Genomic DNA, 144,179 nt, shown 5'->3' with positions numbered 1-144,179 from the left:
GCAAGCAGGGCTGAGAGATGGAGAGAAACAGACATCCTCCTGATGACATCATCTGAACCCCTGGACCCAGCCTTATGTAAGCTGTCTAATAACAGAGGACAATAAATTATCTTTTTGGCCTAAGCCAGCTGAAGTTTGGTTTTTGTCGCTTGCAACTGAAAGAGTTCTGACCAATGGACTCTTCCAATTCACAAACCTGCTTCCCATTTCCAGGTTATGGAAAGAACACTTCAAGTGCAATGATGTGGGACCCCTGATTCGATTTCTTAGCCACTTTTGGGAAGATGTTGCCTAACAATGACCTTACAGAAGTGAGCAGGTTGAATGAGTTCCCATTCAGGCTCTCTGAGAGGCATCTCACTTACACATCAGAAGTGAGTTCCTGAGAAAATTTCTTGCTACACGAATACATGCTGGGTCCTTCAAGAGTGATTGCTTTGGTCTGTTAGGGTTTCCATTAAGGGCTGTCACTGCCTATGGATTCTGCCCAAATGGGCACTTCTTCTAACACAGAGAGAGTATATTCTAACTGGCAATCTCCGTACTTTTCAAACTATAATAAAGGTGCCTGGTATAAAAGGTTTGACGTTAATGAGATTCCTCTTAGTTTGCATTTTTTTTTCTGTAACGTAAAAAACAAACAAAACCCCAAGCCTTAATAATTTAAAATGACCATTGACCAGTCCTACCAGTATAGCCCTCACATTTTCAATTTTCCTGTAATAGATCATGTCTCCATTGAAGTGGACTATTATAGCTGCCTGAAAAAGTATTGTTTGATGTCTGTAAGCACAGTCAGCAATCAATAATTTGAAATTTGTACCATTTGTACCTTTGTATCCTGGCACATCATTTTTTATTTCATTCAATCTGCTTACGGTTGAAGAAAAGGGATTTTTGAACCACTGCCACAGAGCACATTTATGTGTGAAACGGGGTTCATTTACATGGGGGGAAGTATATCATTTTGACGTTTATTTGCAATATTAATTGTATCCATTGATTCCAGTTTTTCAGAAATTGTAAGTTTATTATAAATATCGCCTGCCACGGATGACCTTATTTTGGTGAAAATATTCCTCTGAAGAAGTTGAAAACATTTAGGAGTCAAGTCGTGGAGTTTAAAATTCAGAAAGACATCATATGCTGTAATATTAAATTAAAATTCTATAATCAGATGTTAGCTCAAGAACAAACTTGAGCAGGAAATGCATATTTTAAAAAAAAAAAATGTCTCTTAGCTGTTAGAGTAAGGATGAATGACCTTTGGTGATGAGCTTTTCTTGACTCATCGTTGTAACTCATTGCTTGGGCTTGAGCTTCACCCAAATATAAATGCAGTGTGGAAAGTTATCTTTAGCCATTCCCAAGTGTCATCACTGTTGTCAGTTAGGAATCCTAAGAGCAGCCTGTCTCAAAGCCATTCTCTGCACTCCCTGAAGAGACCACCCCACGCACATCACACGGGGATAGGCACGGGGTTTGAAAGAGCTGAGGAAGGACCCTTACAAGGAGCACCAGAGTTCAGCACGGCTGGGAAGAAGTCAAAGGGCTGCCACCCAGGGATGAGATGCTCTCAAGCTGTTGAAAGGGATTCAGAGTTTAGGCTGGGCAGGCAGGCTTGTCCCTGAGGGGTTGTTGCCAGAAAGAGAGGAACACTCTTCAGAGAGGATAATTATCTCCTGGGAGAGACAGGGAGACTGGGCTGTGTCCTTTCACTCGCTCAAAATTTAGGTCAGTTACTGAATCTTGCAGACATGATAATTTAAAAAATTCCATCGAGCGGTTTAGCTTGCATTTTGACCAAGCACTTTTGGTGGGATGATGGGGTGATAGGCACTGTGGAGGGGGTGGGGGAGCTGAAAGACATGACCCTTGCAGCTAAGAGGCCTCTAGTTTGGTGGAATGAAAAAGTAAATATATGGACCTATAAGACAATGTCGGCAGAGATAAGTGCTGGCAAGAGATGTATAGATAAAGTGCTATAAATATTTACAAGAGGGAAAGACTATCTCTGCCCGGGGAATTTGAGAAGACTTTATAAAGGAGGGGCATCTTAGTTGAATCTTGAAAGATGGGTAGAGAGGGATGGCGAGAAGAACATAAAGCAAAGGGAATCACACACACAAAGGGCAGGAAAATACATCACGTAGTCAGGAAACATTGTCCATAGATTGCATAGCAGATACATAGAGTAGAGAAGTGGGAGAGAAGACTGGAAAAGCAGATCGGAGCCCAGCTCTGGCAGGGCAGGTCTTAAATGACAAAAAACTGAATATGGATTTTCCTCTCCAGGCACCAGGAGGCCACGAAATGCTCGGGGAAGGAGAGCCAGGCTCCTGGTTAGAGTCTAGGAAGTCATCCCAGCACCATTCCTCTTGCACATGAGGGCCGTGCAGACCGGGGATAGCCGTCTGGGAGGAAGGTGGTGAGGGGCTCGCTGGGGTGAGGGCAGTTGGAATGGAAAGAAGAGGAGGAAGAAAGGAGAGATGACAGAGACAAGGCTGTCAGGTCTCAGCAACTGGCTGAGTCAGGGTGCAAGAGCAGGGGAGGGGTTGAGTCTGGGGAAGGGGAGGATGGTGGGAGGTGCTGACGTCCATTCGGGACACACTGACTTCCCGTTTCCGGTGAGACTTTGAAGAACCCAGCAGACAGCTGCAAATGTGGCGGGAGAGAGGCTAGATAAAGATTTGGGAGTCAGCCACAGAGAGGTGAGAGTGGAAGCCCACGGATGAGATCACCCAGGGAAAACCATATGGAGGGAGGGCTGGATGAGCACAGAGAGAACCGTGGAAGACTGGTGAGAGCCAGAGAAATGCTCTGTGGTGAGCAGGATCCATAGACTTGGAGGCTATTATTTTGAACTGAAAGACCTTGGAGATCAGTCGGTCTCATCTTTTCACTGAGCAGGAAGCAGAGGCTCAAGAAGGTTAAACTACAGCCGACTAACAGCTGTGGTCTGGGCTGCACTGAGTCCACACTAAGAAGCAGGTAAAGCTTGATTCCCTATCCTCCTGCCTCCCTCTCTCAGATGGTCCCCTTTTTCTTTATTGTTTACTAGAGGCCCAGTGCACAAATTTGTGCACAGGTGGGGTCCCTTGGCCTATGTCGGAGGTGGGGGGGGCAGGGCACCGGCCGGGGGTCAGGGGCCGTGGGAGGTTGGCTGTGGGAGTGCACTGACCACCAGGGGGCAGCTCCTGTGTTGAGCGTCTGCCCCCTGGTGGTCAGTGCACCTCATAGCGACTGGCCAACTGGTCATTCTGGTTGTGGGGTCCTAATGGTCGCTTAGGCTTTTATATAGAAACTAGATGCCCAGTGCACAGATTTGTGCACTGATGGGGTCCCTTGGCCTGGCCTGTGCCCTCTCACAATCCGGGACCCCTCAGGGGATGTCAGAGAGCCAGTTTCAGACTGATTCCCACAGGCAAGGCTGAGGGACCCCACCAGTGCGCGAATCTGTGCACTGGGCCTCTAGTAGGCATATAAGATCTTTAGTTAATCTCTTCCCCTCCTCCTCCTTCCCCCCTTCCCTCTGAGATTCATCAGTCTGTTCCATGTTTCCATGCTTATGGTTTCCACTCCTGTGGTGAGCGTCTGCCCCCTGGTGGTCAGTGCATGTCATAGCTACCAGCCAGTTGGCTGGTTGGCTGGTTGGCCATTTGCTTAGGCTTTTATATATATAGATAACAACATGCGTAGTAGCGATGTTTGTCTTGGAGATGTGGGACCTATGGTGTCATGGTTAGGGACTTTGCAGCCAGACTGTCTAGAAGTCAAACTTGGCCTCTCCACCTCCTAGTTGTGTGACTTTAAACCAACGACTACAGCTTTCCAAGCCTCAGTGTCCTCAATGTTAAATGGGGTGATGACAATATTTATCTCATAGTTAATGTCTGTAGAACACTTACGATAGGACTGGGCATCCAGGAATCGCTAACGAAGCATGAGCCATCGTTTCATGGAGAACCCCGAATTAGGGCCACCAGACAATTTATTGTTCAAACTGAGACGCACTAGAATCATGCCACACACTGCCTGAGGCAAAATGAAAAACTGCTAATACTGATGCATCTTTTATTTAAAATGTGGGTATTTCTGTATTAATTTAGATTTTTTAAAATATTGCCCTGAAATATGATTTATCTCAGTAATTGAGTTTTTCAGCGCCCTTTCAATTTTGCACTCAGCTATTGAGGGTGATATGGAGGACTTTTAATATTTATGCTGGGACAGCAGGCATCAGTCAGTACTGTCCTGGGCCCAGTGGGATATAGGGTCCGCCTCTCAGTGCCCCATGTGTGTGTGTCTTGTCTCCCACCAAATTACACACTACCTTTCCCGTAGTTTGTGACCTCAGGACCAATTGGAAACGAGGTAGGAAATTCAGGTGTATTCCACCAAAGGTCACCTGGAATTGGCTCCTTGAAGTTGTTGCTCTGTAAGGTTGTGGCCTCAACCTTAGTCCTTTCGTCTCAGAAAACATGCCTCTAGGCCCAATGATTAAACTGATCCCATGAGGCAAAAGTGACTAACAGCTTCACGACTTAGTATTTCCTGGAGTATTTGCACAATTTGAGGGATAATGTTAGATCATCTCTACCTCATAAGATTAAATGAGCCCTAACTGTTTGGCTCAATGGATAGAGCATCGGCCTAAGGACTGAAGGGTCCCAGGTTCGATTCCAGTCAAGGGTATGTACCTTGGTTGCGGGCACATCCCCAGTAGGGGGTGTGCAGGAGGCAGCTGATCGATGTTTCTCGCTCATCGATGTTTCTAACTCTCTATCCCTCTCCCTTCCTCTCTGTAAAAAAATCAATAATATATATATATATTTTTTTAAAAAAAGATTAAATGAAATAATGTATATAAACTACTTAGCAGTGTGTGGACACGGTAGATATTCAAGAGGTGGTAGTAGCTGTTACTGCTATTTAATGACAAATCTATATATATAAAAGCCCAGCAACCGAAAGGTGGAACAACCAGAACATCCGGTTGAGCAGTTGCTATGATGCGCACTGACCACCAGGAGACAGATGATCAATACAGTAGCTGCCCCCTGGTGGTCAGTGTGCTCCCACAGCGGTAGCACCACTTGGCTGACCAGGATGAGCGGCTTCCACAGCAGGAGCAGCCTCTCAGAGGGCAGGCCCACAGCCACTCAGCTGACTGGGATGAGCGGCACTCCCACAGCCGACTGATCCCCGCAGGCCACGCCCCCCACCAGTGCACAGATCCATGTACCAGGCCTCTAGCCATTACATAATACCTATTATTACTACGGTTACACTATGAAATTGTTGGCAGTCCACAGGGTTGGACCTACAAAAAGAGCACTCTCATATGGATCAACCTACTACTACTATTAGGATGGTGATTAGACTATCAGATTGAACCACTTTAATCGACCACTCCAGAGATCAACAATGGTCAAGTATTTACAACTCCATACCATTCAAACTCAGAAAAGCAGTAGATGGCTGGTAACGCTGACTTCATCCAAAGGGCTGGTAACGAACAATGGTTATACCGGGTGATCACTTCACTGGACAACTGCTTGCTTTCTGAGTGAGAAAGCTCTTCCAAATTACATGCTTCACAAGTGTCTGGCCAGCATCACTGCGATCATTCCATGCGCTCCGCAAACATGCCGGCCCTTCGTCAGCACGCCAGGTATTGGGGGACGACTAAAAGGACCAGATGTCTGCCAGGCTGTAGGTTTCCTCCAGATTGTGTCCTGTTAGAAGCTAGAAATTACTGTAATTGTTGCACATGGTCATTTTCCCATGCTGTTAATTAAAAAAAAAACACCACATTATTTTTTTTCTTAGAGCCAGGGAAGTTATCAGGAATGATAGATGAGATGGGGGTAAAGGAAGTTGCTGCGTTTCCGGCTTTATTCCCAGTTCCGTAAGATACAGCCCAGAACAAGCTGGGAGGAGGCTTGCACACTTGATTTTGACTTGCTGACAGACACTGTGAACCCCTTCTGCTCAGACTCCCTAAGTCATCCCCAGGAGGAGACGGGATTTAAACATGTATCAGCGTCATACTCTCCGGGAACAATGTGGTTTAAGTTACAGCTCGTCAGCCAGCATGACCTCTTCCTTTGTGCATCTGGAAAGAGCCGGAGGAATCTGCAAACTCTTCCCTGTGTCTTTTCAAATCCTCTCTTAGCCCCCAGTCCCGACTTCTTCGATATTTCCCCCGTTTTGCTAATTCAGCCTCCCCTCATTTATAAAAAAATAAAAAAATTTGGCCTCAACTAAAGTTTACTTAAAAAGTAAGTGTTCTGGTTAAATGTGGGCCAAAACTCTCATCCTCGGGAAGTAGAGTGAAATGCCAAGGAAACCAGTTAGCGAGAATCTGTAAAATAAACAGATTCAAGATTTTTCTTGAACTCCCATTAAAACCAGCGAGGCAGTAACTGGTCCTGATTAACTCTTAGAAATAGCAGATGGGAGATAAGCAGGTAGCTGTGAGCTGCAACATAATAAACAACTCTGATGGCAAGAAATGCTCCCCTGAAAATGGCCAGATGTGAGAATATTTTTTAGAAAAGGTTATTTCAAAAGATGTTTTGATGTCACTTAAAAGAATATTTTGAGGCTCAGTCTGTGTTTTACTGACTGCTTTACTGATTAGCTATAATTTGCCCTCTTTTTCTATGGGGAGAACATTTAAGATCTATTCTCTTAGCAAATTTCAAGAATACAATACAGTATTTTTAAAAATATATTTTTATTGATTTCAGAGAGGAAGGGAGAGGGAGAGAGAGATAGAAACATCAATGATGACAGAGAATCTTTGATTGGCTGCCTCCTGCACACCCCACACTGGGGATCGAGCCCGCAACCTGAGCATGTGCATTTGACTGGAATTGAGCCCGGGACCCTCAGTCCGCAGGCCAATGCTCTATCTACTGAGCCAAACTGGCTAGGGTTACAATACAGTATTAATAACTGTAGTCATCATGTTGTTTATTAAAATCTCCAGAACTTATTCATCTGATAACTGAAACTATGTCTTCTGATTGCCTGCGGCCCCCATGCCCCACACTGGGGATCGAGCCTGCAACCCAGACATGGGCCCTGACTGGAAATAGAACCATGACCTCCTGGTTCATATGTTGATGCTCAACCATTGAGCCACCCGGGCTGAGCAAGAAAGCACTTTTCTGAAGGATAAGCCACAAGCTTCTTGAGGCACCACTTTTTTTTTTTTTTTTTTTTAGGGAAAGCTTTTATTTGCAATATTTTGTCGCATAATTGTTTTGCTGTTTTCCTTCTCTAACACATAAATGTGTTAATTTTAAGCAAATCATAATCCAGTTATGCTTCTTTCCCAATTGCTACTCTGTGAATCATGTTCAGTTATTTGTTCACTGACTGATTTTTTTAAAAAAATCTCTATTTTATTAAGGAAGTATCCAGCATATAATATACTGTGAGTTATTCAGTGCAGTGAGTTTATTTGGTAATATAGCTGTATAGCTGAGAGCAGTTCAAAGATGTTTAAGAAATTGCCCTAACCGGTTTGGCTCAGTGGATAGAGCGTCAGCCTGCGGACTGAAGGGTCCCAGGTTCGATTCCGGTCAAGGGCATGTACCTGGGTTGCAGGCACATCCCCAGTGGGAGATGTGCGGGAGGTGGCTGATCGATGTTTCTCTCCCATTGATGTTTCTAACTCTCTATCTCTCTCCCTTCCTCTCTGTAAAAATTCAATAAAATACATTTTAAAATTTATGTCTTTGTTTTACTATGGTTGCAAATATCAAAAAATTTCTATATGTGACACTGCACCAGAGTTAAGTTAGGGTTTTTCAAAATGCTGACACACCGAGTTCAAAAGGTTCGCCATCACTGACTAGTGTAACTCCTGGCTCAGAGTGGCACTCAATGTATATTGACTGAGCTACTTTATTTGAACATGAGTCTTATATTCCTAGTTTGTAAACTTAGTGTAATAATGATCTTGAGTGGCCGACATGAAGGTTTGAGGTACACCACACATAAAGAACCTCTTACCATGTCTGATTGCATAATAAGAGTTTCATCACCAGAAGCTGCATTATTATTGTTGTTGTTGTTTTTAGTAGTAGGAGGAGAAAGATTATAGTTATTCAGGGTTTACACAAGGAGTTACAAATTCAGATGCCTAAGGGTTCTAAGCAGTAATTGCATCCAGCAGGCTGGTTTTATACTACCCAGTAGGAAGTGATGGGCACTTTGGTGAAATGAACTTGTAAATTCCAAATAAAGCAGGTTACCGCTACCTAGCTCTTGCCTGTTGGTACCACATGGGTACCCAGGCCCAGAGCTACCAGATCTTTTGATTTCCAAGAGAAGATGAACATATGGCTTTTCATCTGACATTTCCCAATTTCTAAAAGTCGCCTAGTTATTTTAAAGGTTTTTAAAGCTCCGTGAAAAGCAAACAAAACACATTTGTCCACGGGGGCTGTGTTTGTATCCCTTGATTCTTCTGAAGGCCCAGTGTATCCCAGATCCCTAGGACCGACCCTCCTTGTACTGAAAAGGGAACTGGAGCCACCCATCTTGAGCTGGTGAACTTTATTTCTGGATTTGGGAGACCATCTAGTTCAAACCAATCAAAACAATTGGGGAAAGGGTGGTGCCAGTATCCTCATAATTGACCCATTGAGAAGAGCAGGGTGTGGAGGGTCAGGACAGATGCCCATGGATGCTCACAGTGTTGGCATTACTACCGACCCAAGTGGTAAGACAATAGTGGAAGATCAAGTTTACGTTTGTATCTAATTGTTTCCCAGTAGGTTTCATGGCGAACTACTTTCTGCCTGTGCAGTTAGGTTATCAATCTCCACCTAGGAGAACAGAATTATTTCCAACAGCTAGAGGGCTCCAGCAGTCCACCTTTCAGACACAAAGAGATCTGCTAACATAGTTTGAAACTTAAAAATGGATGACTCTTCATTGTCCTCTCTACATATCAATAGAGGAATGTTATCTCAACATTATTTACTCCATATGCAAAATTACTGATATGCTTTGTCAAAAATTATTTTCTTTTTTTCACTTATTTCTTCCTTACATTAAAATATTTTTCTGTATGTCATGAAGCTGGTTGATTTTATGTTAAAAGTGCTCTTCAAATTATCTAAATTACAAAGTAAATGTCTACTGACGGGTGATTAGCTGAAATGCCTAGAAATCATCTGAAGCATTTAGGTTGTTATATTTTAACTCAATTCTTATCCAGCACATCTTAGAAAAGAGCTATATATTGATCCTGATAGGTAAGAAAAATGACTCTTCACGCCACAGAAATTATATAATTCGACCATTTTAGGACTCAAACAACTTTGCAGCTTTTAGGGGTGCTCAACAAAGGAAGATTTAAGTGGAGCTTCTGAAGTTTTTATCTGCTCATCACTCCTGCTATTTTTTTTTTATCTGACATTTCCACTATCAAGTCACTTAAATGTAATAATTTAGCCTTAATTTCCAGTTTCTCTTTCTTGTGGCCTCCATTCTGCTCTAGGACATGTTTTAAAAGCACTTAGAGGCACTTAATGGACAGATTTAGCAAAATCTCCATCCTGTTTCTACAGCTCAGTCGCATACAAAAGCCAGAATAAACTCTTTCCTCCTTCTGCCTCCATCCCCTAAAAATATTGATTGTGGTCGAGGAGGGTGGGGGAGGCAGAGGGAGATTTCTCTTGTGTGAAAGCTACACAGAAAAAAAAAAAATGTTTTTGAATTGGTTCTTTTCAGATGCTAAATGCCCACTTCCTCTTTCTTATCAGCCACTTTACTGTACTACTGGAAATCACAGTACTTAAACAAGTACCCACACATATTTTCAGTTTCCTGAATATCTCAACCATCGCTGTTCCCAAATATACTGACTTCAGAAAAGTAAAAAATGAATTTTATTCCAGACCATTCTTTCTAATTTGCAACCCAAGTGAGTTTAAGGGAAATGCAATCCACATGTTTCTGGCCATTTCTACTCAAATACATTCATCTCAAGGGTCCTCCTCCCTTTTTTTCTTTCTTTATGAAAGTGATTTGATGTCTATGAAGCTTTTAAAAATAAATCTTGGCCTCCTTCTTCTTCTTTTTTTAAAAAGAGAGGAAGTTTCTTTGGATAAGATTAAATTAATATAAATCCTTTAGGGTTTGACTTTGGCCTCATATTTAAAAGTCATTTTGGTTAGGGAAAGTTCCAAACTGATTTCTAAATGATCAAATCATCTAGTCCAGTGGTTCTCAACCTTCCTAATGCCGGGACCCTTTAATACAGTTCCTCATGTTGTGGTGACCCCCAATTTCATTGTTACAAATTGAACATAATTAAAGCATAGTGATTAATCACAAAACAATATGTAATTATATATGTGTTTTCTGATGGTCTTAGGCGACCCCTGTGAAAGGGTCGTTCGACCCCCAAAGAAGTCGAGACCCACAAGTTGAGAACCGCTGATCTAGTCCCTCATCTTTTTCTTTCTTTCTTTTTTTTTTTTATCATGCCTTTATTACATCGCTTCAGATCCTTTTTATTGTAAATCAACCATTCACCCAGCTTATATTTCAAGTGCCAGGCCCTGTGTTCCGTCCTGGGGTACAGCCAGGACACAGCAGACGTGTTCCCTGCCCTTATGGAGCTTGGAATTTGGAGGAAAGAGATGTTAAACAAAGGATTACAAAGCTGATGGGAGAAGGCCAGGGGCTAGCAGAGAAGCCTTTCCATAGTGCCCTATAAGCCAAGACCTTCAACCAGACCAAACAGGGGCTAAGTCAAAAGGCAGGTTAAGAGACCAGCAAGGGCAAAGCTCTGAGAACAGAAAGTCAATATGTCCAGAGCTTAGGAAAGTGAGGGGTAGGTGCCTAATGAGGCTGGGACAGACCCCCGGGACCCTGTTTCCTGTCTGTCCCTTAGAATTCATGACACATTCAGGGCCACTAATAGGAACAAAACAGAATTGTCCCAGCCGGACACATCTCCCAGCCCAGCCCTCTGTGAGCTTTTCACCTGAGTGGCACCAGCCAGCTAGAGCAAGACAAAGGCTCAAAGGGTGAGGGCACCTCCTCTGAAATCCATCACATAGATAGAAACAAATATATATTTATACAGGGCGCCCCAAAAATGTATACATACTTTAACAGCAGCTGATAGCTCAGTTGATGTTTCTTTCTTTTCAGAATTAACCAGTTGGAGTTAATAATGGCAGCCAAAGTATGTATACATTTTTTAGGACACCCTGTATACACATGAATACATACATGTATGAATACGTATTTATATATGAATACACATTTACATATGAATATATATTTATCTATAAATACATATTTATTTTTATTTGTGCACATATATATGAATGTGTATATGCCTTTCACATTTTATTACCTTTTGAGTGAGCCCCTCTCCCTCGCCACTGTTGCTGCCTGGAGTTTAGGCTTCTTTTTCATCACACCCTTAGACTTTGACATAATCTCTTCTTAAGTCTCCAGGCCTCCAGCCTCTCCTCTTTCCATCTCCAAACAGCTGCCAGGATTAATCCTCCCCATCCAACAGCCACCTATGGCACCAGCACTGTATCATCCAGCCACACAGCCTTTCCTCTATCACCTCTCAATCTGTGCCATGAAACACTGGGTCAATGGGATGCTGATGGGATTTAGCCGTCAGGCAGTTAAATATGTTGAAGTTCTAATCCCCAGTGCCTTAGAATACGCTTTTATTTGAAAATAGGGTCTCTATGAGGTAATCAGATTAAAATGAGATCACCAAGGTGGGCCCTAATCCAATATGATTCGTATCCTTATAGAAAGGGGAAATTTGCACACAAAGACACATACACAAGGAGAATGCCATGTGAACATGAAGGCAGGGATTTGGAGTGATGGCTCTACCAGCCAAGGAATGCCAAGGTTGGCCAGCAAACCTTTAGAAGAAAGATAGAAGCATGGAACAGATTCTTCCTCAGAGCCTCAGAAGGAAACAATCTTGCTAAAAACCCAATATTGGACTTTTAGACCCCAGAACTGTGAGACAATAAACCTCTATTGTTAAACTCGTCCAGTTTATGATACTGTGTTATGGGGACCCTAGGAAACTATTATAAAGTTAAACAGTGCAAGAATTGCAGAGTTTTTAATATGCTAATGAAGACCCTACATCTCCAAGAAAGGATGGAGTATCTCAAACATATAACAGCAAAACCACTCTTCCCCAGTGTATTCCATGGGGATCAGTATTCTGAAGAATGCATTTTGGAAAATGCTGACCTCGTACTTTGAACTTAGCTAAAGGTTAAGGCGGAGGCTGTGCGGTGAGTAAATGAGTAAATAAGTCCACACAAAGTTGTAACTGACAGCCATGTAACATTCCTGGGACATCCTCCTCCAGAAAGTGAATCTGTAATTGGTAGACTTTTAGGCCTCATGGAAAGTTGACTGGCACAGAGTAAGCCTTTGGGGTGACAAGTTGCTCCATTCTTTTGTCTCTCAGTATCACCTTGACACAGGACCAACTTTGCAATTTGCAGGGCTCAATGCAAAAATGAAAATTCGGGATCCTTTGTTCATAAACTATTTAGAATTTCAAAATAGTGACAGCGCATAAAACCAGGGCCAGGGCCCTTCTAAGCATGGGGTCCTATGTGCCTCCATGAGTCTCATGCTCATGGAGCCACTTGTGCCTTGATCGGTCCAACAGAATCCTTTACAATGCTATGCTGCTGTCTGTTCATTTCATGAATCACATTTAGAATATTTCCATGTTGGAGGTTCCCAAGACCACCCCCACATTCAACGCAGCATCTAGTGTATTCACAGCTATGATTCATTACAGTGGGAAGAGACAAAGCAAGATCAGAAAGGGAAAAGGCACGTGGTGCAAAGTCCAAAGGAAAGCAGGCGTGAGCTTCCAAGAGTCCCCTCCCTGAGGAGCCACACAGGACCTTCGTAAGTGAAATATTGTCTACTAGGGAAGCTCATTCGAGACTCAGTACCCAAGGTTTCTATTGGGGGCTGGTTACATAAGTCACCCTCTTCCCAGTGTGAAGCAAAATTCTAGACTCCCAGAAGAAAATCGAGTGTTTAACACAGATCATATTGCTTTCACAAACCGTTTAGGTACCATGAGCCATGCTTATTAGGAAATGATGGGAACCTCCTCAAATCCAAGTTCCCAGACTCCAGGCAGGGCCGATCTTGTAAGCAGACCTTTCCAAGGATAACAGTTTCAGGCCTGCTGCGTTAACTCATTTCTGCACAGTTCCAAAGGTGTGTTTCCTAAAAAGTATTAGATTTTGCTGATAAGTGTTTACACTAACAGGGAATAGTGAATTCAAGTGCAAATGAGCTTCTCTGAACACTCTCTCCAACTCATGCTGAGTGGACTCACTTGTCAAGAAATTCAGATTTTTTTCTGTCCAGAACTTGAAGAGGATTCCCCCCAGAAGCTTATGAAAGGTAGCACACAGTCTTAGCCATCTGGTGCAGAAACCTTCTATCTTTCAACTTGCTTAGGCATGAGGTGAAAGTGAGAGTTTATCAGACCTTTTTTAAAAAGTTTACGTTCAAGCATTTGAGTACTATTAGACATGGCTGAGGTCCTCCCCTTGCACACCCACCCCAAGCCTAACCAGTTTCCAGAAGTTAGACTCTTTTTAAAAAAATTATATTTTTATTTATTTCAGAGAGGAAGAGAGAGGGAGAGACAGAAATATCAGTGATGAGAGAGAATCATTGATTGGCTGCCTCCTGCACGCCCCCTTAAGGGAATCGTGCAACCTGGGTAATGTGCCCTGACTGGGAATGGAACCGTGACCTCCTGGTTCATAGGTCAATGCTCAATCACTGAGCCACATCAGCCAGGTAAGAAATTAGACTCTTTTGGGGACCTCATTGCTCATCTACTTTAGGACACCATGTCAGGGATTCAAGAAGCATGCCCCCCTTTTTTTTCCAACCAAGGAACCACAAACTTGATCATACTAAAGTGAAACTGACCAAAAACACTTCTGAGTTAACTCTCCCAAGGATGTTGATGTTTTGACAAGGGTCATTAATTATATTGAAGCTTTAAAGATGGGTCCACAGACACCCATCAGCAAGGTAGGAAATCATTTTGCTAGGACAGGGAGCTGTCCTGTAGACCCTGAATGGACATCCCACTCGCTGTGGGATTGGTAGTATTTAACAAAAGTCTCCGTTTTGTCTTTGAAAGGCTGAGTTGACTTGACATTCTTAATCACTTCTTAGTTTTCACAGTAATTAGAGACAGAATAACTCAGGTTAAGTCATCTGTCCCCTAATATTTTGGAGAGGCATGTAGGGGATGGGGTCTGGGGTGACTCTCCAAATTATCTAAATTTCTCTTTATCCAGATTGTGTTTGGTCTTAATCAATCTATATGAGGTTACTACCTTCATATTTCATAAATGGAGCAATTAGAATATTCACCAATTGTTTTAAAGGATAAATTAATATTTACAACTTGTCAAGCCCATGTGCTAGGGGATGTAGAATATAAAAATTCGGTTTTTTTGCATTTCAGAATATCATGAATCTTCAATAGACAGTGTGACATATGAGAAGGGACACTAGAGTTAGAATTGTCTCCTTGACTAGGAAGGCAGGTGACCTTGGGCAAGTCACTAGATAGCTCTGAGCCTCAGTTTCCTCAACTGCTCAACGGAGAAAATAACTTCTCTCCTTCATTACAGAGTAGGTATAAGGATCAAATTACATAATTTAATTCATATGGAAGAGGTTGAAAAGCTATACGTTGAATGAGTGTGTGTGTGTGCATGCATGCTTAAGGGAAAGTGACTGCATTTAAGAAAACCTGCACGTTTAACAAATGATGGCAGTAACCCAGCCCCATTATGGGGAGCAGTTACTGTCATTGTCTGCATCGCTGATGGCACAATTAACTTAATTAACACCTACCTCTGTGGCAGGTCTGCTGAAATAACACTTTCCCCGTTCACGTGCCCCTGCCTTGCCAGCAAGGCATCTCCAAGTCATGTGTCTTCCAAGTAAGGAGGCCAGCGTGTTAAATGGCTTTGAGTTGGTTTGCAGAAAACAGAATTCCAGAACATCCACATGGTTAGCAGCTCACACCACCTAGAGAAATATGAGAGGGCTCATCAGAACCTTGCAGAATATGGCAGGGACCAGTGCACCCTCAAGGGGAGGTATGTCTGCGTGGAATGGCTGTCAGCCCATACCTAAGAAAGCCATTCTCACCAAATCCTGAATGGCTTCCCCCAAGGAGAGCATCCCATTCAGCACAAGGTTCTAACAAAGGAGCCTTTGGTCTGTCAAGGTGATAATAAAATAAATAAGGGTTTTCCATCAATGAGAATGAGTCTGTGTCTGATAGGAGTCTGTAGATGGGGCACTTTGCCATAGCAGGACCTCTGCTGATTGCTTTGATTGGATGTTATACAGAACTGGAATGTAGAGATCTGGGAGGAAGGGACATGCCACTTCCATTTTGGGTGTCTTTAATTTCATTCCAGATCTTCAGAGTAATTGGAAATATCTTGGGAATGTTCCTGCTGCTCTATTAATTTCTCTTTTCCCTTTCTCTCAATTCCATGGACCCCTTTATTTTCTACCTGTCTCTTCTGATTCTGTAGAGTCTTATTTTTATTTCCATTTATGTTGACAATTCCTCTTACACTTCCTTACAATATTATTTGATTATATCAGATATACCACTCATCAATGAGATTATACTTTCCTTCAGAGCCAACTTTCTTCTGTATTTCTCATGGCAACCTAGCAGAGGGGCTGGTCCATGATAGAGTCTCAGTAAATTGTTGAATTGAATTTATTTTTCATTCTTCCTCTTCTTTCATTAGAAAGTGGATATCATAGTTCCACCAGATCAGCTGCATGTATTGGAGACCCAGTGTAACACTGGCTTAAATAAGACAAGTTTATTTGTCTTGCACATCATAGTATGAAGGTGGAAGGTCCAAGGTGGACAGACAGCTTTGCTCCAGGAGGTCATCTTGGGACTCAGGTCCCTCCTATCTTGTCACTCTGTCATCTCTAGTTGTTATTCTCATCTTCCTGGTCAAATGCAGCGCATAAAGCATCAGGATGGAGGACACAGGAAAAGTATAGCGTAGGGGCTCCCATCAGAGATTCTTCACATCATTTCTGTGACATCTCATTCATCAGACCCTGGCCGCATGACCACAACGGACTTCAGTGGAAGCTGCGAAGGTTAATCTTTATTCTGAGTGGCCAGATGTCTAAATAAAAATCAGAATATTTCTATCATAAAGCAGTGGCTTTTCAAAGATTTTAACCGCGATTCACAATAAGAAAGACGTTTTATATGACAATCCAATTCAGGCTCCATACGCATATAGAAATTTAAAAGATTTTTTTTTTAAAAAAACAATACTTTGTGTAATGCATTTTCACGCTTTTAGATTTTGTAAAATAAATGTTGTTTATGACTAACAAATGGAGCATGTTCTGCAGTTTGAAAGGCACTACTATGGAAGTATGAGAGAGACATGCAGGGGGCAATAGGAGTCTCCACCATTGAGAAGGAAGCTTGCAGGTCTGACCCTAGGCAAGATCTTTAACCTACATTATTTGTACTGTACATTACAGTACTAGCTACTGGGTAGGTGCGAAAGGAAATCAATCAACCAAAGCAACCTGTCCATGAATCAGTCAAGCAGTTAATGAAATCTTAGTGAAGACAGGCAAATCTCTACTGACACTTGAGACAAGATATTGAAGGCTAGAGGGACCTTTCACCAAGAGATACTCTAACAATGGGAAAAGGAGAAATCTTTTTGTCTCTTAGTATGTATCTATCACTCACACAAATATCCGTCTTATTGATCCTTCTGTATTTAAAGCTTAACAGATAATTCAGATCAAAACCAAATTGAGCTCATTTTAATTCTTTGTCGTGGCCTCAAATTTATGAACTGTGAAGGACAGCCTCACATATTCGTTACGATAGTGTATCTCCTAGGCTGTTCTAATTCACCTTTGTGCAAGCGTAATCTATAGAACAGATCTGTCATTCCGTCTACACTTCATATTCGAGGAAAACTTCATATCGCGTGATGTTTTTCCCTTGACAGTTTCAACGGACTCTTGTCAGTTTTTTGACAGGGGAAAATAAAACCAACCACTCGAAGAACATTACGCTGCATTGGCTTTCAGAGGAACAGTCTTGGATGAGATTGAAATGACTTTTAAATGATGTCACAAATAAATGCTTTCACACAGGCCCCAGAGGCTTTGTGTTACAAGCACTGTTGGCTTAATTAGTTCTGGTGGGGACATCATCATCGGCCGCAAGCTGATTGTGTTAGTGGGCTCATACCACAGCACTTCCGGAGGTTTGGGTTTGGGTGAAGAGTGCATTTGCGTGGCATTGGCTGGAAGACGCCTGGGTTAGTGGCAGGGGAAGGACACGTGGCATTACAGAGCCTTCCGTTGTTGCAGCCGGGGCCTCTGAGCTGCTCACTCCTACATGTTCGGTTGCCTTTGCTGCTTCCCTGCTGGATCGCTGATGGGAGAAGCCCCCTCCCACCCCTTCAGACCTAAAGAGCATCAGTAGAAGTCAGAAGTTTTCACTGTCTTAAAGGTGGCTAAAAGGATGCTGAAGGAATGAGTCAGTGTTTTCCAACTTGTTTTCATTCTGCGTCCCAAAGCTCATCTGGACCGGCATCTGTAATCTGTGTTTGCTGGAGAGAGAGAGAGAGAGAGAGAGAGAGAGAGAGAGAGAGAGAGAGAGGCTAATTACTGGACAAAGCTGGGGAGTAAGCTTCCCTCTTGCCCTTATGAAGAAAGAGTCCCTCTGGAACAGGGTTTAGGGCTTATTAGGAGAGTGGTGGAGAGGAAAGATGTTTCCTTAGTGTAGCCACTCTCCATCCTTTCTGGATACAGAGGACTGAAATGTACAGGGCTTTTAATCCAGCACCTTTGGCAATCACTAGGAAAGCCATGTAAGGCCCATGAAGATGGGGTATACTTTGCTATATATCTCAGCAATAAGACGTGACAGGCACTTTATTTCATCAGGGCTGCACACCTTGAATGCATTTTGTGGCATAAGGCCAACGCACAAATGACTTCAATGCTCCCGAAATGCAATAGTCTTTCACAGACGCATTAGAATCCTTTGCACGGGCTTATGGGCACCAAGAAATGAGAATTACTCGAAAACTAAGGAAGGAAGAGAGGTTTCCTAAGATAAATTCCTAGGGGTCAGGTACCTTGATAGCCAATAAGAAGCTGCCATTTTCAAATAATGTTCAAAGACACATCTTCATATAGTCATCTTGGACCAGGGCTCTGGACTCTGAGAGCAACCGGCTCTTCCTGTATCGCCAAAGGGCAAGTCCGTGTCAGCACACAGGCCCTTTCCCTAGCCTTCTGGGTTTGGATGGTTACTGTTTTCTTCAAAGATTCTCCTAAGTCCTGTGTGCTTACAAAAAAACATAATAAAAAAAAATTAACACTCTTGGGTCAAATTGGGCTTTAAAAAATTGCCTTTGAGGATGAAGTCTCCAGAATAGTTGTAACCTGGCCCTTCTCAGTCTTTTTCTCCCAGAGAGAGGCACGTTGCCGGATGATTAGAGAACCTCAGGTGGGAATGTCACTCTGCCTCTGGCTTTATGCCTTAAAACATGACCTAAGGCAAGCGATCATTTCCCAGAAATGAAATATGTCATATGCTCCTATTAAAGTGAACCAGTGAGAGAGCATTCTATTACAATAATGGGTTTTGTTTAAAAAAATGTAAATGTCAAGTCCCCAAAGGAATAATACATATTTGATAGTACTATTGGAACTGGGATACCAGTAATTGCATGAGGTACTTATATTTAGTCTTGTTCCTATAGCAGAGAGGATTGATGTAAACCTTTCAGTAGAATTATTGTGTCAGAGGAAAATGAGAAAACATCATCACTCATTACCCAGGCAATCAATATACATTTATTGGGGTGACTGTGGATCAGTCATCGGTCTAAATGCTGTGGATTCAAGAAAAAGAAAGAACATTTCCTGCCTTCAAGGAACTCACATTCTAGTTGAAGAGACAGATAGAGCAAGTAGCTGCAATGCAGTGTGACAACAGCTGTATAATGAAGATTCCAATGGGGCCTTGAGAGCCCAATGCAGAGAACTATCCTTTCTGACCGAAGGAGTCTCTCCTTTCCTTCGTGGCTCATTTGAGCTCAGCTGGATCTTCAAATAGCAGGATGAAGGGCACAGTAGGCAGATGGAACAGCATGAACAAAGAAGTAGCAGCAGGGAAGAAAACCAGCGCACTTGTAGGTAATAGTGAGCGGTTTTGTATAGCTACAGGCTTGTCAAACTGTCTAATGTCAAATACACTGATGAACTAGTTTGCGTTAGAAACTTGAGTGATTGTTGAGCAGTATAATTTTGCAAAATGAATGTATTTTACATTATAGTTATAGGGCCAAGGCAATGAAAGCAGGAGACGAAATATCGTGTGGAATAAAACTGTCATTCTCACCATGACTCATCTGTTAACTTATGGAAATACACTTACATCAAGAAGTGCAAGAAAATTGCTCACTTCACATGCTTACGGGTGGATTGAACCTAATTTGGTAGCATTAAAACCAATTTCCCACCGAGAAAACATGTCACAGAAGATGGCATGGATTTTTATAATTATTAATAGTTTTTGATATTCCAACATCACCTTTTATCCTGAGATCAATCTCATGCACCTGGGAACAGATAAGCTCCGAGGAAACAGAGATAATCTTAGCACAGTAAGTTACTCTGCGTGTCTATCTTCCATGTTCCAGTCCTCCACCTTTAGAACATAGTGGGTATAGTTGTAAAGCAGTGATTTTTTTTGTTAGCTCCTACTATAAGGATTCTTAGGGTAGAGTATGGGCCATGTTTTGTTGATTTTTTTAACATTTAAAAAAATATATATATCTTTATTGATTTCAGAGAGGGGGAGAGAGAGAAACAATGAGAGAGCCTCATTGATCAAGTGCTTCCTCTACGCCCTCTACTGGGGATGGAACCCACAAGCTGGGCATGTGCCCTGCGGGGGAATCCAACCATGAACTCCTGGTTCATAGGTCAATGCTCCACCACTGGCCGGGATGTTGTTTTTTGTGCACAGCTCTGCTCAGGGGGTAGAAATCTCCTGCGACGATGGACATGTTCTACGGACATACTGGTTGTGCTGTCCAGTATGGTGGCCACTAGATACATGTGGCTATTGAGCACCTGAAACTCAGCGAGTGCTAGTGAGAAGCTACATTGCTCTTTTCTTTATTTGAATTAATTTTATTGAAATAGCCACCTGGCTGGTGACACTGTTACAATGGCTGATGATTTATTTTTTAAAAATTGAAAAATTTTTCCAAAAAAAAAATATCTCTGTGTTCATCATCAGTAAGAATGTAATGAGGATTTAAAAAAAAGAATGTAATGAGGATTATTGTGTGTGAATGGTTCTAAAATACTTTTGAAACTATAAATATTTAAAAAAGAAGTCTCATATTTTACATTCGGAGAACTTTTATTCCACCCTCTTAAATGTTGATTTAAAAGATGCCTGTGGAATATGATGGTAACACAAAGTCACTTCTAAACAAAGAGCACAAAAGGTGTGGTTGATGTCCTTACATGAAATTTTATTCCATTAAATCAGGTGTTCATCAATGACAGACACTCATCCATCCACTGAAAACTGGGATTCCAATTCCTGATTTTCCAAAGGGAGATGTTCACCTCCACTTATAAATGGGGACTTCTCTGGTTTGTGTGTGAAAATGTGGGAACAAGCTTATTTAAGGTGAAGAAACTGGTTGCAAGATTTAATGACGTCCCCGCTCAGTCCACCCTGTAACTTAGACTGTTAGCACCGCAGGGGAAAGAGAAGTTAAGTAGCCCCTGGTCTGAACCATCTGTCCAGAAAATGTGGCATATGTCTGCTTTGTTTGCTCAAAACCAAGTGTCAACTGATACACTGAACGAAAAATCCACGTATGGTGCAACTGTGTGTGTGTGTGGGGGGGGGGCGGGGGGCGGATGCTGGATGAGGAAATCAATCTCATTCCTGCCGCAGAGGAACCCGTGCACAAGAGCATAGATAGACCCTGGGGACGCCCGGGGGTTGGGGGGCGCGCATCGAGACGCACACCCCTTCCCAACAACGCACTGCGCTGCACGCACTGGAGCCGCTGCCACAGCTGTGGGGCGCGCCTGGCTGACAAGTAGTTGAATGGAGAGCGAAGCGTCCCTCCCCTCCCCTCCTCCTCTTCTCCCCGCCCTTACACCCTGGCCTCAAACTTCAGCCAAAGCCCTTGCCCTTTTCAATTAACCCCCCTCCATCAAAATGAGCGCTTCTTTTCTCTCCTCCGCAGCCCATTGTCTGGTGTGATGGGTTTGCAGATTTGACAGCTGGGCGCTCCCAGACTTAATTCAAACTGGGTTTCCCAGAGATATGAACTTGGACATCACCAAGGATCTCCAACACTAGCCCTGAGCGTCCTGACCGCCATCCTCCACTGTAGGCTGTTCCCCAGACCCCCTGTCTAGACCTGATGTAGATTTCGGTGCCCCGGGAGCCCCTGAGCATGCGGGGAGGGGAGCAAGCGTTGGGGGGGGGGGGGGCAGCAGCTAGACAGAGAGCCAGTGGTCCCAGGGATTGGGGTGAAGGATTGGGCTGTTAAATGAATTATTTTAACATTTACTCTTGAAACAGCCAAAATGGAAGTCCGCTTATAAATTTCCCAAAGCCAGGTCCGAGGTGGTTCAAAAGGCACTGGGTTCCGCTTTGTTTCCTTGTTCAAGCTCCTGGACAGAGGGAGATCCGAGGCTGTGTGTGCCTGCGTGAGTGTGAGTGTGAGTGTGAGTGTGTGCGCGTTGGCCTGCATGAGTGGGTGGGTGCACGCGGCCATCCCGGCTCGGAGGGCCTGGGTCTGAGTGTGTCCTTAACGCGCCAAGTCTTGAGTCACAGCCGCGAGTGACGTGGGGGGAAAACTTTGTTTCGGGAAGAAAGGTCTGGTTTCATTGCAGTGGGGCGTAAGAGTCCTCGGGCACGATGCCCTTTGTGTGTGTGCGTGTGTGTGTGTGTGTGTGTGTGTGTGTGAGAGAGAGAGAGAGAGAGAGAGAGAGAGAGAGAGAGAGAGAGAGAGCGCTCGCAGCCGGCTGGCTGCATAGCGCTGTGTGCTCTGAGTGCGCGTGCTGGGTCGGTCCCCGGGTCCCACCGCAAGCGAGTGTGTCCTTCTGCGGCGTCCCTGCGGGCGAGTATCTGAGGGGGTGACGGTCGGAGGGAGCAGGAGCAGGCCGGGGGGGCCCTGGCAAAGAAATCTGGTTTCCGAAGCTGCTATCCTCCGAGCAGCTCCCAGGAACCGCTGAGATCCCTAGCCAGCATCCGAGCCCTAGGGGGCTCTGCTCGGAAACTGTTCTGGCCCCACTAGATCCTCTGAGATCCCGGAGATGACCGCATCTTTCTTCCTAACGCAGACCAGTGAGCCCGGAAAGGGGCGGAGGGGCGGGGACACCCCCTGAAATAAATAAACTGGTTCCTTGCTGCAGCTGGACACGGTCCGTTGAGTCCAGGTTGGTGGCATTTGGAGAGTTTTCTCATTCTGTCAATTTGGGGACCTATCGCTGCCCCCCCACCCCTCTCCCCTTCTGGCAGGCGTCCCTCAACTTTGGGGCGCAAGGGGCTGCACCTGCCCTGGCGCTCCGGGGCTGCGGGCGCTCCGCTCGCCCAGGCTGGTGGCACCGATTCGACCGAGTCCAGGGCGCTGGGCTGATGTGTGCGCGGCGCGGGCGCCGGGGAGGGAGCCCAGGACGTGCGCCGGGTGGGGCGCACCAGCCGGATTTCAGCTCCAGCCCGGACGTCGGTCCCCCCTCGCCCGGCTGCCTGTGAAAGAAAGCGAGCCGGGGAGGAGGGGAGACGGCGATGGGGGGCGGCGATTGGTGGCCAGGGTGGGGAGGGCTGGCGGCGGAGCCAGCGAGCTGGCGTGAGGAGGGGTGGCGAACTTCCCAGGAGAAGGGGCTCTGCGCGCCAGGGCTGGCGAGAGAGCCGCCGCCGCGGAGAGCTGCGACTCCAGGCCGGCTCCGCGCTCCGCGCTGGGAAAGTAACGTTCTTTCTTTATTGGCTTGCGTTCAGCCATAGACGTCCCCTTGGACTTTGGGAGCCGCGTCCGACCGCTCCAGCCCCTCCTCTGTGGGTGCGGGAGGCTCCCCGGAATACACGCACACGCACCCCCGTGCCCCCTCCTGGCGCCCAGACGCGGGTGGGTGGGGGCGGGGGGCTCCGCCGGGCTCCGGAAAGTCCTCCCCGGCGGGAGCGGAGGAGGGCAGCGGGGCAGGCGGAGGCTCCGGGGGGAGCTCCCGGCTCGTTTCAAAAAGCGCTCTCCCTTCCAGGTGGGGTCGGACCTGAGCCCCCGAGAGCGGAGCCGCCTCCCGCCCTCGCCAGCCGCCAGGCGCCCTCGCCGAGCTGAGTCGCCCGCGGCCGCGGCGGCAGCCGGACGGACGGGAGTGCGCTCGCGCCCTGGATGGCGCTGAACTTGGGGCGGCCAGGGCAGCGCGGCCGTCCGGGGACCGCTGGCTGCTGAGCTCCCTCGCGACACCAGCGGCGGGTCGGCATTCTTGGCGAAGGGGGACCAGCCGCGTGTCGGCACCATGTTCCTGGCGACTCTGTACTTCGTGCTGCCGCTTCTGGGTAAGTCGAGGCCGCCGCCAGCATCCCGACCCTCTCGGAGTCTCTCCCGGGAGTCCTCGCGGCGCGGGGTGCGGTGGGGGTGGCGCGCGGCGGGGGGCAAGTTCCGTTTTGGGGAAGGGGACCCCGAATCTTCAGCACCTCAGGCTGGGGAGGCGGTGTCGACGCGCACTGGCCCGCAGCTTCTCGTGCTCGGTTCTGCTTTTCGGTGGCTTTCAATGGCCTGGCCTGGGGGGACTAAAGGGGTGCCCTCCAGCCCGGTACCCGGCACCCCGTGACGGTCCCGAGGAGCGCGCAGGGGTGCGGCGGGCAGGTGGGGTGGAGGCGTGCCTTGGGCCGGGAGACAAACTTGGAAGGGAAAACTTTTCCCCGAGTAGCAAGCACCCCCGTGCTCCCCACCGGGCGGGCCGCGGACCCGGGGTGCCTGCGTGCGCCCCTCGCCCCGCCCGCCGCTCTCCTCCGCGGGCTCCAGGCGAGTGGGAGCGGGCGAGCGGCTGGAGCCCGGGCTCGGCTCCGGCAGGTCTGCCCCGGGGCTGCGGGGCCGGCTCGCGCGCTGGGCGGCCAAGGCTCTCGGGCACACCCCGAAAAGCCTGCAAAGCCTCCGGGGCTTGGGAGGGAGGGGGTGAGGGGAGACCAAGGCAACAGGAGGTCCCAGGGCGGGAAAATGGACTCCCGGGTGTAGTGGGGGGCGGGTTGGCTCCCTACGCAGGGCGCCCGGGAAGCCTCGTCCAGCAGGCGTCTTCCTGGGGGCCGCGCCCTCCCCGGGGCCGGGGCTGGGAGCTGGGTCCCTGCCTGGCCGCGCTCACGCTCCCTCCCTGCACCCCAGACGTGCTGCTGTCGGCGGAGGTGAGCGGCGGGGACCGCCTGGACTGCGTGAAAGCCAGCGACCAGTGCCTGAAGGAGCAGAGCTGCAGCACCAAGTACCGCACGCTGAGGCAGTGCGTGGCGGGCAAGGAGACCAACTTCAGCCTGACGTCCGGCCTGGAGGCCAAGGACGAGTGCCGCAGCGCCATGGAGGCCCTCAAGCAGAAGTCGCTCTACAGCTGCCGCTGCAAGCGCGGCATGAAGAAGGAGAAGAACTGCCTGCGCATCTACTGGAGCATGTACCAGAGCCTGCAGGGTACGCGCCAGCGGCCTGGCCTCCCCCCACCGCCCAGGCCCGCGGACCCCTCGCCGCTCCCGTCCTGTCCCCCCACCACCCAGGCCCGCGGGCCCCTCACCAGGTCGGGCTGACCTCATCCTCCACTCCCTTCTCCCAGCTGCAGAGTGAGGACTGTTCATTGGCCCCCAGGGACTGCAGCAGCTGGTGTTTGCTGCCTGCCCCGCTGTATTGTTGGGGCCTGGTTGTTGGAAAACCCATTATGGGTGAGGGGGACACCCCGGGACCCCGCTGACCTCTTTGAAATCTGGTCAGAGCTTTGAGTAGGAGGGACCCCATTAAAGGCCACCCAAGGGACGGCCACGTCTCTGTAAGGAGAGTTGGCTTCACAGAATAATTATTCAGACTTGCCCTGCGTCCTCCCTGGAGTTTCCCCCTTTATTCGGTCCTTCTGTCTATTCTGACGTAAGAGAAAGAATTAAGTGTTAAAGGTCCAGTAACATCATCTATTCTATCTTTACCCGCCCCCTCCCCCCTTCAAACTGATCAAAGGCTTTGATGTGGGAAAAAACATTTGTCATCTTAGATTAGCTGAGTCTTGAACCAGCTGGCGTGGTTCAAGCTCGGTTAACATGGATGTGGCTCAGAGAGGGAAAGGCCCACAGACATCCACTTTGATCGATGTGGCTGTGTTTGTAAGTCTAACGCAGACATCCAGTGCGTTCATTCTCTACCGAGACTTCACATCCGAAATTTGTAATAAACGGAATTGACCTATCAGCTACCACTTCCCTCCAGAACCTACTGATGAAAACCTGTTTCAAAGACCGACTGTTTAATAGCTAGGGTACCCGCTTTCTGACCACACGCCATGTTTCTGGAGCAAAGGAATGAATGGGGGGCCTCCTTTGAGTCACCTTCCTTCCATTGGCTCCTGGAGGCGAGCTCGCGCGTGATATCACTGGCTTCTTCCTCTCGGATTTCATTCCTTTGCAGAAGTGGGAGAGAGTTCTGGCAAAATCAGGCTGGGTTGCTCTTCAGTGTTTTCATGGCACTCTGGGGAGAGCAAGGACAACAAAGGCAGAGGGAATGAAAAAAAAACAAACAACCAGAGCCAAATAGAGGCATGTGAAGTCTTTGAAAGTTTCAGCATCTTTTTGTTACACCATCATAACATAATTAGAATTCAGATTCAGTAACAAAAACTGCCTGGTATATGTCTGTGTTCCAGATCTGAGCCCAATCTTCCTGTTGTTTTTAGGAAATGATCTGCTCGAAGATTCCCCCTATGAACCAGTCAACAGCAGATTGTCTGATATATTCCGGGTGGTCCCCTTCATACCTGGTAAGCGGATTTATACTTCTACTCTGGGGCCCTGGCCTGCGTGAAATGCATTGGCTTGCATTCTCTTTGGCTCTCAAACGGCGTATGAGGAGGTAGTTGAATGGCGCAGTGTTTCTGGGAAATTAGAAATAGGATGATGATAGTGAAGAGGCAGAATGACTAGACATGATTGTATGGCTTGAAAGTCATTCTAAATGAAGTAATGTGGTGTGGTGGTTTGGAAGAGGTTGGAGGGAGGTGACTTGGTTGAATCCCCCCCCACACCCCTGCGCACCCCCCCCCCACACACACACTAATATACAATTGGCCGACTCTTGCAAAGGGAATGCGGGTTCTGTCTGTAGGTGGCAATAGTATTCTCTTCTTTATGGTTCAGACGCAGTGCTTCCCTGAAATGGGATCTGTTTAAATGATGCCACTTACTTTATGAGATGTCTGAAGATCATCTGAGATTGTTGAAGAATTTTGGATTCATTCCTTTGTCTGCCTTTGCTTTAAAAGATTAAGCTCTGCATTTGTTAACAGTTCTTTTGTCTCTAATTGTTCCTGAGCCAGTGTGTGTGCATATGTAAGATACTGTATTACTGCCCCGGTGGCCCTTAACAGAGAAGCCTTGCTTCCCAGGGCTTGTTTTGTCTGTCCTTGCAGTTCTATGTTTGGCTTGGAAATCAACCTAGGTTTAGAATTAACTTGTTATAACATCTGCATTCAGACAACCGCATAAATAATGAGCGAGGCAGTCATCTCTCTTCATGATGCACAGACTTCTGTCTGATGTTGTCTTCATTTGTTTACAGTGAAGGCATTTTCTCAAGTATATATAGAGCCATCACAAATGACATGTTTTCGGTGGTAATGCATGGTGGTTAATATTGAATTTGATTCTATGAGATGATGGTTTGTTACTGGTGAGAGTGTTCTGGTGTTCCGTGCTTTATGTTTCCCTACAGAAAGCCATAGAACCACGGGAGTGTGTAAATATTGAGCGTGTGTGTGGGTGTACTGGAGATACATTTCCTCATTCACAAACATCCACTGAGCACCCACTATGTCCTAGCCATTGGGGTTTTGGCAGGGAGCCAGACAGATGTTGTCCCTGCCTTCATGAATCTTAGAGGCAGCCAGCAACTGATATTTATCAAGCCCCTATACTATGCCAGGCACTGTTAGAATCTTCACATCAGTAACTTATGAAATCATCATCATCAAGTGTTTCTTAGGTATTCTTGTTTCCATTTCAGAGATGCGGTGGTTGAGGCAGAATGAAGTTAGGAAACTCAGTCCAAGAATCACAAAGCTCCTAAGTGGAGGAACCAGAATTTAAACCCCCATTTGTTTGGTTCCAACATTGTGTAATGTCTACCCCTAGCTACTCAGTGTGTGGGCCTCAGAACAGCCCCAGGGTCACCTGGGAGGTGGTGAGGAGTGTGGAGTCTCAGGCTCTGTCCCAGGTCTACTGAATCAGAATTTGCATTTCAAGAAGATCTCTGGGCTCAGTGCTTCATGTGCTCATGAATCTTTCGAAGCACTCCTCTACATTATTCTGTCTGTCTTTGGTTCAGAGGAAAAGTGTGTGTGTGTGTGTGTGTTTTGGGATAAGATCTATGGGTACAAGTTTAGTATCAGGCATTCATACATTATCCTGGAGAATGCCGAAAATTTTCACTCTAAATCCCTACTAATGCTGTCTGTCCCCTTGGCCCAGCCGGGACAGGTGTTTGTGACCAGCTGGGCTCTTATGGGATCAGGTCTGTAGGAACTAGGATGGGGTGCGGTAGATGGGATACCAGAAGTGAACTTGGCCTTCCTAGTGCTTTGTTTTGTTTTGTGTTGTTAATCTTCTCCTAAGGGTAGTTTTTCCATTGATTTTTTTTTTTTTTTTTTTTAGAGAGAGTAGAAGGGAAGGAAGGGCAGAGGGAGGGAGAGAGGAAGGAAGGAACTGGGGAGAGAGTGAGAGAGAGAAACATGGATGTGAGAGAGACATTGCCTCCTGCAGGTGCCCTGACCAAGGGCTCGGGTTTGAACCTGTACCTCAGGTATGTGCCCTTGACTGGGAATTGAACCTGTGACTCTTCAGTGCACAGGCTGACACTATAACCACTGAGCAACACACACCAGAGCCTTCCTAGCGCTTTTGAAGGGCAGTGCCTTTTGCCGCTGTCTACCCCATGGATATGTTACCTCTCAGTCTGTGTACTGATGCCTGGAAGGATATGGACCTTCCCATGGACAGTGAGAGGAAAGAAGTGGGTGAAGAGGAAGGGCCATTGGGTTATAATTTCAGAACTGCTATGGGACTTCAACAGTCTCATTTTCCCTCACTGCATCTCTCTTCCCTTGGTATAATGAGGCCATAGGAGTGAATAATCTCCAGTCCTAATAGCCCATGACTCTGAGGGAAGATCAAGGCCACTTCTAGAATGTCTCCACTGTGCTCTTGCATTGTCTTTTCAGTCCTTGCCTTCATCACTCACTCCAGGTGGCTGGGTCATTCTCAGATACCACTGGTTTATCTGCATTTCTTTGATGAGTACAGGAGATTCTTCTGCCCCAACCAAGTTTTACTCATTCATTTTTGGATCTCTCCCTCCACCAAGTGTCTTTTCATAGCAAGTGTGATCCTGAATGTGAGAACCCAGAAGTCATGATGAATTAATCAGAGCCCGGAAGGCTTTGTCTAGAACTACATTTTATATCTCAAGGGCATTGAATTTAGGTTCCAGCATTAATGAGCTTTGACTTCTGACAGTGACTCTGGGCCTTAAGTGGGTATAGGAAAGCCAAATGGAGCCGAGAGGGTTTAAGTCATTGAATAACGCATATTACTCAGCTTGGCGTTGGTAGGATGGAGAAGGACAGAGGAGCAGGATGATAAATGTTGCTTTTCATGGCTTGAATCTGAGTTTCTAGGACATCTCTTCTGTCTTGAAAATCTTTTGGAAGAAACCAGGACAACAGGGCCTCTGCTGGCAGATATGGCAGCCGTCAGAGTTTCCATATTTGGTTTTCCCTGCCCAATGTGAAGAGAATGTTTATCCACATACATTAAGCGTGAGCTGAACCTCTCACCGAACAAGACATGTTTGACGTTCTTGAGTATCCATTTTCTTTCGACTCCTCAAAACCCACAGTCCACTTCGCCATTGTTTACTTGATCACCAGTTAAAAGGCCATGTGTAGGTCAAACTGTCATCTGTGCTGAAGCCTGAGCTGCAGAAGGGAAATGAGGCAGCCTAGTTGGGGAGAACTGTGGTGGGAGATTGGGGGGACCACTCTTGTGGAAATGAGATAGCAGAAGTGTTTGGCCTCTCAGGCACTTTTAAAAAAATATATCTTTATTGTTGAGATTATTACTGATGTACCTCCCCCCCCCACCCCCCCCGCATTGTCCTCCTCCACCCAGTTCCCACCCCACCCCAGGCCTTCGCCACCCTATTGTCTGTGTTCATACGTAATGCATATAAGATCTTAGTTTAATTTCTTCCCACACCCCCAGCACCCTTCCCTCTGAGAATCGTCAGTCTGTTCCATTTCCATGCCTCTGATTCTATTTTATTCACCAGTTTATTTTGTTCATTATATTTCTTGTTCATTTATTTTGATTTTTAGATTTAATTGTTGATAGATTTGTATTTGTTGCCATTTTCTTGTTCATATTTTTGATTTTTTTCTTCTTCCTCTTAAAGAATACGCTTCAACATTTCATATAATACTGGTTTGGTGGTGATGAACTCCTTTAGGTTTTTCTTGTCTGTGAAGCTCTTTATCTAACCTTCAATTCTAAGTAATAACTTCGTTGAGTAGAATAATCTTGGTTGTAGGCCCTTGCTATTCATCACTTTGAATATTTCTTGACACTCCCTTCTGGCCTGCATAGTTTCTGTTGAGAAATCAGCTGACAGTCGTATGGGTATAGCCTTGTAGATAACTAACTACTTTTGTCTTGCTGCTTTTAAGGTTCTCTCTTTGTTTTTAGCCCTTGGAATTTTAAATATGATGTGTCTTGGTGTGGTCCTCTTGGGTTCCTCTTGTTTGGGAATCTCTGTGCTTCCTGGACTTGTAAGTCTATTTCTTTCAACAGGTAGGAAAAGTTTTCTGTCATTATTTCTTCAAATGTGTTTTCAATATCTTGCACTCTTTCTTCTTCTGGCACCCCAGAAGGCAAATTTTGGTGCACTTGAAGTTGTCCCAGAGGCTCCTTACACTATCTTCATGTTTTTTTTTATTATTTTTTCTTTTTTCTCTTCTGGTTTGGTGTTTTTTGCTTCCTCATATTGCAAATTGTTGATTTGATTCTCAGAATCCTCTACTCTACTGTTGAATTCCTGTATATTATTCTTTATTTCAGTCAGTGTATGCTTAATTTCTGACTGGTCCTTTTCCATTCTTTTTTTTTGGAGGTTTCTAGAAGATTTTTGAGTGACCTTATAACCGTGGTTTTGAACTCTATATCCAGTAGTTTTCTTTCTTCTATTTCTTTCATTTGTGACATGTTTCTTTGTCTCTGCCTTTTGGCTGCTTCCCTGTGTTTGTTTCTATGTATTGGGTAGAGCTGCTATGTCTCCCAGAGTTGGTAGAGTGGCCTGTGTAGTAGGTGTCCTGTAGGGCCCAGTGGTTCAGCCTCCCCAGTCACCCGAGCTGGGACCTCTAGGTGCACCCCTTTGTGGACTGTGAGCACAGTTTTGTTGTAGTTGAGACTTGATTGCTGTTGGTGTCACTGGGAGGAATTGACCTCCAGGCCAACTGCCTGTGAGAACCAGCTGTGACTACAGTAGGAGAGCTGCTGTGTAGGAGACACCCCTATGGAGCAGGACTTGCTTCAGTGGGGCTTTGGTGCTCACTGAGTCTGCCCCTTGAGTGTGTCGCTTATTGATGTGTAGAGCTGTAATCTGGTATGATTTGACACTGACCACTGGGTACACTGGCCCTTGGGTCTCCAGGGAGGTGCAAAGTCAGCCACTGTCTGGGGCCAATCTGCAGGAACTACAAAGAGATCTGCAGATTCCTCTTCTTTGTACTGGTTTTGGAAGTGCCCAGATGAGGCTCAGCTATGAAGCAAGGTAGGCTGGTGCTGGTGCTGAGTCTTGGGCCTTTTATTGATAGGTTTTGGGTTCCCTGACGCAGCTGCAGCTTGTTTTACAGGTTTTAGCCTGAGCAAGCACAGGCCATTTATATGCAAAAGCTGCTCCACACAGCTTGGGTGGGATTGTAAACTGGATGAGGCTGGGTCTTAGGGAATCACCAGGAAAGAGCAAACGTAATTGGCTGCCAGTCAGCCCTGTGAGACCTGGGAGGAAGCTGCCCCCGAGTTCCTGCCCTGATGCCAGACAAGCCAGTACCTCCTCGTCTGTGTCTGTGTTCCCCAGAGCCTTGTCCTGGTGCTGGAGCTCAGAGGAAGCAGGACCTTGTAAGTTCAGTTCGTGGTGCCGGCCTTTTAAGAGGAACAGCTGGGTCTCCAGCAGCCTCTGTGTCACTGAGCCCCAATCCGCACTGGTTTTTACAGCCCTTAGTTCTTACTGCCCATAGGGACTTCTTTTCCCAGCTCTGGGACCCTGGGCTGGGGGTCTGGTGTGGGGCTGGGATGCCTTGTTCCTCCAGGCGGCCTCCGCAGAGACCATCTCCCTCCCCATAAAAAAGTGGTCCCATGTGGGTGCCGGACTAGTCTGTTCCACACCTCCTTACCTCCTGCCAGTCTCAGTGTGCTTTCTTCTTTACTTCTCTAGTTGTAGGACTTCATTCAGCCCACTTTCCAGTGGTTCTGGATGATGGTTGTTCTGTATTTTAGTTGTAATTCTGATGTAGTTGTGGGAGGCTGGCAAGTACAGGCATTTACCTGCGCCGCCATCTTCAAACCTCCGCCTCTCAGGCATTTTAAAGGGCCCCAGGAGGTGCCTGCACTGTGGGTTGATGCCGGTGTAGTTTTTTGGAATCTCAGACATGAAGAATCAGGCAGTGAGAGGGAGTGCACAAAGGAAAAAGTGAGCCAGTATAAGAGGGTGTTGGAGAAGAGAGAGCCCAGTCTACGGGGCCACGAGGGGGCGCTCAGAGGAGCCACCACTGGTGTTTCGCATCTACGTCTCTGGCAGCCATGACTCTCAGCTCTTTAACCTTCATTCTGCCTTTTATTTTCTTCTTCACGGAAGTTCAAGGAACAGCAAGAAGTAAATAGTGATTTGAAAGGAAGATGAACTTGCTGGCAATGTTTTTGGACTCTCTGGAGGGGGAGACAAAGCAGAGAGAGATTTTGAAAGTAGAGGGGGGTGCCAAGGAAAGCCTGAGGATGGAGGATCAGAGGGGGAGGATGTAAGCACCTCCACGGGCAGGCAGCAGAAAAGAGGGCTTTGAGGTTTAAAAGTATTGATTAGGAGGTTGGATTTTGTAGAGAAGAGTCAAGAGATGCCAGACCTTCTTAGAATATAATAGAAGTTGGTGGAATTGCAAACAAGAATCAAGTGGATAGATCCCCGGGAAAGAGTGCTATTAGGATCTGAACAGCCTCAGTCTGATTTGCTGGAAGACACACTTCCAGCTCTCTGGCTCTTTCATTATTTCTTCCCAAGTCCTGAGGGTGGCTTAGACCTTCCCAGGAAGCCTGAGCATCTTGAGATTGGTTCCCAAGGAATGGTTTGCTCTAGGACAATGGTTCTCAACCTTCTGGCCCTTTAAATACAGTTCCTCATGTTGTGACCCAACCATAAAATTATTTTCATTGCTACTTCATAACTGTAATGTTGCTACTGTTATGAATCGTAATGTAAATATCTGATATGCAGGATGGTCTTAGGTGACCCTTGTGAAAGGGTCATTTGACCGCCAAAGGGGTCGCGACCCACAGGTTGAGAACTGCTGCAACTCTCTTTTGAATCTGGCTCCTTTTTTTCTGAATGATGCTATGAACGATTAGCCACACGTAGCTTCTCTGTTATAATGTTCCATCCTATTTATGTCACTATTAAAAAAAACTTTCTTAAATTTTTTTACATGTTGAAGAAGAGCCTTATGAGGTCACCTGCTGTCTTGTCAAATCATGATCATAGAGAAGGGTTTGTAAATGCCAGCTGCTAGGGGTGTATAGTGGTCCTTTCCTTTCCACTCAGCTCTCTAAGATAGCTAATTATCTTTCCTGTTATCTATGCTGGCATATGGTAAACTCCTTAGCACGCCAGCTTGGCCCCACCACCTCCTCTCCACTGACGTTCACTGAGCAATCCATCCCCCAGGGACTTCATGTGCATTCACTGTCTTGTAGCTTTGCGCAGGGTCTTGCCTCTGTTTGGGAAGTCTCTATTAGTTCTTCAAGACCAAGATCAAATTTCATCTCGGAGGGCCACGCTGCAATTCTCCCTGACAGGCACTTCCACTCGGGACTCTTTCGTGCTGCATTTTGCTCTTGCCTTTATGGTAGCTGTTAATCACAGCATATTGAGAGGACTTATTTATGTGTCTGCCTTTCCCACTACAAAGCCCAGGACTTGCACATTATGCTGGGCGTCTTCTCAGCATGGAGCATCCTTCCTGGCCCTGAGCAGGCATCCCATTAACCATGGGTGTTTGAATATCAGAGAAGAAGGGCCTGCTGTGACCCTTTGCTTTTACAGAATTGAAGCTCTGGGAGGAGAAGCAACTTGGCCAGGGCCACACTGCTTGAGGGTAGCCTCCAAGACTTTTGCCAGGACATGTCGCTCCTTAGAGGAGGCCATTGTTGGCTCCTTTCTGTTCTGCGTATTCTCTGGACAAATTTTATCCATCCCTAGGACCTCAATCTCCACTTACACCCATGACTTAGAGTCTTCCCTCCTATTCCAACCTCTCTTGGGCTCTAAACCGGTTATTTCCAGCTGAGTCCTGGATGACTCCATCTGGATGTATCTCAGTTACTCCAAACGCAGCACATCTGCAATGGGTCTCATCATCTCTCCCCTTTTCTCCTAACACCCTTCCTTCTCCAGTCTCCTGTCTTACGTAATGGCATTATCTGTCTAAATGATAAGCGTGGGGGTCATCTCCACCCCCTCTACCGTCTCATGCCTAAAGCTGGACCCATCACTAAGTCCTGCTGCCCTCTCTCCATTCCCGTCTTATCTCTTACTTGAACTTTGCCCTGGCCTTGTTATTGTCCTCTCTGTGTCTAGTTTCTCCCAATCCCACCTGGTCTCCTCATTGGCAGGTCTTTTCCTAGCAGCTTGGTGACTTGGCTTCAGTCTTCCTCCTTAGGTTTCTCTATTAATTGATCTTCGGTCTCACTCCAGCCACCCTGTGTCCAAACAAGCTGGGTTGACCAGCTGCTGTGCCAACAGTGGCCTAGGCAGCTTCGTGACTCTCCAGCTGTGGACCTGCTGGTGCTGGACGAAGAACATATGCTCTGGAGTGCCATCCACCTGGGTGCCTCTTAGCTCTCACTTTGTAGGTCATTTGCATTTACTGTGCCTCAGGCTCCTTAGATGTAAAATGTGATGTTGGTAACTCCTACCTTATAGGTTCTTGTGTATTAAAGATGCAGAATGTAAAATACCTAGACTAATGCCTGGAACATAGCTGGTTCTCCATAAGTCTTGGCCATTTTTAATGCTGTGCCAATGCCGTGTTCACCATTGACTTGCTCCTGACTCCAAGACTGGGACTCTCTTCAGCAAACCATATTCCCTGATCTTGGAACAATGATTCTATGTCCTAATAAGGATAGCAATCCCCAAGCTTTCAGGAGGCCGCTCATAAACCACCTGGGACAAGAAATGAAAAACCTACCCTGTAGCCAGCAGGCCCTGTGGGAAAGATCTGAGTTCCTTCGGGGGCCCCCTCCTTATGCTCTTTGGTCGGAGGTGAGTTGGCTGTAGCCGGTGGTCACGGGGTGGGAGCTCTTCCTGTGCTTCAGGATTCCTGTGATCAGCCTTCCCTTCTCAGCTTGACTGATTCCCATTCTCCTGAACTCTCCCCATAAATCTCCTCTCCAGCGCCCCTCGGAGCAGGAAGAATTACGGCTCCCGGAGAAGGGCATGCCGCACAGCTGGGAGCTGCTTCCGTCTCCATGGGCTGGGCTAAGGACGCGTACATTTCACTTTCACAGGCCACTACTTTTGGTTTTTATTCTCTCCCTCTCCCGCCCCTCAGCAACCCATTTTTATTGTAGAACAATAAGATATTACAAACAGGTCAAAAAGGAAAATGAGCTGAAATCACCTACAGTGCAGGTTCCCAAAGATAATCGCTGTAAACAGGTTGATATGAGCCTTTTAGATTTTTTCCTATATATGAATGTGTGTGTGTGTGTATATACATATATATATATATATATATATATATATATATATGTATATGGTCATATTCCACACATATTTTCTGATTGTCTACCTGATGACCCGAGGAATCTCTGTCTTCTTGTGACACTGACCACTTCCTAAAGGCCAATCTTATTATGATGATGAACTGTCAGCCTCACAAAGTTTGATGAATAAAGCAGCAGCTCATCCCACTATCTCAGTCCTCATGGCGAAGGCCTCAATGTCCCAGTGAAGGCTGTGAAGGTAGAGACAGCCAAACATTTTGCATAGAGTGACTGTAGGCCCCGTTACCAGGAGAGGGGAGATAAAACACCAGTGAGTGACAAGTAATCGTATGAACTAAAGATTGTTACAAGGCTCAGAATTATTTATAGCCAATATGTCTGTCCTCATTTCTTCTCCTTAGTCCTCTGAAGGATTGCTTTCTGCCATCTCTTAATTTTCTGCTGTCGAAGCTTATTCTTTCCAAAGGTGTGCTTTTTGTGGTTGTTGTTCTCTGGGATACAGTACCAAATTCTCAAGAGAAAGGATCAAATCAGGATTGTTTGACCCAAAGAGCACTGGTCCAAGAGTCAGGCCTCCGGCTTCCCCCCTAACCAGCAGGGTGACCTTGGGCCAGTGCCTTCCCTTCCTGAAGGGCATCCTTTTATTTAAAAAAAGGGCAGGGGACAAAAGTCATCTTTAACCTGTTTTCCTTCCTTCTCCAAGGGCCTGCTGGGTGAATCTTGGGTGATTCTGAGACTTACTGTTCTCCTTCTAGCATTTTCTTCAGACCAAAGAAACTTGCCCTCTTGGCATTTTTAGTTACCATACTAATAACATTTGTAAACCCTGATTTATTAAATATATACCTTACTCTGAACCAGGATATATTTACAGCAGCTCATTTGAATACAGGGAAGAAGATAAAACAAAATAAGAAATAGAGAAGTAGAGAACAGAGTAGGAAGGAGAAAAATGCAGCCAGGAGTGAGTCCAGTAGACAACATGCCTGTCATAAGATTGTATTTAAACAAATTAAATGGTCGGAAGTGCCGTGTTTGTTTTGCAAATAAATAAAGTCAGTGGATTGGAGCTGCCGCGGGACATTTGGAGGTCATTCTAGTCCAGTCCCCTTCTTTGATAAGAAAACAATTCCATACATTTCTAGGACAGGAGAACATAAATTGTCTAGGACAGTGATGATAAGTAAAATTAGGTGTGTGTGTGTTTTTAAGTTGGTACTTGAAACTCCACATCCTGGCATTTCCCCACCTCTTTTAAATGGCCCTTTACCTGTTCAGGTCAGTGCCCCCTTTAGGATGCCACACGTTTGTTCACAGTTAGGGTGAGAACCACAGCCATCGCCTATAGTTATGGGGCCGGTATCCATTGTTTCGGGATTGTTTCCAAGGGTTAATTAATAAGCCTTTGTTTGGCAACAGAAACCAGTGGCTGGAACGTTAGTTTTCATATCTTTTGGCTCCCTTCAGAGTTTCCTGCAAGAAAACTGAGAAATTATTTGTTGCCTTAAGCCTCCCCCTAGCCCTCAGATTAAAAAAAAAAAAAAAAATCAAATCAATCCTTTATCTGGAATTTTTGTTAAAGAAGCTAACCACTTCCCATAATTTAGAGACTCAACTAGCTGGGTCAGTGATGAAAACGAATGGGTGATTTGCATAAGGGGCTAATTTATTATGTCCCCGGGGCGTTTCTTTCATCTCTCCTTCCTTTCTAATTAATGTTCTGAGAGGGCCTATCACCATATCAGAAATTAGGGATGAAGGCGGCTATTGTTAACCTTTATTCTTATGATTTTTTATCTCCTGTGATCTTTTAACCATTTTCATATCCAGGGACTCCTGTAGACAGGGCGGGGAGTGCATGGAGGGATTTTAGGGGTGTGCTGTTTTATGATCTTTATTCAAAGAGTTAGGTTGTTGCAAAAATAAAAGCGACTCAGGAGATCTCTCCAACCCTAGAGGGATTTGCAAAGCCTACAGCAGGATACAACAGTGGTGCAGAATTATTTCGAAAACTGAGCCCTCCGAACATTGGTATAAACATGTATGCACACAGAGATGGATACATTTGTACAGTCTATCTGCCTGCTCACGTGTGCATGGATTTATGGTGTGTGTGAGTATGGATGTCTATATTATTCAACATTTTGCCTCAAAAAGGTCTTCCGTGTCACGTGTCTCAGATGGTTCTGGCTGTGACAAAGGCAGCTGTGTGTGAGAGAGGGTGCCACAGCTGAGGAAAGGCAAGAGAACAAGCAATTTCTTCGAAAATCAATTGCAATTTACTCCTACTAAATTGGCCCAAGGTCCGCCCCGTTCAAGCATTAGCATATGACAGACTTTTAATCATTTGGTCAAATGGCCTATTTTTGGTCAAACCACAGTTCCCTCTGGGACTCTGCCTATCCATCCCAGAGCTCTGTGATCTCAAAACCTGCGCTCTCTTTAAAGGGGAGGTAAGTGTAGGGAGAGGAAAACCCATGGGAGGCTCTGCGGAGTGCCCTGCCCTGGGCAGCCTGTTCCTGGGCATTATTTCCTTTGGGTTCCCAGCCACCGCTAAAAGCCAGGACGCATCTCTGATTTCTGAGGTGGAAACCTGAGCTCAGAGAGGTTGAGTGACTTTCTCAGGGCCACACAGCTGGTAAGTGGAAGAGTTCAGATTCACAGCCTGTTCCTGCATCTCCAAAGCCTGTGCACTTTCTCCTGTTACGGGCTGAGATTTTAAGCACAAAGCAGGCTCGTTTATTAAGGATCAGATATCCAGTCCCTTCTCTCCCTCCTCATTCCCAGTTTCTTCTTCCCTGTCTCCCACCTGAGTCCCTGTTTGACAAAGGGCCTTTGGAGTTGAAATACACGCCAATATCGATTATTTTAATATTTACCCCTGCATTCTGACGCGTTCCTAACTGACAACCGAAATCTAGACGGTGCACAGTGTGAAAAGCATTCTTGCAGGACTGCAGAAATATTAACCGAAGAGGCAACTTCTGGGTTGTATCTTCTTTTCATTTCCGTATGAGGTGGAAGGCTTCTAAAGTAGAGCGAAATGCCTGGGGCCATGTTTTTGGTTCTGTTGTCATGTAAATAGCATTACCCAGTGGCAAGGGAAGGAATACGCAGTTTAGTTCCATGTTGAGGTGACCTAATGCGCCCATTCATTCGGCTTCCACCTTGCTGCCGCCATATCCCTTCGCCCCACCGGATGGTCTAAGAAGCACCATGCCGACCGCTAGTGCTCCCGCCCTTGGCACATGATCGTTTTGTGTCCAGTTAATAATGTATGAAAATAAGTATTGATTGCATTCTTTGTAGGAACAGGCCAGCAGTTTTCTTACCGCCCGTGTTTATGAAATGTTTCATTGATCCCTGTGATAGGCGTTTCAAATACACTCTTGGAGGCCATACCAGGAGATCAGTGAATTCCGGCCAGTCCTCCATGGAATCCCATTGTTTTCTTGCATGCTTAGGGATGAATAGCAAGTGGCATTTGAATGGAAAAAGGAGTGGCCAGGCTGAAACTCTAAACCAATTCCTGGTTGCTATCTCCATGAGACCTCAAGAGAACTAGAAGCAATGTTGCAACAGCTGTGAGAAGCAACGAGCTAGGTGTTTATCGGTAATAACTTGTGTGTCAACCTGGTTGAAGAATAGGTAATCATGGCCCCATTTGATATATAAGGAAGCTGAGGTCCAGGACACAGGTAGGAATGGCAAAAGTCCATTGTTATCCAGGAGATGGGGCTGCAGAACCCATTGACACGGACATAACAGGAGAGGGTCCATCAAAGTTAAGTGCACAGCCTGCATGGAGGATTGCTAAGCATTTTACCGAGTGATAGACACCGGGTGTCCCTAAAATATATACACACTGTAGTAGCTGATAGCTTAATTTTGAAAATGAAATGTATTTTAATGAACATCGCCTTTATAATGATTGAAAGTGTGTGTATACATATTTATATAAATCATATATTACATAGAATATATGTGATTTATGCATTTATTTCAGAATGAAGAGAGAATTGGTCAATCTCTCTATCAGTTTCAACATTTTCCAGTGTGATAGGATGATTTTTCTGCCAAATTCATTCATCAGATATTTATGGAGAGCTGGGATCTCAGTGGGAAACCTAAGTGACTCAGAGATAAATAGGACCTTACCATTGCCTTCCAAGGATTCTCTTTTTGGTTTAGGGATAGGTATGCATGAATAAAATTATGATGCAAAGTGGGAAGTGGATTCCTTGCAACACTCAGATGTAGCCCCAAGAAGGGAATAACTAATGAGATGGAGCTGTGGGTCAGAGAAGGCTTGCTGAGGGGGGACTTTGGGTTTTGAGGAATGGATAGGAGTTTAGTAAGTAGAGATGGGGGGAGGGCATTTCAGGCAGGCAGAGGCAACAGCATGAACAAAGGCACCAAGAGGCCAAGGTGCTAGTTAGTAATAAGCTCCTTGCGATGGCTGGAGCACTGGGTACCAGCCGCGGTGGGAGAAGAGATGGGCAGGTTTGCCATGCACCAGGGCTTAGCAGAACCACGGAAGGATCCTGGTTAATTTACTTCAGCCTTGCTTAAATTTTTCGGTTGAATCATATGAAATGGCCTTTTTTTTTTTTTTGAGTGAACTAGCAGAAATTTCACTTGGTTCAACGTAATATAGTTTTATGTCATAAAAGCATTCTCAGGACCTCTGGATGCTTCTAGACCAGAGATGGCCTTTTGTGGATGAGTAACTTCTCAGCACAGAAGGTACCTCCTGGGGAAATAACAGTGAGGCTAGGAGCCCTGTGCAGTTTGCCTCAGCTCCTGGTGGACAAGTGGAGGTCAAGTTCACCTTCTTCTCTCCCAGAATGACCTCCTCAGGGCTTCGGGGTGAAAAGACCAATTGTACAAAGGCCCCCATTTAGGTGCCAGTGATGGGTGGGCAGAGGAGCAGGAGTCCCTGAGGCAGCCTGGGGCTCCCAGGATGTTCCTGGGGAGGTGGGTGGGCACAGGTAAAGCAGGTGACGGAGGAGCAGAGAGGTGCCAGCAGGAAGCAGAGTGGTCTGGAGCCAACTCGTGAAAGGTCTTAATGCAAGTGGTAGGAGGAAGACAATTTGGCTTGTGGTAAGAGAGTGGGTATCACTGAAAATTGTTTAGGGGGGAGCCCTTACACATTGAAGACCTGGCTGATGACAGGAGACCTCCCCGGTGGGCGGTGGGAATGTGGACAGTCTTGGCTCCCCACCTGCCTTTCTGCATTGCCCCAACCCCAACCCCAAGTCTCCCCTCTGTCTGGACCCAGGATGGGCTCTGCTTTTTGACTCGGGGACAGTGGCCCAGGCAAGTGTGAGTGGATCCCCCGGCCGGGGCTGTCCTCCTGGCCTAGAGGGACGGCCCTACCCAACCTCTCTGTGGGCCTGTATGGGCTTGTTTCTTCACTTATTTTCTATATTCTATTTAGTTCTCCTAGCTCCCTAGTCCTGTGTCTCATTTGGGAGTTTTCGCTGCCAAATCTCCAACTTGCTTCAGAACATTTCGCAGGAGAGTGTCTGAATAAAGACTCCAAAATTCTAAATGCAGGGAGTTGCCTTAATTGAAAGAGATGCCCGCTAACCCCAGGGCGCGCTGGGGAGGGAGGGCTGAGCAGGGAGGCTGTGGGGATGGCAGCCAGTAATGACTGCGACTCACAGAGCTGGTGCCTGAGGAGTTCCTGAACCCTCTCTGTGTGCCCTTGAGTCCGGGTGTGTTTATGGCCGTGTTTTAATGACACTGTGGGGGTGGGGTGGGAAGAGGAGGCGCTGCCCTTTAGGTCTGCAGCTGGTCTTGGGCAGGAACACACCCAGAGCCAGGCAACACTCCTACACCAAGAACCAGCAGGCAGACCTCGTGAGGTCATTCCGGAGGTGGGGGTGGGCCCTGGGCGGGGCGGGGCAGAGGTCCTGGTGAGCCTAGGAAATTAGGAAATACGGAAGAGTTGTGCTAAAGAGCAAATCTCGGGGGTTCAACACACCCAGATTTGAGTCCCACATTCCAGCTGTGCGACATGGCTAAAGAGTTCCCCTGTTCTCGCTCCTCTGTCTGTAAAAGGGGGTAATCATAGGACCCCATTCCTGAGGTTCCTGGTGGCAGCACTTGGAAAGAGAACATGACAAAGCTCAGTAAATGGTAGGTGAGTGACTGCCAGTCCCCTCCGTTTAAATACCCAGACTTCCTTCTTCCCCCTCTCCCAAGGTATTAGCATGACATAGGAACAGTGGATTGAGTGGGTGAGGTCTCTTCTGCTGAGAGAGAGAGAGAGAGAGAGAGAGAGAGAGAGAGAGAGAGAGAGAGAGACTAATAGCCATGCAGGAAATGACAACCTCCAATGTAATTCAGTCCAAAACATTGATCATCTTCTCGAAAAATAACCAATAGTCACATTCTCTGAGGGGTACTCTGTGCCCAGCACTGTGCTGGTTGCTGGGGAGATGATGGAGAACCAGGAAGAAAAGCAGAGCAGAGTGAAGTGCTGTGGAGGGAGAGGCAGGGGACGGGGAGACTCAGGGAACTTGGGTGCCAGAAAGGAAGCTCTGGAAGGAGGTGGCAGAGACTGACTGGGGTGCCGGGATCTGGGGAGTGGATTCCAGGTGCGCCCAGGAACACTGGAGGGAGAGGAAAGGGTGTTCACCCAGCACAGAACATGAGTGTTGGTCGCGCTAGCTCTGTGTGGAGCAGCTGTGAGCATGGGGGGAAACCTAGTGTTCCTCTTTCCTGATGATTCTCAACAACGTTGTATTAAATTTTGTTTACCAGAGGAAAAAAAAAGTAATGTTTGCAAACAAAGTAGGAACAGAGGAGGCATTGTTTCCCATTAGCCGTGTAAGGTTCACTGACGACGGGTGTTTTTTCATTCTTGTCTTCCAAATTGTAATTTTAAAAGATGAGGCATTTCATATTCAAGAGTTTCCTTTGTCTGAAATAAATTATTCATTTCCACCCAGTTTCAGAAACAATGAACATAATACTTAATGCATCACAATTAAGCGGGTGTAGCTTCGTATAAAATTATGTTCTGTGCATTTGGGTGGCAAACACGGCAGCGGATCCTATATCTTGTCGACGTTTGTTCCTCAGAAGCAAAGCAGGAAGAAGTAGGGACTCAGAAATGTGCTTTCTTTCCTCTGGGGGTGGAGGAGGGGTAACGTTAGCCCCAAGCAGCCCTGTGTGTGACATCCCACAGCTGTTGGCGGCTATGTCACTGCAGAGAAAGTGAGCTTGCTGCAGCTAGACTGTGCTTGGGGTCAACTGAGGGTCGGAATTCTTGAGCCCATTCATCCCAGTCCGCCTGGCTGGGGTGGAGATTCCTCTCGCATCCTCTCTTACAAGGGCTGCTTCTGGAAATGACTTTTTTATGGGGTTTGGTGGCACCTGCTTCTTGAATGCTGGCTGGTCGGTCATAGGTACCTTTAACCAAAGAATGGGCTCTTGGAAATACCCTTCTTAGGACAAGATTCCTCCTTAGGAAAACAGGCCTGACCAGCAAGGGCCGAGATTTTCATGGACAGCCTCTTGGGGCTTGAAGGTTTCGCTGTGATGGTACCCAGGAACTCAAGCCCCAGCCCCGAGGTCAGTGTGAAAGCTGGCGAGCCAGAGGACAATTGTGAAAACGTTGATTGTGGATGCCTGCTGGATGCCCAGCATTAGGACAGGAGATGCCTTCGTAGGTTATTTTATTTAATCCTCACAAAAGCCCTGAGTGTTTGCCCGGGGGTGGGGGTTGGGGTGGGGGTGGGGTGGGGGTTGGGGGTAGGGGGTGGGGGGTGGAGGAGGGCGCGGAGTGTGGGCTAGTCACATTTTTCATAAAAGGACACCAAAGCTCAGAGAAGTCCAGTGACCAGCCTAAGGCCATCCAGCTAGTTGCTGGAAGATTCCCAAGAGGTGACGTTGCCCTGAGACCTAAATGACAAGGAAGAACTGGCCAATCTGAGCACTGGCCAAAGCGCAGTGTTAGTGAGTCACAGAGGCCCCCAGATGAGCCGGAGCCTGGCGCCAACAGGGTAGCCAGTCAAGAGGGCAAGGCTACCACCAGGGGTCAGGAGGGAGCTATGGCTGGGGGTCGTGGGGGCACGAGGAGGCTTCAGTGCTGTGGCCCCCGCTTTAAGGGGGCTCGTGTGCCTTACCCAGAAAGCACGCATGGCTGCGTGTCACCACTCGGGAATTCTGAGAGGCCAGCAGAACGGCTGTCTCCAGAACTGAGACTTGGTGTCTGAGTGTGGCCCAAGTGACACTTGCAGTGCAGGCGTTCAAAATGTAATTCTTCAGTGATAGTTCTCTTTTCGGGCTGGGTTTATGTTTTCTGTTGATGTCTCTCTTTTTAAAAAAGACCACCCATAGGAAAAGAATGAGAGGACATTGGAGGTGAAAGAGTCTTCTCTGGCCTCCAAGGTCAGGCCGTTGGTTGATGGGTGGTGACAGAATTAAAGACTGGACTGGTTAAGGGACGTTCAGGGGACAGACTGGTGCTGGAGCCGAGTCCCTCACTCTGTCCTCTCCTCTGAGGACACATGCGGTATGTGCAGGTAAGAAGGCCTGAAGGATGGGGAGATTCAAAGACATGGAGACTCTGTCCCCGCAGGCATCGGACTGCCCTCGGAGAAGGATCCCTAAGTCATCTGGTCCCTGCCCGTTTCTCTGGCCTCATCTTGTCCCGTTCCCCCCTGGAAGGGTCAGACTCTTAGGTCACTCAGCCTTTCTCTGCCCCTCAAACACATCAGCTCCTTCTGCCTCAGCCTGTGCTCTTGCTTCCCCTGTTATCTGGAATGTTCTTCTGTCATCTTTGCTTGGCTGACTCTTCTTTGTCATTTTCTTTTTAATTTATTTTTATTGATTTTAGAGAGGAAGGGAGAGGGAGTGAGAGATAGAAACATCAACAATGACAGAGAATCATTGATCGGCTGCCTCCGGCATGCCCTACACAGCCCGCAACCTGGGCATGTGCCCTGACGGGGAATTGAACCATGACCTCCTGGTTCATAGGTTGAGGATCAACCCTCCTTGTCCTTTTCAATCCAGAGGTCTTCCATAGCCAACTCCTCCCTCATTGTTTATGACATCTCACTACTTCGTTATCTGCATAGAACTTAGCACTATCTAACATTACATTGTTGATTTATTTGTTTGCCCGTTTCTCTTACTAGAGTATTCACTTGCATAGAACAAGGACCTCATCTGGCTTGTTCACTTCTCTGTTCCCAAGTTTGCAGATATTTGTTGAATGAGTAAACGGGTATGCAGTGAGTGTGAGCCAGAGAGGTGGACACAGATTAATAAGCACTCATTTGGCAGCAGCTCTCAGGTGACATAGGACAGAAGTGTGTGAAACTGCTGATATAGGGCTCTTGCAGACTTGGCAGAGAGGTGCCATTAGGATGCTTTGGCTTATGAATGACAGAAAACTCACTTTTTGGACGAGAAAGAGAGTTGTTAGTTCCTGGGATCTGAACGTGATCCAGAGCTGGGGCAGGTTTCTAGCACTGCCACCCAGAACATCACCTCTTGACCTCCAGCTCTTGTTTTTGTTTTTTAGAAAAAATATTTTTATTGATTTCAGAGAGGACGGGAGAGGGAGAGAGAGATAGAAACATTAACAGTGAGAGAGAGTCACTGAGTGGCTGGCTCCTGGGATCAAGCCCACAACCCAGGCCTGTGACCTGACCGGGAATCCAACCGTGACCTCCTGGTTCATAGGTCGTTGCTCATCCCTGAGCCACGCCGGTGGGACTTGACCTCCCGCTCTTGGATCTGCCCTTAGTGTTGAGAGGTCCCCTCTAGGGCCAAAGAGTAACTGTCTTCCATCAGCTCCACACTCCTCCCTCGCGCTCACACAAAGGCCTCAGCGTTTGCAGACCTCACAGCCTCGCATACACCGTCGCTGGCTAGGTATTTGGGGATATAATGGTGAATAAAGTCAGGCTGGCCCCGTTTTCATGGAACTTATAGTCTTGCAGGGGAGAGAGACCCAAACATATAGAAAAGTTCAAGTGTAAGAAGTGCTCTCTGGGAGGGACAGGTGGGAAGAGCATTCCAGACAGAGAAAGGGAGAGGCCGTGTGGTGTGAGGGAGCAGGTGAGGAAGAAGGTCAGTGTGAGATGGGACCGGAGAGTCGTCTCTGGCCGGTTAGGACTCGGCGGGGAGGGGGAGGAGGAGGCCTGTGGCCCAGCCGGTGCGCCTCACCCTCGGAATGCACTGTGGCAGGGACCGTGGGGCCTGCGTGGCTTTCTCAGCCCATTGTCGTCATTGACACATTTGAGAAGGACCGACTGCACCCATCTGGGCAAAAGAGGCTGCTGGAGGCCAGAGCTGGCAGACTGGGGATTGAGCTTTCCGGCTCTCCAATGACAACCCCGCTCTCTTTGGCCCACCTCTTAACCCCTCCAGCCTCAGGTTCCTCCCCTGTGAGCCGGAGGCACATTCATACCTGCCCTAAGGCACTTTATAGACCTGTTGGCAGGCTCGCATGAAGAGACACATGGCAGACTGCTTTCTGAACACTGCAGTTCGAGTTGCTTTTGGTTGTTTTGATTTTTCTTCAACTGTAGGAAGAGAGATGGATTTAAGGCAGTCTGACAGGGAGCCCTAGGATTCTGGGATCAGAAGGAGCCAGGGGGATCTTGTGGTCAGACTGTGGGAGGTGAGATGTGAACTGCTGAGGCTGTGTACCAGTTAGGGGTTTGAGGTCATCTCAAGGTCAGCCATCTCTCCTCTCCTGTGGGTAGCAAGCACATCCTCTCCATGACCTTTAGGCTCTGGGGACAGGAACAGCTGCTTTCTTCCCACCTGACGGGAGCAAGCCTGGCCTGTTTAGGTGGAGCTCGGGTCTAGGAACTGGAGGTGACTTGGCCCCATCTTTGCAGCAGGAGAAAGACAAAACCCAAGGCCCCCCTGGTCTCTAGCTCGGATCCTCAATTCCTCCTCACTCTACCTGGGCCACATTCTGGAAGGAAAGAGTTCATGACTACAGGTCCGTCTGAGTCCGCCTGCAGAATGGCTTCCTTTCTGCCTCTCTGGAATTCCGTGTTTGTGGAGCCCGTGTTCATTCGGGCCACATTTTATGCTTCACTGCATATATGTTTTCATGGACAGTGTTCTGCACTGGATGGGCACGGAGGTTATTTCCTTGTTTGGGGGGATTACACATAATGCTGCAGTAATGTTCTTTCGCCGTTCTGTGCTATGGGGGGAATTTATATTTAGAAACAGAACGACTGAGTTAGAGGCCAGGGTAACAGCTTCATTAAGATATAATTCACTTACCATACACAGGGAACCCCCATTTTCACCTTATTTTTAAGTAATCAGTACATCTTTCACTTTCCTAACATATTTAACCAGTTTTCTTTGCTAACTCTCCCGGTTGCGTGTCCTTTTTGCTGATGCAAACCTATTTATTGTGATTTTTATCAAGTGTCTTTACAAAGTTATTACAGTCTTTTTTCATTTTTCGTTTTCTAATCCATAGACGGTACTTTCAGAACAGTTTTAGACTTACAGAAAAATTGGACCAATAGTATAGAAAGTTCCCAGATGCCTTCTTCCTCCACATTCCTCCCAGCTTAACATCTTGTATTAGTGTGGTGCATTTGTTACAATTAATCAGCCAATATCGATACATTAACTAAAGTCCATGTTTAACCTTACTGGTCTGATCTCTGTTTATGTTATGTAGTTCTATGGGTGATAACTGTAACATCATGTATCCACTGTTACAGTATCATACAGCATGTTCACCTCTCTGACACTCCCCTGATCTCCACCTGTTCATTGCCCCCCATACCCTGAACCATGGGCAGCCACTGATCTTCTTACTGCCTTCCTAGTTTTGTCTTTTCCAGAATGTCATATGGTTGGAATCATACAGGCTTTCAGATTAGCTTCTTTCACTCAGTAATTGCACTTAGGTTCCTCTGTGTCTTTTTGTGACTTGGTAGTTCATTTCTTTTTATCATTAAACTAGAGGTCCGGTGCACGAATTCGTGCACAGGTGGGGTCCCTCGGCCTGGCTGGCGATCAGGCTGGTTGGGGCTGTCTCACCCAGTCCCAATCAGAGCTGATCGGGGCCAGCCGCAGGAGGTTGGCTGTGGGAGTGCACTGACCACCAAGGGCAGCTCCTGCATTGAGCATCTGCCCCCTGGTGGTCAGTACGCATCATAGCGACTGGTCAACTGGTCATTCAGTCGCTTAGGCTTTTATATATATACTAGAGGCCCAGTGCACGAATTCGTGCATGGGCAGGGTCCTGCCAGCCCGCCCTGATCGGGGCCAATGGGGGAGGGGCCATGGGAAGTTGGCCAGCTGGTACCACCCCTGATCGGGCTGGTTGGCTAGCCGCAAGGTGTCCAATAGCGGCCGGTCCTTCTGGTCATTCCAGTTGTTCCAGTCTTTCTGGTCGCTTGGCTTTTATATATATAGATATATAGATAGATAGTATTCCATTGTCTTGATGTGTACTACACTTTGTTTATCCATTCACCTACTGACATCTTCCTTTAAGCTTAAGTTGTTTTTACTTTTTGAAGCTTATGAATAAAGGTGCTATAAACATTTGTGTTCTCATTTTTGGTGTAGATAAAAATTTTCAACTCATTTGGATACATACCTAGGAGTGTGATGGCTGACTGTATTTTTAGGTCTGTGTTTAGTTTTGTAAAAATTCTCAAACTGTCTTCCAAAGCGGCTGGACCATTTTGCATTCTCACTAGCAATGCATGCAAGTTCCCATTGCTCTGCACCTTTGTCAGCATTTAGTATTGTCAGGTTTTTGGATTTTAGCCATTCTAAGGTGTCTGTATCATAGTATATTATAGTTATTTTATTTTAATTTATAATTGCCTAATGGCATATGATGTTTAACATCTTTTCATATGCTTATTTGCCACTGGTGTATTGTCTTTGGTGAGTTGTCTGTTCAGATCTTTTACTCATTTTTAAAATCGGGTTGTTTATTGTCCTATTGTTAAGTTTTAAGAGTTCTATATGTTTTGGCTATAATCCTTTATCAAATGTGTGTTTCACTGCATTTTTTTTTTAATGTTGAAAATGTCTTTGTTTTCATCCTTAAATAGTTTACTTGGATATAATAATCTAGTTTGGGAATTATTTTCTTTTAGTGCTTCTCCACTGTAATTTTACTGTCAGTTGGCACCTGTTGTTGCTAATGTGAAGTTTGTTGTCAGTCTAATTATTATTTCTTTCAGCTACTTCCAATAGTTTAAGATTTGGGTTGTTTTTAATTCACTAATCTCACAGATATTTAGGTGTGATTTATTTTTAGCTTCTTCTGTTTGGTATTAGGTATGATTCATTTTTTCTATCTGAAAAATCATGTCTCTGTTTAGTTCTTCCAAATTCAGTGATTATCTCTTCTAATACTCCTCTTGTCTCTCGTTTATCTTCCTTTTGAACTTTTAATAGGAGACAGATCACTTACTCTGTCCCCCAGGTCTCAGAAGTTGGTATTCATGTATTTTGTTTCTCCGAGGTATGCTCTGGGTCAAGGCTTCTGGTCTGTTTTCCTAGTCATTAATTTTCTCTTCCTGTGTTTCATTGAACCCATCTATTGAGCTATTTATTTCAACAGCTTTACATTTTCATTTTAGAATTCCTGTATACATATTTAAAAAATATTTTTAATAAGATGTGTTTTTGTGGTTTCCATTTGTTCCTCTATCTTACTGAACAGATTCTTAAGCCTCCTTTCAGATTGATCTATCTCATTCTCCCACTTATTGCCCCTGAAAATCCTATCATGAATGTGGTTTTTTGTGTTGTTACGTGTTTTAATATTTCAACTATAAATTCATGTTCAGTGACAGTGGCTTTCCCTAGGAGTCCACATTAGGTTTTGAAGACTGTGTAACTCAGCATAGACCAGAGTCAGGTCTGAAGTTTTGGAATCCTGTTTTGAAAATCTGATTAAAACCAGAGATCATTCCTTCTCAACTCCGCCCCCTATAAAAAGTCACTTAAGCAGATAATGATAATTTGTTCCCCCCAAACTAACCCATCCACAATAAAACGTGTCCTTAAAACTGCCCTGTTTTTCTTTTCTTTTTTTTTCATTATTTGAGAAGAGAAGGTTTCCACGAAAACAGAGTTTTTAACAACAAAGAGCTCCTTCAAAAATTGCCCCCTTTTTAAAAAGCTTCAAAACCACATTTAAGATGATGGGGTCTTGCAGAATCTATATTTGCTTGGCTGGACCTCACAGGTTATAGTGGGTTAGGGGCCATTTTTTAAAGTGAATTCCTTGCCTTGGAATCCACACACCATGTGAAGAATGCCCTGGGGACACCATACTCAGGCAGGATTCAAGCTTTTTTTCCGGGTCTTGTCCTGAGACCAGTGAGTCAAGATACCCTGGGCCTCTTTTCAAGTTCTGGACCTTAAAGGCTACTGGTCTCATGCAGTGAGGTTTTGGCTAGTGTCCTGGACAAGGGCCTGTGACCAGGGTGGCTGCTCCCTCATGTCCCTGTCTCAGGATGGGCTGCCCATCGGAATCACCTGGGGACTCGAGGTCCTGATACCTGGACCCCACCCTCAGATATATTTTTAAAGCTTCCAGATGATTCTACATGGGTGGCCCAAGTTGAAAATTATTGCCTCATTGGCTTGTGACTAGGTTTAGCTTGCTTTCATGTGTTTTTCTTTCCTTTATTACGTTACATTTAGACGAGATCGGGCGCGTTCAGGGTGGTATGGCCGTAGACTACATTACGTTTAGTATTTTCTCTGTTTTTCCCCCCCTTTTTTGGGAGTGGGGGTCGTTGTATACCTGGGTCAGTTTAGGGTACCGTACTGACCAGAAACGAGAAGCACCACGTTTTAACCAGAGTGCTTAGATAAAAGGATTCAAACAAAAGGTTTCAACAGGCCTCCCTGGCTTTATTGGATTCTTCCTGCCATTTTTAATTTCTCTGCAAAAGATAACTGTTTTTATGGCACCCTCCCCCCACCCCCCATTCATTTCTCTCAGCATGTGTGCTTATCACATTATCTTTAATTAAAACCAATTTATAGTTTGGGGCTGAATTTGAGTTAGTGATATTCTTTGCTTCTCTTTTGTGATATAAATATTTGAATATGTTCTGCAGTTGGAGAATATGTTTCAAAATAAGTTAAATTGGGGGGGCATACTAGTAACTGTCATAAGATTTTAAATGTCACGTAAGAAATGATGGAAATTGTTTTCGTGGGGGAGGTGGATAAAATAAATTCTTCAAAAATCAAGGTGAGGAGAAGTGATCTTTAGAAGGGAGGTAGTATTTTCTACGTGATTTAAGAAAATACATTTGATGTAAATGTGATTTCTGAAGGGAAAAGGGGGCAATTTTTGAAAGGGTTCTTTGTTATTAAAAGCTCAGTTTTCATGGATGCCTTCTCTCTTCAAATAATGAAAGGATCAAAATAGGGAAGTTTTAAGGCATGTTTGATTATCTATGGATTTTTTTTTAATTGTATATGAATCGTCCTTATCTGCTTAAGTGATTTATAACCGGGGTTGGAGTTTAAAAGGAACGATCTATGTTTAGAGTCAAATTGTCAAAACAAGGCGAGCAACTTCAGCCTTGACTCTAGCTTGGGTTGAATTACATCCACACATCCTTGTTGCCACAGACACTTGTGGCCAAGCGCGCACTTTCAGCCGTCCGTGCCCGGGATGGCTTCAGGCTGTGTCTAAATAAGAACAGTGGAGAGATGAAGGGATGATTGGATAATCCAAGCCAAGCAAACGAGAATCCCCCATATTACAGCCTCAGCTTTCTGGGTATTTTCGTTGAGGGGATGTTTTGATTGAAATCATCTGGGTAATCGCCTCAGGTTTCCACTTCACTTTGTATGTGTAAACACAGCTGTTGCACGATTGACGGCTTTTTCTTTTTTAAAAGATTTCCATTTTGGAAATCGCCATTTTTTTCACGATCAAAACCCTCGCTCATGAAATAAGCCAGTCAGAGAAAGATAAATACCACATGATCTCACTCATTTGTGGATGATAGAGAACAACATAGACTGATGAACAGGGACAGATCCAAAGACAGAGAAACAGTGATCAGACTATCAATCCCCAGAAGGAAAGTAGGGGAGGGAGGGGGTAAGGGGAAGAGATCAACCAAAGACTTGTATGCATGCATATAAGCCAAACCAATGGACATGGACAACAGGGGGATGAGAGCATGAGTGTGTGTGTGGGGGGGAGGATGGGGGTTCATGGGAGGGGGGAATGAGGACACATTTGTAACACCTTAACTAATAAAGAATTTAAAAAAACCCAAAAAACCCTCGCTCAGGAATTGTGTACTTGAGCCCACTTTTCGCATCCATGAATACTCCTCGCTGCCTCTTGGTGAAGATGGCTGGGTAGGTAGCCAGCTGCTTTCCCTACGCCTGGTGCGGAAGAAACTTCTTTTTGAATCTAGCGGCTTTTGTAGGTAACCTCTGGAGAAAGCACACAGTAGCCTCGCAGTGCTATCAGATCCTGCATATAAAAAGGCTTCAGGGTTCACCTGTCTCTAACCATCACAAATAGCGTGGCCAGGACTCCCATGGTTAGAGAAATATCCAATTTGCCCATCTTAGCAGGTCCAGATGGTACCTGCTTGTGATGCGCCTCTGAGTACTGCCAAAGCGGACCCTCAGCCAATGCATGTTAATTCCATTCCCAAACACATCTGCACCGTGTGGCAATATGTGTTCATACCCATTGAGCTGCTGCTCGGCTCAGCTGAGGACGCTCACCATGGGGAAGGGAAACAATGCCGACCCTCAGCTGGGCGGCTTCCGAGACCCCCCCGAGGCCCCCCGTTTTTGCCTCCCAATGAAGGCTCCGTACGAACTGAGAAATTGCGTGGTTGAGATTTGTTTTGACAGATTTGGTTCTCCCAGGCCTCTCTGTTTCCTCAGTCTCTTCCAGGCAATTTGAAACGCTCACATGCTGGTTGGACGAGAGCGTGGGCACCGTGAACCTCTCGGTGACAGGTTCTTGGATACGTACGAATTGGTGTGATCCCCCTGTGGTTGGGTTTGAACGTTCTTGAAGTTCTTCTGGCAAAAGGCCCTCTGTGGCTTCACTGTCTAAGCGGATTGTTTTGCAAAAAAAACACACTCAAGTTTTAGAAATCCAGTGTGTTATGAAATCATAAATTATCCATTGTGTGAAAGTAGGTTGATCCATTATGTGAAAATAGGTGCATTTAAGTAAGCACTTGCTTCTGAAGATTGAGAGTCATTTTATTAATCTGCTAAGTGCTTCATCACAGCAATTGAGAGCGTTAGGCCTGGTAGAGGGGGTTCGGTGTCAGAACTCAACTCCGTAAGTCTTAGATGGAAAATCTTAGCCTCTTTAAGCCTCAGTTTCATCATCTGTGAAATGGGATGATCTTAATTGTACCTATTTACGGGTGTCTAGAATATTAAATGCTTAGCGTCATCCCTGGCATAGAGGGAGCACTCTGTCTGCTGGCTGTTTTTCATTCATTTATTCCTTAGTCATCTATTTGGTCGGCAGACATTTGTGTAGGATGCCAGGTTGCAGGAATGCCTACTTAGCCTCTCTCCTCCAGCCAGCAGCCTGGGGGCGAATGGGTCAAAAAAGCAGGTGAGCCCAGCCGGCAAGGCTCTGTGGTTGAGCATCGACCTATGAATCAGGAGGTCACGGTTCGATTCCTGGTCAGGGCACATGCCTGGGTTGCAGGCTCGATCCCCAGTGGGGGTTGTGCAGGAGGCAGCTTATCAATGATTCTCTCTCATCATTGATGTTTCTCTCCTCCCTTCTCTGAAATCAATTATATATATATATTTAAAGCAGGTGATAGTTACTGGGATACTCTGCAATGAGTGGAGGGTAGACAGGTAGATATACCCTTTCTAGGGGTTTCCCCCCTATATTTGAGGCCCCTGTTTTTTACTCCACCCCAGTGCTGTGTTAGGTGGCCACGAAGGGCACAAGTTCAAAGTGAGTCCATTCACCCTCTGGTTGCTTTGCCTTTTGAGAGATCCGAGGAGGCAGCCCCTTGACGATGAAAGCGGCCTCTAAAAGATGCCTCTTTATAAATGGGGTTTTGTTACTCTTTATGAGACTGAGAATAGCCATTGGGTGTCGAGGTTTCAGTCTTAATGGTCGCTGCCTGGGGAGGTGGCTGGGGCGTTTTCTGAGCCCAGGAAGGGGGTGGGCAGGGGTGAAGTGGAAGAAATGAGCCGGGCGTTGGGAGGTCTCACCATCCAGCGAGAACGGAGCTGCCGAGCAGTAGGCTCACAGCCATGGGAGGACGCGGCGAGTGTGTGGGGTCAGCCCGGGGCAGAACAGTGGGCGCTTTGTCCCGAAGATGGAAGGTTATGGCAGCTGCTTCCTAGCACTCAGAAGTCACTTGGAGTTTCTTGATGGCTTCATAAGCCAGACCCACGACTTAAAAATGCAATGGCTTCCCATTGTCTATAATGCACCGCGGAGAACTCACACGAACACCTGCCGTCGCTGTCTGTCCTCTGTCGCCCTTGGACGGGCTCCGGTTCCCTGGGTCTAGCGAAGCTCTGGGGGACACATTGTGACCTTCAGTCTGACGACCCTCAGCTCCTGCAAGGAGAGGCCGTGCTAACACGGGCAACGCTTTCAAAATGGCTTTTATAGTTTTGCTCCAGTTTAACTCTGCAAAAATTTGGTAACAGTCAAGCAGACTTCACTGTTGGCTTCAGGTTTTGTTATTGTTAGTAGGTTAGAAAAAACAAGTGTAACTTATCTTTTAATGAACATCAGCAGCCTTTTGTTGAAGATGACACTTGTCTCTCACGAGATAAATATCATTCGAGTAATTGCTGTGGCGTGGGAGACGACTTTGAAAGAGGAATTTCATTCTAAGCGTTTGGCAGGCTAAGTTGGTGTTTCAGGCAGTAGGGAGAGGAACTCATTGTCGAGCCATGCTTTTATCCTGCATCCTATCTGGCTTGCTTTCTTTAATTGAATGTTATGATTTCGGACCTCGTAATATTTGCTGTGGGTAAAATAACAATAACTCATTAGATTCACTGCCTCTTCATGAGATCAATAACGAAATTTCCATTATTTATTTTCCCGAAAGACCTTTAGCCACTGCACTCCCAGCACGGTATAAAGGGAAGGGATTTCATAATGATTTACTTTAAAAAGATTTTCACCTCTGATATATATCCGGCAGAGCCGCACGGAAATTGCACTGTGATAATAATAATTATAAAACAAAAATGTCAAGAAATTATTCCACCGTGATCTGCATTTTGACTATCACGGGAAACCTGAGACACGAAGCCATGCAAAGCATAACAGTGCTCAGCTGGACACAGGCTTTGTTTGAACAAAATGCATTAACATGATGTGTTAGGAAGAACCATACATATAAACATTTTTAATGGAAACTCACAAATGAAGATGAACTTGTTTGTTGATTGATTGGCTGGCAAATATCACTCTCTCTCTCTCTCTCTCTCTCTCTCCCTCCCTCCCTCCCTCCCTCCCTCCCTCCCTCCCTCTCTCTCTCTCTCTCCTCCCCCACAGGCAGTTTGTAAAATAGATTTCCCTATTTGCTTCTAATACAGCTGGACATGGCTCATGCTAGTCCTGCTTTGAGGTTTCTGTTCCACATGTTCCAATGTGAGCCCAGTTGAGGAAAACACACACACACACACACACACACACACACACACACAAGCTTTAAAAGTTTCTCACTTTAGGGGACTATGCAAACACTAACTCCATAGCTAGCAAGCAAGCACCTGGGCCAAAATGATAGAACTTTTTGTATATTGCAGCCTTTAAAAGGAATGGCCATTTCTTTGGCATGTCAATAATTTAAAGTAAATGTGGAGGAAGAGATTTTCAATACCCCCATCTCAGAAGAATCGGTAATGTCCCCTAGATTTTAGATGAACTGGATTAGATTAGAATAATCGTTGAGGACATATTCTTTCATTGAGCAGATTACCGCCAATTCAGTTGCCATTTTGAGGTCTCGTTAAGTATCACTTAGTATCAAACACGACAGCAAAAGTGTCTGCGGAAAGACGGGGTGCGTTTTTGCATGTGGTCACCCACTTTCCAGAAGTTGTAGGTGTACACGGAATATGGCCAGAGACTGTGGACAGGGAATGGTGTGCATTGCATGCGGAGTGGTTTGAAGTCCAGGCTGGTGCAGGACAGCTGTTCGCCCCTTTTGAGGGACAGGAAGGCTGAATGCAGATGACAGTTTGCTGCTCTTCTAACACTCACATGTCAGAAGAGGTAAACCGTTCTGCTCCCCCGCGGGGTCGCGGGCAGGTCACCTTGCAGGCCAGCGTTCCCCAGGGCCTGGGACGTTGAAAGACACAGCCTTCCTGTTGTCAGACACGGCACCTTCCCAGCAGCTGTTCCCAGAGCGCCTGTGAAGACATGAGCTCTGTGCGAACGCACTTAGTGTTGTGTATAATTCCGGTGTTAAATTTATTGGACGGCTGTGCCGCCTGTACAACACAGCGTAGAAAACGTACATGTGTCAGCTTTCGGGAACTTTAGAAGGAGGTGAAGCGCTTCAGGATGTCTGCGCGGAGGAAAACCAGCCCTGAGCCCTGGAGAAAGGCTTGGAAGGCAGCTGTCTAATCCACAGTGACGCCCGGTTGTGCCTGGGTGACGCCCTGGGATCCCAGCACAGGTGTTGTCTGCCCCCAGGAACTCTCTATCCCCACTCCCTTGTGACCTCAGTGAGCAGATCTTTGGGTCCGTTGGCCAGGCAGATGTGACACTTGGATCCATTCCAGAATGTCCCCTACCCAGGGCATGGGTAGGACTAAATAATGTGTGGGCACCAGGGAGGACTCAGGAATGGCCCAGAACTCCTTTGTTCTGCTGTGATGATACAGGGGTGGACCTGTGTGGATGCAGATAGCTACAGAGGGAAGAGGAAGAGCCGTGATCCCAGTGAAGGTTGGCGGAGAGAGAGAGCAGATTGCTCCTCTTGCTTTTTTTTTTTTTTTTTTTACTATTGGTTTGTTGGTTCATTCATCTATTCAACACTCAACAAATATTGTTTGAGTACCTGTTACATAGCGGGTTGTTGTGCCAGGCAGTAAATGCAGGGAATTGTGTAAGAGCTTAGGCTTGAATGTAATCAACTTCAGCTTGAGTCCTTTCTCTGCCAGCTGTGTGACTTTGGACAATTCACTTAACCTCTTGGAGCCTCAGTTTCCTCATCTGTAAAATATTATAATGGACGTGTCCATCCGAAGAGGTGTGGTTAAATATTTTGTGATGCAACCAGAGTGGAATATTATACAGCTGTAAAGAGTATAGATTTCCAAGATGAGTAAAGCAAATTTGTATTATACTCTACCTATTTATAAAACATGAAGCTTATATAAACACGAGAGGCCTGATGCATGAAGATTCATGCAAGAATGGGCCTTCCTTCCCCTGGTTGCCAGCTCCGCTTTGGCTCCGGCCTGGAGCCGCCTTTTCGCCTTCCCACGCTACCTGGAGGCCTGGAGCGGCTGGGGCAGTGTGGAATGCCTGCATCGTCGCCATGGCGATGACGCAAACATCCCACCCCACCCCTGGCCACTCAGTGCCTACATATGCAAATTAACCTGCCATCTTTGTTGGGTTCATTTGCATACTCCTGATTGGTGGCCATTGTGAAGGTACGGTCAATTTGCATCTTTTTATTAGTGTAGATAAACTCTGGATGGATACATATGACACTAATAATAATAGTTACATGTGAAGGGAGTGTGGGAATTTGGACAGAAGTAGGAGGGAGACTTCACTGAACTTTTTTGTTTGTTGTGGATGTAATGTTGAAACACAGGTGCACAGAAATAAACTTTTCCTGTCTAGTGGAGAAGACCGGTAATCACAGGATACAGCCCATGTGTTGGGTTGGGGCTGTGGAGGGGGGAAGGTCTAACTTGTTCTGGAAACACGGATGAACTTGTACCTTAACCTTTTGGAAGACAGGGAGCCTCCCAGACATGGTGACTGGACTATAACTTTCTTTCCCTCTTTCAGCTCTTCTTGGTTAAATAAATGCTGTGTGATCCTCACAGCTGCTCCTTCCCTCATATGGGATACACATAGCGCGTGTTTAATGTATAGATAGAGTGGGGACTGACTTGGTCGTTTTCATCCGTTGCCTGCGTTTAATCAGTTTTTTCCTCTGGGTCTGGTTTTCCTCAGGTCACCTGCCTCCTGGAGGCAGGAACCGTATTAATTCAGCTTGCTTTCTTCACAGCGATGTGTCCTTACTTGGTAATTTTATAAATATGAAACACTGTGCACTTTTCTCCTTTTATGTGTGAGAAGGTGCTGGCAGCCTTCTGTTGGGGGCCGGAGGGGAAGTGTTCCTCCCCAGGCCCCTTTCCCTGCTGAAGAGGAATTGTTCCCAGCGCTGTGCGTCCTGGCAAAGGCAGACTTCAGAAGCGCGCTTCCCAGGTGCAGAGGCTGGCTCCGTCCTAGGGTTCTAGCCCCCGTGTCCCCGCACCAGCCGCAGCTGCCGTCTGCTCAGCGCGCTCTCTTCATTTCACTGGATCCCAAAGATGATGTTCAGTTAAAAGTCGGTTTGACCCTGGCCAGGTGAGAATGAAATGGGTTCCCATGGCTAGAATTTCTTCCCGGCCTTTAGAAGTTTCACTGGTTACGTCGGGTCTCTGAGTTTGCAAGACCTCCACGCAGGCCTTCCCTGAGCTTGTCAGGTTAGCATGTGGCCTCTTTTCATCGTAAAGTAACTTGTTCTTTGGCCGGAGCTAGCAAACCACATTTATTTATTTATTTTTTCTTTTATAAAGTTTTTTTAAAAAAATATATATTTTATTGACTTTTTTTTTACAGAGAGGAAGGGAGAGGGATAGAGAGTTAGAAACATCGATCAGCTGCCTCCTGCATGCCCCCTACTGGGGATGTGCCAGCAACCAAGGTACATGCCCTTGACGAGAATCGAACCTGGGACCCCTGAGTCCACAGGCCGACGCTCTATCCACTGAGCCAAACTGGTCAGGGCTAGCAAACCACATTTACTGAAAGACCAGAGATGTCTGAGTTCTCCCCCCACCCCCCCAGGTAAACACATGGAAAGTGGGCTCTGCAGCAGTTACTTCTGAATGGGCTTACCAAAGATGGGGTCTCAGGCTGGGACAGCCCTCAGCTGGAGGCGTGGGGAAGGTCCGAGGCTTTGGGGCTCTGGAATTGAAGGTTGTCCCACACCACTCCTGATGATTTTTTAACACCTTTAAGGAGTTGCATGATTAAACGTGTTCCACTTCAGAAAACTTCAGAACAAGCTGTAAAAAGTAATTTGCAATTCTTCCCTTCTCCGCGTCTATGCCGAATGTGGTGGTTAATTACTCCGCAATAGCTTTTTGTTCTGGTGATTTGTTACAAAAATAGACAAGTCCTTTATCATCATTAAACACCAGGATTAGTATATATTTTTTTTAAAATTAGGACTCATTTAAGTATCTTGAAAGGTTTGAAGAAAAATGGCAGAGAACTTTTTTCCCCCCTTGAAATCTGAAGTCTTAAATACAATGCCTTGATACTTACAACAAATGGATCCATTCAAACGGTGTATATTGAGAGAGGAGTCAAGGCAGTAAAATACTCATCTCTTTAAATCACCCAACAGCTCTTTGAGACAAGATCCTGGAGGGCTGCCAAATTAGACTCTGTAATGTATATTCCCGGGAGGAGGAAGTCGCTGGTGTGTCCCCTCACGTGAGTTCTGAGTCGTGTGGAACCGGTTTCCGTTTTAACCTGTTTATCTGAGCAGCTTCCCGAGTCCAGCAGCAGGCTCGGATAGTTTGACATGACAGAGCAACACGCCGACCTGAGCCTCCCAGCGGTGTGAGCGATCAGACACCTGTTGGCTTAAAGACAAAGTGAGCCACTGAGGAGGAAAGAGAGAGGGTTGCCTTCTCCTCTCTCTTCCTTGGCTGTCCTCTTCCTACGGGTCCTGATCGGATTCCCAGGGGTAACTTCTACTTGTGCCCTGTAGACACGGCCGCATGTTAAGGGACTCCTGCTTCCTCCCATTTGCAGAAGGAAGTGCAGTTGATTCACAACTTGGCTGAATTCGTTTGAAGGAAGATGCGTGCCCAGGCCTTGATTCAGGTGTTGTGGAAACGCGGAATCATGCCTGTCACAGAGCATTAGCTTTTATACTGTAGTTAGAATTTAAATGTGTGGGTATATTCCAACAGATTATTTTTCTTCGCTAAGCGGGTGAGCTGAGAAAGGGTTGGCAGCTGGTTTTAGTGAAGACAGAGCTATGGAATTTGGAGCGGGAAGGCGGGGGACACTCTCTAAGACTGGGAAAGGAACGGATTATTTCATCACAAACTGGAAGCTGGCACTTGCCTGTACCCATCATATGCATTGAAAAAAGTACTTTGTATACATTACATCATTGGAATCCACAAGGATCTAAGTGATCTGGGGACCAAGTTATCTCTGTGCTCCGTGCTTCGTAGGACACAGAGGCACGTTTCGAGTGATGTGCAGAAATCTGTAACATTAGCAGGTGTTTAGTTTAAGCAGGTATTTAGGTTTTAGCCGGTATTTAGTTTAACCTCATCATCTAAGACACGAGGGGACTGAGGTTCAGGAAGTTTCGGCCACTTGGCCCGTGTCGCAGAGACAGCCAGTGAGAGAGCTGGGGCTGGAAGCTTAGGCTTTGTCACACTTCACCGGTCCGGGAACAGTCAGAGGACAGGCTTTGCGCCTGGCTGGTCACCTTCTCAGGGACGCAGTGGCCGTTGCTGATCCTGTATCTCTTCCAGGAATTCCCTTAAAGCACAGCTGTGCACATTGTACTCACCTGCTCAGAAGTCTTCGTGCCTCCCCAGGGAATGCATTTAAAATATGTAAAAATAATATTTTGGAATAGGACATAAAATCCAAACTTCCCTTCACATCCTATTCCCAGTGGTCCCCAATCCGTAACCTAGCCCTGCCCTACCTTCCCGCTGCCTCCATTCATGCAGAGACGTTCTGTGTGTCCCTGCGCGTTTACCTTCTGTGTCTGGGTTGAGTTACCTCCTCTCCGAAGCTCACTGAATTCATTCCTGTGGCTGTTGCTTATTTTTGAAACACTTTTCTTGCGGATAGCTTGGATGAAGTGCTGGTTTTCTGTCTTACATTATAATGGTGTGGGTGTGCCCAGGAGTGCGTGCCTGCCTGGGTTCTTTAATAGAGGGTAGGAGTTCTTTAATAGAGGGCGGGGGTTCTGTTCTGGGTATGTGCATGGCCTCTGAGTAGTAGTTGCTCAATACCAGAGTTGAAACCAGTCTTAGTTACCTCATCGAGAATTCTTCCTGTACCTAGCTGGGGAGGGCAGCTTTGAACTGAGAACTGGGGTACAGCCGCCTCTGTGTGATGTGAGTATTCAGTGCAGCACTTCTTGGGAAGCTTGTGGGGAGCAGACAGCTCCCATCTTGGGAGGCCCTGCAGCAGTGAGAAGAACTCATGCTGGTTTTGAATCCAGTGCCTTCATTTACCAGCACTGTGATCTTGAGGATGCTATCAGTCTCAGTTTCCCCATCTCTAAAATGGGATAACAACACCCATCACTATAACGACTAACTCCGAAGATATGTGGGAAGAGCTTGGAATAGGGTGGGCACGCAGGAGATGGTGGTAAGCATCATCAGGATGTACCAGGCACTCCTTTGCTTAGGAACCATGTTAGACAGTTTGTAGTCCCTTCCTCCATCTTTGAAGTCATCAAAGTAGATCACTCAGACTTCTCTCTAGAGCAGTGGTTCTCAACCTGTGGGTCGCAACCCCTTTGGGGGTTGAACGACCCTTTCACAGGGGTCGCCTAAGACCATCGGAAAACACATATATAATTACATATTGTTTTTGTGATGAATCACTATGCTTTAATTATGTTCAATTTGTAACAATGAAAATACATCCTGCATATTAGATATTTACATGATGATTCATAACAGTAGCAAAATTACAGTTATGAAGTAGCAACGAAAATAATTTTATGGTTAGGGGTCACCACAACATGAGGAACTGTATTAAAGGGTCGCGGCATTAGGAAGGTTGAGAACCACTGATCTAGAGGAAGGGTCTTTGCTTTTAGGGATTCATAGGATTAGGATCAGCTTGCCCAGAAAATGCAGGAACATCTCCCCGTCTCAAGACTCTTAATGACATCTGCGAAGTCCCCTGTGGTGTGTGCGGTTACACAGTCACAGGTTCCAGGGACTGGAACGTGGACATCTCTGGGGGCCATGCTGGTGCCCACCATGGCTGGAGGTGGAGGAGGGCGGTGTCCTGGGCCACCCTTGGAGCCACCCTGGCTTCTTGGCAGCCTCTGGCCAGGAAATGGTTGAGGGCACCACCTTTAAATCTCTTCACCAGAGGCCTCCAGACGGTTGGTGGCCTGCGATGACATTTCCATCATAATTCCCTTCACTTTCTAAGTCACACCAGCCAGGGCCTGCTACGCCGGCCACATGCTTACCGACTGCCAGGCCTGGCCGGTAATGAGAGTGGTGGGAGGAGGATGGAAAATGACGGCGTTGCTTACCTCACTGAACCCAGAAACAGTCCATCTAGAAATAGCCATGTTACAGCCCGTTCTTTTGAAGCTGTAAAGCAGGTACATTTTGTAACAACTGCTATAATTTAGAAGATGTCTCAAGCCACAAGCTAGCTCCAGAAATGAGCTTTGTTCTAACGGCACACTTTGTCTCAAATCTTTAAAATAACTTGATAGGCACTTACTGAGGAATAGCCTAAAAGGCAGAGATTGCAGTGTATTCGTCTTTGCATATGCCCCGCGCTGAGCACGATGCCCAGCCCGCCCTAGGGGCTGGAACAGGCTGGCACGTGGCCTGCTCTCCCATTTAGGAGCAGGTAGAAGAAATGGCTCCACTGGGACAGGACACAGCATTAAGCACCCACCGTGTTTCCCACTTCTACACGGGGCGGCCCAGAAGGGATTAAGGACCCAGAGATATTTTGTCTCTGCTTCTGCAATGCACACAATGAAGGCAGTTAAGCCAATAAAACTGTCTTCTGTTACGGGAGAGTCTGAGCAAAAGGAGGTGTAAGAATTTAAGAGTTATCTCAGTTGTTGAAGAGGCAGGATTCTAGTTCTTACACCTTTTGTTGTTGTTTGTTTTAATCCTCACCTGAGGACATGCTTTTGTTAATTTCAGAGAGAGGGGGAGAGGGAGAGGGAGAGAAACATCAGTGTGAGAGTCAAACATTGATGGGTTTCCTCCTGCATGCACCCCGATGGGGGATTGAACCTGCAACCTAGGTATGTGCCCTGACCAGAAATCGAACCCACGACCTTTCAGTGAATGGGACAACCCCCCAACGAACTGAGCCACACCAACCCAGGCCATGTACGTTTGTTAAAACCACCTGCTAACCTGTTCCCACAGCACGCAGCCCGGAGGAGTGTTGCGGAGTGGAGTGGCAGCGCCCATAGCTCAGTGTTCACACAGGGCGTCAGCTTTGGAATAAGCCCTGGCCGTGTTCCTTCACCTCCAAACCGGCTTTCTTTACCCCAGAGAGTGGGGGGGAAGGCTTGGTTGGCTCCTTCCTTTGGGCATTGGCTGGGTAGAGAAGGAGCAACCGGACGCCCTGCTCCTCTTAGCTGGCATCGTTATCTCCAGAAGCTGCCACATCTCAGGTCCAGTTTCAGGTCCATTTCTGTTTCCTCTGTTGGGGATACAGATGCATCTCTGGATAGTTTTAATCTATCTATCATCTATCTATCTATCTATCTATCTATCTATCTATCTATCTATCCATCCATCCATACACCAGAGGCCCAGTGCACTGATAGGGTACCCAGTGGCTGCCAGCTGCAGGCCGGGTCCTCCCTCCCTTACCCCGGCCGGCCTCCGCCCCCTGGTTGAACTCCTGGTCGAGGGGACAATTTGCATACTACGCTTTTATTATATAGGATATTTATTGGTTTTAGAGAGAGTAAGGGAGAGGGAGAGAGAGAAACATCAATGATGAGAGAAAATCATTGATTGACTGTCCCCTGCATGCCCCCAACTGGGATTGAGCCCGCAACCCGGGCATGTGCCCTGACCTAGATTTGAACCATGACCTCCTGGTTTGTGGGTCGACACTCAGCCATTGAGCCACACCGGGGGGGCTCTGGATAGTTTTATAAGGTGTCTGCAGAGCCAAAGTTTAGAGCTTGCCTCTGCCCCGCAGCCCTGTTCTCACTGCCCTGGGCCGGTGGAGCAAAGAGGAACCCAGGGCAGGAGAAGCAAGAAGCTCCCTACACAGTTCAGGGTTTCCCAGTGCGGGCGAAGGGGGAGGCCCTCACAGAGGACATGCAAAGCCCCTTCCCGATAAAACCCCTTTGAGAAGACATTTTCATCCTGTGAACAGTGGTCTGTCATCTCAGCCTGATCTTTCATCATTTCCAAAAGGCCGCCCTTTTGATCCGGATTCTTAAAGAGGGCAGAGGAAGTTCCCTGGGCCGGGCTTATTTGGGAAACATTTGTGCTTTGTGAAGACTTGGGCACGCCAGCGTTTAAAAGGCCACGCTGAGCATCTTTAACTCCACTCCAAAGGACCCCTTGGCCGAGGGCAGCAAACAAGGAACCTTTTGTGCCTTCATAATTGCCCAGCAGCAGGCATTTTATAGCTTCTGAGTGGACTTCAAAGTTAATTACCGTTTAGACCTCTGCATAAAATAATCCCCCCAAACACTGGGGATCAGGGAAGTTTTGATGATTTATTTATATTTCAAAATCTAAACCGGTGCTACCCAATAGAAACAGAATGCGAGCTACATGTTTAATTTAAAATTTCTAGTGCCACCATCACACTATTACAAAGCTCAGGTGACATTGATTTTAAATAACATTTAATTTCACTTAATTTACCCATAATATCATTTCAGCATTATGCAAACAATTATTAATAAGCTATTTGGCTTTTCTCACTAACCAAGTCTTTGAAACCTGACGTTTCTTTTATACTTAAAGCACATCCCAATTCAGACGCACCACCATCCAGCTCTGTGGCCACACGTGGCTGCGTGTGGACTAAAGCCAGGCAGAGATGAGTTCAAAGGATGAAGAGTTGGGTACCTTATGAGGGATTGGCTTGCCCAGCTGTGGTCCAGAGAAGCTCAGAGGTGACAATGCTGGGCATTAGAAATGTAGTCACAACCCAGGATTCTTTTGTTCCTTCTTCTCCAAACAGCTTTATTGGTACACTAGAGGCGCGATGCATGAAATTTGTGCAAGGGGCTTGGCCCCCGCAGCTGCAGCAGCTGCCTCTGCCTCACGCCCCCACCCCAGCCCCCTGCCACAGCTTAGTACGGAAGGTTGTCTGGAAGGTCGTCCAGTCTAATTAGCATATTACGATTTTATTATTATAGATAATTCACATATCATACAACTCACCCCTTTAAAGTGTACAGTTCAGTGGTTTTTAGTAAATTCATGGAGTTGTACATCCATCAGACAATCAATTTTAGGACTTTTTTGTTATTCCCAAAAGAAACCAGTCACACTTGGCTATCGTTTCTCCCATTTCTCATCCCCTCCAGCCCGGGGCAACCATTAACCTATCTTCGGTTTCTAGATTTGCCTAGTCTAAATATTCCACATAAATGGAGCCGTGGAACATGTGGTCCCTGTGACTAGCTTCTTTCACTTGGTATCATGTTTGAAAGATTCATCCATATTGTAACTTCTGTTAGTACTTCATTTCTCTTTATTGCCAGATGAGATCCTGTTGTAGGGATATACCACATTTTATTTACGCCTTAACCAGTTGAGAGATATTTGGGTTGTTTCCACTTCTTGACTATCGTGAGTGATGCTGCTGTGAACATTTGTGTACAAGGTTTTGTGTGGGTATATGCTTTCCTGTCTTTGGGGTACATGCCTAGGAGTGGAATTGCTGGGTCACATGGTCGCTCTATATTTAACCATTTGTGGATCTGCCAGACTGTTTTCCAAAGTGGCTGCCCCATTTTGCATGCCAACCAGCAGTGTATGAGGACTCCAATTTCTCCAGATCTTTGCCAACACTTGTTATTTATCTGCCTTTTTGATTATAGCCATACCAGTGGGTGTGCAGTGGTATCTCGGGTGGTTTTGATTTGCAATTCCCTGATCCCTAATGATGGTGAGCATTTTCCCATTTGGTCTTTTGTATATCTTCTTTGGAGAAATGTCTATTCAGATTCTTTGCCCATTTTTTTAAGTTGAATTGATTGGGGTGACATTGGTTCACAAGACCATACAGGTTTCAAGTGTACAACTCAATAAAACATCATCTGCACACTGGATCTTGTGCCCACTGCCCCAAGAAAAGTCTCTATCTATCCCCAACCTCCCCCTGCCCCTTTGCCCTCCTCCACCTGGCCCCCACTCCCCTTTTCCTCTGGCTATCACCACACTGTTGTTGGGGTCTGTGTGCTATTTATGTATTTTTTTTGGCTAATCCCTTCAACTTCTTTCATCCAGTCTCCCCACCGCCCTGCCCTCTGACAGCCGTCAGTCTGTACCATGTATCCATGCCTCTGTTTCTGTTTTGTTTGTCAGTCTGTTTTGCTCACTAGATTCCACATATAAATGAGATCAAATGGTATTTATCTTTCTCTGACTGACTCATGTCACTTAGCCTAATAATCTCCAGGACCATCATTGGGTATATGTCTTTTACATTTTTGACTTGTCATAGTTGTTTATATAGTCCAGGTACAAGGGCCTTATTACACATATGATTGGCAGTTATTTTATATAATTCTGTGGGGTTGTATTTTCACTTTCATGATGGTTCCCTTTGAGGCATAAATGTTTCTTATTTTGATTATGTCCAGTTCATTCATTTTTCTTTCATTGATTCTGCTTTTGATGTCATATTTAAGAAACTATCGCCTAATCGAAAGCCACAAAGATTTCTATCTTGTTATCTTCTAAGAGTTTTATAGCTCTAGCTCTTTGATCCATTTTGAATTAATTTGTATGTGGTATGAGATAAGGGTCCATTTTAATTCTTTTACATGTGGATATTCAGTTGTCCCAGCACCATTAGTTGAAAATACTATTTTTTTTCCTGTTGAATTGTCTTAATCAAAATTCAATTGACTATAACAAAGAGGGTTTATTTCTGGACTGTCAGCTCTAGTTCTTTGATCAATATGTCTGTCCTTTATACCCATACCTCACTGTCTTCATTAACTGTGGCTTTGAAATAAGTTTTGAAATCAGGAAGTGTGAGTCCTCCAACTTTGTTCTTTTTCAAGATTGTTTTGGCTATGCAGAACTTCCTGAGCTTGCCTATGAATTTTAGGATCGGCTTGCTAACTTCTGCAAAGAAGGTTACAATTTTGATAGGATTGTGTTGAAAGTGTATATCACGTAGGAGAGTATTTCCATTTTAATGGTAGTAAGTCTTTGACCCATGGACCAGACTCTATTCCCGATTTAGTTCCTTTTCTTCTCTTCCACAGAGACATAATTATGCTTTGTGGAACTTTGCAAAGACCTTGGCCCCTGTCATTTACCCACCTGGTAATTCACAGCATAGTAGGTTGTTAGAGCCAGAGGGTAAATGGACAGAGTAGTTAAATCACCTTTGGTGTGCTAGCAGAATGAGAGGTGCAGGGAATTTACTCAGGAATAGGTCCTAAAGTGCACAGACTTCAAAACCCCAATGGTGCGTTACAAGTAGAGCATTTATTATCGCTTGTATCTTTGTCTACTCTATATTATTCACACCCAATTCCAGGCGCTGATTTTCCCAGTATTTTATTATGACAGATCTCAAGGATAAGAAAAGTCGAAAGAACTGTATAGTAAACATCCAGCTGGATTCTACAGTTAAGAAATCTTTACCTATTCCTAAGTAATGAGGTTATTTTCTTATTTTTTTTTTCTAGAAACATTATAGTTTAAGCATTTATCTATAGGCCTATAGGCCTGTGACTTATTGTGAATTAATTTTTGTGTATTGTCTGAGGCAAAAGTCTAAGTTTGTTTTGGTCTGTGTGGTTGTTCCAGTACCATTTGTGGAAGAGACTGGCTTTCCATTATTGGATTACATTGGCTCCTTTGTCAAAAAGCAAATGATTGTAAATTTGCAGGTCTATTTCTGGGCTCTCTATTCTGCTCCCCAGTCTGCTTGTCTGTCAGCGACACTGTCTTAATTTCTGTGGCTTTATTTTATGTCTTAAGTCGAGTAGTGTCAACCCTCTGACTTTGCTCTGCTTTATCAAGATAGCTGTGGCCACTCTAGATTCTTATGTTTCTTATACATTTTAGAATTGGCTTGTCATTTCCTACAAAGAATCTGGTGCACTTGCTGTTGGGATTGTATGGAAAATATAGGTTAATTTGGGGAGAAACAACACCTTAATAATATTGAGGCCTTCAGTCTGTGAACACGGCATATACCTCCATCTATTTAGGTTTTCTTCCATTTCCCGTGAGCCCATTTTATTTCTTCTGACTCCCTTGTCCCATTGCTCCATGGGCCCTCATCTCCACATTTTGAGTCCTACTGTGCAGTGGTGATGGGGGTGTGCCCTACAGTCAGATTGCCTATGGGGTCTTTGGCAAATGAACTTATTGGTGAAATGAAGGTGAGAATGATATGAACTACTAGAGGCCCGGTGGACGATTCATGCATGGGTGGTATCCAGCTGCCCCGCCCCGATTGGGCCTGATGGGGGCAGGCCGGCCAGGGGGAGGGGCCGTGGGAGGTTGGCTGGCTGCAGTGCACATCATAGCAACCAGTTGTTCTGGTCGTTCCGGTCACTTGGCTTTTATATAGATAGAATTTTAAGTAAAGTCCTAAGAAACGAGGGCTCCGTAAATGCCAGCGTTGTTTAGGACTGTCCTTCACAATCCAGCTCAGATTGTATCTAGTCCGTGAAGACTGCCCAGAGCCCCCTCCTCAACACGTCTCTCTTGCTCACTGTCCTGTTTTCATTTCCAGGTACATTTGGCGCTCTTGCCTTGAGTGTGCCTGACTCTCCTTTTTATTATAAGCTCTTGGACTATGGGGTCTGGATTTCAGCTTCCTTTGAGCCCATTGTTTGCTCATTACATTATATCAGCTCCAGCAGACACTAACAAAGTATCAGAAATTTGTATTTTATTTTTTTTCAGAGTGTGAGCGCATCTACTATCTTATTGTTTCCTTGAAGAATTAGTGAAGGCAGGCTTTCACTGCAACTAGGGATCCCCAAGAGAGGATTACCCACCAGCCACCGCCAGTCAGGGCAGAGGTTAGAACTAGAACCCAGCTCTCTGGACTTGAAGAATAATAGCCAGGATGCTTGGACATATATATACATATATACATAAAATGCTTAAAATACCTTCAGCTCTGTGAGATGCTGGCAGCCTTTTGTTCAGGGCAAAGCAGCTGCACAGATCCTTCATGAAACTGACATCTACCCTGTTTCCTCACCGTGTTGAGCCACGGAATGTCATACAGGTTTAAAAGAATCTTAAACTGCAGCATGGACTTCCCCTTCCTTTTTGCAAAGGCGCCCAGTAACGTATGACCCGTGGTACCCGGATTGACTGCTCACTGCCTCTTTTTCCCAAAGATGAGAAGGTACAGCCGCAGAGGCTGTTGGGAAGGTGTCCTCAGCCCTCGCGGTCCCCTGCCCCTCGGAGATGCCTGGCTTCGATGCACCAGAGCCCAGCCCAGTGTGCCGCCCTGCCGTGCACGTGGGGTGATGGGGAGAGAGGAGCCGTACTGAGCCTCTGAGTGGGTGACTTTAAAAAACGTGCTGCCTTCCCGAAGAAAGACCTGTGCACTGACACATTCATGGAAGAGCCTAGAGTTCACGTTTAACTTCTTGCTCCCAACTACCTCTGAAAAATACCAGCACTTCCCTGATAATAGAGTGGGCAGTACTTGTGCGCTTTAATGTTTGTTCATTGGAGAAACATGGATCCTGCTTCCAAAGGAACAGATACGATTCGGAGAGAATGAACACTGCATTGCTGGAGATGTTTTCTCCCATCTGTCTCCTCCCCGCCCCCCCCCCGCCCCCCCAGCTGGGGGCCTGCTGGGCATGGGGTGCAGATTCTGGCATAGTTCCCAGGTAACCTGGGAGCACACAGCAGAGGGTCCTAGCGAAAGGTTCCTTACGGAGCTTTACAACCGGAAGGGACTGCAGAGGCTCCAGTCAAACCTTGGGGACCCAGAGGGCTGCCATGATTCATCCTCGATTTTTCAGGGGATTCATGGCAGGGCCTGGCCAGAACCTGTACTTCCCGAAACGGGTCCGGCCAGAACGCATCCCGTGGCCAAAGCTTCCTCCTGGAAGACTTGGGCCAATTTGCTGGAACATATTTACTTCCAAATCATTCTCATCAGCAGTGCTTGATGTTGGGGGCGGCTTCTCCGAACTCAGACTTTAATTGTCTCTGGCTCCTGGAAGCTCTCCTGATAGTAATTTGTGCCAAGCCATCAGAATAATGATGATGGCATTGTCTTATGTTTGCTTTAAAGTTGTCCATCCTGGTAACAATCACCTGGCGAAGAAAGAGATTTATTCTGCTGGACATTTGTAAATACCGAGTTTGAATTTAGGACACGGGGTAACCAGTCCTATTAAAACCTGGATCTCAGAGACCTGCCCGAGGGATATGTACATGATGAAACTCACCAGTTGACTTGGAAATGGAGATGACAGAACATCTTTCAGGAAGTGCATGCAGGGTGGGTGGGGGTGGGGTGCAAATAGAAATCGATTCAAGGAGGCCCTGTAACCTTAGAGGTTTTCAGCTGGTTTATAATTTATCTGTAATGGGAAAAATATTTTACCACCGAGATAATATCTTGAGATAAATCTGAAATCACCAGCCATATTATGAATGTGTTTATGGATGTGTGTGAAATGCAGGGAATGAGATTTTTTTTCTCTCTGTGACTGTAATTTAGTGCGGATAAGATGACAAATAAGCTCTATGCAATAACAGCCCATCTGATATAATGTGTGTAATTTTAAACTTGAAACCATCATGTTTTAGAACTGGAAGGGACCTCAGAGATCACCTAGCACAAATCAGCTTTCTGATGGAGGAGCTGCATCCAGGAGAAGATGAGTGGCTTTGCCTCTAGTGCCAACTAGAATCCAGAGATTTAGACGGTCGGGTTTGTAGAAAAGAAGGCTCCGTATCCACAGACTCATTTTTAGTGTTTTACCTTTAGAGGTTTTATGTCATTGCTAATCAGAGCTATAATTGATCAGAGCCATAACTGATCAGAGCCATAACTGATGAGAGCTATAACTGATCAGGCCTATAATTGATCAGAGCTATGACCAATCAGAGCTATAACTGATCAGCCCTATAATTGATCAGACCCATAACTGATGAGAGCTATATCTGATCAGGCCTATAATTGTTCAGAGCCATAACTGATCAGAGCCATAACTGATGAGAGCTATAACTGATCAGGCCTATGATTGATCAGAGCTATGACCAATCAGAGCTATAACTGATCAGCCCTATAATTGATCAGAGCGATAACTGATCAGACCCATAACTGATGAGAGCTATAACTGATCAGGCCTATAATTGATCAGAGCTGTGACCGATCAGAGCTATAACTGATCAGACCCATAATTGATCAGATCTATAACTGATCAGAGCCATAACTGATTTCTTCTGGAAGGTGAACCTACTCTTTAGCCCTTTACATATGTGGATGGATGCTTCATAAAAACACTTTCTGTGACTCCTAATTACAACTCAATTACGTAAGTTTACGGAAATTAGAACCAAGTTATTTGTCAACCTCTCCTTTTGGTTGCACTGTTAATGTGGCTCCTTATGACTTGTTGGTGAGCTGACTTAAAGGAATTCAGAGCAAGTCACGTACGCCGTTCTTTTGAAAGAAAAACACTGGCTGCTGAAGGGATTGAGTTTAATATAGTTTCATATCAGAGCGGTTTTAATAACGCCGTCTAAAGTATTCGTACATGAATTCATTAAGCCCAGATTAGTCTTATTATAATTACTCAAAAAGTAATTCAATTGAAGAGAAAACATTTTAAATGGATATAAAATACACTGTTCGCGGGGAAGCCAGCCTGTTCTACTTTATCAGCTCCATAAAGTACTGCAGAATTGAACATAACTTTCACAGTATACAGAATGCTATCATAAAAAGTATTATTCCTAAATCTATTTTTTTATGTTCTTTCAGTAGTTAAGGGCTTTATCCCTCTGTGCGACAAATGCGATAGACTGGGGATGTAACGTCATCAAAACGGTAGGGACTCACCAGCTGCGGCCCTCGCACTGCCCCCGAATCAGTGTGGGCTGGTGGTTCTAAGCACGGGGCCTGCGATTGATGTTGGTGGCACATTCCCTAGGAAATGTAGTAGGAAGATACTCCAGGGCTTAAAATAATTTTTTTTTTCTTACAACAAAAGACATCTACTGAAGGCCACGTGCCTTCAGAGGTAAGACAGTGACAGGCAAAGTCGTGGTGTTCATGTCTAACGTGATAAAAGGGGAGGAGGGCCAAGAGCAGGGAGAATATGATAGGACTTTACCCGGCCTGGGTCCCAAGTGAGACAGAGAAGAAAAAGGACGGAGAGATTCAAGTCCCACCGCATTCAAGAATGGGGAATCAGGCCCTAGCCAGTTTGGCTCAGTGGATAAAGCCTTGGCCTGCGGACCCGAAGGGTCCTGGGCTCAATTCTGGTCTAGAGCGTGAACCGCAGGTGCAGGCTCCTCCCCTGCCAGGGCCCTGGTCAGGGCTTGTGCGGGAGGCAACCATTTGATGTGTTTCTCTAACATTGATATTTCTCTCTGTCTTTCCCTCTCCCTTCTACTCTCTCTGAAAATCCATGGAAAAATATCCTCGGGTGAGGAATAAAAAATCAATCAAACAAACAAACAAACGAAAGAACAAGAACAGGGAAGCAGGAGGGGCCTGGGTGTGGGCTGCCTGAGCTGTCTGGTTTTGGAGACACAGGAAACTAATCACAGCCCCGTGTGGTGCCACGGAGACCACGTGGGGACTCCGAGGAGCCTCGGATGCTCGCTGGCCGGGCTCCCGGAGTGCACAGGCCTGCACCTGGCCAGGAAGGGCTCCCGTAAGTGGTTTGTTGTGTTCAAACTTTACCTAATTTATGTAATAAAGTAGCCGAACGCTTTGCCCAGACAAATCCTTCATGGAGCCCCACTGCACCCAGAAGAGGTTTTCAGTTCCGCGGCCCCCACGCAAGTCCCTACCTCTTTTGAACCCTGGGCTTCCAGGGAGCACAGCTTGAAACCCGGATCGAAGCCCGGGGCAGGTGAGCCCCTACCAGGGTGACCTTGAGAAATCATGGCAGGCCCAGGGGAGACAGGCAGTGTCGGAGGGGTGAGTGGTGGCTAAACTCAAGGCTGGGCCCTGGGTTTCTGGAACTTCTAATCACACCCCCTTAGATCATTGAAGATAGGATGTCATTGGACTGCTGATGGCAGACATGAAAAATAATTCATCCGTAAGGTTATGTTTGAGAGTTGCTAAAGAGTTTCTCCATGGCACAGAGTTCCATGATGAGAAGAAGATATGAAAACGGTCATTTTATTTTAGGATTTCCTCTGGTGATAACTTTTACAGCCCTATAGAAAGTCGCAAAGGTTTCTCAAGGAGCAGGCAACCAGTCACTGTTGACTTGTAACGCTACCATTCAGAGAAGTCTGAGTACTACTGTGTACTCAGTTACTGTGTACTCTTCTCCATCGGACCTCGTTTGGTCTGCACAGCACTTTATGAGGTAACGCAAACGCTAGCTATGGTCATTATCTCTCCATGCTGCTGATGAGAAAAGCGAGGTTTGGGGAGCCTCAGTCGTTTGCCTGAGATTACACAGCCAGACCTGGACCCAACTCCGACTTTAAGCCCTGAGCTCGCTGCTACCCTGCTTTATTGCATATGATTATAAGAACAGTAACTTTCACTGACGGAACATGTACCACAAACCAGCTACCATGTGCTCACTGAGAGCGTTACATACATGATCTTGGTTGCCGTCGTGCATTTGGAAAGGTAAATCCCCATTTTATAAATGAAGGAATGGAGACCAAGAGGGGTTAATTAGCTAGCCCAGGATCTGAACCTAGCCCAGGATCATGAACCTCAGTCCATGGGCTCTATGCTGATTAAATTACCTGCCTTGACCTTCATGATATCCCTGTGGTAGGATAAAGTGTATCTCAACCATCCCCACTTATTAGATGAGAACACAGGCTACAAGAGGTCCCCCTCAACCCTACCAGGTTTCTACCTCATGAGGAGTTGGGACCCAGTCTTAGGTCATGGGATCCGGTGGCCACCATCATGTGGTGACATGGCCCTGAAATGTATCTTGGAGAGAAGGAAATAACCCTGCCCTCCCTGAGAAGCCCACCTGCCATTTTGGAGCTAGGCTTTGTCAATGGGAATCTACTCTGGAGTGCCAGCATTCACCAAGAGGGGAGGCATTGGAGGGACCCACTTTCCAGCATAGGAAAGAAAGAATTCACTTCATTCACAGGGTTTGCAGGACACAAAAGCCACAGACTGCATTCTGGTACTCTTCACAGCCATGGAGAGAGCCAGCTGGGCTTCAAAATTTGGTGAGGGAGCCGCCTAGCCCACCTTTAAGTTGACTTTGGCTCATGGTGAACCTGACCCCACTCCAGGAATCAGCATTCACCCCACTCTTCCCTCCCTCTTTTCCTCTGCCCCTGGTTAGTTGGGTCCTGGTAATAGTTACTGTGCTTTACTGTAAAAGCACTTGTACTTGAGACTTTTCTTTCTCCAGCTCAAACCACAGGAGGACTCACAAAGACAGCTGTCTCCCCAGGTGAGAGCTCTTAAATGGGAGTTAAGTGCATGCATTTTCAAGAAACTAAACTCCCCTCATATATAATTTACCCTAGAAAAGAAAGCAAAAGTGAGAGAGTGTATGATTACATAGTCTGAGCACCGGTAGCTTTGCTTCCTCCCGTCTTCACGGAAGTCGGGCACACTTGTCACGGTTTGGCCTATCTTTAATGCTACGGGCTGTGGGCTAAGTGTGATATGGTAATAATAGTGAGAGCGTTCCTGACTATAGTTATGGACTGTGGATCGAAATAGTAAATTATTCTTAGCAGACTGAAGGGGCAATAAGACTGCCATCCAGGTCTGCTCATAAAACAAAGCCACAGATAAATAAAGGAGCGCCAACTCACTTAACCCGCGTGGCTCTGCGCACGGCTGATTATTAACCTGGGCGCAGGAGAGGGGTTCACCCGGTGGAGTTAAATCATTTTTAATAGAGGTAAACACTGGCCATGTGGACGAGCAATGCTCCCGAAAGTTTTTAATCAGCAGCGTTTAGGAATCCCCCGGCCTAATTGCCATCACTTATTAATACTAATAAATAATCTAGTCCTTTTACGGCCCCTGTCTCTGGAGGACTCCATGCATTAAACGTCTCTGGGGTGTGAGTCTCTCTCAGCAGGGATGCGGGAGGGGCAGGCATCCTTGATGTTCATTCCTCCTTGAAGAGGACATAGAGGCTTATCTCAAGGCCTTCTTCCCCCCTTTCTCCTTCCCACATCTGCGGTCATGACTTACACCCGTGGCCTTTCATCTATCTATAGGACCAGCGTGGCTCCAGGGGGTGGGGGTGGGGCTGGAGAACAGGCCTTCTTTGTCCCCTGGAGGACTGGGCTGTGAGGTTTTCTCCCTGGGGAAGTGAGTAAGAGCAGAGCTTTGTCCGAAGGAGTTCATTTCCTCTGCACAAGTGTTCCTGGAGGCCCCTGGGCGCAGCCTGGCTGTGGTTAGGGTGGAGGCTCCGACCTCTGAACTCAGGTGAGTTCCATTTCCGGGGAGAGCAGACAAATGGTGCCGAGTCTTCCTCTCGAGGGATTCCCCACAACCGCTGATGGGAACGTGTTCCTGCAAATTCTCTAACGTAACCTCCCAGCACCAGAGCTGCAGCCCTCAACAAGGAGGAGACTCCTGCTCAGAGTGTGACTGACTCCCAAGTAATTCCCAGGGGCTGGTCAGACTCAAAAGAAGATCACACTCCACTGTGAGGCTCGTTCATAGGGACTGGTCCCTATGGTTTGGGAGACGGGGGTGTTGGGCATGAACACCAGTGAAGAAAAGAGTATTTTTGTGGCTAATATTGTGTGAGGCCCACAATTGGAGGCGTGTGTGTGTGTGTGGGGGGGGTGGGGGGGGTGGGGGGGGGTAAAATGTAGCCAAACAGCACAAAACTTACTGTCTTCTCACTTATTTTTTGCTCTTCTGTCCATGAGTCATTTGAGCCTGGATGGCTGGCTCAGTCGGGAAAGTCCAATTTTAAAGGAGGAACCCAAGCCATTAGTATACAGAGCAAAGAGCTAAATGATGCTAACGACAAAATGATTTATGCCACAGACTACAAAAGACATAAATTTACAGTGTAAATTACAAGATAAGTCATGGGCAAAATTGTTGCAATATTTATACTGGTGTTTATTCAAATTTACATTTGAATAAAAAGGTGCAAATGCCAATGAAGCTGAAAAAAGGGTTCTTTTAGAAATCTAAAATAGCTCCTATGGAAATCAAGAGAGATTTTTTTTTTTTTTTGGAAGAGAAGATATGACTAGTATTTGTGTAGATTTGCCTGCGAAAACATGGACTACCAGTGGATTTGGAAGGAATAAGGTCACTATATCCCTGCCCCAATTTCCTCCCTCCCTGCCCACTCGCTGATGCTTTCCAGTGATTCCAATCTGTACTGAATTTCGAAGGACGTGCTCCCTGTCAAAGCCACGGAGAGGAGGTTGAGGACTGTGGACAGATGTCGAGACTGGATCCGTATTTGAAAGACTAATCGTATTTCATGATGTTTCCAGGGTTGGAAATTTTTGTCTGTTTTCATTAGAGGAGCATGATAAATCTCGAATTTGTACTTTGCTAACAGGGATGGGCTTTCGTGCTTCATTAAGGTCAAATGAATCTCAGTGTCGTCCTGGCTCAGCCTCTAGCGCCACGGGTGGCCTTGGGGAGAATCTCTCCTGTCCCTGGGACTCAGGTTCCTCATCTGGAACATGAGGGGGTTGGACCAGGTGGGTGTTACGACAGACCAGCCCTCTCTCCTTTTCGCTGGTGTGGGAGCATACCACGCCTGGCAGTTAGGAGCCGCCAGAGTGATGAAGACACTTAGCCCCTGTCCTCAGGAGCTCAGGGCCCACATAAATAACTAATTATAATAGGAGCTGTAATTGCAAGGCGCACACATTACTCTGGGAGCACAGAGGTGGACGCTGACTTCCCTCTCCCTGGGGGTGGGCTCTGGGAAACCTCGCAGTGGCTATGACATTTGAAGGCCAGGAGGAGGGCTCCTGCAAGTGAGCCGGCTGGTCAGAGTGGGTCGTGCAGACTCTGTGTTGGAGGCAGCAGGTGCACATGACCTTGGTTTGCTGAGGGAGCTGTACTTGGTTCTTCTCAGGCTCTGGGCAGTGTCCGCGGATGGGAGGTGAGTGGCTCATAATGAATTGCTGGGGCTCGTGATGAATGACTGGGGTTAGAGAATGACAGAGCACATATAAATTAGAGCGGAGTTAACGTTGTCCCATAAAGGTACCAATACGGGCCACTTACATCCCAGTTGGTGTTCACGAGTGCGAGAGAAAGGGTGGCATTTAGCCACCTCCCTGGAACTGGGAGTCTGCGGTCTGGCCTGGGTAGAGGTGTATGGAATGGGAGTGATGCTCCGTAGGGGGTCACGTGTGCTCCGTTGAAATGAAAACTGCTCCCACAGGTGTTCTGTCCATGCCGTCTGTCTCACCCACCTGGTCACATCTCATCCACACCATTCATGGGCCGTTGGCTCTCTCTTGTAGGAGCTGATGGGTTAGTGGGGATGGCTGGCAACAAATTTAGATGTTGATGATACAGTTCTTACTTAGTTTTTGAGATGAAAATAACTTGTTTTCAAGTTTAGATTATAAATGTGTAAGACATGTTCATTGTAAACATTTAGAACAATACAGAAATGCTTCCATGAAATTGAAAAATGATGATCTCATTACCAATGGAATACTATACAGCAGTGAGCATGAATGACCTGCTACAGACTACAGCGTGGGGACCCACACCCTGTGGAGCAAAGAAGGCAGACAGAATAAATTCACACGGAATCCGTCCATTTATACAAAGTTCAAAAATAGTCAAAGCCAATGTAAGGTGTTAGAAGTCAAGCTAGGGTTCCCCGTAGGGGGGTGTTAGTGACTGCTTGCTCATTTATGCTTCTTGCTAGAAGTGTGGTTCCCAGTGCCAGACACAGTGCTTGGCATATGGTAGCCTCGCAAGTATTTGTTGAAACAAATTTTTTTTTTTCACCTTTGATCTAGGATTTCATAGGAAGGCATGGTCTTAGTTGTGAGTTATGATGTGGGGAATTGACACCCATGTTTTGTTTATATGATTTCAAGATTCATAGGCCCTTCCTCTGTTTACCTTCCTGTGTGTCCTTGCTGCTTTGTTGTTACTTATAAACCAGTCCAGGCAGCTCAGGTGTGGCTAAGAAGATGGTTTCTGGAATCCAACCGACTTGGGTTCACTCCTGAGCCCCATTACTTACTTGTCTGTGGTTTGGGATGAGTTACTCAGCCTTCCAGACCCTCAGTTGCCCCACCCGTAAAATGAGCATGATCCCCCAGCTTACTCTGCAGAGGTGCTGTGAAAATGAGAGTGTTAAAAATCTCAACGACCAGACGTTGTGCCTTTACTACGTCACGGGCAGTGTTCTGATCCCTGCAGACATCAGCCACGATTTGTTTAATCTTCCTGATACTCCCGTCTACTTGTGGTTTAGAGAATGTCAACCACAGAGTTAGTAAGTGTCGAGCCAGGATTCAAGCCAGGGGGGTGGTTTCATGCCAGAGCCCAAGCTCTTAACCGCTGCCTCCGAGTTAAAGGAACTACATACGCGTGGAGTACTTAAGCAGTCAGCATACGTTCGCTATGATTATCGTCATGGTCATGTTCAACATTATTATTAATTTTCTTTCTCCTCTCTCTCTCCCTGCCCTCCTGCCCTGTTTCTCCTCCCTCCTGGCAGACGTGTTTCAGCAAGGTAAGGTCACTGCCTTCTGCCTGCTTTCCCATTGGCTGTGCTGTTTGGGGAAGAAGGGTATATAGTCTGCGTGCCGAGGGTCACGGGGCTTCTTATTCTCTCTGCACATGTCATGGGGGCTTTAGGAGGCCAGATGAGGACAATGGCCTGAGGTGGCCTGAAGTGCCATCCAGCCTCTGGGTCTTCCTCTTGGACCATGTTTGGGGGATGGATGGGGGCGGGACAGCTGGGGCAGGGACATTGGGGACCCTTCGTGGCTGAGCCCGTCAGGGTGCAGGGGCGCTGTCAGACTTGTGACGGGTGAGGAGCAGGTGTCTCTGGAGGCGGCCAGGTGGAGGCCCCATCACTCAGGGCCAGCCGGAGCTTGCTCAGGGCTCCCTAGGCCGGCTTCACGTGGGCGTTTGCCAAACAACCGTGTCACTGTCCCGGAGGTGTGGGCAAGGCCACAGCTGGCCGGTCGCTGCATGCCCTCCAACCCAGGCGCCCCCACAACCCCTCTGACTGGGCCTGTGCCAGAAACAGGGCCAGGCAAGGGTGGGCAATGTCTTGTCTGTTTGGCCAGCCAAGGTCACGTGCTCTGGGAGCTGGAGACTGCATGCTTGACCCCGAGTGTGCGTGTCTGTCTTTGTCCCCACGTAGGACGCAGGGCCCTGGGAGACTCAGGGGCATGGCCTGGTTGAGCCTGCTAGACCTTCACGCAGGGGGACCAGCCTCATTCCCGCTTTTGTCACCGTCAGAAGCTAGTGGGCAGCGTGGCAGGGAATAACGGTTTGTATTCAAGCTGGGAGCTATGTTGGTAGCACAGTCTGCTCCGTCTTCCTTGAATCCAAGTCTGGCTCAGAAGAGGAACCTGGTTTAAAAATACATCCAGGCTTGCCATAAATAGCTTCCGCATCATCTTAAAGCCTTGCTATTTCCACAACTATTATTTCACCCCCGACAGGCAGCACGTGCTACGGGAACGTCGGCCTGCTCTCCCTGATAGAAGCGCAGTTGTGGGTAACAGTGAGCGGGACTGTTGCGTTGTCTTTTAAGAGTCTGCAGTCAGAGACCCGCTTTTATAAATAATTCATAAATCCCAGCAAGCTACAAGTAATATGTTCCATTTGGCTAGAGACTAACAGATGAGCAAAACTGAGAAGGAGCCGCGCCCGTTCACGTCATGGAAGGGTCGCCGTCAGAACCCCTGGCTGCTGCGGTTGCTTTTCCTTTTTCCCCCTGGACAGATTGGGGGCTCGGTGGGACGCTCTGGGAGAGAGATGGGTTGTTTCCTGCGGACCGGACTGCCAGCACTACCCAGTGCTGAATGGCGTGTCCCCTTCCGGGGCACAGAATGCCCGCGTTTCGACCGTCTTGCGGGAGCGTGTGAGCGTCCCTGGTTGTTGTCATCGGCATAAAAAATGGCCCATCAGGCCGGCCCTGTCAGGTCTGCCTTCTTTTTAAATCCGTCATGCTGTTTGATGGATGGCATTTGCCTGTCAGTAACAGTGATATGCAGAGCAGAAGTTATAATCACCTCCAAGGCACTGGCTGGCGAGGCCTAATAGCGTCTTCCAGAGACGGAAGCTGCCAGCCACCCAGTGCCCTGCACGCTGGCAGGTGGCAGTCCCCTTAGACGATGTCACTAGGATTTCAAGCGGAGAGCACGGAGCTGGCGCTTGTGAATTATTTACATGGCACCGGCCTTGGAGGATCCTTTCGTATGGAGAGACTGTCTCTGAAATGATGGCAAAGGACGTGCCAGCCGGTGCCTCCTCCTCTCCCTTTGCTTCTGGCCATTCTCGCTGTGAAGTTAATGCTCAGTAAAACGTGACAGTAAAAATGTACCAGTGACAGTCGCACCGGGCCAAGACAAAAGGTTCCGTGTCTCACAGACGATCCAGAACACGACTCCGCGACATGTTCTGTGATTGCCACTCTGTTCCGGAATTGGGCCGTTCACTCGGAACCTGGGGGCCCTGAATTGGACTGGAAACAAGCAACCAAACAACTACTTGGCTTTAGATGAATAGAAGCCACGGGGTCGTCTCTGCAGCCCGTCCACACAGGGCACGTCTGAGTGGCTCTGGCCTCCTGGCCACGCTGTGAGCGTCTGGGCCCCGCTGGCTTTGGCTTGTCCAAGGATGCCCGGGCAGTCGAGGGAGTGTAGGTGCTGCTCTGCGAACGCGTGCTTCTGGCAGGGAGCGCGTGCGTGAGAGGAGCCCGTGCATGTTTGGGCTGCTGTGCACCAGGGCAGGCCGGAGAGGGAGGCAGGCTTGCCAGTCGGCAACATCAGACATTCTCAGAGGAAGCCCAAGTTATTGCCTCTGGATTGCATTACCTTTTATTTCTCTGCAGATCCGTCTTGTTATGGCAGGTGACAGTGCAGCAGCGGCTGCTGGGCCTTCCTCTGCTGCGTCTGTGCTGTGTGCTCTTTTGGTTCTTTCATCTGTAAATGCCTCTCGCTGTGCCGGTTAGACCCAGGGCGTGAGGACTGTCAAGGAGAGGGGACCCACAGCTGGGCCCGGGGAAAGTAGAAGTTCCAGGACCACGTTTTCAAAGAGCCTTTGTCGACCCACATTCCCTGTTGTCCACGGAGCTCATAGCCATTGGATGGCTCTCAGGAGCCCCAAAGTGCCGTAGAATTGCTCTTCGCCATCTCAAATGCAATTGAAAACGCTCTGTGTGCACACGTGTCCAGAATCTCGAGTAGTAGAGCAATCCTTTCATAATGCAGCCAGGGCCACACGCGTGCCTCACTTGAACTTGCTGAAGCACCGTTTGAATGCTCTTCCACGGGCTCAACCTTGATTCTGAAATGGAACAGAAACCGAGCAAGCGGCCTGGAAATCAAGCAGTGCCACTCAGCAGGGTGTTTGAGAGCATAAGTGGGAGCAGCATAAGGACTGTACCATTGCGTTAATTCTCTGCTCTTTCCCGTGCAGAAGTCCCTTCTAGACTCTGAGCATGAAGAGATACACCCTCTCCCCTCACTCCGTTCCCACCTGCAGCTGGGATCTTGCTATTGGAGAGATTTTTTTCTTCCAACCCAAGTAACTTTTGATGCCATGATCTATTTTGCGACCAATCACTGCCAGGCACCCTCTGGGCCATGAGGATAAAAGAGTGGACAAGACAGCAAATGCCCTGTTCTCGTGGCACTCACAGTCCAGCTCGGGGAACATTGGTGCCAAGCATGCAAATCAATCAATTCTAGCCTTGGCTGGTTTGGCTCAGTGGATAGAGCATTGGCCTGTGGACCAAAGGGTCCTGGGTTCAATTCCGGTCAAGGGCATGTACCTTGGTTGCAGGCTCCTCCCTGACTCGGGCCTGGTAGGGGCATGTGCTGGAGGCAACCAATGGATGTTTTTCTCTCACGTTGATGTTTCTCTCTGTCTTTCCCTCTCTCTTCCACTCTAACTAAAAATCAATGGGAAGATATCCTCAGGTGAGGAGTAACAACAAAAATAAATATTCTAGAGGGATACTTGTGATGAGGAAAGTGTCACAGGGCGGCGTGCTGGAGGCTAGGAGGTCCGTCCACCTTAGATGGGGTGGCCAGAGAATGACAAGAAGGACCAGCCATTGGAGGACGTGGGGCCCAGCAGGGGAAGGTGCAAGGGCGCAGCCGGTTAGGCAGAACCACCCCGATGTTCCAGAACCCGAAGGAAGCCCGAGTTGCTGGGGCTTCTGCGTGTGTGGAGAGAGTTGTGTGCAGTGAACAAGCAGAGGGGGGCAGGAGTGGCCGTTGGGGGACTGGAGGAAGGAAACGGTGGTGGGTTTGAAACGTAAGCGTGACCTGGTCTATTTACACGAAACACCGCCAAGCTGGTGGCTGTCAAATGCACAAGAACAGTGTGTGAGACATTAAACCAAGACCATAGCTGAGCGCTGAACGGGCTCGGGCCTGGCCGGGATGGACCCTGCCCACAGGCCCAAATTGCTCCCTCCTGGGTCTCTGCCCTCCTGGGCAGTGGGACCCACCGGGCAGCCCATTCCCAGCCGCTCGCTCTGCTCGCTTTGCCTGCAGGGAGCCTTACACTCCCCCCTCCTGGCAAATGACGCTCACCGAGGGCCTCGTTAAAACACTCCTATATGTGTGTTTAGGTTATAAAAAGCCACTTCTCTCTAATACGTACACACATGTGTATCATATGTATGGCAGATTAATACAGATGTGTGTTCATAGGCTTAGGAGACTTCCGCTTGGCTCCCAGTAGGGTTGCTGCCGCCGTGGGGAACTTGGCCCAGTGGCTTGGCCCCGTGGCCTGGTTTTCCCATCTGTACAGTGAGAGGCAGGGACCCCCTGGGCTTCCTGCTCACGCTGCAGCTTCTGGATTTGCCTCCATAGCGTACACAAAGCCCACGCTACAGGTTTTGACGGGGTGGGAGAGAGGCTTCCCGAGTGGCTGAGAATCCAGGTTGAGAGAATTGCGGTTTCAGATGTGTCACTTACTCACGTGGCCATTTGGAAGTCCCCGCTCTTTCCCACGTGGATTAATGCCGGCACCCACAATGGAGGGCCCTGCTTTTTCTCACTTGAACAGAAAAATCAATCATAGTTTGGTTCCTGGCAGTCCCGCCAAGCCTGTTAATTGCTGGGGTGGGCGGTGGTGACAGGGACCTGTTTGACTCGAGCTCTTTAGTGTATTTCAAATGTATCGGCTGAACCGCTGGGGCTGGATCTGAGGTTTTCCCAGCCACTTCCGAAAACCCATCTGTTATAAAGATCTGACCCTTTAGCCATGAATTGTGGTCCCTCTGGTAATGTCGTAGACGATGAAATATTGTTTTCTTCATGAGTGTGGGATTGCGGGAATAAATTAAGGCTAGTGTTACCATTTCCAGGTAAAAAAAAAAAATCCAAGCTGTCATCTGATGGTAACTAGCAAACGAGAAAAACGCGTTCACATTTGTATGGTGGCAAGTGGTGGGTTTCCTGGACTCCTTTCCTGTATGCTAACATTTCCTGGGTATGTATACCATCCCCCTTTTGTCCAGATTCAGTAGACTATTCAGAGTCATGTAGGAAACACATCCATCTTTCCAGCACAAACCGAACAACATCGCCATTTAATTTTACTCAGATTCACTTTGTGTGCGTGCGAGATGTATGAGGGAAAAGATAACCACATTTAAATAACCGCGTTCTCTGGGATGCTCGTCACATTCCCTGTGGGCTGTGCAGGGCCACCCGTTCCGTGCCAGGTGACCTTGGGGTGGGTCTCTCCTTGTAGCACGTTCACTGTGAACCCACTCCAATCACAGGATGTGGGGTTGGCGTTTCGGAGCCCCTCCTCCCAGTAACTTGAGTTTCAAAATTGCCAGATCAGTAAAGTGGGGAACTTTCAGATTCCTTTGCTGAGGTGGTTGCTAATAGGAAGAGCAGTTTGTTTTTTAAAAAATTTTATTTTATTGGAATGATGATGATGATAATAATAATAATGATAATACCAACATTTTTATGCCTCCTGCATTCCAAGCATTGGGACAAGCACTTTATGCATTTTTTTCATTGACTCTGCCCCCACATTTTTATGAAGTAGATATTACAACCAGTAATCCCATTTTACAGAGGAAAAAACTGAGGCACAGAGTGGAATCGATACAATGATGGTTATAGAAGTAGTGAGTGGTAGAGCCAGGATTTTTTATTTTATTTTTAAGTTATTGTTACTTGCGAGACTTTATGCTACAGAACAGTTTTAGATTTTCAGGAAAAATGGTGAAGACAGTACAGAGAATTCCCATAGAGCCCACACCTCGTTTTCTCTGTTATTAATCTTGCATCCGTATGGTACATTTATTAAAGCAATGACCCGGCGTTGATTCATTATTATGAACTAAAGTCCATAGCTTATTTAGATTCCTTTAGTTTTTACCTAATGGCCCCTTTCTGTTCTGGGATCCCATCCAGGGTTCCGGGTTATCGCCGCACACTTAGCTGTCATGTCTCCTCCGGCTCCTCTTGGCTGTGACGGTTTCTAAGACTTCCCTTATTTTTGAAGACCTTGACGGTATGAGGAGTGTAGGTGTTCTGAGGATTATGTTACAGGATGCCCCTCTCCTGGAATTTGCCTGAGGTTTTCCTCATGATTAGACTGAGGTTATGGGTTTCAGGAAAGATCATCCCACTTGCATCACACATCCAAGGCCCCTACTATGCACATGACCTATGATAATTGGTGTTGACCTTCACCGGTTGGCTGAAGCCATGTTTGTCAAGCTTTCCCACTGCAAAGTCCCAAATCTTCTTGCACTTTTCCAAGGAAATCTATGCAAAGCCCACCCTGAAGGGGTGGGGAGTCATGCCCCATCCAGCTCATCGAGGGAGCAGTGTGTGCATATATTATTCTTTTGTGTGGGAGATTTGGGTCATAGTCCTCCTTTATTACTTTCTGTAATCATTATTTTAGCGGTTCTCAACCCTGAAAATACATCCTGCATATCAGATATTTACATTATGATTCATAACAGTAGCAAAATTACAGTTATGAAGTAGCAACGAAAATAATTTTATGGTTGGGGGGTCACCACAACATGAGGAACTGTATTAAAGGGTTGCTGCATTAGGAAGGTTGAAAACCACTGATGGGTCAATATGGACTCGTGGATATTTACTTTGTACGTTGGGTTATAATGCAGCACAATTGTACTGATTTCCTTGCTTTGGCCACTAGGAGCTCTTGGACAGCCTTGTTCCAGCTTTGGCCATTGGGAGCTCTTTTTGCTGGTACCTCGTGGCCCGTCAATTCTTTTTTAAGCACTTCTACGGTACTTCCTGATGTGATAAGATGCGCCAGGGTCATCTTGGATAGTTCCCACCTCCATCCGAGATGCATGCGTTTCTCTAGGAGTCCTGGCTACTTTGATTGGAGAAATGATACTAGAAACCAAGATCTAGGTGCCGGATGTGGTTGTTGCTACTGGAGTGTCATTTCTGTTAAGCCCTCTCAGCTGACCGAGCCAAGAAATATACCTGTGTATACTAACCTGTGTGTAAGTGCATATTCACAACTATTTCTAGATGTAGAAATGCATCTAGGGGGCTCAAGCAGCAAATGTTTATTTCTCATGGTTCTAGAGGCCAGAAGTCTTAGATCAAGGTGTTGGCAGCGTTGGTGTCTGCTGAGAGCCACCTCCTGGTGCATAAATGGTTGTCTCTCGCTGTGTCCTCACAAAGCGGAATGGGGAAGGAGCTCTTTGGGGTCCATTTGTAGGGGCACTAATCCCACTCATGAGGGCTCTACTCTCCTGCTCTGAACATCTCAGCGGTTCCACCTCCTAATGTCATCACCTTAGGAGTCAGGATTTCACATATGAACTTGGAGGGGACACCTTCAGTCCATCACAGTGCCCCTCACCAGGCCCAGGCTCGCTCTTGTGACTTGGCCTGTTCCAGCTCCACAAGCTTCTAAGTGGGTTTGCACGAGCTGAGTGCGTAGTGCCTTGTTGGTGAGCCACGACATTTGCGCTTTCTGGGCAGGCCAGGGGCACAGCTGATCAGTTTATAATCTTCCACAGTTGAGCGCTTAAAGCCCCCTACACCATCCTCCGATTGATTACTGCTCATTGGGGTCCAAGACAGACCCATTCTTTAAGTCGCTGAGTCTGTCCCGGGGACCGATTATGAGGCTGTGAGTGTTTCCTCCTTGCTTGGCAGGAGGGTACATGGGAGGCTGAGCATGTTTATCCATTTCGGTTGGCACCACCAGCCCATTTCCCCCACTTCCTCTCTCTCATATTCTTTCCCAGATGCCTGGGCTGGTGCACTGTCCCTTCCAGGCAGAGAGGATGGTCTCACAGGGAGGCCTGCCTGTGATGGAGACACTCATCAGCCGGCCGATGGGGGTGCCTGTGGAGACAGGCCGTGCCCATTTGCCAATGCCCTCTGGTATCTCTGGTGCACCTGGTCTCCTCCAGGCCAGCAATCAGGGAGTAGGAGGCTCTCAAACCCCATGATGTCAGGGAGCTCCACTCCTGTTGTTTTGGAGCCTGGTTTGCTGGAAGTCACAGAACATTACAAACAATTGGAGTTGATTCATTCGAATGTTTGGTTGGTAGATGAAGCAATCTTTTGGGAAGCATTTTGCGAGTTGATAGAAATTTGTTCTTTGGACTTGACAGTTGGTTTGATGGCATGCTCTCAGGCTGTTGGCTAGATGTGGGCACTCGTTGAAAAGCAGTTTCTTCTAGGGCAGTGGTCGGCAAACTCATTAGTAAACAGAGCCAAATATCAACAGTACAACGATTGAAATTTCTTTTGAGAGCCAAATTTTTTAAACTTAAACTATATAGGTAGGTACATTGTTATTAACTTAATTAGGGTACTCCTAAGGCTTAGGAAGAGCCACACTCAAGGGGCCAAAGAGCCGCATGTGGCTCGCGAGCCGCAGTTTGCCGACCACGGTTCTAGGGGATACTAGGCCAGACCACCTCAAGCCCTGTTCCCCCCCATAGTTTCTGGAACCCCTTCCCCCATCTCATCCCATTCATTACCGTAAAGCTCTACCAGATTAATCCCTGTTCTCCCTGATGCTCATCCCCACCTCTTTGCCTTTGCATGGTGTTGATTGCTCTTTGTGGAATATTATCTCCTTTTTTCAGCACCCTTCGTCCTGCTCTGTACCCGAGTCAGAAAAGTACCTGGGCTCTGCCATCTTGGTGGCTGGCCCAGGGGTGGGTGCTGCAGGCCCTCAGCCTGACGCTAATGCCTCCCATGTGTGTGAGAAGCAGACTCTTGCTTCCACACAGCCCTCCGATATCTTGTTACGATGACAGACACACCACTGGGACAACATCTTACCTGGAAATCGAGAGAGAGCCCCCTAGCTCCCCTCCTGGATACGCCTGCTCTTGCTTACTCTTCAGCACTCAGTCTAATTCTGCTCTGCGAGGTCATCCCAACTCACTCCCACCGTCAGGCGGGGAACTCTGCCTTCCACTTCGCAGTTGCCCATCCCCTTCTCATGCCTCCATCAGGGCTTCTCTCACGTTGTTACAACGACCTGTTTAATCCTCGGTCCCACCACACCACGCTGAGCTCCCAGAGAGAAAGAATCTTGTCTTTTATTTTGAATCTTTAGCACCAAATGCAGTGCTTAGTACACAGTAGGGACTCAGTAGATGTTCAACGACTGAAAGTGGACATGAAATAAGGCTCAGAGGAATGAACATTTTGTGCATGGCTGGTGTGTGTGTGTGCACACATACACATGTCTGAGGACTGCACATGTGTCTTTTATGGTTGACAGTCTAAGTTCTGTAACAAAGTGGAGACGGAATGCTGGCAGTGTAATAGATGCTCATGTTATTGCCCGTCTCGTTTCCCATCCTTGAGTCCTGAAATCTTTTTCCATTCTGTGCCTTCACCACCGTTTGTTGTTGTTGTTTCGAGGGGACAGTATTTGGACCTAGAATGAGTCAGCAAACACTCAGCTGCTCGGGTTTGTGCACGTCACGGGCAGGAGCAGGAGCATGGGAGATTGAGCAGACGCTGTCCTCTCCCAGTGCAAGAGGGACTCACAGAGGACGGGGGTCCCTGGGGAAGGGATCATGCCCTGAGAGAGGGGGATTTGGAGGAGGCAGAGGGTCTGAGTGGGCGGGACAGGGCAGGCCTGGCGGTGGGTACAGTGTGGGAAGGACAGTCTGAACGGAGGTGGAGACAAATGCAAGCACAGTGCTGTGTTTATGGGCTGTTGAGGGCGCCTTAAACCTCACAGGCTGGGTGTTGGGATTCAATGGCCCTGGTTATGGAGCCTTCACAACCTGTTGATGGTCAGACACCTCTTGGGACCCCCAACACCCCCAGTATGATTGAAAAGATTTTATCTACCGCATGAATGGTATTGGTTATTGAGGTTTCCCACTTTTTTTTATTACTCATTTTATTACTTCTTTTGCTACTCAAGGGTAACCAATCGGCCAATCAGCATTCCTGGTCAGCACAATGAATGCTATGCTCTGAGTTGATGAAATTCCAGCCCATAAAAAAATCCAGCTTGATGTGTCAGAGAGCCTGAGCAGTGGTTGTGAGGTTATTTTAAAATCTAGCAGCAAAGTTCAGTCTTGGTCTAGGAAGGTCAGGGAAGCCATTACAGCTTTTTGAGCCGAGAAAGAGCATGCGCTGTGCACACAACAGAACCGAGCTGTAGGCTGGCGGCAGAGGATATGGGCGGCCTCTGCTTGCTTAGCATGTGCCAGGTGCATGCATGAACTCACTTTCTCCCCAGAATAATCCTATGGGGTTCATCTATAGGAATTATCTCCACATTTATCCCCATTTTTCAGACGCTGAAATTGGTCAGAAAGCTTAAGTTGTTTTACTTTACAGAAGGCCTCCCAGCTAGTGAAGGGCCCAGTCTGAGTTCACACCCAGGCAGTTGGACTTAGTCTGAATTCTTTTTAAAAAAAATATATTTCTTTATTGATTTCAAAGAGGAAGGGAGGAGAGAGAGATAGAAACATCAGTGATGAAAGAGAATCATTGATCAGCTGCCTCCTACACACCTCCCACTGAGGATGGAGCCTGCAACCCAGGTACGTGCCCTTGGCCGGAATTGAACCTGGGACCCCTCAGTCCGCAGGCTGACGCTCTATCCACTGAGCCAAGCCAGCTAGGGCCTTAGTCTGAATTCTTAATGACCACATCACACAAGTCATCTTGGAGGGACCAGGAGATTGAGGTGGGCTCACCAATGAGTAAGATAGACAGTGCTGTGATCAGGCAAGAAATCCCAGCCCAACCTCAGAGAAATGGAAGCATATGTTCAACCAGAAAACCTGTGTACAAGTCTTTCTAGCAACAGCACAGTTAGTTGCCTATCCACAGGGGAAAGGCTCAACGCCTGTAGTATTCACAGGGAACGGAACGCTACTCAGAAATAATGAGAAGCAAAATGTTGATGCAACAAACGGCACGGAGGGGCGTCAGGAACATTATGCTACTGAGGACACCCTGTGTGATTTCATTTCTGTGAAATTCTTAAAACTAATCTGTGGACAGAACTCAGCATGTCGGTCGCTTCTGGGGAAATGGGAGTGGAGATTGACTTGGGAGAGGCAAGAGGAACTTTCTGGCTGATAGTAATTCTGTCTTGACAGGGGTTTTGGCCTATACAAGTGTATGCATTTGTTAACACAGAGGATATGCTCTTAAGATTTGTGCATTTCACTTATGTACATTTTACCTTAAAAGGAAAAAAGACTTATAGACTAATATTGAATTCTGTTTATCGATGTGCACTCTGAAGCATTGAGGGGCGAGCACACTGATGTCTACAATATATTTTGAAATGCATCTCAATAACAAACATGGATTGTTGGATGGATAGAGGGGTGGATAAATGGATACATAGGTAAAAAAGCAGGGAAAAGAAGAGATCCCAGCTGGGGTCCTTTCTGTAGACAGAGAGCATGTGACCAGGGAACCATGACGGTCCAGGGCAGGCAGAGGCTGGATGGTGCCAGAGAGGCAGGGCCTGGGCTTGGGCTGCAGGACTCCGGGTGAGAGTTGGGTGGAGAGAAGGCTAGTTTCCCGGGGCCACCAACTCGGTGGCTCAAAACAACAGATGTTTATTCCCTCCCAGTTTTGGAGGCTGGAAGTCTGAACTCAAGGTGTGGGCAGGGCCTCCTTCTCTCTGAAGGCTCTGGGGGAGGATCCTTCCTTGCCTCTTCCAGCTTCTGGAAGCTTCCAGCAAGCCTTGGCCGCCCTGGGCTGGTGGCCCCATTGCTCCAGTCTCCTCCATCATCACCCGGCCTTTTCCTCTCCGTGTCCCCTCCTCGTCTCAGGAGGACACCAGCCATGCATGGATTTAGGGCCCATCTATTCCAGGATGACCTCGTCTTAACTTAGTGACATTGGTAAACACCCAGTTTCCCAATAACGTCACATGGTAAGGTCCGGGTGGACATGAATTTGGGGGGACACTCTTCCACCATGGCAGGTGACCAACCAATCTGAGGGTCCCAAAATGAGGAGAGGGCCTTGTGGGTGGAGGACTGGAGCAGGAGAGAGAGTAAAGGGCTGAGAGATGGAGGAAGTCCTGAGAGTGGAGAAGGAAATCAGTTTAAAGTTGGTAAGAGCGAGATACGGGGTTTGGGAGAGAAGAAAACAAGGCAGGTAGGGTTCCCAGAAAAGGCTTCTCTATCCATGTATCTCCGGAATATCTGAAAGAATTAAAATGTAAATCTCAGAAATTAAATCCACGGGCCGAGTGTACACAGAGGAGGCTTTTGCAGAAGAAACAGCGTGGTTCGTTTTCCCCTACTAAACAGCCATGGTGGGAAGGCGCGTCGGCAAGCACCGGTTTTATTCGAGACGGATTAAGGTCGGTGATGAGGGAATCTCGGAAGGCTTGCAGGTGCGGTTCTCATAAGCCCACCAAGTTCAGCTCCTTATCTGAGGCTTATCCAAACACCAGGCAGCCTTTTAGGGGGTGTGGAGGCTGGGGACCTCCAGCTGCTGAAAGCTAATATCCTGCATCAGGAAACCACCTGCGTGGGGAGGGGGGAGGGGGGCGGGCGGGGGAGGCCTCTACATGAATGCGCTCTCAGAACACAGGCCTGCAGTGGTTTGGGGCTTCCTGGGCTTGGACCACCCACTCTCCCTGGTGGGCAGATCAGAGATTCAGCCCTTGGAGCCCTGAGAAAGGTCATGCATCCTTTGCTGCATTCAGTTCTCACATCAGCTCCGAGATCTGGCCCCAGATCAGCAGGCCCTGGTCTTGCTCCCTCTGGTGCGTCCCCCTCACCTCCCTCACTCACCTCCTCAGGCCTTCATTTGGACTCTTGGACCCGTCATCCGAGCTTCCTCAGGCCGCAGGGCCCTGGAAGGTTCCTCCTGCCGCAGGCTCCTCATTGTTGGCCAGCCACCTTCTCAGAGCCGCCGACCCTGGCCACCCTTGCTAAAGCTTTGCACCTCCCAGACACTGTCCCCCGTTTCCTCATGTCATTTCTTCATAGCACTTGTAACAAGGCGAAATGGCTTCAGTTCATGTCCAGCTGGAACCTCAGACTGTGACCTCGTTTGGAAATAGAGATGAAATTGTCCTAGATTTAGGGTGAGCCCTAAAATCAGGGACTAGTTGCCTTTATAAGAAGGAGGAGAAGACCAAGCGAGACCCAGCGAGAAGGCCACCTGGACACAGAGGCAGCGATTGGAGGATGCTGCTACAAGCCAAGGAATGGCGGAAGCCACCAAAACCTGGAAGAGGCAAAGGAGGATTCTTTTCTAGAAGCTTTAGAAGGAATCAAGCCTTTGTTATTATAACCATCTGGCCCCAGAACTGTGAAAGAATGCATTTAAAAAATTTTAAGCCCCTAAATTTGTGGTCATTGGTTGGAGCAGCCCTGAGAAACCAACACAGTACTTACTACTGTCTGAAATTACTTTCTTCATTTTTTTTTTCCCCTAACCTGTTCGTGGCCCGTCTCTCCAGCCAGAATATAAACCCATTGGATGCAAGGGCCTCACTCTGTTTCTAATCCTTACCTCCAGTGTCCAGAGCAGCGAGCGCCAGGCACAGCACACGTGCTCAATAAATACTTGTCCAGCGAATGGAACCTGTGAGATAAGAATTGTCGTCTTGATCTCTGGTTGATGAAGCTGACACCCAGGGTGGTTTCTTAACTTAAAGTGCCTCGTTTGGAAGAGTCGGGATTCAGACTCAGGCCGCGTCACAGCAGCCCGGTTGCTATTTTGAAAGAATTATTTTTAGTATCTTTACAATTTATTTTGAATTGCATTGCATCCTCGCCTCCCCCAGTAGAGTGTTACACCTTACACATGGGCTGGAAGCCTTCCCAGGAGGACCGGTGAGTAGCCTGCCCTGAGGATGGAAGTCCACGCAGGCAGGGGGACACGCAGCCTGCTGGCCTGGCAGCACCGCTAAGACTGGAGTCTCCCGGGGCCTGACCGTGGAGGAGGGAACCGGACGCTGTCCACATCTCCATGGGATGCTGTCCACACCTCGACAGGAAGGATGTGCATCTGCAAACAGCCCGGGGGAGGACTTACCACTCAGATGGATTGTGACTCTGAGGGTCACTGCTCCTCTCTTCTCCCCGCAAAGGGGAAAACATCTGCATTTGATTTCCCCCCTGGTTACTCGAGCACATCTGGCGCACTCATTAGATTTTATGGGGCATCTGCAGTGGGGCTTTGGGGTGGGTCATCTTGAAGATTTGATTCCTGATGAACCCTTTATTCTCTCCTCTGCTTCTCAAGCTAAGTGAGTTTAAATTAGTTATCCCTTTTGGCTCCCTGGAACTTTCTGTACCTGATTTTTTACTAGTCTACCCTAAACACTAGAAGAGAAGCTTCTCTCTCTCACTCGCTCACTTTCTCTCTCTCTCTCTCAGCGTTTTTACTTTTGTTTGGTAAATAATGTACACACTGACAATTGTTTATGAAAGAAGTATGTTTGGATATGCAAGCGTGACTGCTCTAGGTCCTGTGGCCCACAGTGCTGTGTGGCTTCCCATTTCGTTCCCAAAGCAGATGTACAAGACGTCTCTTACACTTGTTACTGAAGGGAGCTACCTTTGAAGTACTTTTGTATAAAACTTGTCTTTCTCCTAGTCCCAACTTATTTTGGGGGTAAATAAAGTTTCTTTTGCTCTTAAGGGAAAAATAGTATCAGCATAGATTTTCTAATATTTTCTCCTGGTGCATGTCTTGGTTATATAGGATGAATCTGGCTTTTGGAAAGAAGCTAAAGGTTAAAGTTTATTTTACTAATTAAGGTGAGCAAGTCAGCCGGCATGGTACTGCTAATGTGGCTCAGAAGTAGGCTGTGGCGTTAGGGTTAGCAGAATGGCTTTCCTGTGTTCTCTCCACTACACTACAAGCTTCCTGCAGGCGGGACCCATCTTAGTCATCTTTTTCTCTCCGGGGCCTGCCACACAGTAAGTATTGGATGGATATGTGAATGAATGGATGCGTGGATGGTTGGTTGACTAAGAGCCTTACAGTGAAGGCAACTCTGACAAAGAACTTGCCGTAGAATGTAGAGACATGATCATGTATGTGACCACCCTGAAGGTACCTATCAATGTTCTGTTCTGTAAGGAGGCCGCTGGCTGTGTGTGGTCATGGCCTACGTGCTTGAGTTGACCAACAGTATAGTAAATCTTTGTCTTTTCTTACATTTCCCACATCCACTAATGTGTGGTTGTTCTAAAATCTAGAAGTATAGCCACAAAGTAGAAAATTCATAGCTTAGTAGACTGCCATTCAGAGGGCATGGGAGCTTTTATGGACACCTCACCTAACCACGGTGTGATATCAGAAAGATCAGCGTTGATGCTTGAATTTTCTCATCGGTAAAATAAAGGGGTTAGTCATCTTTTTGAAAACTCATCCTGCACAGGCTGTTATTCTATCAAATGGTCACTTCCAATCACTTCTGCTTTAATACTCCAAACAGCTTTACCCGTCTTTCCCTCCATCACCTAGACTTCAAGCCTCTCCTCAGTCACTACGCCCCCAGGGACATGTTAGCTGAGGGTGGTATGTGTATTTGACCTTATTCTGGATAATCTCAGTCATCCTGAGACCGCCATGACTTGGGGAATAGTTCAGGACTGTGTGATTACTGTGAACTTGCTTCTTGTTTGAAATAGTGATATGTGGGTTTCCGAAAAGTCAACCAGAAATTGGAGGGAGATTTTGCAGCCTTCCTTGAAAGGTTTCTAAGCCACGTGTGCTGATCCATGACACCCTTTTGTGTGTCTGGTGGGGATTTCTAGTGGGGACAGGCTCAGCGGGCAGCCCACCTCTCCTTCAGAAACTTTGATGCCTGTCTCTTTGTCTTCATTCCCCCTATTAGCGTGGACTTTAAAGATAGTTTGGTAGACAGAAAAATGGCCCACTAAAGACGTGTTTGCATCCTCATTCCTGAAACTTGCAAATATGTTATGTTTCATGGGGAAAAGGCCTTCGAAGCTGAGAGTAATTTAAGGATTTTGATATGGGAGAGAGAGGGAGAGAGAAAGGGAGGGAGAGAAGGAGGGGGAGAGAGAGAGAGAGAGAGAGAGAGAGAGAGAGAGAGAGAGAGAGAGAGAGAGTGTTAGTTGAAGGTGCTATGCTGCTGGCCTTGAAGATTGAGGTAAGGATTACAAACCAAGGAACGTAGATGGCTCTAGAGGCTGGAAAAGACAAGGAAAACGGTTCCCTCCTAGAAAACCTGGAAGGAGTACAACCCTGCTGACACCTCAGTGTTAGAACTTCTGACTCTAAAATTGTAAGACACTAAATCTGTGTTGTTTTAAACTACCAAGTATATGGTAATTTGTTATAGCAGCACTAAGAAGCTAATACAGATAGGGAGGGCTAGATCAAAATACTGAAGGAAAGAGGGTAACTTGGGCAAGAGTATTGTCATTTTTCATCTAATTATCATTTATGGAACATCTAATATATGCTAGACACTGTGATGCACAAAGTGGGCATGCTGGATACAAATAAAATCAGACATAGGCCTGTTCCTTGAGGAATTTAAAGTTCTATAAGGAAGATAAGGCGAGTATGAGAATGATACCACAAGGCTGAAATTGATCTGCCTACAGATGATGGGTGGTCCAGCCAAGCAGCTACTTAGGGCACCCATCCATCTATAAGATGAGGTGAAACAACTTCAAACATGGCTTAGAAAAGACTGCACAGACTCTTCTTGCAAAGAGTACGGGATGTGTATGGACAAAAATTAATAAGGAGTTTGGGTTAGGAAGTAGAACTGCAAGGAACTCCCTTCCTTAGTGAAGCGAGGTTTCGCTGAATAGGTTTGCAAGTTTGGGTCTGAGCTGAATCGTTGGGAACTCTAGGGGATCTGAGTGCCCCGGTGTATTCCCTCTGAACCTTCCCTGACATAGCACTCCGTCTTCCCCGTACAGGATTGCCAAGCGACTATTTAAAGGCTGTCAGTGTGAAAGGCATAGAATTAGCAGGCTGCCTGGCATGCCACAAATCTTGATCTGACTGAGGAAGTACAACAAAAAAAGACAGAACTAAATCAATAGGGCAATTTAAAGTAGAGAAAAAGTTCTTCTTGAAGACATGAAAGAAGGTTCCATGGGGAGGTTTTTTAAACTTGACCACGAAGGAAAAGAAATGATTATTTTGGTACAGGGGTTGACAAACCATGGCCTGCCTATTTTTGTAAATAAAGTTATTTTGGAGCACAGCCACACCCATTCATTTAAATATTGTTTATGGCTCCCTCTGCATCACAGTGGCGGGGTTGAATGGGTTCTACAAAGACTGTACGGTCTATAAACTGAAAACATGTATGATCTGGCCCTGTATAGGATGAGTTTGCGAACCCCTGCTTTCCTGTGTCTCCATAGCAGCTATTTGGTCAGAAGCCATAATGAATTAGAAGTTTCAGAAATGATGGTTAATCTGTTTAGGGAATTAAGATGAAGATGTTGATCGAGTGATGAAATGAGCCTACCAGTGCTCCTACACTAAAGCTAAAGTATCTTCCTGGTTCAGTCATGTAGCAAACAATTATTGATGCCCTGGGATGTGTGAGTCAGGAGGCTAACAGTGGAATCATAAAAAGAAATGCTCAGTGGTTTTGTATCTATTCTGGTTATTGAGCATCTATGGCTATAGGGTAATTCTCTATCAACTGGAACACTTAATTATTCAGAAGCCCAGCCCTTGATCCAGCTAGTTAGGTATTGACAAGAGCTATAGTGGAAACGTTAATTAACCTTTCAGACTCCCTCTTGATCTCTCCAGGGTAAACCAGAGCACATAGAGAGTCTACTGGGCTCTCCTGCAGAGAGAGGGTAGGTTAAAGGTGACCCAGAAAGGTGAGCTGAACCAGAACGAGTCATTGGAAGTGGCTTTGTTGTCTTGTTTTTCTGTCGGGAAAGAATTCATGGGGTTATTTTTAGGTATTCTATTCTTACTTATCAGTCAACTCTGGCAACATTGTTTTACCCAGCAGACCCACTCTCTGTAAATAGTAAAACACATTCATGGGGATATTTACAAACCACTTTCTGCATATCCAGCAGGTCCAGAGACAGCGAATTATTAGAAATTCACTGGCTATCGTAAAGCTCCTCATTTAAGGTTTTATAATGGGCTTCCTTTTGATGGTTTGTTGCCTGTGGTAAATGGGGCAGGTGGGGGCGTGGCCACCGGGAAGCAAGTCCAAGTGTGAGACCCTCCCCGGGTTTAGCTGAGAGACTGCACCTCTCTGACTGTCTTCTCGGGCAGCAGAGCACAGAATTTCCCCAACAAAAGCCGGATTCGTGTCTCTTAGGAGACAGGTCCTTCTCTGCTGGCGACATCAGGAAATACAAAACAGATGTGATTGATGGTGAGGGATTGGTGACATTTCCGTGAACTTGGGACATGAAGTAACCCTTTATCTTTCATCTCCAGCCTGTAGTCTGTTCACTTCATCTCCCCAAAGTGCTCTTGGTTTTATTTTCCTTACAATGGTAAAGAATATGTTAATAGATTTTTAGAAGAATCAACTCAGAAAACCCCAAAGTCTTCAAAATCCTTTCTGTTTCCTTCCCCTCCCCAAGCTTTAATAGCCCCTGGAGTGGGCGTGGAGGTGGCAGGAGTCTTTTATACTTTCGAAACCTGCTGTTTGCACAAGTGGCTGTTATGACTGCAGCAACATAATTGCTCTTAAAATGCCTAGATAAAAAAAATAAAAATCTATTTTTATTTCTTAATCTTGAGGCTCCTTGGCTCCCATTTTTCCAGGCCACTTTAGTAACTTCCAAAAATTGGCCTGATGAATATGGTTTCCCAGCTTGATCAAAGAACAGCTGTTTGTGGTGGGGTGGGCTGTGTGTGTGTGTGTGTGTGTGTGTGTGTGTGTAGGGGAGCTGGGGAGCGATGAGGGGGTGGTGTTGTAAAAAGGGTGTAAGGATTTGGTTCCTAGATGGCAGCTGTTTCTGCCTTTGCTTGCCTGCTTAAAAGCAAGCATGAAGGTAGAAACCCACTTTGCAAGCCGCCCCTGGGACTGCCTCTGAGGCTCGGTTAAGAATGAGAGGGAAGCATCTCACTCCTATTACAGGCCTATTCCTGGTGCCTGTAACTGCTGGCTCTCTGGCCAGTTTGGATCTTCAGCACCTCGAGGGACCAGCCACCCTCTTGAGTTTTCGCTGTGTTTCTGAGCTCTGCTTCTGAGAGGATGTGCTCAGGCAGAGGTGGGATGGACAAGAGCTTGTCAGCCTTGCAAGGGGGCCGCCTTGGGGCAAAGGCACACCAGGCGGCCTCTGTCGAGTCTGGGGTTGTACAGTTTGACGCTGTGGATTCAGTCTCCAAACACAACCAGCTCTGCGTTTGCCCTGGATGATTCGCTCACCCTTGCTAGACCTTGTGTTCATCTTATTTGCGACGACCCTGGAAGCTTGGCTCTCAGGGGAACAGTCACCCCAGGTGAGTTTTCCAAAGCTATTAGTGGTGCCGAGGGCAGGCTGCCCCTAACATCTGGGGGCTCTGGGCAGGTGTGCAAGCAGAGACCCCGCCCCTTCTCAGCCAAGAGGCCTCAAGACACCCAACCTACAGACCCTAACTTCACCTCAAACCCACTGGTGGGAGTGAGGAAGTATTTGTTTGCATTAAGGTACATATTCCTGCCCTGGCTGGTGTGGCTCAGTGCACTGTCCCAAGCACCAAGCACCAAGAGGTCGTTGGTTCGATTGACACCATAGGGCACATGTCCGGGTTGCAGGCCCCATCCCTAGTAAGGGGCGTGCAGAAGGCAGCCGGTCAATATTTCTCTCTTCCTCTCCCTTCCTTTCTCTCTAAAATCAGTACAAACATATATTTTTTAAAAAGATAGATATTCCTGGCCCATTGGTCCAAGGAATGGGGGTGCCCATTCAAAGCAAGGAATTTTATGTCCATGCAGGCAAAAAGCCCCAAATATTTAAGGAGAAATGAAATTACTCCTTAACCGATGGTGAGGAATGAACGAAAAAATTCCGTTTGGACTCCACAGTATATGCCAGGCAGCACCTAACCTCCCATTATCTGCAGACTGACTACCTAGGATTTCTTCACACCGCCCTGATCACTGAACGAGCAGTCCTTTATTGTTTCTTTTAAACACCTTAGCTCTCTTTAACGTGTTTCCAGCTCTCTGGAGACTCGAAGAGACCGTCTAGTAAAACCTTGTAATTTTCCCCTGTCGACGTACAAGTGGCCCCTCTTCTCGCCGGGCGAAAAAGGGTGGTTCGACGCAGGCGGTTGTAGGACGCTGTACGGTGTAGGGTGTCAGCTTCGCATCATGCGGCTGCTGAAAAGTTGATTGCCTTGTGCCAGAAAAGTCACTGTGATTTCATTTTTGAAAGTTGAATGGAAAACTCAGAATAGACTCTCCTGATAATTATGCCTCTTATTCGGCAACATAGGGTGAAAATTTATACGGCCTATCAATGCGAAAGAACAGAGCTGAGGTTCCGGGCTTTTATGGTGATTACATCTACCTGTATGGGGGCTTTATGTGCTTACAATTTGAATCATTTATAGATGCACACTCAACAGAGTTTGAGCATAACTAGTACTGTGGGTTTTTTTGCTGACTAAATGATAGGCAAAGCAATTTTCCACAAATGTCTCCCAGTAGGCTGTCAGCATAGAAGCCTTGTAATATTGCTTTTTAACCTCAGCACTGGCAGCTATCCAGAAATTATTGCATTGATACCAAACTGTCTTGCACCAGGCAGTTGCCCTTTTCTCCATGGGCACCCCATGAACTCTCAAGTAGATGCCAGCCCCGCCCTCTTCTTACCGGCACCCCCCCCCTTCCCCAACAATCTTGTCTTCATTTCAGGAAGATCTTTTACCTGTTCTTGTTCAACTGCAGGTAGCCAGGCACACTGGAAGTTTAAAAATGCAGCCACACAATTCTCTGGATTGTGTTATTATGCCTTTAATGCATTCAATTAACATTCAGAGCTTTGTCACCAAATAAATGACGCACATGTCGGTGGCACAGAGGGGAAGGAGAGGCTTTGTGGTTGTGGTTGTTTTTCCCTTAGGCAAAGCCAGGCCCAGCTTTCTTTCTTCTTTCCTCCTCCTCTCCCCTCCCTTCCTTCCTTTGACTCTCAGAAACTCTTGCCAACGGCTCTGGGGAGTTGGTAGGTGGGAATCCTGTGTTTTGGAGAAGGGTTTGTTGGGTCTTCTTGGGAAGGGCTGAGGGAAGCACACGTCCTGCATACAGTTTCCTCACCCAGCGGTTGGGTCCTGGCAGCACTTGCTGGTTCTCTGCAGGGACCTGGGCTCCTGGGCCTGTGCCATTATGGGAGCTCTGGAGAAAGGTGGTGTTCCAGCTTCCTCCCATCTCCTGTCTGCAGAGCACTAGCTCAAGTAGACCTGAGTTCCTGGGAGCCCACTGCTCTTGAACTCCAGCAGGAGGGGCGCACTGCTCATCTCTCCTGCCCGGGTGGAGAGAGGAGCAGACTGGTGATGACTTAGTGCCAGAATTTTGAGTTTAAATACCCATCGAGCTTTGAGGGCACTGGCTCTGTGTAAGGATGCATGCCGACCACTTCACAGGGAAGATGCTTGGTCAACCTGTTGAGTGAAGGATTCTTCTCCCACTCGGGAGTGGGCTGTGGTGCTCATGGGCTGTGTCATCTCTGGGCCTGACCCACCAGTGGTCCCCCAGCTGCATTCCAGTTGCTGTGCCGTGGTGCCCTCCCCGCCCTGGTCCCCTCTCTGCCCCGCCCCGGGCTCTCAGCAGGCTTGACATGCCTCCCTGGGGGGCATTTGTCTTCTCATAGAGAACTATGTCCATCTTTACCTTCATCAGGAAAAGAGACCTTAAAAAACCCTCTGGCCTAATGCATTTGCCTTGACCTCCTCAAATGATGAGTGCTATAAATGGAGAAGTAGATAACTATTACACCTCCCGTGGCTCATAGAAAAGTCTGTCTTTGACTCGGAAGAAAGCGCTGTACTGGATAAAATTGGAAATGTAAACTGTAATAGGAAATCAAACTCCAAGCATTGAATAAGATTGTGGAAGTCCATGGTTTTCAACTTAACTTTTCTTATTTCTATTGCTTAAGAGATGTTTTGTTCTTTAAGTATCAATGAATGAATGAACGAATGAATGCGTTTCAGAACCCATTTAAGTAGTAATTTTGCTGTGATCTACACTTGAAGAGAATTAAACTTTTAAGATAGTTCATTTATGTAGTTGAAAATGTAAACATTGCCCCAAAGGGTAAAACACGCTTAGAGGCTAGCTGGATGGGATGGGGGAAGGAGTGGAAGAAGGAGAGAGGGTTGGGTGATGCTCTCCAAGACAAATAGGAAGACAAACATATAGATCAGTGGTTCTCAACCTTCCTAATGCACGACCCTTTCATACCGTTCCTCATGTTGTGGTGACCCCCAACCATAAAATTATTTTCGTTGCTACTTCATAACTGTCATTTTGCTACTGTTATGAATCGTCATGTAAATATCTGATATGCAGGATGTATTTTCATTATTATAAATTGAACATAATTAAAGCATAGTGATTAATCACAAAAAACAATATGTAATTATATATGTGTTTTCCGATGGTCTTAGGTGACCCCTGTGAAAGGGTTGTTCGACCCCCAAAGGGGTCGTGACCCACAGGTTGAGAACCGCTGCTATAGATGAAAGCAGGAAAGAGCATGCTGGGGCGGAGGGGATGTGATTCCTCTGGTGAGGAAACAAGGCGTGTTAATTAAGGAGGCCCCTTAGAGGAAGTGTTTCTTGAGCTACAATTTGGAGGAACAGAAGCATCCTGTGCCAGGTGCCTCCTGGTGAGAACCACCCCCTGAAATTGTTGCCCTTTGTTGGGGAAAGACTAGTTCATTCAGTGAAGAGGCAGAGCCACGCCTGTCTGTAGGCGGACTCACTAACTGACCCAGGGAGCTTTACAATACCCAAGTGCTGCCAGGCTGGTGTGGCCCAGTGGTTGAGTGATGACCCATTAATCAGGAGGTTGCGGTTCCAGGCCCCGTCCCCCTCTCGTAGCCTGAGAAGGTTCTGGGCTGCTTTGCTGCAGTCCCTCCAGGGATGTGTGCTCAGAGAAGGTACACAAATTTAAAGTCCATCTACATAGAACACAATTAAAAGCTAAGAACTACGACAGAAAAGTCAACCGCTGTGCTCTTGTACCAGATAACACGCCTTATGGATGAGCTCCTTTATTGGATTATCCAAGCCACTAACTTCTAGATTATTATGCTAATTAGACCTTATTAATATTAAAAGGAAGATAGCAGTTTCAGACCCAGGGAATTAGAACTACTCCTTGCATAAGGCTGAAGTCTTGGTGCGGGTGGGCTCCCTAAACACCTAATCCATTCATTGTGTGACACTTACTCATTGTATGAAGAAGAAACATATAGGCAGGGACATTGGGGATGTCACGGTTGTCCAGAGATACTGGCCCAACAGGCACTAAAACCCAGGGCTCTGGCCTCATGACCCCAAATTTTTGAATGAAAAAAAATATGTATCCAGATCCAAAATATTCACAGATTATTTGGATTCAGAAAGAGTTAAGTCTTTTTTTTTTTTTTAGACTACTTGGTGCCTTTATTCATGAATGCAAGTATCGCAGTCATTATCTTTTATACCTTGTTGCCTTTAAAGCCCTAACTTTCATTTAAATAGCAGTTATCTGAACATGCCTATGAAAAATGTCAAGTTACTTTATCACTGAGTTCTTTAAAAAAAATATATATATATATACACACACACTTAAATATATATATATATATTTAAAATATATATATTTAAAATATATGATTTAAAATCAATATATATATATTGATTTTAGAGAGAGGGAGGAAGGGAGAAGGAGAGAAGGAGAAACATCACTCGGTTGCCTCCCGCAGGAACCTACAACCTGGGCAGATGCCCTGCCTGGGAATCTAACCGGTGACCTTCGATGCATGGGATGGCACTCAACCACTGAGCAACATGGGCCAGGGCCTCATTGGGTTCTGACATTAGGGTTTCCAGGCACATTACTGGTTCTTGAGAAGAGGACTAAGATGTGAACAGGTCCCCTTCCAGCTTTGTGGGTAACAACTTGAGGAGGGGACATTATTAGCTTGAGGCCCACGAGGGGAGAAGCACTCTAAGTTTGCTTGGAACTCACAAGAACTTGAGACACAGCCTGCAGTTAAAAACATGTTTTTCAGTGTGTGTGTGTGTGTGTGTGTGTGTGTGTGTGGAATCATATTCCTTATAAATACAGAACTTTCATTTGTGAGAGAAATAAATCTCATTTCTTTTATGTCCTGTTCACCTGAAATGCAAATAGGAGTTTGCTTGCGATTAATTAAGCAGATGATAGATGGAACTTAAAATGAACACTCAGCATTTTCTCTCGTCTGTATACAGAGCACAGAGATAATTGGGTGGGAAACAATATGGCATTTAAATGTGGATTTTTTTTGAAAGAGCCCTTCTCCTTTGACTTATCCGGAGAAAGAGAGATTGGCCTTTCAGACTCGTGTGATGTCTCAGCTGCATGTGTAAACCCATCAGTGGGGGAACGTGCCCTCATTTATAAGGTGCACCCGCTCACCTGGCTGTTGGCAAGACCTTGCTCAGTGGCACGTCAGCGATCGGGAGCTGCCACCACCTCTGCATGAAGCAGCATGGCATTCTTTCTCTTGTCACTTGGTTCCTGGGGGCGGGGGGTGGGGGTGGGGGTGGTGGTGGTGGCTGCCAGGGAGTCACATTTCATCACGGGGATAATAGAAACCTCTTTGGAAAGTGGCCAGGTGGTCCAGAACTGTTTTTTTGTTTTTTTTTTCTCTTTCTTATGCTTTTTTTTTCTTTTTTTCTTTTTTATTTATTGCTTAAAGTATTACAAAGGGTATTACATATGTGTCCATTTTATCCCCCCGCCCTAGACAGTCCCCTAGCCTCCCCTATCCCCCAGTGTCTTATGTCCATTGCTTATGCTTATATGCATGCATACAAGTCCTTTAGTTGATCTCTTACCCCCCTACCTCCTGCTCCCCAACCCTCCCCGGCCTTCCCGCTACAGTTTGACAATCTGTTTGAGGCAGCTCTGCCTCTGTATCTATTATTGTTCAAAAGTTTATAATGGTCTCTATTATCCATGAATGAGTGAGATCATGTGGTATTTTTCATTCATTGACTGGCTTATTTCACTTAGCATAATGCTCTCCAGTTCCATCCATGACGTTGCAAATGGTAAGAGTTCCTTCCTTTTTAGAGCAGCATAGTATTCCATCGTGTAGATGTACCACAGTTTTCTAATCCATTCATCTACTGATGGGCACTTAGGCTGTTTCCAGATCTTAGCTATGGTGAATTGTGCTGCTATGAACATAGGAGTGCATATATCCTTTCTGATTGGTGTTTCTGGTTTCTTGGGATATATTCCTAGAAGTGGGATCACAGGGTCAAATGGGAATTCCATTTTCAGTTTTTTAAGGAAACTCCATACTGTCTTCCATAGTGGCTGCACCAGTCTGCATTCCCACCAGCAGTGCACAAGTGTTCCTTTTTCTCCACATCCTCTCCAGCACTTGTCGTTTGTTGATTTGTTGATGATAGCCAGTCTGGCAGGTGTGAGATGGTACCTCATTGTTGTTTTGATTTGCATTTCTCGGATGATTAGTGACTTTGAGCATGTTTTCATGTCTGTTGGCTTTCTGAATGTCCTCTTTTGAAAGGTGTCTATTTAGGTCCTTTGCCCATTTTTTGATTGGATTATTTATCTTCCTTTTGTTAAGTTGTATGAGTTCCCTATAAATTTTGGAGATTAGGCCCTTGTCAGATATGACATTGGCAAATATGTTTTCCCACATAGTGGGTTTTCTCGTTGTTTTGTTGATGGTTTCTTTTGCTGTGCAGAAGCTTTTTATTTTGATGTTGTCCCATTTGTTCATTTTCTCTTTAGTTTCAAGTGCCCTAGGAGCTGTATCAGTGAAGAAATTGCTTCGGCATATGTCTGAGATTTTGTTGCCTTTGGATTCTTCTAGAATTTTTATGGTTTCCTGCCGTACATTTAAGTCCTTTATCCATTTTGAGTTTATTTTTGTGTATGGTATAAGTTGGTGGTCTAGTTTCATTTTCTTGCATATATCTGTCCAATTTTCCCAACACCATTTATTGAAGAGACTATCTTGGCTCCATTGTATGTTCTTGCCTCCTTTGTCAAATATTAATTGAGCGTATTGGTTCGGGCTGAAAGAACTGTTTTAACTGCACTTGAACCCTCAGAAGTAGCTCTTTCCCAGGGACTGTCGCTGGGACCACCTCCAGTTAGCCCAGGAGGCTTCATTCCTCTGGTGCCACTTCTCGGCCCTGTGGTCCTGTGCTGATCCGTGGCCAAACCACAGAGGACCTGCTGCTCGCTGGCCCTGTGTTCTGAGGCTCTGAGAAGAGATTCCCGTGGTCCTTCCTCCCACAATGTTCCCTTTTCCCCCCAAAAAAGAATATGATAAAATAAAATAAAATGGGTTAAAACTTCAGCTTACCTGGAGGTACACAGACTCCATGCCTAGATATCAGCTAGAGAGACTCAGTCCTGTGCAGGTCAGGATGGTAGTTACCGTAGCAACGATAACAACGCGCCTAGCCCTGTTGTCCCGTGAGTGTTCAGCAGACTGAGATGAGCATGTGTGTGCAAATGATTCATAGAAAGTTGCTTCCTGAAGAAACTGGTAGGGAGCAGGGAAGGCAGGGCGGCGAAGTGGAGGAAGCCAATGCAAGTTCAGATGAAGGCCTCTTGGGGGCACGAGGCACCTGTTGAAAGAAGTGTCCCACCAAAGAGGCTCTCTGCGTTGGGCCTGGCTCCAGGGCCAAGCAGCTCTGGCTCCCTAATGCCAGGGCCCTGGTTAACAGCCAGGAACCAGGGTGAGTGAAGTGGCCAGTTTTCCTCCTTCTTTGAGAACTCAATCCAGGCTCACGCCGAGGGGGCCTCTTGTCTCTGCTGTGACCTCTGAGGAGACATTTCAATTAGAACTGAGCAACCAGCCAGGGAGCCCAACTGCAGTGCCCCCTCCTCTTGGAGATCCGAGCTTGGGGGGAGAGAGAGAGAGAGGGAGCTGGCCTGCTCTCGTCCAGCCTGTCGGGGGGTTGGTTTGGGGCTGTACCCGGGAGCTGCAGGTCCCTGGCAGGCCAAGTAAAGGAAGTGCTGTAATTCATCGTCAGCCGAGTGAGTGAGGGCAGTGTCTGAGAACTGGGAAGCTGATGGATGTTGGCATGTGGGCCTGGAGAGAAGTCTGCCACCCATCCTCCTCCAAGCTATGTGGACCTCTCCACTAACAGCCAGCCAGGAGGGAACTGCTCCTGGCAGCCCGTGATTGTCAGGAGTTCCCCCAAGCCATCTGGGGCCTTTGGCTGGCAGTCCCTCTGTCTGCCCGGAGATTGCATGATCTAGCTAGTAGAGGCTCAGGAAAGCTGCCCTTCTTGGCCTATTTTTTTATATCATCGGGAGAATCAAAGGGTCTATAACAGCGTGCATTTTGTGAACAATTAAGGCTTATGCAAAAGCAAGTGACTTTCTTGGGCTTCCAGGTGGGGCCGACTCTGGCTATTGTGAAAAATGCTCCATGCAATCTCAGGAAGAACTTCCAGCAGCCAGCGCCCTGGAGTGTCCCAGGCACTGGGTGAGGCAGCGACCTTCCCTCTGGCACAATGGTTCTCAACCTGTGGGTCGTGACCCCTTTGGGGGTCGAACGACCCTTTCACAGGGGTCGCCTAAGACCATCGGAAAACACATATATAATTACATGTTGTCTTTGTGATTAATCACTATGCTTTAATTATGTTCAATTTGTAACAATGAAAATATATCCTGCATATCAGATATTTACATGACGATTCATAACAGTAGCAAAACTACAGTGATGAAGTAGCAACGAAAATAATTTTATGGTTAGGGGTCACCACAACATGAACTGTATTAAAGGGTCGTGGCATAAGGAAGGTTGAGAACCACTGCTAGCACATTTCTCAGGGGATGCAGTGGGGAGATGCCAAGAGCATTCATCTGCAGGTCTGCGGACCTGTCCCAGGTCCTGATATCGGAGTGAAATTGGAGCGTGTCCCTGGGGATGCCGAGATGGAGCAAACACTCTCCCAGCCCGCAGGGAGCTTGAACAGAAACTGGACTGATAGGTGAGCAGGGATGCTCAGATCTGGGGCCCTGCTGTGCTACCAACACGGGGGAGCCTGGCATCGAAACGCTGGGGCAAGCAGCATCGAGCTCTGTTGCCCTCTCTGAGGGATGGACCCAGTGGACATTGAGAAAGAGTAGACGAGTGAGAAGAGGAAGAAAGGGGAAGGGGATGAAAGACAACGGAGAACCAGAAGCTCGACATCTCTCTCCAGCCCTCAAGAGTCCTGGGGCTTTCCTGGAGAGGGGGGTGGGGGCTGGGAAAAGGGAGAGCCTGGTGGTGGGGTTCTCTACCTGCCCCTCTTACCCTTATTAATTGGTGGCACATGAGCACCTTACCTTGCTCTCCATCCCTTGGCCTCTGCCCACTCAGTGCTCAAAGTGGAGGTTGGGGGGGGGGAGAGCATGATTTCGACCAACCAGTGTTCACATACACCTTCTTGAACTTGAGCAAGTTAACATCTCTGAACCTGAGCTCACCCATGAAATAGGTATACTAAAGGGCTATTGAGCCAACTATATGATGTAATGCATTTAACTTTCTTAGTGAACGTGGGCACATGGCATTCGCTGTGTTCTGTAAGAGCTATTAGAAGTAGGTTGGACCTATCAGGGTGCTCCCTGAATGGTGGGTAACCTCCCAGTGTGATATGCTGTCCTTCCCCCCCACCAGGTGTTTTCTGACTTGAAGGGATGAGCCTTGAACCCCAGGCCCAGTGAGCAAAGCTTCCTTCCTCATCTGTCTGGAGTGCACTGATGAGATGGGTTTGAAACGGAAATTAATCCACAAATGCCATGCTTGTTCTCTCAGAGGAAGAGAGTACTTTCCCTCTCCCCCCGCTTCAATACTCAGGACTTGAGAAAAGTCAGGAAGGTAAAGAAAAATGAAGAGGGCCAGGTCTTTGGGAAGGCCCTTGGGTGACCTTGATCCCAACAGACAAATGGCAGTGTTGGCTCCTCACAAACCACAGGGCTGCATGGAGAACACGGGGTCCTTGTGAACCGTCTCCCTGGCGTGCCCAGCTCTTGGTGATACCTGGATGTGGATGTCATTATCTTTCATCTCTGTGACTTCCCGCGGCTCCTCCAAGCACCGGCCTGGGCATCTCTCAGAACTGGCAGAGTGACAGTGATGGGCGTCTGTGTTTCTTTCCTTGTGTGCTGTTGGGAGCTGGATGAGCGGGCTTTCCAGTGCTCCCGGAAGTTAGACACGAAGCACAGGGTGTTTGCCTGGCTCCCGAGTCACTGAGCTACTTCTGGGTCATTTCCAGCTCGGAAGATGGGGACCAGCTTGCTCTGTTTTAGAACCAGCGTTAGCCTCTGGGGAGTTTCCGGAATGTAGTTCAGTGAATGCGACCGACCACAGAATCCAGGGCTCTTCAGAGCTGCTCACTCAGCAACTTCCCAAAGTGCTTAGGTAGGTTTTTGAGTTTTGGGGTAGGGAAGAGAGTGAGGGCAGACAGCGATGTTCAGTCCAAACGCTGATGCTTAAGACATGTTTGCTCTTTAATGAAACATTTAAGATAATGTTTTCTTTTCACAGTTCCTTAAACAAAATACAGAGCCAGCAAGAAAGTCACTGTGCTGTTACTATTAGTAACTATTATTATTAATATCATCATTTGGTCATCTGATAGTCAGGTGACTGTTCTCCTTGTTGGAATACTATTATCGGTGCACTGTAAAAGGGACAGTCCGTGTCTTTGGTTTATCTACGTTTCCCCCGCTCCATTCCCTATCTCTGCCCTCTCCCTAACCCTTCTTCCCCGTTCAGGGGTTTAATCCATGCTCTTGAATATGTGTGTATCCTTGAACAAGATATTTTTCTGTGTGCCTATGATTTTTAAAAATAAAGATATAAAACTACAGTGCTTGTCCAATTCCTTACCGTTTCCACTCAAAACTTTTAGAGATCAACCCATGTTTTTGTACATTTAGCTAGTTTATAGTGTCTGCTGTAGGAACTTTTGAATAAATTCTGTGTGTGTGTGTGGGGCGGGGGGGTGCGGGGGGTGATGACCTAATAGCTCAGTGAGGCATCACTGTGGCCATTTAACAGATCACTAAAGTGAGACCTCCAGCATGAGCCCATAAGGTTAAGGTGGATGGCAGAGCTAGGCCTTCCTCTTGATTCCTGGGCAGTACCCTTTCCACGTACAGACCCGTGACGTCAGTTTCCTTTCTTCTTTTCAACTCCCTTGGGGACTTGAGCCTCTAAAAGAGTCTGGCTTTGATGGTCTTGATGGTTGCATCCTTGTTCAGTCCTTGGGCAGAGGCTGGGCTCCGGGACCTTTGGCCTCTCTTTACCCCATTCTCTTATTCTGCAATAGGACCGCACTCACAGACCATTTCTACTCGTGTTTCCTGCTCTTTGCTGCTCCACAAGAGATAGCAGTGCCTCCCACGCGTGACAGCAAAGGAAATATTGCAAGCACGCTATTATTTTTATAGGCATGCGAATAATAGCGCCTTTGTTCCTAGGTTCTCACAAAGGGTGTCTGATAGGCTTATTTCAGTTTATTATGATCATCCACCTCAAATGCTTCCTCACAATTGGCTCTCTACCAGGAAACCTTATTTTTATGGGTGACAGTGGGACATGTGATGATTTAGAAGGAGGGGAACGTCTGGGCTTCTGAAGCCAAGGCTCTCTCTTGCTAAAATTGTGGCTCCATCAAAGGCTTTGAAACACTATTCAGAAATGGAACACAGATCTCGGAAAAGGGATGCTTTCTCGGAAAAGAGACCGCAGATGTGATTTACAGAAGGGTTTGGCAAGAACTTCCCTTGGAGGGAGTGATGCTGGGGCTGTGGAAGCACAGAAGGGGTGGGGCTTCCAATTGGATTCAAAACCAAAACAGAGCTCTTAGAAAGAAATCTTCAAAAAGGAATAGAAGGAGCCAGATAACAGGTCAGAAGAGACCAGTGATTGGCCACTGTTGAGTGTAAGAAGCTAAAAAGCAAAGAGGAGATCATTCCTTCTGTTGGGAGGAAACGTTAAGAAGTCGGTGACAAACTTTGTCGTGACTGAGTGTTGAAGGAAAGTTGATGCATAACTTTAATTATATTATTCTGTTATTTGTTACTGTTATCACCATCCTTTTTATTTAGTAACTGAATAATGAGAGAGAGAGTTGATATTGATGAAGACCTTCGAGTCGAAATATTTATCACGGGACTCAACTTTTCTCGGAATATGTGTCAGGGAGTGTAGATTCACAAAAGAAAATTTCATATTTGTGAGGACAGTATAAGTATTTGGCTTTTATTTATGTTCTCACATGCTACACAAATAGCTTTTCTGTCCAGTGTACTAGGATTTATGCTGCAGAGTCTTATTACAATATTGTAAATTGAACTCTGTATGAATTTTCCTTTGGAAATACCATTATTTTTCCTGAATGTTCACCTCAGCCAGGCACTTTAAAACCTTTGAGTCAAAAAAGGTGTTGTCTGGATTAATTATGTATTTGTTTGAGAAGAAATATTTGCTGACTGGCATCTTTATTGATTTCAGAGAGAGGAAGGGAGAGGGAGAGAGAGACTGAAACATCAATGATGAGAGAGAATCATTGACTGGCTGCCTCTTATTGGGGATCGAGCCTGCAACCCAGGCACGTGCCCTCAACTGGAATCAAACCCGGGACCTTCTGTCTGCAGGCCAACGCTCTATCCATTGAGTCAAACCGGCTAGGGTGGAATAATGACTATTAAGGAATCTAATTCATTTGACAAATTGCAGATTGCCAGAGTTACAAGATTCATGGTATGGGAAGCAAAAGGTCTCCTTTGCAAGGTCAGCTTGGTGGGGGACACCTGGAATTGGTGTTTCATCTCCAGGGGACGGTACAGGGGCAGCGCCTCTCTGAGCTGATGGCCCCTGGAATCTAGAGTCTGTACCCTGCCTTCTCATGTACATGGATTCATTTTCCCCATTAAAGTATCATCATCTTGCCCTGACTGGTTTGGCTCAGTGGATAGAGTGTCGGCCTGCGGACTGAAAGGTTTGATTCCAGTCAAGGGCATGTGCCTTGGTTGCGGGCACATCCCCAGTGGGGGATGTGCAGGAGGCAGCTGGTTGATGTTTCTCTCTCATCGATGTTTCTAACTCTCTATCCCTCTCCCTTCCTCTCTGTAAAAAATCAATAAAATATATATTTTTAAAAAAGTACCATCTTGTGGTACCTCCAGTTCCCATGGAGAATGGAGGATGGGAGTGGATGCTCGGTGCCTCCTTTTACCTTCTGTTCACTCTCATCTGCTCCCACGATTCCAGTTACCACCTCTATTCTGACAACCTCCAGCTCAGGTCCAGACCCTGCTCCCAAGTTCCAGATCCTTATTTCTGGTGCTTGTTCCCTCGGCCTCTGCAGATTCCTCATTGCGCCAACCCCAGGCCTATCCCCTTCTGTGTGTCCTGTTGCAGATGGTGGCACCACCTTGGCCCTGAGCCTGGTGTCACCCATTTTCCTTCTGCTCCTCCCCTCCTCCATTGGTCCTGGAATTCTACCTTCCGGGTCCATCTCAAATCCTTCCCCTCATTCCCATTCCTCTGTCTTCTCTCTTAGCCCGGGCGCTCATTTTTTTTTTTTTGTCCTGGACTATAATAGAAGCCTCCTAATGGGCCAAATCTCTCTGTCCTTTAAACTATAAGTAGGGTCAAGGCCCTAACACATGGATATGCTGTAGTCTGAGAACCCTGGCTGACTCCTTGTCAGAGGAGGAAATCTGCATTCCTTATCAGAGCCTTTGATAGCCTTCGTGGTTAGGCCTCCACCTTTCCCTCCGGCCACATCTTCTCAAGCATCAGCTATTTTTTTTCACTGATTTTTTTACCTTTCCCTGGACGAGCCAGATAGGTTGCCGCCTCTGTGCCTTTGTTCATGCTGTGCATTGGTCTCTGTCTATCTTGTGTACCTAGTGAATGGCAGCTCACCCTTCAAGACCCAACTCAAAGTCCCTTGTCTGTGAAGCTACGCACGTGGACCACGTCTCCACTGTGGCACCTGCCCCACGGCATGGCCATATCCTGCTTGGCTGTTGGCCTGTCGGTAGACGTTAACTTCCCAAGGGCTGGCACTGCGTCTTATCTTTGTATCTCCAGTGCCTGGCCCACAGTAGGCCTGCTATTGGTGTGGGTGTGTGGCGAGGGTGGTTGGAAGGATGGAAGCAGATCTGGCTGAATGGATAGAAGGAAGAAGGGAAGGAAGGAAGGGAAGGAGGAGGGAGGGAGAAAAGATGGGAGGGGAAAGGGGGAAAGATGGAAGAAAGGGGTGCCTGAATTCCATTTAGAATCCGAAAGTAACCTCCACGCAAGCACTTCTGTGCCATCTTCCAGGTGCCCACGGGTGTCACGGACTTGTTTCCTGCTCCCCGTCTGACCAGGAGCCCTGGCGCATAATAAATGGGCTCTTGGTAGATCTTTGCAGACAGACATATGTTTGTGGACAACGTGCTTTAAAATTCTTGGGCTGTAAAAAAACAACACAGGCAACTGGTTACTATTCTCTCTGCTTATAAATTAAAGATTTTGTTTGCCATCTTCTTTAAAGAATAGTGCATTTGCTGGGTTATTTGTGGTGGAAACAGCCTGCTGGCACCAGACATTCGTAGTCCCCACTTAAAACAACAACAGCAGCGTCTACTTAGGAAAAAGCTCCAGGAAGGTCATTTGGTAACCAGCTGGGAACTCCACCTCCCACGTGGGCCTGCTTTTGGACTTAATGCTGAGGCCCTGGGAAGCTGAAACTGGCAGGTCCCCTTGGAAAATAAGGCAATGAACGTAAAAAGGGAAAAACCAAGAAGGCTTCCATTTCCTCCTGAATTCGAAAAGCTGTGCAACTGCATCCTCTGCTTCCTTTAATCACCACAACGAAGCGCGCATTTCGTAACAATGTAATGAAGCCAGCCAGTAGTGAGGGCTGAGAGAGGCAGGTAACACTTCCCCCCGGGCAGCCCTGGGGCCAAACAAAGGGACCCGGGGGGGTGGCAGAGGTCTGGGCCAGCTACCTTTACGTTGGTTTCCCAGGTTTCTAATTTCGCTCACAGAGCAACACTAGCAAGGAAATGCTGGATGAGGTTCCCAGGCGAGGATTGTAACGAGCCTGAAATCCACCCGCATTCCTCTGGCCCTTTAATGATCTATGTGTGGTGATCTCACATTGCGTTTTCCACCCCCCTTTTTTTTTTCTGTCCTTGGCGGAAGGCAGCCTGCTGGGCTCCTGCTTTGCGCAGCCTTCTTGATAAATGTCAAGCCTTCGTGCGGAGCTAGCACGTAGCTAGGCAGCTAAGGAGTCACCTATGTCCCCCGAGCCATCCTCTTTCTCAAGGATCTGGTTCCGTGTTGAGGATGAAGCCTGGTGCACCAGGCACAGAACAGGCGCTGTTGACCTGGAGGGAGACTGGCATTTCCCCAGGCTGCCTGCTGCAGTGGTGGTATTTTATTTGCTTCTCTTGGGGCCTGACCGGATCCTGCCTCTTCCCTGTGAAGTGCTCAGGTGAAGCTTGAATACAGGTTTTCTAACAGGTGGGGGGAGCGGGAGATTTCATTCAGAGTCCTAGGACCGAGGGAGCCAGGAACACCTGCCACCTTAAATCGATTAGGACAGCGCCTGTGCAGGGCAGGACCCACGGTTGGGGCTTTCTCATCCCTTATGGGAAATGGTCCGGCAAATCTTTTTTGGGGGAAAAACACACAAAACGAAAAATCCAGAGCTCTCTCTCTCAGAGCCATTTATGTATTATATTTTGCTTTCGACATCAAGAGTGAAAAATCGTGGTTTAGAGCTTATTAAAATGTTGCCCATATGGATAGTTTTAAAAGATAATTTATATTAGTGCTGGCGCATAACCTTTTAAATTAATAATTCAGAACTGTGGCTAGAGGTTTCAGTGGTCTCTGGTAGTATATTATCTGGCTGTTCCACTGAGAAATGAGCACTTACGGACGAAGGTATAAAATTGAAAAATCTAGCCCATTTGGTGATCTGTTCTCCGTGAGGAGAGCCTTCTTAAATGAAAGCCTATTAGCGGGAGAATTCTGATTTCTGGACTCACATCTGCTTGAGGTCATTACGGAGTATTACAAAGAAAAGGCCTCCACCGCTTAAGCACACGCTGAAGTCTTAAAAGTAGGCAGACTATTGATTTTTTTAGCAAGAGTTTTACCGCTCCAGACACTGAAGAATGGTTCTCATGACTAAAATTTATAGGTTATTAAGGAGAAGAATGCGGGGGGAAAGACTTCGCTGGAAGATTCACAAAATTAGCTCATTTTGTTCGTTAGAATTCGCTTAGCACTCTTCCCCGGAATAGAGATATATCAGTCTGGAAAGGGCTTTTTGGTTACGCGGTAAATTTATATAGATCAGAAATATATTGGAATCGTAGGTTAGCCCACAAGGACGCATTCGCTTTTTGTACGTTTGCAAAGAAAAAAGAAAAGCAATTTTTTTTTTTTTGAGAAGTTTAATTCATCGAAAAGATCAGGGTTGGCAGGTTTGGCCACTGGCTGACTTTTTTCACCTGGGAAAAAAACTATTCAGCCCAAACTAAACAGACACATTACAGGAAGCTTTCTCTAGCTTAAGTAGGTATTTAATGCAGTGATGTGTGTGTGTGCGAGTGCACGCGTGTGCGTGTGTGTGCGTGTGCGTGTGTTTAATCAGATTCCATGCCTCGGTTTAGAATAGGGGAGGCTTTCTGGATCCCTCGAGGGTTGATACTGTACCTGGTGCCCTTCAGAGGGAAGGTGCAGGTTATTGGGAAGGCAGTTCTGTGAGAGCAGGAAGTGTACTCTTTATGTCATGTATGGGGAACAGAGACAGGGTGCCTAAGCCAGGGGCAGTGTAGTACCTGGGAAACCGCTGCACTAGGACGATGAGAAACGCCGTCTTGTCTTAGCGCCCTCTCTGAGCCACTGTGACATTGGACACGCTGACCCTCCAGCAGGGGCTCCAGTGCCATTGCCTCTTGCGAACATTCGCCTCCCCGCTTCCAGCTAAAGCGGGGCTTCCTCCCGTTGGCCTCTGATGAACTTACTGTGTTGGACTGTGGCTTTTGGTCTGGTATCAACCTTCCTTTTGGACTGTGGACATATTAAGAGTAGGATGACTGGGCCTTCCTTTCTCCCCACTCCAGTGGGAAACACACCAGAGGCTCCCAGTAAACACTGTGGGTGGGTGGGTGGAGATAGGTATGAGGCACCCGTGCCTTACCTTTCAGCTTCTAGCCCGTTGTCAGGAGAGAGCAGCAGATATGCAGAGGGATTAGGCCTGCATATTTACTCAGATTGCTGTCATCCCAGACCCTTTTCTACTCTTCCTCCAGTAAAATGCCAAAGGCTTTGTGCGAAGGTGACAGACTCGCTCAGGGACGGCCCCCTGGTGCCACCTTCCAAGGGGTGCTCAGGGCTGAGGGGAGACAAGGCTCAGGTCTTGAAGTGCATCCTCGGGAAGAGGAAGGCGTTCAGAATGGAGCTATTGGGGCTCTGAGGGGAGACAGGAGAAGGGAAGAGGAGAAATGACCAACCCGGGCCTCAAGGCCATTGTCTGTGGCTGATCTCGGGTGTTTCCTCGCCTCACCTCCCTCTGCTTCTTTCCACACTGACACCTGCAGAGTGACCCTGCCCGAGGATGCCTCTTGCATTGTGAGCAGGAGACAGCCACTGGCAGAGGCCTGGAGACCCTCAGAGACCGTGGGGGACAGGGCTGGGGAGCTGACGAGGCCTGGGCTATGCAGCGGGGAAGTTGGGGGAAAGCCACCGTCAAGATGCACATGGGTCTGGGCATCTGCCAACAGTCACCGTCCCTCCAGCTGTGTGTGCTGCTAGGAAACCTGGTGATTTAATCACACGCCATTACTTCATCAGAGAACGTTTTAGGCCACAAATTATTACTTTAATAAACCAGAGAGAAGAAAGGAAAGTTTCTTGAATCTCTTTGCCCAACCGGCCTAGGCATCCATTTTCAATTTAGTGACGAATAGCAGCGGAGATCGAGATAGATGTTATTACAGGTCTTTGCAAGGCAAAATATACTTAAGCGGGATCAGGAGGTTAATTAAAATTATAGCTGGGCCTCGTCATTCGCCAGTCACTCTCCCTCTTTGGCGCAGTTGCTCCGGGTTGAGCGTCTGTTTGATAAAAATGCTTAAAATGGAATCCTCATTGAAGAGGGAATTATCCTGGGTATTATTTCTGAGCCTCATCTCATGTACCTAGGCCGGAAATAAATGCATAATTAACCCTTTTCCATGATAAATTAACATTCATTTTCCTAGGATTAGTAGGAAATAGCATAATACAGGGCAGGGCTTGCCTTCATTGGGACAGCCCCGGGGGACCTTTAACACCCTTAAAGGATTAGCAAAGGCCTGTGATTCATTGTATGTCTGTGTACAGACAAATAGGATGCTGTCTCTGACCCTCAGAGAGAGAGAGATAGAGAGAGAGAGAGAGAGAGAGAGAGAGAGAGAGAGAGAGAGAGAGGTTTTCCTAATTGATAGCTTTTACGACTTAACAGAGAAAGATGGGCCTGCAACTATTTGTGAGGATGACTTTGGCACCCTGGCCAGGGCGTGTTAGTGAAAGGACACGTCCTGTGAATATGTAAAAGGGAAGAGGAATCCTCGCAGGACTTTCAGACATCAGGTTGCAGCAGCTGTTGAAACCAAGGTCCCCGGAGGACAGATAAGCTTTCAGGAGGAGCTCCTTTGTCTGGTGCCTTCTCGGCTGTGCTCTTGGGGGTTTTCATGCTTATCTGAGCTCCATTGTATCAACTGATAGGCTGAAATTTACATAAACAGCGTCGTTTGTTTCATTGGACTTATTAAGATCGGGTTTGAAAAAGCAGGGGTCTTTTGGAGAATAGACTTTGGAGTCTCCTTGAGACTTTAACTCAAAATTCCCAAGGTCTTGGGGACCTCGAATGAGTTGCCATCTAATGTTTAATTGAGCACCCAAGAGTCACGAGGTAGGGAGCCTGCATTTTAAATGTTTAAAGGCAGGAGTGAGGGGAAGAGATTCTGCCCTTTGGTCAATAACAAAATAAGGTCTAGGTTCCCTTTGATTTGGCCCATAAGACAGGAGTGTAGAAGTGTGAGTGGAGCCCCCATCTGTTGAGTAGCGATGATGTCCAGGTCATCGTATTCCAGGCATTTTTATCTGAATTATCTCCAATAGAAAACTTGGCAGTAAAGAGTGAGACACTTGTGAGCAGTGTAACCCAGAGAGGGGGTGAGGTGGACCTTTCCTTTTCAATGGCCCACACCTCGGAGATACTAAAAAATAGTTAAGGGTTCACCTCCAGGTGTCCTTGTTATGAGTAGAATCCATATTTAGACTGGCTCCGTGTCACACTGTCAATAACCCTGGTGACCTCCTGCTCTTAACCTGAAAGTGAGCTCATTGGGGACCTCTGATGACTGGGTGATTGGGAGCAGTTTTATGGGAAGGAGCTTTTGATTTCACTTTTTAAAAGATATATATATTTTTTATTGATTTCAGAGAGGAAGGGAGAGGGAGAAAGAGAGAGAAACATCAATGATGAGAGAGAATCATTGATCGACTGCCTCCTGCATGCTGCCCCACTGGGAATTGAGCCTGCAAGCCATGCATGTGCCCTGACCAGGAATCCAACCATGACCTCAACCACTGAGCCACCATAGCTGGACTCATTTCACTTTTTAAAGCTCAGGATCCTGGGGAGTCTTTGGAAGTCAAAGAGTGAGCGGAACTGGTCAAGCCAAGGAGAATCTTGATGCGCTTAGGGGCGCTCGTGAGGTGGATTGCCTCCAGGAGCTACCCCTGTGTCCTGAAGTCAGAGGCAGATTCTGGGTGGCGAGGGGATCCATCCTGCAGGGAGCAGATGCCAGGAGACCAAGGGAAGGAGGCAGGACTAGGGGGTGGGGGCCTGCAGCCTTGAAGCTGCTACTCATTTCCCAGGGGCAAGTATACTTAAGTGCCCCATCTGGAACCCCTGTCTAAATACCACTTAGGGTTTTGTTTTCAAAGGGAAGCTACTGAAGAGCTCTGAAGTACTGAGAGGTTGTTTACATAGCAGAGTCCTTGTGGGTTTTATTTTTGAAGGAAAATCTGGTCCGCATATAATCTGCATGCTGGATGAGCATGGCTTCAAGAAACAGTTGGATCAAATAGAAGTAGTGATGAATAAAACAACTCTAGTGGCAGCCAATAAACATGAAAGGCTCAGCACCAGGCCCATCTCTACCTGACAGGCAGGGAGGCTCTCTGGGACCTTGGGATAATTCCTCACCAGTTCTCCCCGCCCCCCCCCCCCCCCCAAGGCTTGACCCATAGGGGCTTGAGCATTTATTTCCACAGGCTGGCATCCACATCCTTCCTTCTGAGGCCTGGGGAACAAGCAGAACAAGGTGAGGACCAAGTGTGACACAAAGACAGGTGAACATTTGGGGAAGAAAGTAGCTGATCCAGATGGACACTGGGCCAGGCTGCCCAGTGTGGAAACTGATTGCATACACCACAGAAACACTGTTGTTAGCCCATTTTCTTCCTGCCTTTGTTCTCTGTCCTGTCGTGAGACCAATGGTAGTGGTAGCATGGTGGAGGTTGCGCTGGCAGAAGGCTCTGCAATAGGAATTTTCACTTAGTTGAATGCATGACAATATTCCAAGTGCCTAGAACAGTTACTTGCACTTAGCAAACCCTCAGAAAATACTTGTTGATTGACAGTCACATGTGCCTATTTTACCTAAAAAAAAATCCATGAGGTTTCTGACCATTTTTTTTCTTTTCTTTTTTTTTTTATTGCTTAAAGTATTACAAAGGGTATTACATATGTGTCTTTTTCCCCCCCGCCCTTGACAGTCCCCTAGCCTCCCCTATCCCCCAGTGTCTTATGTCCATTGGTTATGCTTATATGCATGCATACACCATTGATGCTTAATAAGAATTAAGAATTTCATGAATCAAGACTGAATTTAGCACCTGACCCAAAGGTTAACTCTCTTACGGGTATTTCATATCGGTGGTTATATTGGGATGATGGATATAAAAGAGCCTTCCTCAAAGCATGGCCTCGATACGTGGAATGCTTGATGAAAATGCAGAGTCTTGGGATCCACCCTCGACCCACGGCTTCAGATGAGCTGAGCGGTCATCCTCAGGTCTCTGGTTGTGGGCACGTAAAGCCTGAGAGCTTTGCTCTTACAGGTGCCAAGTGAGAGTCAAACAAAGAAAGCAGGAGGGGCATATATGACTTTGGTTACAACTAATTTTGAAAATGAACTCATTCAGCATTCATAGGCACTACATACCAGGCATTGGGCCAACTGCACGGAGATCTTAAGAGAATTGAGACAGTCTCTACCCACAATAAGTACAGGATCTAGCCAGTGAGAAACGACAGGAATAGAGATAACCATGAACTAAGAAGTGAGAGGGCTGTCAGAGAAAGTGTTCCAGTTGTTGAGGGGAGAGGAAGATGCAGGAGGCCGGAGGGAAGGCCTCAGGTTGTGGGACCTACGATGTTGGGTAGGAGTCAAACAGTTGGTGATGGTGGAGAGGATAAGTTTACATTCAAGGAATTTCTTAGTCAATGTATTGATATGAGAAATGCTTGAAGAGCAGTTGGCCAGTTAGGAAAACCTTGAAAGTCTGTTTTCTCAGAGGGAAAGCCCATGATGATATGGACAGTTGATCGTCTTCTGCTATTTGAAGGTTAAAGGAAATATGTCTAAGAAAACACTGCTGGATTGGAGATTATGGGGATCATTGAAGGGAGGAAGTTCCTTGGCAGGTTTTGGCTGAAATCAGAGTTTACGGAATGGGAGGGACTGGCGGGTGAGGAAAGGGCACGAAGAGAAAGTGCCTCTCTTCCTGACTCCAAGGTGTGATAGGGAGAGTTGGGACTTAGATGGCAATTTAAGGAGTTGAGGGAAAGTGCATTTAGGTGATGGGGATCTGAATGTGTTTATGCACAGAGGGGGCATGGTGGGCAGAGAGAGAAATTTATTGGCGATTCGAGAAAGAAGTGAAGTGGTTGCACAGAGAAATATAGGTCTGGGACCATAAGTATAGTGAGTTTAAATAGTCGTGCAGTCCTGTGTGTGTGTGTGTGTGTGTGTGTGTGTGCGCGCGCGCACGCGTGTGTAAGGGAAATGGAGAGAAAGGGAGAGAGCAAGCAGGAAACCAAGACCAAGCCAGTCACTGGAAACCTCACAAGTGCACAGTGAGTTCTGGAATTGTTTCTTGACCTGGAAGTGTAACAATAACCCACCAGACTTATCCTGGTTAGAAGTGATTTCAGGGACCAAGGGACATGCTATTAATGGCCATGGTTGGATGGCTCATGCGAATTACTAGTAGAGAGAGAAGGAAGTACAATGACAGCCCGACACTGTTATTGAGTAAGAGTTTCTCTCTTGGGATATCCTCAGTGTTAGAAGTAGAAAAATGTTTCAAACAGTTCAGGAATATTTTAAGTAATTTTGTATTATCTATGATAGGAGAAGGATTGTTGAGTGATAAGAACAAAATGTTGCAGAGCCTCCATATGGCTGCTATCTTGAGCATTCCTGAGATATTTTTGAGGACTAGGGGGTGTGGAAGGCCAGCCAAGATATTATGATCGAACCAGTGAAGCAACTAAGATTCTGCTTTATTCAAAACTCACCTCAGACTCAAGAGATTTCATGACCAAAAGCTCTTAGAAGCTCAGTATTTCCAGAGACTACAATGACCAAACAATGGTTATAAAATTCAATAACACATTATTAAGAACCATCTGTCCTGTGCGGTAGAGGGAGAAAGCGCAATATTGGAAAGTAGTGCAGGTTATGTACTTAAAAAGAACAACAAAGAAACTTAGGAAAATTTCATTTAAGTGGTTCCATGAGTTAGGAACACAATGTCTGTGGAACTTTTAAATGACCTTTTCGTACAATGGTCTTTGGGAAGAAAATGAGGGCTGGTTTTAGATGGAAGTGGTTTCTGGTTGTCGTTAAACTCTGCTAAAGGCAGCACTGGGTTGTGCTGTTTGAAAGTGAAGTAAAGATCTTATTATTCAAGGGCAAATCATGTTCGACTTTAATAGTATGAATTCTGTCAAGTAGTCCCTAGAATAAATTTGCACACAGTTTAACACAACACGAGTACATTAAATAGGATTTGGCATTAAAAGACCCAACACCGAATGGGAATCTGAAAATAAATGCCCACATTCTCCCCAGAAGACCATGCACCCTGAGGCTTTGGGCATTAATTTAACTGAATGAGGAAGCCACTGGGGCAGCTGTCGGGAGCTTATTTGATTTGTGAATAAACAATGCCTTCATTTTAAATGCTGTTCACTCTTACCCAACCCAAGGCAGGACCAAGAGCACCAGAGAGACTAATTGGTTACACACACACACACACACACACACACAAACAAAAAAACCTGATGAACAAAATATTTTGGGGGGGTCAACGTTGGATTTTTATTTAAAGGAAAATGCAGCATTTGAGAGGTGCTGCTTATTTTTAAGCCCGGTGAATGGTACTCAGCCCAAGGTTGTGTCTTAACTGCACCTTAACTGATGCAGAGCAGTCAGACATCCAGTAATGAGGATTGGGGTATGACAGGCCATCTTTGGGCTCGTCAGCTGCAGTTGCCATCATTCTGTCTATGGCAACAGGACTGGTGTAACAAGGACAAGGCCTGGGAAGAGGACTGTCCTGTGTCTCTCCCCTCAGAGGAGTGATAGGCCAGGTGCTCCTGACCTAGGGCTCTGGTAGACCTCTTCAGGGGTAGGCATGGTGTTTCTAAAGAGAAGCACTGAAGGGGTCAGTGGGCACATTTCTGGAGCAGCCACAGCAAGCACTTGTTGATATCCCACAAGGTCAGGTAGCGTTCGGTGTCTAACATCTCCCTGGTGCTGGAGAGACAGGTTAAAGTTGAGGACGCAGACCTTGAGGATTCACTTGAGTTAGAATCCCTGGAGGAGTAGGGCACGCGATAGAAATCCGTGGCCGAGCTTTGAGGGGAGTGTGCGATTCTGGCTCATCTAGATTCGCCTCCCTCTGTGGCTCACAAATTCACCATGTGCTTTCCAGTCTGAAAGGGGAAGGTTCAAGAACCAAGATGCCCAGATGGGGACCAGGTGCTTTGGGCTCTGTGGACCTGCCGCAGGCCATCCGATGCTGGGGGACCAAGGCAGCACAGCACACCTGGGGAGGGAGGCCAAGGCATGTTTCCAAGGAGCAAATCCTATTTATTCATGAATTTGAGTGAATTTCAAGATGCAGCTTGAAGTTTGCACTAAGAAACTGACAACCCAAGATGAAACAGATCCTTGAGGACACCTTAGTGACATTGGAGAGCTGGGTCTGTGGATGAATTGCTTCCTGACAGTGTCTTCCATGTGTTGAGGACAAATAGGCCCGTCTTGGTGTCGGTTGTGCTTTGGCATCTGATGTTTCTCAAGCAAGTGACGGCCTGTGGGCACTTAGGGAACACTGGATCCAAGCAAGGGCAGTTGGACAGAAATGAGAAAGAAAATGTTAGCATGAGAACACATGAGTCCTTTTCATCCCCAGATCACATGTGTTAATGGAGCATCGGGTTACGCCCCACTCACAGAATTTTATGGTATTTTCTCTCCGGAAGAGCCAGCGAATAACTAGAGGTGCTTAGTGACCTTCTTTATGAGCAGGTTCCTCTTCCGGGTCATTGCATTGATTTTCCTCATCCAGGCCTGGGGAGATTAAGAGCGGGGCCCTTGGCCTTTCCCACACCGGGGGCCGTGGGGTAGCCTGCCAGCAGCAGCATGTGACATTAGAAGGGTCAGCAGCCTGGTGACCATTACAATGAGGAAGTGACTGTCGTCCCATCCCGTTCCACATGCAGGTAGAGTTGCCTGTGCTAAGACAGGAGATGCGGATCCCCAACCTGTCTCTGTGAATCTAGTCACATTGTTTATCCGCCAAAGGCATGGACAGCCCTTACAAAGAAATAAAAGTCAAAGTCGTTCATTCAACAGTTGAGATATAATTTACACCCCATAGACCCCTTTAAAGCACTTCTTAGTGTATTTACAAGGTTGTGCAACCACCACAACACAGAGACTGTTGAGCAATAGGATAATTGTCTCCTGAGAAATCTATTTTGATGGTTGAAAGTTTGCAACATGGGATATTTGCTTTCTTGTGAGCTTTTTCCATTAAGTGAAGTGAATGTGTGTGTGTGTGTGTGTGTGTGTGTGTGTGTGTGTGTGTGTGTTCCCCAGAGCCTCTGCAGATGAACTTCTGGGAATGGACTGTAGGCCTGACCACAGGAGCTTGGCAAGAAGGGAGCCCAGAGCCAGCCACGCCTGGGAAGGCCCACCCAGGAGGCTATCAGGGCTTCCTCAGCCCTCCAAGCACCTCCTGACTCTGATTAATGCAGAGCGTAAGCTCGCAGAGAAATGAATGCCCTGAGCTCTGAGACTATAGTTAATACTGCTCTCATAGGATCTCTGACCTCCGACCTCTCTCTCCACATAGACCTCAGTACCTGCTCTCTGGATTGACTTCCTCCTGCTCATGATATGGGCCAGACCAGGCCTGGCTGCATAGACTCCAGGTCCAATTACTGCTGGTTATCCCAGGCTTGGTACCCTCTAGAAACTGGGCGAGCTGATAAAATATGATGTGTTCAGCATGTGAAATAATCCCAGAAAACAAAGTTATGAAAGATGATCCTGCTCAGAAACCTGGAGCTTGAAAAGAGCCAGTAAGGAAACACCGTGGAGAACCAGCCCCTTGCCGTGCTGGATGTAATCTGAGCTGTGGCCTGCAATCTTTCTAAATTTTATAAATGGCCCTAACAGAGCCATGTGACCCATTTGCAGACTGGCCTACATTTTTTTTTCTTTTTGCACAATTGTAGTAAAATTGTACATAGGGTGTACAGATTCGGGGCATAGTTGTAATCAATTTCCTTCTCGATGGAAGAAGTTTCCAGGGTTGATTGCAGAGATGCCGCTCTTTCCAAATTCATTCTGGGGGTTCATCACAAATATGAATCTGCATGTTTGGGAGTTGGAGGTCCAGGGAAGGTCCTGGATACAGAACCAGCAGCAAAAAAACACAGCACATCAGAGGCCATGAGTCAGGTGGAAGCATCGGGCGGGAGAACTGAGCTTTCCAGTGACTGCTCTAAGGAAACCCGTTTCAGAAGATCGTGGGCACTGTGTTTTCTAGTGGACACTTTCCCAGACTCTGGTTAAAGATGCATACCCCCCCCCCCATCTAGTTAGTCTTGTGGGTGAAGCACAGGGCACCAGGGCTCACCTCTCCTCTGCAAGTGGGCACCACGGCTCTTACACCTGAGTTCTGCCCCCCAGGCCCATCCTCCAGGCTGGGAACCCTCCTGTGGCTCCGGCTACTGGCACCATCGTGCCCAGAATTCTCCTGAGAAGGAGACAGGAGTCCTGGGCGTGTCCCGGTTTCTACACGTGCATGGATTTCCTATGAGGAGGTGAGCAGTAAATTAAGATCCTGTAACCAAAGAATTAATAATTCATCGTTGTTATTGACAGCTGTCCTCCTCTTCACGTAGTTCAGAAAGCAGCCCTGGCTTACGTCGTCGAATGGAATGCGACCTGGGATTGGATATTCAGATCCATTAATGGCAGGGAGCCTGGTGGTCCCTGCCTCTCGGGGGTTGTCTAAATGCATGATTTGTTAAAGGCAATACATCCTTTTGTGAAACTTATATTGCCCATTAATTGGTCATTGATCTCCGGCCCATTTAGGATAGTTATTCTTACAGATAATTGTATGCCTTTGTCATGTTGTATAACACTGGGTCTTAGTTTATTGCTTGTGGATTATGGTTTCATCTGAGGCACTTGAATGATGCCTGATGATTTCTTACTGACATGCACCCAGCAAACATTCCTGGAGCATCTCCTGAGTGAGATGAAACGCCGAGCATGTGATACCCAGAGATGGATGAGTGATGCTGGCTGCCTCACAGGCATTTTCTGACTGGTTGCGGAAATAAGACATAAACCCAAATAACTATTATGGAAAAGTGCTAAGCAGCCTTCTCCTCTGGTGTTGGCAGGAATGTAAAAACAGTTATGACAGTTGGGGAGCGTCGCTTGACAGTATCCTCAAAAATTAAAAATACTCTTCTCTTCGAATATTTTTCCCGCAATCCTCTCTCTAGGAACTTAGCGTGCAAACATGTCGTGTGCGAAGCCATAAATTCCAGAATGCTTACCGCCACGTCATTTGGAGCAATACATCATAAAGACCAAAAGACAAAAACCAAAATGACTTTTCTGTCCAGCGATAAGGGGTTGGGGAACACGTGGCCATTCTTACAAGGGAGTAGCGTGAAGTTGATCATGGATGAGTCAGTTCCTTGTGTCCCTGATATACTGGTTAGTGAGAAAAGGTAAATTTCACATGATTCTGTTCTGTACAGAAAAAAAAATTCTGTATTTTGAAATCTTTACAGTCCGGTTCTTGTTGGGAGGTGGGATTAATGACTAACAGATGGTTTGTAAGTTGGGGAATAATAGGTCGCCTTCACTGTTTTCTCCAGCATAGCCACGGAAAGAAAACGCTAGAAAACGAAGGCTACTATCCCACACAGGCCGGCGTGGCCCAGGTGAATCGGTTTCACCTGAAGCAGGTACCCAAGGAGAGTGTTTGCATTCACAAATGCAAGTAGTGATGCAGGCCTCACGCTGAACCGAGCCAGACAAAACGTGCCACTCAGAGCGGAATGGAGCCCGAGCCTCCTGCACGTCCCTCCCTGGTCTGGGACTCCAGAGCGGAGACCTGCGAGGACAACAAAAAATATCCCTTTTAATGAGAATAATCTATCACCACGGCATCAATCCGATTAATGTAATGGGGACCATTTCAAGAGGAGGAAATGACAGGTCATTAGGAGTCGCCTCAAATTAAGTTATGGGTTCAAGTGATTGTCTTCAGTTTTCTGAAGAATTTCCCCCGCATTTTATTTTCACATGTTCCATTCACAGGACAAACAATATTTACATGATTTTACAAACCTTTGTGTGCAGAGAACTGTGTGGAGGCCCGGGTGTTGGAGTCCCACTAATACGATTTCCAACCCTGTCCCACCCCCACGTCTCCCACGCCGTGTTTTCGGGTTCAGTCGGAGGTGTACCCCACCCCTACCTAGCCTTCCTTTATGTTATTTGGTGATAAAACAAACACCTCAACTCCAGGTTGTTTGCACAACAGTTTGATCATCTGATTCCAATTAAACGGCAGAGAACTACACCAAGAACAAACCGATAAATCACGTTACCCATCTGCGTTTGGCTGATAAAGGCGGCGAATGGAAAGGTTAAGTTGACACTCTGCACTTAATCTGCGCTATTGTGGAAGGAAAACCCAATTAGAGATGATATTTCATTGCGCGCCGTACACCGGTTCCCTTTGTTCTTTAATGTGAGTTGTACTATTGTGGTACCAGCCGGGCGGGGAGGGGTTCACTGTCTCCTCCTGCAACGTGTTGCGCGAGGCGCCCTCATTTATAAGGATCATTGCCAATGCCGGCTAATTATAACCAGCTCCTCTCGGCTGCGAGGAACCGCTCTGCAGGCTCAGCAGCAGAACTGTCTTCAAACCTTCAGGCCACCCCGGACCGACTGCAGCCCTCATCGCTTCCTTCCCTGGCTGACGGGACCCACTGGGGAATGAGAACATGCTCTTTGGGTACCTGCTTCCGGTGAAACTGACTCACCTGGGCCACGCAGGCCAGGGCGGGGCGGTAGCCCTCTTTGTTTTCTGGCATTTTCTTTCCGTGGACGTGCTGGAGAGCCTGTTCCGTTGGAGGGCTTCTGCCTTTCCAACCGGCCACATTCAGAAACCAGAGCTGGTCTTGACAACCATCGATTTTCCATCAAGGCCAGAAGCCTCTGGCTTTGGCACTGCCTATGCGAGGGTGACGAAGGGTGGCTCAGAAGCAGGGCTGTGTACACCCGGACAGCCAAACCTTCCATTTCCCACGAGGTGATGGAGGAATAATCGCGCTTTCCAGCGTTTTCTCAGCATGTTGCTTTCAGAGCTCCTCCTTTGTTAACTGTGGCTCCGGAATCTGACTGTGCTTGGAGGAGAAAAGTTGTTCAGCAAATCAGTGAATTTGGGGGAAAAATAGAAAATCGTGTTTTATAATATTTATTTCATGACTGGAAAGCTATCCAAAGTGATGTCTTAAGGTGACGGAGTTTCATTTCCGAACAGCAGGTAGCACCCATTGTGGCAGGAACGCAGGCATTGTTTAGGTGGGAAGCATTCGGCAAAGCCTCGCTGCTCCGCTCAGGTAGCCACAGGACTTGCTTGCTTGTCACAAGCATCCTAGTCCACATCAGTACAAACCTGTTCCTGCTCTAGGAATGCCAGAGAGATGGACAGAGGGAAGGGCATGGTGAAATGGTAACCCCCACCCCCACCCCGGGGGCTTTGGGAAGGGCTTCATCCTTTGTTTGGCACTCCCCTGGCTTATCCCATCTCTGTCTTCTGAAAACCTTGTGTCCAACATCTAAACCTGCTCTCCTGGCTCAGGAACTCCATAGATTAGGAACTCCTGACTTTATATTGTTAAACAAGTCATTTAACTGTCTTGAGTCTTGATCTGTAAACGTGGGGCAATAAAGGGGACCACTCGGTATTTATTTGTTGGATGGATGAATGGATGATTGGAAAGGTGGATGGATGGATAGTTGGATGGATGGAGGGATAATTGGATGGATGGATGGGTGGATGGATGGGTGGATGGATGGATGGATAGTTGGATGGATGGATGGGTAGACGGATAGTTGGATGGATGGATGGGTAGATGGATGGATGGGTGGTTGATCGACTGAGCTGACCATTAAATAACACCAGGTTCATAAAGCACTCGGTCCACTGTTGGTCCACAGTTCCCGGCTCAATGAAAGGACTTGTCTTCGAATCCCTTCCTAACAAACAGTAATTACTTGCTGAAACACCAAGTGCCATCAGCTTAGTGAATCTGGCGCGGCAGATACTGAACTCAGTCGACGTTCGGTTGAGAAGTCCACATGCAGCTTTGCCTGATGATCAGGGTAGCAAATGCGTGAGGTTTTGAGACATCACCAAAATAAGTAAATACGCAAAAGACTCTGCCTTGAAGTGTTTAAGTCAGACTCTCCCTGCCAGCTGCGCAGTGAGTGAGGGTGCTGATGGAGATGTGCTTCTTGGCGAACATTTTAAATGGTGGTTGTGAAGACGATGGTGGGTGATCGCACAGCGCCGGGTGCTGAGTTATGGCAGTAGCCTCCCAAGGGGTGTCACTGCTCCCTCTCCGGTCCACCTTCTATTGCTGTGCCCATTCATTCTCTACCCAGCAGACCTGCCTTGGATCATGTCATTCTCTGCTCAGAATCCTTCCATGATTTCCCTTTGCACTTGGGGTGATATCCCCACTTTTTTCCATGCTTATGAATCGGCATATCTGGTACTTGCCAGTTTTTCTGACCTCATCTTCTACTACTCCCCCTTCCCACACTGTACTCAGATGCAAAGTGTCCCTCTTGTGTCTCCAGATCACCCAGTTTCTCCCTGCCCTGGGGCTGGGCTCAGGCCTCACCTTCTGGGGGAGCTCTTCTCTGACTTCTTTTCCTAATATTGGGTGGTAGAGTTGACTACTCATCTTACCATAGTGTATTCCCTGCATCATACATACCTTGCGTACGTATTTGTTTGTTTGTTTTGCTTCTCTTCACCTCTGGAATTTAAACTGTGGTTCACTTCTGGGACGCATCAATAACTGATTCAATCACCCTAGCTGGTTTGGCTCAGTGGATAGAGTGTTGGCCTGCAGACTGAAGGGTCCCGGGTTTGATTCTGGTCAAGGGCACATGCCCGGGTTGCGAGCTCGATCCCTAGTCAGGGACGTGCAGGAGGCAGCCAATCAATGAATTCTCATCATTGATGTTTCTATCTCTTTCGCCCTCTCCCTTCCTCTCTTAAATTAATAAAAATATATTTTTAAAAAAAATAACTGATCCACTAGACGAATAACCATTTGTTATCAGCCTCTCCCCATCTTGGATTGTAAGACCACACCTGCCAGGTCTTCATCATCTATTTATCCTCCTGCACCTACTCTCACCCACCACCAGGCGTGCTTTCTGCCTCCTTCAATGACATTCAAAGATTTCAGATGGGCCCTCTTCCCTTCCCCTTGCCATAGGAGCCGGCAGATATTAACTAACATAACTACCAGAAGGCTATAACTGCACTTGCCAGTGAGGTCATTGGTGCAGTGCCTGGAACATGTTAAGAAGGAGAATGTCTGTGTGAGGCTCTTGGCCCCTGGTACCCTGATTTCAAGCTTTAAAAATGGGAGTGATGGTGTTTTCATGATAATGAAGAATGGTTTGATAAATAGTAGACCACACACTCATAGCCCACCCAACCTGAGGAATTGAGGAACTGATTCTTGTCCCTACAGAATGAGAAATATCCACAGGAGGAACAGTCCTAAGTCAGTTCCTTCACTGATGTCCCCAATCAATGTGCTGGAACGTTCGGATGGACTGAGTCCATTAGGTGATGGGCAGGTCAGTCTACCTGGACCGATTTAGAATGCTGGGGAATTGTTAAGCAGTCATAATGTACCGAAGAAAGAATATTTTCAACTTCTCAAGTTATAGGTGTCTTCCTGCAGGGGGGAGAGAGGGGGGGACGTGTTTCTTCCTCTGATATGTTGTGAGCAGTTTGTGTTTGTGTGCACACAGCTTAATACCCCTTCAGCTATGCATTCCCTTTGATCCCAAGCTTATTAAAAAATGCAAATCTAAATTGTATCTTATTAATGTGATTCTTTGTGTTAAAGCTGTGGGGAGGGGGGGCTTAAAAATCCCAGGTTCTGGATTTTTAATGTGCAAAGTATGAGAGCCTGATTTTCCGCAGGCTATATTTTCTAATCAACCGTTATGAAAGATTTTTTTTTTTATTGTGCTGCTATTTCTTGCTTTCTTGGAATTCAAGGAGATACAGAGTAATGGCTTCATAGTTATACCCCACGTATTCTCACGCATGTTGAGATTCTTGTTAATTTGCTCTAAGTTCTCCAACATGACAGTGGCTCTGTCTTACAGGAGGACCCTGGAAGCCTCTTTTGAAGATGTGCATGATGGTGGAGCTACCTCTCGCATCCATATAATTTGCTGGTGATGCCCCTTAGGCTGTGGGGTGCTTGCATGGGGACCATGCCCAGCCACCCCTTTGTCTGGGTGTGTGCAGCATTCCCTAGACCCAGTGTACTCTCGCTGGTAGAACAATTTCTTTCCTTGGGAAAAAAAAAAGAATGCATTAGAAATTTAATTTGAATAAATTTTAAAAGTGATCCCCTTAGAGTATAGATGCACTTTTGTCACTTGTCTCCATTGTAGTTCGAGCCTTAATTCCTCATTCTCTCATCCATCCTGTCTTTTCTTCATGTCCTGGGATAAGCTGCATCCTTGTGTTTAATGCTTGCTTTCTTCAGATCAAAGTCCCTTATTTTATAAAAGTCATCACATGGAAATGATCCTTTTCTATTTGTGAGTCTGTCTGTGTGTGTCTCTCCCCCCAACTCCCCCCACCTCAAATAAAGCTCTGTCTGGAACAGTGCTTGGGGTAGTGGAGCCATGGCAATGTGAAAGAAATATGTGAACTGGTTAATGATAAAATGAGAACTCATACTGTTAGCACGTGCTACGTGCTAGGTGTGTGTGGTCTCATTTAATCCTCACAAAACTCTGTGATGTTCGGACTATTATTGCATATTCCCACTTAATAGATGAAGAAATGGAAGAATAGAGGTTAAGAACTTGCCCAAAGCCATGTGACATAGGGTCTGCTGAGGGAGGATCTGAGGCCTCCTGGCTCTGCCTTCAGCTAGTTGTGTGGCTTCAGGCAAGGGGCTGCTTTCCTTCACCTTTATTTTTTTTTTGGGGGGGGGGAGAGGGCCTATGATTTAATAATTTTTAAAAATTTTATTCAATTAGCTGATATTGGTTAATAAAAGTATGTAAGTTTCAACTGTACAGTTCTACAATACATCATCTATATATTGCATTGTGTGTTCATCACCCAAAGTTGTCTCCTTCCATCACCATATATCTGACTCCCTTTACCCTTCTCTACTCCCTTCCCCCACAATCCCATTTCACCGGTAACCACCGTACAGTTGTCTGTGTCTATGAGTTTCTGTTTGTTTGTTGCTCTTGTTTGTTCATTTGTTGCTTTCTGTTTTATATCCCACGTATAAGTGGAATCATATGGTTCTTCACTTTTATGAGGATATTGGACTGGATTATCTCTGAGGTCACATTTGGCCCTCAGGTTCTATAATTCTTGGTAATTATTTTAAAGTATTCCAAGGCTAAGCCAGAAGACAACAGGCGGAATTCTGAAAACATCCTCTCCTTTCAGCCTCCACCCCCACACACAAATGGTTTTTCTCTCACTCCTTTTAAGTTAATTTTTATTGTTGAAAGTATCACAGATGTCCCCTTTTTATCCCTCCATTGACCCCTCTCACCCCTCCCCCTCCCCAGGCCTTCACCACCCTGGGTTCTCACTCTTGATGAAAAGTACAGTGAAAAATAGCCCAGCCCTCACATCCTATAATATTCGTCATTTTTAGGCAAAAATTGTTACAACTCATTCCAAAAAAGGCTCCATGTGGCTTTCTGACACCTCCACTGTGGTCCCCAGGAAACGAATGTGTGTGGGAGGAATGTCTGTAGGTGGGAAGAGTGGAGGGTTTATTTTTAACTTGAGACCTTCCGCAGAGCGGCTTCCTCTTCTGTTGTCTCCAGTCCTAGGAAATGAGATCTCACCTCACTCTCGCTCACGGAGGTGGCATCTCGGCTCATAACGGACATTTCTCCTGGTTGCCGTTGAAGTGGTTTACAAAGGAAGTTTGATGCGCTCGGGGAGAGGATGGCAGGTGGCAGCTTTGTGTGTCCTTCTTTGACGTGTGCCAGCCGATGTGAAGTGACATGTGGTGACAGTCACGCTTGGCGCGAGCGATTTCTTTTTGTCTTGATAAAGCAGGTAGCCCTTTCTGTGGGGAGTCAGGAGTGGGGCATGCGCCGGTCTCTTCTGGAAACAGGATGTGTCACACTCGTGTTTTTAAATTCCCTGGTGTATTAGGAACTCCCAGCTCCATCCAGGAGAGCACAGAGCTTGACCTTTGGTGATTGACAGCTGTCTGTCTCAAGATCTGTCAGGCTGCCACCCCCTCAGCCCCCCACCCCCCCAGTTCTCCACTGGCTGTTCCCCGGAGACTTCAGGATGCAAGCGCACTCAGTCTTTTCTGTTTCTGCATCTGTATCTTAATGGCATATTTCAAACCTACAAACAGATGTAAACGGAAATATAAATGTACACACAAGAACCCACCAACCCAGCTTTATCAAATCTCAACATATTGCCATATTTGCATCTGAGATAGCTCTCTCTCTCTCTCTCTCTCTCTCTCTCTCTCTCTCTCACACACACACACACACACACACACACACACACATAAATAAATCATTACGGATCTCTTCCTCACCCCCAGGTCCCCAGGGGTGGACTTACTGGGAAGCTAATGAAACTTGAGATACTGGCCCCTTCCTTCCCCAGCCCTAGGAGAGAGGGGCTCCAGCAATGTGTTTACTGATTATATGGTTTTGGTAAAAATGTGTAAAATCCGCAGAAGTAAGACTTCAGCTGCACTGCCTCCACCCACTCTGGCCTTTCTTCAGTCACACGTGCGTTCCCCGTGTCCAGCGGGATTCGACGGGTCTCAGATCATTGAGCCTCTGGCTAAGGGGAAGTCGACCACAGGGACGCATTTAGTTTGGGTTGAGTGGGATATATTTACGGGGGTCCCAGTTCTTTCCATGTGTTAAGTCATTGCCAGATGACCCAGTGGAGGAAGTGGCATGGCTTCCAAAATACTCCCACTGCCCACTGTCCTCACTCACCAGCGATGTGTCATGAAGCCACGGGACCAGAGGACGGAGAGCAGGATGAATGTGGCCTCTGGTGCCCTCGCCTGATGTGTGTGAGTAGGAGAGGGGAAACCAAGTATGGAAAGTACAGAGCCAGAAACTAGTCTGTGGGGGAAAATGTCAAACCGTGAAGCGTATCAAACGATCGGCAGATGCTTCTGCTATCAACACCTACTCACGTTGGAAGTGCCCTGCTATCGGCAATGTACTTGGTAGTGTAGCATGCACAAGGATAAACACACACACTCTGTATTTATGTTTTAAAGAAAGCATCCTAAGTTATATATTCTATGCCCCCGGCTCTCTGTACATATTGGATTCTATTCCCCTCTTGATTTGGTGTTCCTCACAATCATTTATACTGTCTATTTACTAAATATATAAACACAAAAACCTATTTTCTAGGTTGTTCTTCATAAAAAGATTATTCAATACATATATTTGCCTCATTTTCAAACAGTGTTTTGAAGTTTATCCATCTTGACACGTATACCTCTTGTTTATTCCTTCTCATTGCCATGTGTAGTACTTTATGGTGTGACTATACCATAGTTTACTTGTCCTGCCTTCCATCAGTGGGCACTTGGGTTATAATAATTATTAACTGGGAGTAAACAATGGGCAATGAAATCTCATAGTTATCCATCCATAGGAGAGGATTTTCTATAGCTGTGGTCTGCAAACCCTTTTGCTCAGATAGTCCCCAGGAGAATTTTGGAAAACTCTGTGCTTCCTCATACATATTTGAATTGAGAGCTGAAATATTTCAGCCTAAGTTTTATGTAGTTGGAAAAGATTTCATTTGCATACTATTTTAATATAGATATTTCAAGATAAAACTAAAGATCACTCTTTTCAAAGAATGCAGTGAGATGAAAATAATATCACTATTTGACTTTCACTAGCATTCATTTAAATAATATAATACTAGGATTCTTTTTAATAGTTAGAAAGTTTATATCACTCCTTTTGGCCTTTGAACTTGAAATTCTATTCTTTTCTATGCGTAGAATTCTATCGACATGCAATATATTTTTATGCCTAACAGTCTCTTATTGACCACATCATCATATTGCTCTCTTTCATATTGATTCATAGCACTTCTCTATAATTTCTGGGTATCATTCTCTTGTCATTTTGTGAATTTAAGTATCTTCCCTAGTCTGTGGCTCACCTTTTTTCTTTTTTAAAATATATTTTTATTGATTTCAGAGAGGAAAGGAGAAGGAGAGGGAAATAGAAACAACAATGATGAGAGAGATTCTCTGAGCCCGCAACCTGGGCATATGCCCTTGGCCGGAATCGAACCTGGGACCCTTCCATCTGCACGCCAATGCTCTATCCATTGAGCCAAACTGGCTAAGGCTATGGCTCACCTTTGTATTTTGCTCTTGGAGTCTTTCTGTACTAAGTTTTTAATTTTAATGCAGTCTATTTGTTAATTTTCCTTTATAGTTTGGGGATATGTGTGTCTTCTTGTAATATTTCTTACCAATATCAAAGTCATAAAGATAATCTGCTATGATTTTTCCTAAAATTTTTCAAGTTTTGTTTTTCACATTTTATTCTTTCATCCGCTTAGAATTTATTTTTGTGTATGGATGCCTTAAAAATATAATTTTATCTTTTTATAAGGGGATACCCAGTAGGCTGTTTTTTTTTTGTATCACAGTAGGATACCCCAGGGGCTGTTTTTAAGTATTTCATCCTTTGCCAGCTGATAGTTCCTGTTAGATCCCTTATATATCTAGCACTGTTATTCCTTGAGTATATTTGCTCCTCAAATTTTTAACAAGAAGGGGCTATTTTTGGCTCAGCTGCCATTACCTTGTAATCCTCACAAGTAACCAGCACATTTATACCAAGCCATTTGTTGGGTTAATATTCACTAACTTAAAAAAATATATTTTATTGATTTCAGAGAGGAATGGAGAGGGAGCTATGGAATCATTGATTGGCTGCCTTCTGCAGGCCTCTTACTGGGGATTGAACCCACAACCTGGGCATGTGCTCTTTCTTGACTGGACGAACTCGGGACCCTTCAGTCCACAGGCTGATGCTCTATCCACTGAGCCAAACCAACCAGGGAAGTATTCACTAACTTGAACTGAATGTGACTGGGTAGATTGGTCTTGGAATAATAGAGGCAGAATTTACATGGTTGGTAGTAAACATCATAAATGTTAGCAGAAACACTATGAATGAATGAATAAGTGAATGAGTGAGTTGTGATAGAATTATTAAAGAATACTTGGTATAGCTAAATTATTATTGACTTATTCTTTGGATGCAGCACATTGATCTCATTAATGGACTTAGCTTTCTAGGAAGCCGTTTCCTTTTAGAAGTGTTTCTCAAAATGTGGTGAAGCAGAATCATAAGAATGTGTTGAGATGCAGGTTTCTGGCTCCCACCCCAGATCCACTAAGTCAGATTCTGTGGGGGTGGGAGACAAGCTCTCCAGGAGAGTCTTAGGTTCAAAAAAAAAAAAAAAAAAAGAAGAGTCATTGGTTTCATGAAATGTCATTCAGGACCCCTATTCAGATGTTCTGCTAAACAGAGCAGTGACATGCAGACCAGCGGCCTCTTACAGCAAAGCCACTGGGAAGACCTGTAGGTCATCACACATTGGAAGGGAGAACATGGGCCTGTGGTCAGGATACGGGATGCTCGTCTCCAGTCTCCTTCGGAGGGCGTAGACCACGCACCCTGTGACCTCACTGTGCATGCACCTCAGCGCTCTGTATCTTAATTTCCATCTGTGGCCCTTCCAGCTTGGTGGAGAGTTACAGTAAATTGGCCATGCTCATGGCAGGGGAGAGAGAATTAAACTAGGACGAGGAGCCCTGCCAGCTGCTATCTTTAACCCCCTCTCCATAAATCTAAACATTCGGGTAGCATTTGCAATGTCTGGATGTGTTGTCATCAGCTCGGAGCAAAGTGACCCTTGCAGAAATTTGGCTCGGGGTCTCAGCATGGGAATTGTTTACACACCGACTGCCTGAAGGTTAGTGGGCCCCAACTGCCAGGCTAAAGACAAGCAAAGAATGCTCTTCAAACCCACCTCTTTAATAGAATCATGACGCCTTCTAGGTATTTAAATGAAAACTAAAACAAAAGAACCGACAGTTCCGGTTTGTTGGAGAAATGCTTTGCTCAGTGTCCTAAAACCCAGCCCCAGGAACTGGTTCATTGCAAGCCTCCACGATTCTCCAGCATTTCCTCCTGGCAGTGATCAATTTGAATGAACGGACCCTTGAAATCTATGAACTGCACAACTGTTTGAAGCAGCGATAAAGCCGGGATCCTCCCCACCTCCATCCAGAATGAATGGTACAATCGTTTTTATTTCATTCTGCTCGGCGGTGGCAGCTATTAGAGCTCCCAAAGTATGAAATGTTTTCATCAAGTGAGGTATTAAAAATAGCGGCCTGTCAGAGAGGGAAGCGGACCTGCGCTTTACGGCCGCTCCTCTTCAGCGGCACCGGACCGGGGCATGAGTGGAAGCATTCGTTTCAGGCGCTGGGAGAATGAGGCCGACTCCAGCTTTCATCTTTATCACGGGGAGTCCAGTCCCCGTCGGCACGGGATGAGTGGACACCCCCCACTTAGCTTTAAGTAACAGATCTATACAGAGTTGTTCATTTGCAGATAAATATGGGTTTCTACTATTGATGTTTCTTGATCCACACAAAGTGGTTATATTAATACTGAAACATTATTCATCGATAGTTTGCTCTTTAAAAATACATCAGAAGGACTACCCAATTACCTTTAAGTATATATCAAAGGGCACAGAGCAATCTGACGTATGCTCCGAGTCCATTAGAAGCCACCAGGCTTATTAATTAAAACTTCTAGTTACAGCGTGGATAAAAATGTCTGCTTTTGATGACAGTGTCTGGCCAGCTGAGAAGCAGAAACTTGCAAATTCATTTGGGCACAGAGAGGTCTTGGAGATTTTTGCCACAATGAAACCCAGGGATGACTTCCTTTTACTTGCATCCAACATCAAGGGTTTCTAACCCAGAAGTGTGAACTGGGAGATGCGGAGGGCTTCTCTGTTGCGTGTGTGTTGAAGGGAAGGGAGGAGTGCTCATAAGTTGACATTAAGCATCAGCAAAGTGGGAGTGGCCTTGAGATATGCAGGTGAATGAACGAAACTCAAGGGAATGGATCTCCTTTCGGTTATAATTTAAATACAGAGCAAAACGCTGAGAGGTGTGTGTAACTTGGCCCTTTTTTGGTCTCGCCGTGTGGCCAGCATTGTTGAACTTGATTGATCTCTTTGTGGTAAATGCCCACTATTAATAATCCCCTACAGCGTGGTCCCCACCCTTTCAGCAGCCATTTGTTCTACTGGAAGGCTCTGAATTTGTGCTGAGAGATAACTAAATTTTCATTTAGTGTTCCAGCAGTAGCAACGGGCTTTCCTTTCAACATTTGGATCTCACTGCCAACAGCCTTCCTAGCCACATCTCTCTTCCAAGTTACACTTAACTAATCTCTTCACCAGACTATCACCCAGAACTCACAGATATTTAAAAAAAATAGTGCATGTGATAGAACCCTGGCAGGCGTGGCTCAGTTGGTTGAGTGTTGTCCAGAGCACCAAGGGGTTGCTGGTTCGATTCCTGGTCAGGGTACATGCCCAGATTTCAGGCTTGATCCCCAGTGGGGGGAGCATGCAGAAGGCAGCTGATCAGTGTTTCTCTCACATCAATGTTTTTCTCTCCCTCTCCCTTCCTGTCTCTCTAGAAATCAATTTTTAAAATCTTAAAAAGAAAAGGGTGGGAGCAGGCCAAGACATGTGAATGGTGTCCCCTCCACAGCACAGGCACCTGCCCGTTGGTTGGTTCTCTGCACCTGGTACTTATTGTACGGAGAGAGACGGAGCATACACTATATGTGACTCCTGGTCATATGCTCACCAAACAAAACTCTACAACTAAGACCTGAATGCCCTGAGGAACTTGCGATAATGGTACCGGACGCTTCATTTCTAATCACTTTGTCAGAGCGTGGCAGCCTCCTTGCATCTGAAGGCCAAGGGGAAACCTAGTTGAGCTCCACATTTTTAAGCATCACGGGCCTGCCTGGCTTGCTGGGGGATATACTCCCAATCCCCCCGTGGCGTCTGTCCCTGGGCCATTATCCAGCACAAGCCATCCATGGAGACCAGTGTCAGGTGTAACTGATTGTCATTCAACGCCAGTGAGATCTTCAGGTGAACATTACTCACTGTTTGAGACATGTTAGCTCCAAGTGGAAGCAGTCAATTACAGACCAGAGGTTTTATGGCCGCGTTATTACCATCATACTATTAGGTTTTTAGCAGGAGCATTCTGTTGGATCGATCTGTGCCAGGACACTGATGGATGGCTTTGTTCTTTGGATGTCGAATACGTGGGACTTCTGTACTTTATGTATTTACTGACACACTGCTCTCCCGTGGATACCTTCGCCTCCGCTGTGGTGTTCGGTTTTAGCGGATGATTGAGACAGTGTTGTGCTTGTAAGCACATGTATACTTTCCTTTTTGTGCTCTCTCACCTGCGGAAGCACGCCCGAGTTACTGGCATGTTAAAGAAGCCTTTCCCACGCCAGGAGGATCTCTCATTGGTGTCAAAAAATAGGTCCAGACAGTTGTTTTTTAAAAATTTCTAACACACAGGCACCATACTAGAAATGAATTCCCAATTTCAGGACATAGGTTAGTGTTCCAAAACTTTGGTTCTCTGCTATTAGGTTTTTAGACCTATCTTCTTAAAGCTGTATGCAATTTTTGCTTTTAAAACGCACACAAATATATGCCTAAGCCAAATCTCTGATCTGTACAAACCACCACTATTACGCCCAAACATCACTAAATAGGGTCTCACTGATATTATTGAACAGAATTTCTCAGGTGACATCCTCCAAGGGCTTGTAGAAAACTCTGGGGGGATGGATCTCCTTCAGTTAGAACGAAGAGCTCTTAAATCCAGCACTGAAGGGCCTCTGTCCCCCACGATAAATACAATAGAAACTGGGAAAGCCTTGTCCCCCCCTAACAGCCCATTGGACTTCCATGTTGTTTTGTGGGGGTTTTTTCCTAGAACTTCTGGGAGGATGCACCATGGTCCTGCTTCCTCACTGAGTCAACCAGTCCCCATTCCCACCTTCATGCTTCTCCTTAGGGACCAGAGTTCTACCGTGTTTTCCACATTAGGAACTTCCTTAGTTCTTTGGGGTCAGTTCATGCGTGAACAGAACAGTGTGAGGAGACTGTTAGATCTTTCCTGGTCATGGAGGCAGTTCTAGACACATCAAGGAAATTCTCAGCAGCCATTCACTATTCACTTTTTAAGGCCAAGGGTCAAAGGCTAATAATAATAATTACCTGTGTTTGACAATTCATGGTGAGAAGGCTAAATCACAGAGCTATAAGGACTAGCTTTGCTTGGTTCTCCCAGACTATTTTTCCTATAGAAACACAGGATTTTCTGCAACACAGGGCCTCTTCCATAGTGCAGGGCTGTTTAGGGACCCAGGCTGACCTCCTACAGGGCAGAAATTCTTCGCTGCTTTTCATCCCCTCATTACACCCCCACAGAAAGGCAGCGCGGCTGGCCATTCTGAGGCCCGCCCTCCTCACTTCTGCCGCCCCCGAGTGCCCTGTGGAGAGGGTGACCTTGCTCCTCTGTCATGTCCAGGGGTGCTGAGAGCAGCATTAGCAGCTGGCCTGTACCCCGGCACTCGAGTTGAATGTCATTCTGATCCCTCCGGGCATAAAGCTGATGGGCTCATCTTGACTCCAATATTCACATCCAGCTTCAAACTCACCCATGGTTAAATATAACTGTTCAAGTGGCCATTTCTTACCATAACTAGGTAGCGTGCGAGTCCGGGTCTCTCTTAGAAAAGGCACACTTTGAAGCTTAAAGAGTTTTTGGGGTACATTTGGCCTATGATACCTTACGTTTCACTAAGCAAATAGCTAGTGGAAATATCAGGCTTCAGGAGCTGGGATGATTCTCATTTAGCCCAGGGTTCTCCACTTACATGTACATCGGGACACGACAACTCCATAGAGGACTGTCTGTGTGAGCCACTGAGGAAAGACACGCTCCCCAAGCAGCCTGAGCCTGCTGGGCTCCCCACCTGCCTCGTCCGGCCTTGCCAGACTCACAGCATCCCCTGGACAAGAGCCAAGTAGGAGGACACCTCCCGGGGAGCGGTGGCTCGGTGCCCGCAGAGCACCGTGCGGCTGTGGCTGTATTTACTCTGCAATTCCTGTGGGAGACAGAGCCACAGATTAAGTTGCAGAGGCACAAAGGAGGTCCTGACTAAGGAATTCTAATGTAAAAATCCTGGGGTTTACACTTAATCCTCGAGCTAACTGGTGTAGTGCCTCAAATGGGGATCTAACAGGAGTGATCTTGGGGCTCGAAGGGTAGATTTGTGAATGCATTTGGAACCAATTTAAAGCTAGGAATGAAATGAGCAGGAACACGTGCCAACGTACCATTCAGCTAAAACACGGAGGTTCACGGAGGCATGCAGACGGGCGTACACACACCTGGTCTGCTGTCTGCTTCCTCCGCAGCTCATGGTGGCTGGGGGGGGATTCTGGGGGCGGGGCTTTGTGTTTAGCTCACTTTGGAGTATCTGTTCTGAGGCCACCTGGTAAATCTAGTCTAGGCTTAATTCAAGTTATACTGGGAACATGGGCAAAGGAAGGCTTCATCCACAAGATCTTTCTGGAATGATGCCTGCATGAGCTATCCACTAGAGGCACCTCTTAGGGACGACATTCCTGAAAATGTGACCAGAGCCAACCAGAAAGCTGGGATTTCCTAGGAAAATACGTGGGTGTGCAGGTGCGTAGCAAAAAGGAACGGTTGAATTCCCCGAGCAGCGAATCCTGTCTGATCACCTGAAGTACTTGGGAGCTTTGTCAGAATCCAGATTCTCAGGGGGTGAGACAGGACCCAGGAATCTAGGGGTTTTGTTTTTGTTATTTTAAAGTTTGATCTCCAGGGGCTTCTGATATCCCCTAGGTTTGGTCCCTGCTTGAAGAAATCAGCTTTGCAAACTTGTGCAATCTGTTTGCATGAAAGAGAAATAATGTGCTAGTCTTAATTAAAACAACCCTCCACCACACAAAATAGTATTAACCCAACTTGACATGAAAGCAAAACACTATTAAAATGTGTGTGAGTGTGTGTGTGTATTCTGGAATTCACAAAATCTGACTTATTAAGATGGCCATTCCTCCTCCGTGTAACCTTCTGGAATATGGCTACCTGTACCTGCAGACATTCTGCCCAGCCAGTGGCTGGCTTTCTCTGTCTGAAACTGGCCTCAGCTTCTGGCTACTATCCTTTGAACTCACACTCTGCAAACGCAAAGTCCTGCCATGATTATTCATGCAGCTTCTGTTTATCTTCCCAAAAGAAACAGTGGAGCGGTAGCCGGATGAGTGATGGTGGCAGGACTGCGGTGAAGGTAAAAGCCACCACAGGTGGAGCGGCTTAATGGGGTATTAATTGAGAAACAGGTGAAGGCAAATGGGTAGCACAGCAGGTATGTAAATAGGCTCGTGGGAGGAAAGGCATTGAATTTTATGCTCTTTAACTAAAAATAAAGACCTGATATTTAGCTTATCTTTGCTGAAAATCCCGCACTGTGAGGGCCCTGACAACCGCCAAGATCGTCAACGATTCATTATTATCTCAGCATCAGCCAGGCTACTTAATAGGGTCTTCAGCCTCTTCATTTTTCATTGTTTCAGCGGATTCTTTGGCTTGAGTGTGCATACTTTTTCTTCTGTCTGTGTGTATCAGAGGCCAGAACAATTTTTTGTCGATTGTGTAGTGAAAGTGACATGTGGACCTTCTGGTGGCATCCGTTGGCTTGAGCTCGTTGGAGAAAGGCAGCACATGTACATATCACTGTGGATACTGAACCTCCCAAGAACACATACATCCGAATGAGCTTTGTCCCCCAAAGTAGCCACTTGAGAAGCAGAAACCCTCATGCCAGTGCTGTCACTGGCTCCTTTTTAAGAAAGCCACTTTGCTGTTTTTTTAAGTCACCCATATGGAAACAGTCCTTACAGATACTCATCGCTTATTCACTACCCCTAGGCATTGCCCAACACCAGCACCTAATTCCTGGCCACATTTAGTGAGAAGTGGCATTTGGCTTGTAAAACCCATCCCCACCCAACGCAGAGATTGTCTGTTGCTCACAGTATCCCAACGAACACACCTCAGACTCAGCGATTACTTTGCGTGGTCCACGCAGAGACATTTCTGAATCTGCTAGTGTACAAGTTCAGGCACATTATTTGAAGTCTACGGCTTTATTGAAAAAAATTGCTAAAAACGAACAACTTCATATTTCCCTTCCTCTTCACCCACTCAGCCCTCTCGGTGGTGATGTGTTGGTGGAACAGTGAGGGGGAACATCGTTACGTGGTTGGCCGACATTTGTTGTTTTCTCTGGGGAGCAGCGGCCCCGGTTTTGAAGGCCTGTTTAGCTCTTTACTGCTGTAAAGGCTAAACATCAGCGGAGCTCCAGCCTGTACCCCATGAAATGAATTAGGTTTACATTATCATGCAGATCTCTTCCTGTAGGTGAAGCACTCATTAATTTTACTGCTAATGAGATGTGAACAATTAAATACCTTTAATTAATGAAAATCAGACGAAAGCAAGGGATGCTCTTTCTCTCTGACTTCATAAAAATATGAGGGAAGATGTTTCTAGATCTCACTCTGACTTTTGTCTATAGAAGGACCGCAATGCTGAGCTCCCAGGGATCAAGTGTTCTGGTCCAGCGAAAGTCATTAAAAGATTTCGCTTGTAGGAAATTAAAGGTGTAGGCATTGGTGGATATTATAAAGATTATCTGAGGTTGAAAAAAAAATACTCATCACGGAGAGCCAGTCCTAGATGTAATAGCAAATTTCATGGTTGAAGATGCAACAGGATTGAGTACAATTACTAGTTGTGAAGCAGCCACTGAGTTCTGGGGTAGGCCCCGAGCATAATTAGATTATTAAAAATGGCCTGTCTTAGGCCGACTATTACTAAATTGAAATCCAATTATGGCTTTATGATTTGGCTGAAAAATATTTAGCTGTTTTGCTCCAGTCCTCGTGGAAGATCATTTCCTCTTTGCATCAGCGTTTGCACATGTCACCATGCATTTTCCAAACAAATTTGACCTCAATTATCTCTGAATCCATCTCATATTAGTTAAAAATATATTCTAATGAGTGTTTTATGTCTAATATCAGAATCGTGTCTCTCCATACTTGAGGAATTAAAAGATGGCGATAGAAGACTTTGCAAAATATCTTCTTAATGAGAGGCCTGGGTGTTATAGAAATAACTGAGTCATGCCATCTTCATACGGGGAAAGGCGCTACGCTCAAATATGCTCCCGAGCGTGCTGCTAGGCAGGCTAGGTTCAGTTTTGGGTAATTGGCATCGGAACGGTAATAAAGCAGTTGTTTGCAAAGAGAAGGGCTCAGAATTTCAGGCACTCCCGCAGCGTGGAGTTGAATGCTAAGTTAAATATTTATGAACCCGAGATTTTTTATAATTGATCATTGTATGATTTATACACAGTAATTACAATTAGCTTGAAAGAGATTTTTTAAAAAGCCAGTTTCCTGGTAGCCAAGGCCATTAAATAATGCTAAGCTGCCAAAACAAAAATTAGGTGGGCACCCAGCCACCATGTTCTGAGCGTCTGTCCCTATATCCTACATGCAATGGGGCATTGCACCTCACCAGGCATCTTACCTGGGCACCGACTCCTGCATCACCTGCTGTCATTTTTCATACTTTTGTTGCCAAGAGAATGAAACATAAACAAGTAGAGAACTTCAGAGAACTGATGTCTAACAAAAAAGCAAAGATGGAGGAGGTTGGAAAGGTTAATTAAAAATGTAATGATCCCATTTGCTGAGACAGCACTATTAATCACCATGCAGCAACAAGCATGTGACTTGCACACCCCTGATAGGCTGCATCTAATCTTTAAGATATGGATGGTGTGGAGGGCCACTCACGGGTGAGCTTGGGGTGAGTGAGCGTGGGGTGAGCCCGTGACATGTGCTTCCCACTGGGCACTGTCTTCACCAGAGGAAAGAATTATTTCCAAATTCACAAGTATTCAGATTTAGTCAGTTACTGTGAACCCTGGAGCAGACTTGGGTACGGCTTGAGGCATAATGTCGTCATGGAAGCTACAGAACAGTAGAAGGAGGGGGAAATGCCTCACCCTGTAATACAGTATGTCTGACACGGTGTGTGAATGACCGAATGCGCTCCCAAGAGCCGACATGTGGGTTTTAAATGTAATTTTTAGCATCCCAGCTGGAAAAGACCAAACTCTGAAAGGATTGATTACAAGGGTCACAACCTGGATGATCGGATTTGCCATCAGGAGACAGGACTGGAAATGTGAGCTCCGAGAAAAGCCTGCTCTTACCCCTGGGAGGGTCTTGGGAGCCCATTTTTTTGT

General features: G+C 46.5%; 1 protein-coding gene across 1 annotated transcript; it reads left to right on the top strand.

Moving 5' to 3' along the window:
- The first annotated feature begins 23,412 nt into the window (after positions 1-23,412).
- LOC308529324 (GDNF family receptor alpha-1-like) lies at positions 23,413-135,135 on the top strand. Its single transcript, XM_081105369.1, has 4 exons — positions 23,413-23,725; positions 24,549-24,842; positions 26,083-26,166; positions 134,578-135,135. The coding sequence occupies exons 1-4, from the start codon at positions 23,686-23,688 to the stop codon at positions 134,760-134,762; spliced, it is 603 nt and encodes a 200-aa protein (XP_080961495.1). The 5' UTR covers positions 23,413-23,685; the 3' UTR covers positions 134,763-135,135.
- Positions 135,136-144,179: the final 9,044 nt, after the last annotated feature.

Source organism: Myotis nattereri (assembly GCF_964212035.1).
Source record: "Myotis nattereri genome assembly, chromosome: 13".
Lineage (NCBI taxonomy): Eukaryota > Metazoa > Chordata > Mammalia > Chiroptera > Vespertilionidae > Myotis > Myotis nattereri.
The sequence above is the reverse complement of the archived record's forward strand: the minus strand, read 5'-3'. Positions and strand labels throughout refer to the sequence as shown.

Excerpts from the sequence above, each read along its gene's own strand:
- LOC308529324 (XM_081105369.1), top strand. The coding sequence starts at position 23,686 with ATGTTCCTGGCGACTCTGTACTTCGTGCTGCCGCTTCTGG. Across the intron at positions 23,726-24,548 it reads CTTCGTGCTGCCGCTTCTGG|ACGTGCTGCTGTCGGCGGAG; the intron begins GTAAGTCGAGGC and ends CCTGCACCCCAG. Across the intron at positions 24,843-26,082 it reads CATGTACCAGAGCCTGCAGG|GAAATGATCTGCTCGAAGAT; the intron begins GTACGCGCCAGC and ends TGTTGTTTTTAG.